The following is a 125,959-nucleotide window of genomic DNA, read 5'->3' on the forward strand; positions in this document are numbered from 1 at the left end:
CTTCCTTGGCTCCCAAGGAGGCACATACCTTCCCTACATACCACACTCCTCTGGGCCTGTGTGAAGATGAGTTATCAAAGGTAGGGTACTGCTTACATCTCTGCAGAAATCTTTCCATTAGCCAGAGACAGAACTGGAGAAAGCCAAAAGCCTTCAATGTGTTGGCTGACAGCTGATCCTGATGTGGAATTGCATAGTGGTTTTGTGGTTGGCAGGTGAGAATCTCCTGTGTGTCTGAATGTAAGGAAGAAATTCTTTACTGCGACAGTTCTGAGGCACTGGAACGGGTTGCCCAAAGAAGTGGTAAATGCTCCATCCCAGGTTGTACAGAGCCTTGGGTGATATGGTTTAGTGTGAGGTATCCCTGCCCATGGCAGGGGGGCTGGAACTGGATGATCTTAAGGTCCTTTCCAACCCTAACTATCCTATGAATGAGAATATTGTGTGGCAGCCAGAGACACCGACTAAAACCACTTCCTTTCAGTTATTCAGCACCAAGCTCTTGGGCAAATGTTGAAATCTTGAAAGATGTTGAACAACTCATCCTCTTCCTCAGAGAAATGACACCATACAAACCCAGGGAGCCTTTTATTGTGCACTCTATTTATTCTGAATGAGGAATCAATTGGAGCCATTGCCAAGCAATGTCAGCTACATGTTAGGTCACCTACCAGTGACACCCCACTCACCGAATGGTATGACATGAATGCAATGCACTGGGCCAAGCTGCCCAGCAAAAGCACCAGAAGAACACTGCAGAACACTGAGGCAACCTGTCCAGTTGCTTCAAATAAAGCAACTTATTTCTCTTCCAGCTCCTGTGGAAGCAAACAGAAGAGGTACCAACAAGGCCACATGTCCACAGGGACATGTGAGGCTGTGGGTGGCAGTTTCACTAAATCAATGAGGTACTACTGTTTTTAGGCTCTAAAAAATACCCTATGATCCTATGGGGCATGAGCTAGGTGCAGCAGAAGGATCAGGTCCAGGACAAGCTGTGGCAGCAGCCAAGGTTAACATGGCCACAACTGTAAAGACTTCAGGACAATTTAAAACGCCAAACCCCAGGTAAAAGCTATTACATGTAATTGCTTTAAAACCACTCACAAACCAGTGCCAAATTCATTAAAATGCTTCTCAAAGTGGGAGCTGCAAGTTTTTAGCCATGAAGATGTAATGTGGACGGTGGTGGAGGCTCACTAAGGGCTGTTAATAGGGAAAGGGGTTTCCAAAGAGCTCCCACCAGGCTGCAGTGTAACCACCACTGGCTGGCAATGCCAAGGCCGGTGGAGGGGATTTTAACACATAAACCAAGCAGACCTCTTGGGAACTATTAGGCATCTGCTCTCAAGGGTTCAAAGAGAGTAATTCTGGAGCCAGTGAAGACTGCTCTGTACCTACAACTCTCTCACACCTCCTTTTGGCCAACAGTTGAACAACCATGACAGGTTGACATTTACACACCCCAGTATTAACCACACAAGAGCTCATGGAACCTAGAGTCCTCCCAGTTCATGATGATTTGTCACTTCAAATTCTAGTGAGGTCACTCTACACCAGCCATTCAGCATAACTTGTTGGATCCCTAGGGATTTCTTAGTACAAATTCCACCGTAGTTGTCTATTTTCTAGGTTAAATCTTGTGAATAAGTTATAGTAAGAAAGAACAGCAGGCACGATGTGTGTTTCATATGGAGCCTGATTCAGTCAGTTCTAAAAACATCAAAGCTGAATATCCACGCAGTGACCTGGTGGAGACTTTGTGGATCTCCTCATCAGGAATTGATTCCTCAGCTCATTCATCCCTAAAACCAGAATCCTCTTGGCATTCCAGTAAAGAAGTGTGTGTCTTAGCCACAGAAATACATCCTTATGTTGTGGAAAAAACAATCAGCTCTAAACTCCAGGTCACTTGAGACTATTGAGGAATTTTGGATGTTCCTCCCCTCGTGGCAGAAGTGTTTCTCCACCAATCTTCGGACCCTTTTTCTCCTAGAAACATGAACCATGGAGAAAAGAAGTTAAATGTGTGGTGCAATGTCTCCCACCATTTCTGTGACAGAAAGTGGTGGTAGGGCTGTATTATGTGATTGACGCTCTAGGAACCTTGACATTCTTACAACTTTGGTCAAAAGCAAATTCCCCACAGTTAAATAAAACAAAGCTTCAAGAGGACATCCACTAAAACACAGCCTGTGGTTACCTGTATGCACCTGACAAAACACAGACCTGTCTGGTTTTGCTGGGAGCTTGTAAGGGCCCTGAAGCAAAGCATGGGGCAAAAGTACCAAGAGAAGCAGGCAGAGTGCTGAGATGCTCAGCCACTGCTGGCTCCCACTTACCTTCAGCATCCCGTCCCGCTCCCACTTGTAGAGGCCACAGGTACTGAAAGATGAAGAGGGCAGGTGAGGACCGCTGTGGTGGGTGTTTGCTGCACAGTATTAGGGGGACCAAAAGTAGCCCCACATTGCTTAACACGAGGGCTGATGTTCCCATCTTAGAACATGGTTATGTGATTCCCAGCATGTTACTGGTGAATGAACAGTACAAAGGTCCCTGTCACTATTTCCCAAGGCTGATTCCTTACCTGCAGGGCTTTTTTGGGAGCCTGTGAAGGGAAATAGCTCGGCTTCCACAAGGACATTTGAAAAAGCGCTTGACGGCGTCATGAAAGTGGTAGTCATGGTTATCCTGGATACACGTCTCCAGAGGCTTGAAGTAGGTATAATTACACTGTCAGGGAGGAGACAGAGAGCAGTGAGCTTTGCCAGCATGTGAGACCTGTTCTGTGGGCTGCTAACAGCTGAACACTGAGGAAAGCATCTCTGTCTTCTCCCACCCTGAGAAGCCCACCAGTCTGAGATCATTGCCCAGGCTTGTCACTGCTCCTCCTGACATCTTCCTCTGCCACCATCCTGCTCCCAGCACCTCATGAGGCAGTCCCAAACTGGGCAGTCCCAAAACAGAAAAGGCAGTGAGAGGGAAAGTCCAGCAGGGGCCGAAACTCTGGGAATGGGAGGCAACTCCTCCCTTCCTCTCTACTTGGGATAGTACCAAAGCTCCACTCCTCTTCCTGATGGCGAAGTCCCTGGAAATGCAGCTACAGGAATTCTACTCAGTGTTACGTTCTCACTTCACTTTGTCTTGTAATACGAGGAACTGAGGGTTCTGGTACAAAGCACTTACTTCAGGGAAGAAACTGGTATTTTCAGGACACCAACACCCAGAAAACCCACTGGCATCAACACCAAGTTGAGGTGTTCAGTACAGCTCTAAAGCCTGCCTTACCAGTGTCTCCATGTCTCAGTCACGCAGTGCATGGCTTGTTCTCAGCAACAGGCATAAGGAGCAGAACTGTCTCTATTTGATCTCTGCACTGGACTACAGCCAAGAGAGTAACAGATGGGTGTCTGCAGGATAGTCCAGCATCATTCTGTTCCACTCCACTACTGTCACCATGGCTCCCCTTCACTCACCATTTTACATGTCACAACTCGACATTTCACTTCTTTAATACTCCTCATCTTCTCTTCTAGTTCTTCCTTTTTCACCAGTGGCTCAAAGTATTGCTCCTGCAGTTCAGCCTCACCCTGTGGGGCACACACAAAAGGTTGTGGGAAGACAAAGATGGGAGAAGCTACTCTATAAACAGCATTAGGGCAAATTACTACTGGGCCTGTTTGAAGTAGACAGCAGTCTGGGAGCCACAAAAACACCAAATATGTCTTGCTTCCAAAAGAAAGCCATATAGTGCACATGTGATTACCAACTCTGAAATGAGCCACCTCTGAGATGTATGAGTGGATTTAACAGCATAAGCGCAAACCTACAAGGACAGTGCAGGGAGACAGATGTAATAAATGGAGTTGGTTCTTAGCCAAACTATTAATCCTCAGAAGACCTTAAACCAGCTGGGACTTCATACCAATGTAATGTGTCCACTCTTCCAAACACAGCAAAAACCTGATGGTAGCTTGACCTTCCCATGGCTATGGTAATAATGCTGATTTGCAGCCTGTGTGCTCAGAGGTCCCTCACCCTACTCACAGAGTCACTGAACGGTTTGGATTGGAAAGGACCTTCTTGAAACCTCTGGTTTCAACCCACTGCCATGGGCTGGGATGCCTCACACTAGACCATGTTGAGCCCAAGGCTCAACCTGGCCTTGAAGCCATCAGATTTGGTGCCTGTTACACATCTGTGTGCCTGTTTCTTGCTGAAATCATTAGGAGTGAGTGCAGAGAGCTCCCTAGTTTTGAGCTCTCAGTCATGGCTGGATTAAGGCCATACCTCTTTGAGGACATCTGTGTGCTTGGACTTGGCATTCAGGATTTTCTGGAACTCTTCTGACTTCAGATAGGCCAGCTGCTCACGCCGTTTCTTTTGGGCAGGCTCCAGTTCATTCATATCTAGGGAGACAAAAAGGTTCAGTCCTACAGAGACTGAGTTCAAACCAAGCTTGTGATCACTGCAGGAGATTTTGGAAGTTTTGGGTCTCTCAGGCAGATGTTCAGGTCAAACAGCAGAAACATAAATAGGCTTGCAGAACAAAAAGCTTTTGTATTTAATAACATTGCATCTTCTCTCAGAGCTGTACCAGGAATTTCCACATTACTTCCGGTGTGAGCAGCACTGCCTCCCTGACTGATGGAGAAGCATTACAGAGAATGAAGCCATTCATCCAAGATTACACAGTAAATCACCAGCAGGGACCTCAAGTTCCCACAGAAAATTCAGATACCTTCCCAGGTGGGACTATTTGGTTTCCTTTGGTTACATCAGCCATGCTGAAATGCCAGAACAGAGATGAGAACAGGGAGCTATCAGGGATTACATCTCACATTCTCTCCACAGGGGTAGAGATTGTTCAGCCTTTGCAACAAACCCTAGAGGTTCTAAATGGACTTAACTTGGCCTCTCTTTGGTTTTAACTCAGCAAGTGTTCAGCAGGACATAAGCATGATTTTTCTCTCCTAGAAGCTAACATTCCATACCATTCTCTGCTTCTGTACCTTGTGGCTGAGCAACATTCTTCTCAACTCTTTCAATAATTTCTAGGACATCAGCATCATCAGCTCGTTTCCTCTTGACATTGTTTGGGTCCGTTTTAGAAAGAACCTGTCCTTTTGCTCGTAGTCGTTGTATTGCAGCCAGCTAGAAACAAGAGAATAGCGGTGAACGGGTTGGTGAGCAGTCTGGCTCCCGTGTTCCTATCTCCAGAAGCAGCACAGGAAGTCTGTCAAATGAAGGCCCGAGCACGGAGCTGGCCAGAGAGGCCCAGCAAAGTCCCTAGCTCTGCTGTACATGTAATTCACCACATACCCAATCTCTTGTGACTTCCTAAGCTATAAAATCACTTCTACTGTGGTGTTACCGGGCTTGGTAATGCTGCAGCTGTGCTTTAACTGCCTCTCAAATCACTACCTTTTTCAGAGGAATCAAATCAGTTGAGATTTCCACATAAATTGGTAGTAATTTAGAACTAAGAGAAACTTGTATACAACTATTCCTTGCCATGTTCCCAGAATGCTAAGACTAATTTTTCCTTATTGGAAGAGAGAAGTTTCTCTGACAAACATGAACACATTTGTGCCAAGGAAAAATGCAGTCTGTTCTGGCTAGCAACCAGAATTATCCAAATTCATGACACAACACATCTGAACTAGTTTTGTTCACTGTTGCTTACCTGGCAAACAGAAAACACAATACACTGCACTAGCAATGCCAAAGAACAAACGCACAGTTTAGCTTTCCAAGGATTTTCGGCACAAATCCCATGTCCCTTCCCAGCACTTAAGGGTTTTCATGCTTGTAAAACAATTTATGGCAACAGGCTTTGCCCTCCTTCTGTAAAAAAAAACACTTCAGCACCTCCCATCCTCATCCAGAACCTATCCACAACCTGATGCTTTAAGATGTCCCAAGCCCACAAAACACAAGAGTAGAAAGAGCAGCCACTGGTGGACAGAGAATCTCCATCTCAGTTGCATGAAGAAGAGTGCAAGGACAGCCACAGGGCTATTCCAAACTGCTCTCCAAAGGTAATTTGCCCAAGGGATGACAGACTGTGTCAGGTCATGAAGAATGGAGTCAGTTCTGTTTAGAGAAGCTGTCAGGATGCATGAAAAAGTATTTCTTCAGCAAAAAGCTTAGCATCAGGCTCATGACTTAAATAAGACGCACTATCCCCCTGCCTCTTTTTCCCCAACCCCAACCCAAGAGGCTGCTCTGCCCCACATTGGCATTTGCTGAAATCACCAATTGTGTCAGTGGCTTCAGTTATGCTTGCTTTCAGGGAAGATCAAGAGTGAGCTCATGAGCATCACACACATTAGACAGATCATAACAACTCACTTCCAACCAATTCAGGTGGAGTTTGAACAAGCAGGAGAACGCAGCTCCAGTGGCCAAACGTCACACACAGAAATTCCTCTTTAGCTGCTGTTTCACTGCTCTGGAGGTTGACTACAGGCAAGATGGTAACATGGGCCTTGGTACTAACAGCTGTCAGGGGTGTAGGTTTCTTGTGTACTGCAATTGGCCAGTCTGATCCCACACATCAGAAACCACTTATGTCAGAGCTGAGCTGGCCTATATCTGATCAAAGATTCCTCTACTACCACAAACCAAACTTCCCTTAACCTCCCTTTCTAGAAGATTCAAAGGGCTCTTACCTTTTTGGCTTCTGCCACGCTGTCTAGCTTTGGTTTTGGAGGAGGGGAAGACCCATCAAAGAAGAGGATATCTTCTCCTTCTGAGAAGCCTGTGCCTAGCTTGGGCCTCTGAGAAGTTGACATTTTGGCAGCTTTGGGAAACTCTGCCCCAGGCATTGGGGACTGTCTGGAGGAGGACAGGGAAGCAGGGCTGCTGGCTTTACTTGTGCTCTGGAGAAACCTTGTAATACAAGAACAGTCCATTAACAAAGGGACACAAGTCAGAGACAGAAAGGTTTGAGAAACAGGAATGGAAGGGATGCAGGCTGATTTTTCACTAAAATGCCTTCTATTGCTAGTACAACATACATCAATTTAGGCATTTGGGAGAGTGAAATAGGACTGGTAAGGAACTCACTGAAATCAAGAGTGACATGAAGTCACCAAGAGTGAACAACCAATTGCTTTCAAAACTGAAATGAGAGAGATGCATCAAGTGAAGCTGGGAAGTGGGAACCAAAAGCACTTGGAAAAATGGGCTTCTTTGCAGGACAGGCAGTAACCAGGAGGACTCCTTGTCACAGAAGTCACATAAATGACAGGTTCATGTGGGTTGTGAGGGAAATCCTTTCAGAGACACTTAGACACCACCCTGGATTGGGAAGTCGCTGAAATACACACTGTTGTAGGCTGGGAGAGAATTCTGGGGAAATATCACCATGATTGTGCCTAGTCTTACTGTGCTTCAGGTTCTGTTTTGGCTCTGAGCCTTTTGAGGTTACATCAATCTCAGTCTCACCCAGGGTGGCTCTTTCTGAGGTGGTTCTTAGGTTTCTTAATGAGATCTGCACAAAACCCTTGGCAAATCTTGAGGTGCAGAAGACCCTTGCAAGCTGGCAATGAACAGAACCAGGACTCCTGAGCCCAGCTTCCTACTCTAATCAGCTTCTTCCCATCGTGCTGGGCACTGTGCTGGAGCATTTAGTTCCCCGCTGAATACTGGGATATTTCTATTTCAATGAAGTTTTCCTTAAAACACCTCCCACAATTATAGTAGGGCCACAGTAACAGAACCCTTCCTGTGCAGGTCAGTGTGTATTTTACCTCCTCTGAATCTCTTCAGACCGCTTCTTTCTGGCTTCTAGTAACTTCTGTTTCTGTTGCTTGAGCAGTGCAGAAGCAGAGACAGACTGGATATTTGGCTCTTGCTTCTTTTCAACATCTGGGGAATAAACCAAACCAAAATAAAAAGTCACTAAAGTTTGCTCAGAAGGAGGGTGATTTCAGGAGTGGGTTTTCCTTCAGGCAAAAGGACAATACCTGCTTTCGTCCAGTGTTTGCAGAGGTTTCGTGCTCCAAAAGTTGGCTGTGCCAGTAGCTCCTTGAATTCCTCAGAACACTGCTTGGGTCTCTTTCCTGCACCTGGAGCAGAAGAGGCAGATATAAAACAGATCTGGAGCCAGGAAAGGAAGCAGGCCTGGTTTTAGGTTGGAAGAAACCCCTGTAGGTCACCTGAGTAAGGACACACACCCCCCCCCCCCCGCCAAAGCAAGGTCAGCTTCTACATTGTATTTGGTTACCCAAGCCCTTGTGCTCACAAAGCACATTATGCAGACATTTCCATTCCTTCAGCAAACCCATCAGTAAACAGCTCCTCAGCAGCCTTGGCTATCTGTGGTACTCCACCATTCCTATATTTAGAATGCTTGAAAGCACTGAAACCACCATATCTTATCCCTGGAAAATTAAGAGCTAGAGACAGGGACACACTCTGTATTGTCTGCAATGAAGGCAACTGAGGGAACTGAATTTGAACAAGATTTCTAAATGGCATGTAGAACACATAGTTTAAATCATCTGTTATCTGCTTTCCCCTGGGCATAAGGAGGATGTAATATCAACTGCTTTACAGAAATGGAGACAGTGAAGATCGGTGACATTCCCAAAACTATGGAAGGAATATGCTTTGAAGATCACAAAAGAAAAGTTCTAGGAACAGGCTGGGTACTCAGGAGGCCTCCTGCATTGCAGACCTGACTGATTTATACTTAGTATTCCTTGGAAGCTTTCAAGACTGACAGAAGTCATTTATTTTAATCAAAGAAAATAATTTCTCTGTTTTGAAGTTTTAAACCTTCCAATTCCCCTTAATCTGTCAAAGAGCTTCTGTCACTGTCTAAAGACAGGAGACTTAATTCAGGGGCACTGATGAAAAACAGATGCACGGAACTACCCAGTTGCTTAGTTACATCTGCCTTGCAGTTACAATCTCAAGAGGGAAGAGGGGTTTTGATCAATTGAGAAAGCAGCCTACAAATGGCTATCTCTGTAGCAGAGCGACTGCTAGGTTTATTCAGTGAGTAGCAGGGTCCTGGGACACATCTACACATCCAGCTGGGAATATGTGGAAGGTGAAGAGGCTACATGGGTAATAAGGTACCAATTTTCTGTTTGGTTTCCTGGACAATGGCATCAGCTCCTCTCACGACCAGACTGGAGAGAGTGGTTTGAATCTTCCTTTTTGGCACTGCAGCCGCTGCACTAGAAAGAGGAAACAAAACCAGAACATCAGTTTTCCCATTCTTAAAGGAAAGACAAGAGCTCAAATGTTAGCCCAGGGATTCAACAAAACTCCAGCCTCCTTCAAAGGTGCCTCTCTTCTGTCACCTGTCTGACTTTGGGAATGATGTGGAGCTAAATCCAAATTCTAGCACAATGTTTAGGATCTTCCATTTCTGCCTGGGTTGAGATATGTACTTCCTATGCATTGAGAGAAAACTAAACATAGTTAATGGTTAAACTTTGCTCAGAGATAGTTGTGAGATACACACTGATCACTTAATAATAAGCAGGGTGTACTACTTCTCTTCATTACCACACAGTAATACTGTGGAATTTCAGTCAAGAAAGAGAGGAGGAAATACACTGAATATAGGATTAAATGCCATGAGCCATAACTAAATACAGTAAGATAATGCCTCTGAAAAATACTCATCTTGAAGTCTCAAATGCTTGTGATCTCATGACTAAGTTGATTTCACCTACTGAAACACAATGCTGCCTGGCTGCACACCACTGTATTGAGAGGTATAACCACCCCATACCACATCTTTGTGCTGCCTGTTAACATTCTGCTATCAAACAGCAACTCTGTTATCCCATGGGACCAGGAGGATTACACCAAATGTAGGGCATTTCTTCCTCTCTGGTGAATGTAGTTATGGCAAAGGGATCGCTAACTAAATAGACCCCCTTAGAGCCTCAGGCTCACTTGTAAGGGAGGAAGTCTGTTGCAAAGCAAGGAAAGTAAGTGGCTTATCTTACACTGAGGCTGCGTATGCTGCTGAAGAGACTCCTCCATAGTAAAACCCATCCTGACACAGCCTCTCCTTCAAAGAGGGATTCCTCCGGCCAACTTTTCTGGGAGCGCGGCCACCAGAGTAGGTGGACTGAAGATCTGCCCGCTTGGAGCTGAGCTTTTTGTACTGGGATTGGATGTGATACTGGCAATATTCACAGTCATTCTGAAAAGAAATGGGAGAAGCCTGTTGTAGAACACCAGCAAATACAATGTACTTCATTCCTCTCACCCACATGCATCCTTCTATGGCTAGACTGAAGTAAGAGCCCTATTGTACTGCTGCAGCATTTGCTCAATTCAACACATTTATGCCCACACTCTAGCAATATAAAACAGAACTCAAATTGTCCATACTAATCCCTGGAAATTGTCCATACTAATCACTGAAAAAGACCTGTTTGTTAAGGAATTTTAAGGTTTTTCCTTGGCTCAAGTCAACTGATGTCCCAGGCCCTCTTCCCCAGATTCTGCACTCTTGACTCTAAGCTGCATGTGATTTTCTTACTGGCATGAACATGAAGGAAAACTAATGGGTCAGTGACAATCCAGGGAGTTTAGAACTGAAGATAATGGGTCTACCAGTGAGAGACAGCAGTGCCATAAATGCACTCATTCAGGGTGTTCTTAACTTTCTCCCGACACCTCCCTCCCAGTTCTCATTGATATTCATCTGCCCAGATTTGTGTAACTACAATCACCCCACAATCAAACATGTTTTGTCACCCATTAAACAGATAGACAATTCTTTCATGAGGTTCTTCTGTCAGACAGCCTTCATCTACAGTTTGCTCCAGGTGGCACTGGAACATCTCACTGGCACCTAGAGCCCTCTGCACAGCCACCTCCTGGAGTGGCTGTGCAATCACAGCCGTGTTTTGTGACAAGTATCTTCTGTATTTGTCTTCCTCCTTCTCCACACACTTTGAGTTCCTCTCCAGTTCTTCATTGCTTCATTTTCTCTCTTCCTAAGTGCTACCCTACTACCTATAACCCTTCCAATTTAGACAGTGCTACTTTCAGGTATCATAACATCACCATAGCCATTAAGTAACATTGTCCACCAGCCCTTTAAACCAGTACAGATCAGTACTGTTCCTAAAAGAAGAATCCCAACACCTTTTTCCTCTCATCTCCAGTGCCCCCCATGTTTATGTACAAATATTCTAGCAGCCTGCTGGCACGCTGGCCCAGGGAACTCACTGGGTTAAAACCATCTCTGAAAAACACAACCATTTCCAAGAAAACCTCCTATTGTTTTACCTTGGATGAGTTCCCTAGTGCAGTGCATGGAAGCTTGCACTGGTGCAAAGGAGAGTGAAAGGGTATGGAGACCGTGGTGCTCATGGGTCAAGACTCTCTCTTTTCAGTGCTTTGCATGTAGGGAACTACTGTGCTATCACAGAAGCAGCTCCTCTGAGTTTTGTTTCTCAATTCCTCCACATACTTTAGTTACAAGTGAAAGAGTCAGAACGTCAGAACAAAATCAGCAGCCAGACATAAGGATGCCTCTTGAGATACAGACCAGGTTCACAATCTGTGCACAAGGATCACCATTCTTCTTCCTGGCTTTGCAGGTGCCCATGTCCAGAGCTTCACCCATGAGAAGGATCTTCTGGGGATGGTCAACAGACAAACACACCTACAAATCAGTAAGAGCATGTCTTGAGGACGAACTGGATGGGTTTCTCTCTAGATGTCACTGGTTTGGCTCTGATTCAGGTTGGTACCCCTGGTATTAAAAATGCAGCTTTAAAATGCAGGCCCAGTTTAATAAAACCACATGTTCAGACTGAGAAAAGGCTCAGTGAAAAAAAAGTGCATTTCCTTCTCACAAAGAGATAAAGATGTATTTCTATGCTGAGCTTCAGGAAATCAAGGACCAGCAAAGGCAGCTGTGAATGAATGATGGTCCTGTCCAGCTCAGCTCTGACACCATCACAGCACCCACATTCAGCAGTGGATAGGAAGAGCAGATGTAGTAGAGCTCTCTGTCCCTCTCTATATGTTTAGGTCAAATCAAAGCTGATGTTATGCAAGAAGAGTGTCTACTTCACACAACCAAAGATACTAGGAATTGTGTCTGTAGGTTAGAAACACTTGGAGAAGTCAGTTTTAATGCAGTTCTAAATATGTACATTTTAGCTAAGAACAATTCTTCACAGTTAAACACAGCCCTGCACTAACTCTGCTGTGCCTTTCTATTCACCAATAGGATTTTTTACTGCTTATTCCTGTTAATTTAAGCAATTAGATGGCTTAATAGACAGTTAATGAGATTCTTCATTTTTCCATTTGAAGAATTTAAGATACAAACCAGTACATCACCAGCAACTAGCCTGAAATTCTGCTTTACAGAAGCCTGTCAAATTGGTTTCCATTTCAGTACTATTAAAAATATATTAAACAATAATTAATTTATTAGCAAAATGAAGCCACCTTAAATGTTTTGATACCTACAGGAAAGTAATTCATCATCTTCTGCATTTAGAAGTAACTGATTAAACAAGTCAGCTACTATTTATCAACTTACTATACATAACATATAGTTTAATAAATCAAATGCTACTCCATCTCAGTCATGATTCTGAAACCAGGAAACATTTTGCAATCACATCTCCTGCTTAAATTAGAAGAGAGAAATGAGCTTCCCCACCTTTTTTGGCTTTGAGAGGCCTTTAGGCTGAAATAGACATTACATTGAAGTAGCTGAAGAAACCGAAATGAAAACACACTCTGAACATCAGTGTGTGAGACAACTGCAACCATGAGCAGATTAAACACTTGAATAAACTCTGCTTTTAGATGCTTAATAGGACTTCTTTGAAGTTCAGTCTTCCAGAAGGCTGGGAACAAATACACACCATGCAAATATCTGAATACAATTTTAACTGTGCAGGCAAACTGCTGTAATTTTAGCCTAACTATGTGCTATAGAGCTAATTCTCAAGCAGATGTAAGAAAGTTCAGCTATGGAGTTTTATCTACAGCTGATAGACAAGTGAAAAATCCTCTAACCTCATCTGAGCCTTCTTTAGGTTTCATAGGATTGGCATTAAGCAGCCCGATTACTGTGCCTTGGTCTGTCTTCCAGTGCTCTTTGTGGACATCACCAAACAAGAAGAGTGAGACACACTGATTAAGATCCCGTAGGTCGTTCAGCCGCCAGATACTGAAGGTTCTGCCCTGGAAGAGACATTCACTTTCCTTTCAGCAAACAGTACAGGGACACTGACTGCAGCCCCTGTTGTTTTTAAAGAGTTATTCTGATTCCCACCCCCATGCCCAGCATTCTTCTGATTTCATAGAATGGTTTTGGTTGGAAGAGACCTTAAAGCTCATCCAGTTCCAATCCCCTGCCATAGGCAGGAACACCTTCCACCAGACTAGGTTGCTCCAAGTCCAGGCCAGCCTGCCCTTGAACACTGACAAGGATGGTGCATTTAGAAAAGCACATGTGTAATATCAGTAAGAGATACAACACCTCCAGCCATATCACCCAGCCAGTTCTGGAGTTCTTAAAGGCCAAAATAGCACAGTAATAGTGCTGCCAACCAATGTTCCTGATATTAAAGCTGGACAGCACTCTTGCTTGCTGAATAGAGGTTTTTGCCTCACTGAACAAATAAAGCCAAGGCATATCTCCATTTCATCAATGACTTTCTATAGGATACGTACACCATCTAGGACAGAATGACCTCTAGGGAAATAATGGAGGCAGAATGTATTCACACATTTAAAACAAAGACCGAGAGTCACAGTCTTATTTATTTATTTCTTTAATTGGCATTTAACATATAATGAGCACTCAAAACAGATTGATGCAATGGTTACATTAGCCAATGCTACTGCGTGGGACAATTGGTAAGCTAAGGACTTATCCCAAGGACTAAAAGCAGCATCATGAAAGCAGGCAAGCCAAGATCTTTAATACAGGAGCTTTTCATTAACTCCATGGAGTTGACTGATAAAAGACCTAGCTTCTCAGGAAAGAAGACAAACATTTCACTTGAACTGAGCAAGGGATAGTTACTTACTAACAGTTACTTACGTTATTTGTGCTCTGAGGAGTGACCTTCTTCACTATGACTCCAAATGTTACCCAGTCGGTTTCCTCCAGGTTTTCTGCAGCAAGTTTGCTCTTCAGCTGAGACAGTCGGATGAGCTTCCTGTTAGCCATTTTCCTGTCCATTTCAGCTGAAGACACACGGGGCTTTCTGGATTACATAAAAGAGAACACATCCATTAGCATAAATGGACAACGAAAATCATCCAGCATTCTCCTGGGGAGACTGTGTCTTGCTGCAAAATGCCTTGTGCCTTATTTCACCCAGAGGTCACTTGAAACAAACCTCCTCTGTTCAGGACACTGTACAAACACCAGATAGATATTGATCACACTGTTTATTGTTCAAATAGCTGCACTGCAACTTAGCCCCAGGCCTGCATTAACTCTTCTCATTTCAGGAATGACTGATACAACTGAGCAGAATTTGGAAATCCAGCATGGTATCCGATGAGGAAACACACCCTGAGTATTCAGAGACCTCTTGTGGCCACATTTAGCATGGAGATTTCGAGGCTGCTCAATGTGGAGGAGAATGTGCTCAACCAGAGCACAGCTGAGCTTTGCACATGCCCACTGCTCCTCTCCACCACTGAGGACATCCAGAGGAAAATAGTGCTAATAAAATGATGGGTTTTTTTTGTTGTTAGGGAAGAGCAGAGAAATAGAAACATGGTACTGAGCTAAAAGTCAATGTTTCATATTTACTGATTGCCCAGCCAGTGCTATAGCTTTGTGCAACATCACCTAATGACAACTGACTGATGTGACATGGTTAAATGACGTCTATACAGCAAATAAGGAATCCAGCCCCTTGCACACCCCTTGTGTGACCAGCACCACAGGACATTAGACTGACTGCATTTTCACTGCCACTACTGGAGGGTGGTGTTCCCAGACAGAGCCTGGTGCTGGGCTGCTCACCTTAATCTCAGTCCTGAGAAGGTTTCCACAGACACTGGCTGAGTTGTTGCACTGGAGCGTGCAAGCACATGAGGAGTCTTCTCTCTGGTCACCTTATTGGGTGTGTTACCTGCAGCAGATTGGAGAGGCTGGAATGCCAGACTGAGGACTTGCTGTGGAGGAGGAGCCTTGTTCTCTTTAGCAGGAAAAAAAGCAAGGAAAAAACTCTTGATCACAAAAGAAAACTTCTAAATAAAAATAACACTAACTTAAAACTGACCAGAGACTGAAGTCTAATATAACACACTTAAAAAACAGGTATGAAACTGCCTTAATTATACTGAAATGGTCTCACTGGGAACTAACTGACAGCTCCAAATCAGTCACATATAACTCAAGCAAATGTAACTGCCTGGTGAGAAGCTTCCCAGAGCAGCTCTCATTTTCCAGGCAAGCTAAACTGTCAGATATACAGTGTAGTGTCAGTGTCCAAGTTAAACATAGCAGTACAGAGCATAGCACCTACTGCAAAGAACATAGTAACTAACTCTGTAATAAGCTCCGTTCTGCTCTACCAGACTGCTTTTAATGTACCAACTAGTGTTAAACTGTCCTGGTGTCTATACTGCTGCTGTGAAGTAGATGAGCTTCCAAAAACAGCCAGTGTGTTCCAGTGAAAAGGCAGGCTGGGAATGGTACCTGCTTTTGATTTCTGGGTTTTTCTCCTGGCTGGAGGTAAAGGACTGCCCAGCTGGGCTGAGAAACAGGGTGACTCTTGCAGCTTCTGAACATTCCTTTCCTTTAAGGGTGAACAGGGAGATTTACCTGGCCAAGGAAACAAAATGATGTGACATCTCAGAATCTGGACTCAAACATTAAGAATTGCTCCAAACTAAGTAATTCTCTGGATAACAAATCCAAGTCAGGGTCCCACATGGAAGCCTTTCAGCTAAGTTGCCAGCATCTGAAATGCAAGAGCTGGAAAAACCCCAGTAAGTCTTCCCCATGATGACCTTAAACTTTGGATGTCACTGAAATCATGAAGATGTGGAAAGTAGGAGCATCTCCTTGCTTTTCAATTTTCCCATGCAGTTTCATTACTACACCAAGCGTGCTATAGCAACAAACAGCTGTATTTTCTGTGTGTTACAACATCTGCCAGTAAAAAGGGACCCTTCCAAAAGACCCTGGAGCACTTCATGAAAGCTGCCCCATGAAGAATCAATCCATAATGCAGATACCAAAACTGCAGCTCACTGATTCAGCCTGTAGCTGCAGGAAACAGTCTGGGTCAGAACATACCCAGGGCATCATTCCTCCTTGCTGCTCAGTGGCCACTTTAGGATTATTTCCAAGACTCCATTTTGACTATAAATTGCACACTGGTAAGACAACAAATCCTAAACCCATTTAATTAGTCTTATTACCAGGGGTTTTCTTCTCAAGGCCTGAATTGGACTGCTGCCCAATAGCAGCCTTTTGCAACTGCTCCTGTAAAGTCTTCATCTGTTCTTGCAATTTTCTCAGCTCAGCTAGGAAAGAAAGGAGAAGAAAAAGGATAATAATGAAGACAGCAGGAAGCCATTGCACAGAGGGATTTATGAGATCCCTGTAAGTCTGGCAGCTTTACTACGTCATAGGAACTTACAAAACAAAGGCTCAAGCCACAATACAGATTTACTTGGTTCTATGAAGCTCACATTGCAGGGACACTTTTCCATACAGCCTGGAGCTGACTTCTCTCATACAAATATTTTACTTGAACATGGTATGTTCCTTGCCATGTTGCATGCAACTTTCCTAATAAATACAAGACAATTTAAATGGCTGATTATTGCATTCCTTTGCAGAAATAAATGCTTCTGATATAATAAAGTGTGTGGCTTGGACACAGGAAAGCTCAGTGGCCAGCTCTGCTTCCATGCTGACTGATACGGGAGAACCTCCTGCCTGTAAGTCCTGAGGGGGAAGGGACTGCTGTGATAGTGAAAGATGCCAGGATGACAATCCTGAGCATCAAAGCAACACTGTCCTTTATTTGATAAGGTGCAGGTACACAGGCACCTTCCCTATCCTAGCTTAGACTCCCTGACTTACTTAAGTTCCATCTCTTTCTCTGGGAAAACAGGTTTGGTGAGTTTGGCCGTTGAGCACCAAAACCTGGACTTAAAAACTTTCACAAGAACTTTCTGTATTCTCTTTCTGGCACCACCCTAAACTGAGAAGCCGCAGGCCCTGCCTTCCACCCATTAGCTCTCTAAAGATGTATACAACAGAACAGAAAAAATATGCTGTTACAGAAACCTTGTAGTTCTTGGTTGGTTTTCTCTTTTGCCTGACTGGGAGCTGAAGTGGAGGGAGTTTCCTCTGCTGCCTCCTCCTCTTCCAGGAGGTCATCTACATCTCCGAATAGCATAGCCAGATTCTCCTTCTGTTCATCAATGGGGCTGTCCTCAGCGTCCACCTCCTCAGTGTAGGATGCATCATCTTCTGCATCAAAAAGCTCATCGTATTCATCTGGTTCTCCCCCCTCATCCTCTGGAGCATCTTCCTCCTCAGGAGAATTCCTGTTCTCAGTTGCCTCACTTTCTTCCAGGAGGGAGGCCAACAGATCCAAGTTCTCATCAGCTAAGGTAAAAATGAAACACAAGCGTTAAAGCTGCCATGGAATAAAACATCCAGGACACTCTAACTACAAGCTAATGACAACCAAAATTAAAACAGAGCAGCAATTAGCATTTAGCTTTGAATAAAGGAAAATAGAGCAGCTTCCTGCTGTCTGGTTGGATGGAAATGTGGTTGCAGACACTCTCAGCTTGTGATTCAGGCTGGCTAGTCAGCAGAAAACTTGCAGACTGCTAGCACTGGCTTTCTCTCCTATGCAGCTGCTTGTACAATAGCTGCTTGTACAAAGAAAAGCCTGCAGACCTGTAAAGGTGTAGCCAGAAGCTCTAAAGAGACACACATGTGGCTTTTGCCAGTGGAAGATGAAAAGGAAGATGCAAAGCAGGCAAGAAAGCATGTTCTGATATGGTTTATTTAAGGAAGAGCATAGGGAACAAAGAAATATGGTCTAAAGGGAAAAATAATGGAAAAAAGAAAAACAAGTAGAGAGAGAGGAATGGGACAGACAGAGCATAACTGAAATTCTAAACAAAACAAGGAATTAGCTTTTGCTACTGAAGAAAACACAATATCAAGGAAGGGTTAAAGCAGCCTCACAGAAAGGTGACAAGAATGAAGGCAAGAGGCAACCCCAAATACCTCTGCAAGTGAAATCAGTGTAACATAATTTCCTTTGCTAGAAGGTTTATCAAGTTTTTTTAACACTTGAACATATTAACTAATATACTGATCAGAATATACCTTTCCCACTGAAAGTAGGAGTACTTTCCCCCTTACCATCCATGATTTCACCAGGATTTCTTCAGCAGTCCCTCAAGGAAAAATATTGTCTGTTATGGGGAGGACAACAGTGATACTGTTAAAGTAGATACAGCTCATCTAGAAATACATATCATGTTCAGGCTCCTTATTTGATGATCTGCAAACCACCAGCTTATCTTTAGACACAGTTGCAGATGAGGACTCTACTAAATTTAAACCTCTCCTGTACATTTTCCACATCTAAAGTCTGACCTATGTAGAACTCCCTGCAGCGTAAGGGCATCACTTTTAGGAAAAAAAGCCCCTATCAGACAAAGATTTTAAGAAATGAAAGCCACATCCTTACAAAAATAACCCCTTTCACTTCACCATCCTGCACCATAATCATAATTACCATTTAACTAATTATTAACATTTAACAGTTCATAGAATCACAGACTGGTTTGGGTTGGAAAGGACCTTAAGATCATCCAGTTCCAGCCCCCTGCCATGGGCAGGGACACCTCACACTAAACCACGTCACCCAAGGCTCTGCTCAACCTGGCCTTGAACACTGCCAGGGATGGGGCAGCCACAGCTTCTCTGGGCACCCTGTGCCAGTGCCTCAGCACCCTCACAGGGAAGCAACTATTCTTAAAAGTGTACTTTCTGCATCTTTCACAGGTCCTCCACTTCATGGACACAGGACCATAAAAATTAAAGATCACAGGCTGATATAAATGGCCAAGGGAAAGCTGGATTAGAGGAAGGGAAATCCACCGAGAAAGAAAGAGGTTGTACTCAGTGGGGGTCGGTCTCTTCTCCCAAGTACCAAGTGATAGGACCAGAAGAAATGGCCTCAAGCTGCACAGGGGAGGTTTAGGTTGAATATTAGGGAAGATTTCTTCACTCGAGGGTGCTCAGGCATTGGAACAGGCTGCCCAAGGCTGTACCGGAGTCACCATCCCTGGAAGTGTTCACTCACCGTGTAGATGAGGCCCTCAGTGCCGTGGGTTAGTGATGGCCTTGGCAGTGCTGAGGTAATGGTTGGACTTGATGACCTTTAGGTCTTTTCCAACCTAGTTGATTCCATGATCCTTTTTATTATTAAACCCAAACTCTTTAACTCTGTGCTTACAGATCTTGCTGCTGCAGAGGCTTTTGTCACTTCTAATAGTTCTCTCTTTTCTTTTGCTCCAAGATATTAATTTTCAGCTAGGCACAAAACACAACCCAAGCTCATTCACGAGCAAGACTGACTTAGGGGCCACCAGAGCTCCTGCTGTCCCGCCGGAGGCACAGGCCCTGGGACCACCCCGCTCAGCGGGACGGGCCAGCCGAGCATCTCCCTGCACTGACGGCCAGCCCCGGAGCACCAAGGCCCGGCTGTGCCGTGCCCGCACTGCAGGATCGCCATCGCTGCCCGCAGTGCATCCCCGGTTACCCCACAGGGCCGCACCCCCCCATCAGGAGCCTCCTTCCCATCCTCGCTCGGCCGCCTCCCCAGCAGGGGAACCCCCACCGGGGGTCTCAGAACCCTCACCCCAACTCCGCTCCGCTCCCTCCTGCAGTACCACTCCCTGGGCCCCGCTCCCCCGGCTCTCCCCTCACACCCCCACTCACCACCATCCCCGCGCTCTCCACTACCCGCCAAAACTCCAACCGGGCTCCGCCCCGTATCGCGCATGCGCGACAGCCGCTGCGGGGTGCGCGCCAGAGCCAGTCCTGACAGAGAGGGGGCAGCTCGGCGCCATCTTGGTTGTGGGGATGCTGCTGGGCTTGGGGCCATGGGGTGATGTGGTGTGCCGAGCGGGGACACGGGAGTGAGGGTGATGGTGTCATGGCACTGTTAGACGCCTCGGTGTGTCTGTGTGAGATGTCGCTTGTCCAGTGGGGTAGTTCCATGGTGCCACGGCTGTGGCTGTACAGAGCTGTGGGCTCTGGTTTGACCCCTCTGGCTGTGGAGGACTGGCTGTGTCTCTTCAGGGTGGCCTCTAGTCATAGTCGTGTGAATCGAATCATAGAATCACGGAACGGTTTGGGTTGAAAAGGACTTTAAAGCTCGTCCGTTTCCAACCCCCTGCCACAGACAGGGACACCTTCCACAAGAGCAGGTTGCTCCAAGCCCCTGTGTCCAACCCGGCCTTGAACACTGCCAGGGATGGGGCAGCCACAGCTTCTCTGGGCACCCTGTGCCAGTGCCTCAGCACCCTCACAGGGAAGAGCTTCCTGTAGTAAAGAATAAGCTAAATAATCTCTGCACTTGTGTTAAGCCAACATCTGCAAACACACGTATTGCCATAGGATTATCAGCTGGGTTGGAAAACACCTTTATGATCAAGTCCAACCCAGGACTGCCAAGTTCATGAGCAACTGACAGGATTGTGTAGTCCAGTTCAGTATTTCTTTGGTACAAGCAACTATGATTCTGTAAAAAACGGTATTCCTGAATACACACAAGCTCACTGCTCTGGATCCTTTCTCTGTGCATCAATTATATGCAGAAATTGCTCCCAAAACAGAAGGGTTTGAGCTCAGATCCCAAGTCTCTTGCACTAACCCCACCCTGCAAGACAGTATACAGAGAAAGATGGGATCTCTGGTGTCCAAAGGGCAGCAGTACCAGTTTGAGTTAGGAAAGAGAAATTAAGAGAAATAAGCAATTCTGTGGAAGCTGAAGGAATTAAGAAGTTCCAGCAGATGGCAGGAAACAGCTGAGAGATGAATGCTCTGCTGAACAGTTGTCAACTGAGCTGCCTGCCCAGAGAGGCTTATGTTGGACTATCTTGGTTTTGGGTTTTCACCCCAAAACCACATGCCTAGCCCAGGCATGCTGGACTAACTCATTCTGGGAGCTCCTCTGTGTTGCTGCTCACCTGCAATGGAAGTGGGGAAACACCTTGTGTCCACCTTGACATGGGTGTAAAACTGGGGGCAGGCATCAGGATGCTGTGTTTTTCCCTCCCTCTGGCTGATTATTGCCAGTGAGACCCAGGCTAATCACAGAGCATCACCAAGCCATCCCACTCTCCATCTAACTGGAGTAATGATGGCTTGTATGCTCCTGTGACTTGAAGTTTGCAAACCCAGTGATACTTTGCCACTCACCAGTCTCAAGCTCACCCCACAGGGCTGTTCTGGCCCCTTCCCAGACTGGATTTTAAAACTGAAGTGGAACAAAATGCTTCTGGCTCGTGTTCCACATTGAGTCAGGATCATGGGACACACTCCTACATCAAGAACCATAGAATCACAGAATGGTTAGGGTTGGAAAGGACCTTAAAGATATCATTTGTTAAAACAGAGATAGGCAGGCAGGTACTATCTCATAGATATGTAATATTTAGTCTTTAAAACACAAATACGTTTTATCTTACCTTTCATATAGGGGAAAACAAAGGGTATGTACTCTTGAGCAAGTGCTAAAGAGCATCTGCTGGCCATGGCCTCCTGTCATGATAGATCATCTGACCTCTGGACTGCAGTTCATGATGACAACAGCAGGAAAATAAGCCTCTCTGTTGCATGAAGAGGTTTCTGTTTTTCTTCTTTGCAGCTCCTTGTCCCTCCTGATTTGTACTATCAGATATACTATTTTACCTTTCTGTGAAGACCTACTTCAGCTAATGCCCATTAGTATTCCTGTGCTGAGATTCCCCCTCTTTCTGAAGCCTCTTAAAATGATTAATTCTAACTTGACAGATGCAGAAGGAATTCATCCTTTGGCCTTTCACATTGATTTTCTGTGTTTTCATTAAGGTTAATGCTCCTCAGATGAAATCTGTTTTATTATCATTCTGTTAGTTTGATTTTGGCCTAACAGTGTTTCCATCAGATTTTGATCATTGCAGTATCCATAACTATCACAAAGCTCCTGTAATAAAATTGCATTCAGGGGAAAAAAGCCCATAAATACTACTGTTGCAGGGAACCAATTAAAAGCCAATAAGAGATTGCATCTGCTGGGAGTACTGGTGATTGATGAAGGTTGCAACCAAGCTGATGAATACCTCTTCACAACAGATTTCAGTCAGCTCTCTTTCAGTTACCTGAAATTATGGATGAGGCTGTGTGAGAACACGAGCTACAGCTTACAGAAAACAAGAATCCAGAGTCTACAAGAGATAACTGGAACAATAGTGATACCCAGCAAAAAAAAAAACAACTCACTGCTTTAATTATAAGGGAAAGAAAAGGGGGATTGTTTCTCCTGGTATTGGTAGCTGAGAATTTACTGACAGCATGACATGAAAAAGACACTGAAGGAAGATTTTCTTTGCCCTAAGAAACATCTACAGGTATTTTTCTTGTGTATATTGTAAGAATATTCATCTGCTGAGAGTGAAACATAAACCTGACACTATTGATTTGTCTTAATTTTGAATTAATCAGCTCTTGAATAGTTTCTGTGTCAGGTTTGGAGCAAAATCTTGACTAAAATACTGAGTCACCCTGGTTATTTTTAATTCCACTATTGATCTGCTCATTGTCTTTTTTTCCTGTGTGATTTGGATCTTCATCCACACCACAAATTGAGAAGCACTTCCTTATGGAAGTAGGTTGACAGGAGAATTTGCAATATACAAGTACAAAATACCTGCTGTAACTGCCCATCTGGTTGTGGGGTCCAACATCCCTAAGGCTTTCTCCTCCAAAGCTGTTCCATTGTCCTTAGCTCAACATCACAAGATGACTTAAGCTATATATATAGATGTATATAAGAAAATTTCACCGCACAAGCGTCTCTCACACAGATTGTATCATCCTTTAATGTTCAGAAGTTCAGAATACAAAAGGATGATCATCAGCCTGATCTTCACCTTCATTTGGAAGTAAAGCATTCCTGCCCCTGTACCTGGAATGCTATGCTGCTCTGCATTAGCCATCACTACCAGCAGTAATGCTTGGGCCTTGTGCCACAGCTTGACTTCTTTGAGAATGCTCTGCGTGACCTTGTCTGGAGCTGGGGCCCAGTGGAGTTTTCCACGTACCCTGTTATGGTAGAACAGCCACCCTCAAAGAGAACCCAACTGCATGAATATGCCTTCTTCTCACTGGGCAAAGTACTAAGGATCTACACAAATACCCTGTGAGCACAGTGGAGAGAGTATAAGCAATGACAAAAATTCATACTTTTAGTTAATTTCTCGTAAAATTAGAATCCAGTGTTTGTGGAAGTGAAAGGCCTCTGTGAAATAAGTCAGTAGTAAAGGCCATGAACCAGCTGCTGTTGGTTATACACTTTCACTCATGCTAGTTCTGTGGGAAGCTCATGGTCTACACAGTCCTTCAGTGGGATTTTAGGTGATCATTTCCACAAGAGACATTTCCCTCACCTTTTCCCTTCTGCTCAGTTCTTTCTGCATTAGGACTATGCAGTTGCCTAAAATCTAGACACACAAATTCCTGTTTGCTTGCTTTTATTCTGAATAACTTCTTAACCACTGAGTCCCTCCAGTAAGCCCACTCAATGGTAAGAGTAAGGGTTTGGGGATCAGAGCACCCCATCTTTTGTTAAAGCCCCTACAACTGTAAAAGCAAAAACTGATTAAAATTGCATTTTGTTATAGTTTTGCCCCTTACATAAACCTCCTCCAGTACAGGGGCTGTGTTATAAACACTGTTTCGCTTGCATTTTATCTTACAAGTGTTCCATTTCTACAGACCATGTTCCATGTATATGAAGGAGGATTCAGGCAACCCAACACCTCTAAGACTTGTGTGCAAAATGTCAACTCAGGAAACATTTAGGCTTATTATTATGTGAGCTTTGAAGCAGAAGGGTGAGCTAAGAAGTAATAAATTGAGTTTCCATATTGAGGTTGTGTGATCAGCCCACCCTGATGATGGATTATGCCATAAGGAGACAACATCTTGGCTGAAGATTTTCCTGCATCTTTTACTTCCCCTCCCTGCCCATTTCCAGCAGTGCAAACACTGGCTGTTTACAAGAGGTGAAACTTCTCATTTGCATTGATCCCAGCAGTTTGCTCCAGTTGTATCCTACTGTTCATGCTGGTTCATATTTGTTAAGAGATGTGTACTTTCCTCCCTTACTAAATGCCAAGTTAATAACTATTTTTTGGTATAATAGAAACACCAGGGATGGTAAAAACAGAACCAACAGACTACAGTGTACACAAGCTTTCAGCTGCAGGTATTTGCAGTCTTGTTTCAGCCTCCAAAGTATTCACATGCATAGATAATTTTATACTTGCAATAGATTTATTTTGAGATGTGAAAATCCATTATACTTCTCTTATTAAATAAGGCTACATCAATTTCAGCGCTTTCTAGCACAATACTGTACAGGTGCAAATCAACTGCTATTCTAAGAAAGAAGAATCAAGACACCACCTAAAAATGAACAGTTCTATAAAACCAAGTGACTTGGGTACACCAGGAGCTACATAAAACAGATGCAAATGATCTGATCTGTTTTAAATCTTAGCCACATCTGGCTAGAGCAAGAAGTTACATAAACCATCAGAAATTTAACATCAGATTAACATCAGCTGAAAGAGGGGAGATTTGGCTAAGATATTCGGAAAAAAACTCTTCACTATGTGATTGGTGAGACACTGGCACAGGTTGCCCAGAGAAGCTGTGGCTGCCCCACCCCTGGCAGTGTTCAAGGCCAGGTTGGACACAGGAGCTTGGAGCAATCTGCTGTAGTGGAAGGTGTCCCTGCCCGTGGCAGGGGTTGGGACTGAATGATCTTTAGGATCCTTTCCAACCCAAACCAGTCTGGGATTCTATGATTAGTATGGTCACAATGGCAGCAGTAAGGCTATCTGGAGAAAGAGCAGGGTTCATTTCAAAGGTTCAATGAATGCAGCACTACTCCATTTTGCTAAAAGCTTCTAAAACAGCTTTTTAAACATTAGTTTCCTGATACATAGGTATATGAGAGATGAAGTATTTACAGCCTCACAGTTCTTTTAATTGCTCAACAACTATCTCATCCCTCTTCTGACTTCAGTGACTTAGTTCCATTCTGCAGGATAGCCATGAGAGCAGAGCACATCAAGGGAATGTTCCTTAAAGATTTCATAGTAGCACACACTGGAACTGCTTTAACACATCCATGTTAACCTATAAAAACTCTTTTCCTAAAGCAGATTAAAACAGGATTAGTGAGTAAAGAGCAGGGAAGGAATTTTACCCTTTCCCATTGAATTAATGAGAAAACCACTGAAAACCTCCTTCATGGGATATAGAGTTGAACTTTATTCAAGCAGGATGTATTTGGCAGGTCAGATTCAATAACGATTAAGAACTGGAGGGCATCACTCAGTTAATGCAGTCCATAACATGAATCTGCAGTGTGTCCAGATCAGGTAGAATTTCTTCACATTTGGGACATGAATATATTGAGATACTCCGCTCCTCTGGCCAGCGTTGACTAGCAGTTCCTGCAAGCAGAGAAGATAAATGATTCCCTGTTACATTACTTGAGTTTTCCACTCTTTGTGGATTGGTTGAAAGAGGACTGGCTTGCTCCTAGCAGCCAGACAGTCATGCTCTTCCCAGCTACCCAGTTGCCAGAATAGCCACAGGGGAGCTGGGGAGCTGCTTGCAGCCAAGCAAAGCTGCTTTAAACTGCATACAGCTGGGCCTGGCCTTGTGAGCTGGAGAATACTTATGGTACCTCTTTGGACAAGGCAAGGTGAGTGCTCCCGATCCAGTGCCCTGGCTCCATGCCGACTCTGCATCTCCGCCAGAGGGTTTCTGTGGAGAATCAAGAAGTCAAAGGCTCTGAAAAAAGACCCAGCAAAAGGTATCCTCCCTTTGTCCCCAGAAAAAGTGAGAGGATTAAAAATAAATCAAAGGATTTCCAAGTAAATCGTGTACGACTGGTCATGCATTTAGTTCACAACTGCTGCTCGGAAACAGGACCTAGAAATGCTGCTGCTGCTTTGTGAAATCATGCCTAGAGTTTCTGTTGAAATCAGGGTCATATAACTGATACCAGCAGGATTTGGGCAGCTACATACCCAGGGATCTGGGGCAGGCTCCTCTGGAAAACTGCAGGGACTCAGCTGTTCAGGGCAAACTGCACATTTGATTAAAGCAGAAAGACAAGTTATACCAGAAAAAGGGTTGAGCATACAATTTATGTGAAATGTAGCTTGATTCTTCAAATTATGGGCACTCTTGTACCCATGGCTTCCACAACATGAGTTGAGGACACATGGTTAATATTCCTTTTGCCTCTTCTGCAGCTTAGAGTGCTAAAATGGTGCAAGTCCAGGATATCACAATCCTGTAAACTATGGGTACTCACCACTGCCACCTGGAGAAGCAGCAGATGTCCCTGGCACACATGCAGCAAGCTTAGCTGCAGATTCACCACTAAAACTGAGGCCAAAACCCAAAGAAACTCACATGAAACCAGCAGGGAGAATTTACCAAGCATGAATCATCCCGAGTGAAAACTTGCTAAGGCAACCAAGTAAAAGCCAACACACCTTATAGAGATTCTATCACAAAACTAAAATGAGAAATCAGGCAATTTTAAAATTCAGATTAACCAAGAAAAAAAAGTGTGCAAAGTTGTTTGCCATTCTACTGAGCTGCTGGCATGAGCAGTCAGCACTCTTCTTGGTTGGACTCAACAACACAGTCCAGAGGCAGCTCAGCCAAAGTCTGTTCTCACCGGCTAAGATCTTCCAGGTTTTGCTGGTCTTTCAGCAGGTGTGCCAGCTGGACAGCCAACTGCTCCTTCTCCTCATGGATCTTCTCTCTGGCTGCCCTCTCAGCATGGAAATCAGAACAATAAACCTCCATCTGATCAGAAATATGAAATCCTGCTGAGAATTTGTCACTTAGACGAACCACAGTCATACATGGTAAATCTGTATCATAGTCCGCATCTACTCAAAACACTCCTACAGCATTTACACTCTGCAAAGTGTAGATCTGCACTACTTACAAGGTGAGGAAGACTCAGTGGACTCTGGGTAAGATACTTCAAGTGTCGTATCTGGGATAGTGCTATTGCCCTCTGCTGTACAGAGGCAGAAATGCGGCATGGACAAGCAGTGAGGAGGTGACTTGACCAACGACAGGCCGCCTTATCTATGGCACAGGCAGTGGACCTGGGCCAAGATGCCAGTTTTGTGCTTTAAAGATTAGGCAGACCCTTTTTAGTCAGTGTTTACACACACTGGTTTGAGTAAACCCGTTCCAAAAACATATGCAGTGATTCTTAAGATTGTGGTTTTAAATATACATCAATTTGCAACTTTTGTTTGTTGTGCCAGACTCCAGCATACACAGTTCCTCCTACAGGACTGTAGGGTATGGTGGAACAGGCTCTGCAGGGATCTGCAAGGCAGGCTGAGTAAGGGAATCATGCTTCAGAACTGTTGAAAAGTATTCAGTATTCCTGAGTGGGCCATTAAATACCTCCTTCTGGTGTCTGAATATTGGACTGGGGGAACTAGCCAATTCCTAAAGAAGGGCTGATGGATACCTGAGCACGGAGCACAGCCATGGTTTCAAGGTCCTCCTCTTGCTTAGCAATTAGCTGCTTCATTTCATCTATCTGGAGCTGCTTTGCAGCAAGGGCTTGTTCTGCCAGTTCCACCTTTGCAGTTAGTTGCTCCACCACCACTTTATCCACTCTGTCCAGCTGCAAGGAAGAACTCTGATAATGAGATGAACTCAGAATACCACCCTGCTTGAAGTGAAAGTTTGCTTCTTAATCCTCCTGCCCTTAGAAAAGCTTCCAACTTTGGACATCAAAGGAACCTGGACTAAGATAACAGTGGTGAGCAATTGTGGAGACAGTGGTCTCACAGGAGAATGGATATTTGGTACATGAACTCTGAATAACTCTGAAAGATACAGCAAGGCTGTGAGAGGCCCGAGGAAGCTTAAGCAAGCACGATAAGAAGAAGCTGGAATTCACCAAGTTATGATAACTGTGAACTGTTGGCAAGCTTTCGAGGTCAAGTTCTCACACCTGTGCTTTACCAATTATATGTTAGTCACTAAGGGTCTTCAAGACATGTATCCAGTCATAATATGCCAAATCACGGTATATGTAAGCGATAGTATATAAGAAGTTAATGCTTTCCAATAAACGGCTTTTGGTCTGATCATATTGATCTCTGACTGAGTCCATTCCATGGCAAACAATATTTAAAGATTAGGTTTGAGTTTTCAAACTATATCGTATCAAGTTAAAAGAACTCTCTAAAGGACACTGCAAATGATATTTCCTACTGCCCAAATTTGTTCCTAGATACATCCTCCCATCCTTACCTGCCCCCCCCCATTAATTCTGATTTTTTCTTGCGATGAATTACCTCTTTGAGTTTCATCTGATCGATTGTTTTCATTGCCTCAGTGAGTTGAGGAAGGACTTTGCTATAAGCATCCTGCAAGCTACTGTATCTTGCCCTGTTGAGGACAAGAAGAGAGGTGAAAGTTTGAAACACTTCAAAATTCTCTGAAATACAAATATCTATTAGAATTTAGGAAAAAAGCCACCACCAGCTCCTTGCTGCAGTCTGCATTTCTGATGAGAGAAAAATCATGCTCCATGTCTCAACACCCCTCTTCCAGTGAGCTGTGTGCTGCTCTATCCATGGACTAAGTCCAAAGAAACATCCTTACTGATCATTTGCATTTCATAATGAAGAATCCATCACACCAGTATTTTTATCAAGCTCACAAATGCTGTTCAAAATGTAACACCTTTCTTAGGAAGACATCCAAGTCTTGACTCAGAGACTTCAAGTGAAGGAGAATTCATCACGAGAAGAACCAGACACAGACTGCAAAGATAATGAGTAGCTGAAGGCAGGTCCTTCAGGAAGTTCAGCCTCTCTGTGCAGCTTAGACTGAGATTTTCACACTCCTTAAACAGACTGCACATGAAAGAGAGCAGGAAGCCAGAGAAAACAGCGAGTCTCTTCACTTCAGTTCACTGCACACTTACTTCTCCTAGTTGCAAACATATTGTAGGTGCTACAGACCTCTTCATTAATGTCACCACCTGACTTGTCACTGCCCTCAAACATGTGGATGCATTTAACCCTGCGAGTCAGCGGGATAGCTTATGTCACTTTTCTGCTTCCTCTACTTGTATGTCATACCTGACCCTATTCCACCTTTGCCTTTATGACAAGAAGACAACAGAAGTCAGAGCTTACAACTCAAATTTTCCTAGTTGAGGGTTCAGTAGATGAAAGAATGGGGTGGGGCCTAATATGGAGACTCGAGATTCAAAGTAACATAGACACTGAGGTGAATGCAGATTTCTAGTTCAGGTTCTACAAATGGCTTTAAAGGGTGAAAAACACAAAATGAGTATTTCAGATTCAATTTCCCTTCGGCCAGTTTGCCTTGGACTTCCCCTTCCTCACTGACACCACCTCCCTGGAATATAAAACCAAGTCACACTCACTTCTCCTCATGTGTCTTGGCTTGTTCCAGCTTGACCTCTGCCTGCATGCTCTCCACCTGAAGTTCTAGCTTTCTGACAGTGTATATTAGCTGCTGCTTCTCTTCCAGTTCTGCTGCAGCAGCCACGCTCTTTCTTTCCAGTACTTGGCACCTGAAAAGTTAAAAAAGGTTGATCTCTCCTGCTCACCTTTTCCTGAGGGATTTGCCATGCCAGACATACTATAAGAATATTAGTGTGGTTCACTTTAAAGACTTAGTTTGATGAAGAACAAGGAAAGACAAAAATGAACCTATTTACTACCATGAGAAAACAAGGCTACTGAAACTAACACTTTCTTACTATTATGAATCTCAAACTGGAATTTAACAGAAAACTAAGCAACGAAAGTGAGGGTCTTGTAACCACTTGTTATAACCTACACAACTGGTCTTCAAAAGCACAGAGAGTTCATGTGGGAAGGGTCATGAGGTCCCTCAGCTTCTTCCCCAAGACTAGCCTAATTTCTGCTTGATTATGTGAAGCAAAAAACAGGAAAGATTTGCCTTTATATCAGGAAGGTTTAAAACCCAAATCTTAACATTCAAGGCACTGGGGTTCTATTTGTAGAACTAGGTTGGGAGCTCAGACTTTCTGACATATACTGTATTCCTTTCAACTCCATTTACAAAGAAGGAGCACCATTTCTATGAAACAGATATTTCAGTTGGTATTGGTATGGCTGATAAGTTTCCCAAGCTGGGAGTTGTCATACAAATATATACCAGGTGTCACAACAGAACCTTCTGAACCTTACTTTTCTTGAAGCTTCTTCTGAATCAATTCTGCTTCTTTTATCTTCTCATGGGCTTCCTGAAGCTCTTTAAACAGAGCACAGACTTGCAAATTCAGGGCTTCTACTTCACTGCCAACCTTTTAGAGGAAAAAATAAGGAAAATTATATATGGACAATCCAAGATAGCAAAGCTGCAGGCTAAGATATCTAAGCAGGAATATCATTCTTTGTCTAGAGAAAACAGCAGAAGTCAGTATGACCATTACACTTGATAGTAACAAGTCCACAAAGCTTCACAATTACCAATTACCTAAAAATGTCAGAACCTCATTTTTACTTAACAGTTTAATAAAATCCAGGTGATTCAAAGACAACACTAGTAACTGACTTTTCAATATTGGTTAGAATACACCTCATGCAGGTGGGAAACACACAGAATCATAGAATGGTTTGGGTTGGAAAGGACCTTAAGATCACCCAGTTCCACCCTCCCTGCCATGGGCAGGGACACCTCACACTAAACCATGTCACTCAAGGCTCTGTTCAGCCTGGCCTTGAACATTGCCAGGGATGGAGCATTTACCACTTCTTTGGGCAACCCATTCCAGTGCCTCACCACCCTCACAAAGAGCTTCTTCCTTATAACTCACCTGAACTTCCCCTGTTCAAGATTTCCCCTTGTCCTATTGCTACAGTCCCTGATGAAGAGTCCCTCTATCATCATCTACATTTTCCTTCTCAAGAGTTGACAATTTAAAACATATGAGAAAAGCAGACAGGCTCTGTGATTACTGCCACTGCCCTGAGCAACAGTTGCAGTCTTTCAAAGAAACATAAAAGATCTATTCCTAGGTAGGCTGCTAGCATCAGTGTGCTCTTTAGCAAGAGCTGTGACAGCAGTTGTACAGCAGCAATTTGGAAGTAGAGAAGTAGATGAGGCAGACTCAAAGCTTAGACTTTCTCCTCCCAGCTATATCCTGCATTGGTATTATCCCTTCCAGTTTCAGGCAGAAAGCAGAGAACACAAAAGGTTTTATGCACTGTAATTTACTTAGATTACACATGAAGCCCTTCCAGCCAGCTGGCACTCTTCCTACACATACAACCTCTCCCACACCACACACATGGGAATCCTAGGTTTGGAAGACTTCAGTTCCTAATGTTTTGAAGGAGAAAATCCAACCCTAAATGGTAATTCCATTACCATGCATTGAAATTCAAGTTTGCAAACAAAAGGAGAAGATTTCTAGTAAAATTGTAATCAGTTTTGTTGTGAGTTTCTGGCCTTTTCATTTGGCCTTCAGACCACAGTAATGTTACTGAAGGATCCTGAAGACAGGCAGAAAACAAGAGGAGGAAAGAAAAAAAAGCTGGGCTCTCCTCCAACCCAAGGCTCAAAGGACACCTCACAGTTTCAGTTCTTAAAATATAGCCCCACACTACAGAAGATGTAAAACCTGTGACTCCTGCTGGTGTGGAGCCTCTGGAGATATATCCTGGAGCTTTCCTAAAGGAACTTCTGACTCTCAGCATCACGTTAGCATCACTTTAATTGTCCTTAGTACTGTAACTTTCATTGATACTGCCTTATCAAATACATAGAAAATCTCCAGTTCAGTTTGGGAATAAGCTGGTTGGCTGTGGCTAAAAAGATCCCAAGTGTATCAAAAGCATGCTGCTGTCCTGTTTCCTTCAAGAAAAGCTCAAGTTTTCTAACATGGGAAGTCCACCACATCCCCAGCAACTAAAGCAGTATTAGTCATTTATCCATGATGATCTCCAGCTTTCATGTCAGAGCTGAAGTCTGGATCACAGCCAGTGGGACTGAGTTGCAGACAGAACACAACTGTCTACTGACAGATGTTGTTGTTGAGGATACCTTCCATAAGCTGCCCAAGCTAGTATCATTCACCACTCACATCAAGCAAAAGGGACTGAACATAACAGTGTGAACACTCACAGAGCACATTGCACTAAGCCTTTTCTATGTCAGAAGCAAAAAGAGGTTGTTCTACCCTAACCTAATCACACAGATGAAAGCCCTAATTTTTGTAAGATGATGACATTTCAAGTTGCAGAAAACTAGACATCAGTAGAAATTGCCTTACAGAAAACATCTCAACAAATGAAACCATGTATCACTGGCAAGAATCTGACTTCTAATAAAGCTGGACTGTGAGTTCTTGGTCCCTGGTAAAATCCATCATAATTCAAGGTATTTTACTTACTTGGAATGTAATCAATCCATGCTTCTGGGAAGCAAGTGTGGCAGCCTTGCTGAAAAGGCTAATCTGACTCAGAAAAATCTCATCTGGCAGTATAGCCTGTCTCTTGCCAGCACCCATTTCTTACCCTGCCCAGGAAGGGAGCAGCACCCAAATCATAGCCTCCTTGATCTCTGCTTCCAGGAAGCTCACAGGCAGCCTCAGGGAAGGCAGAGTAGTAGCTGCTTTAAGATGACTCCTCTTGGGAGAGCTGGCAGAGGTCAGTGCTCTAGCCTCTTTTCCCCCAGCCATTCCTCACTCTCCAAACAGAGACAAAGCAGGTTTGTAGAATGTTTCCCTCTCTCCCAGGATGTCTTCTAATGCAGAGCCATCAAAAATAGTCCACACTGCTCCCTGCCATTGTTTCATTGAAGATCTACATTTTACAATAGGGCCTAGTAACACTAGCCCTACTGACACAAGCCTTCTGAGGAAACCCAACAGCATATAAATGGAAGTGACTGTCATCGCAATCATGTCACTATGCTGACCTCAATACCAGTGCTTAGATGAGGAGCATCTGGCTCAAGCTGTAACTCAGGCAAAGTTGAGATAAAAATACTGGAAAGAATTAACTGAGATGTCATCTGCTTTCCCTAGAAAAGCTATCTGTTGGCCTTACTGCAAACTGGCCTTGTTTAACTAAGCCAGCCTTCTCCTAATTACTTGACCTGGACTTCAGAAGGGTACAGGTCTCCAGCAGATCCCACAATGTATCTACTGTCCCCATGCAGCACCCCAGAACATCCACACAACCTCATATGCAGGCATAGTTGCCTTTATTATGCAGTTACACTAAACCTTAATGATGTTCACTGCTATGGAAGCTTACGTGCTTCCCTGACACAGACAAGGCTTACAACTGTAGGCACGTAAATTTAGCTATCTGGAGCTGAATCCCAACCCCAATATCCACCCAAACCCTTAACTGAAGACAGGACTGAGTTTTCCTGGTATTGCATCTCAATCTAAGATAGTTATCATCCACCATTGTAATACATCCCACCAAATCCATGAAAAACCCCAAACCAAAACAGCTGCCATACATGTTCCACATCTGAACTCTATTTTATAGTAGGCCTTCATTGGATTTTGATCCAAAAGCTGCCCTACACAGCAGTGAGGAGTTTACCCAGACTAGAAGACTTTCTGGAGCCAGAAATAACAGCATCTCTCTCTGTTTAGGGGGCAGTGAGGTATAACTGCAGTTATGCCATGCTTCCCCAATTCTTGACCACAAATCTCACCTCTCTTTGGTGGCTGGTGTAGTCTGGAACCACCTCTAAGATATGTATTGGAGAGTTCAAAACACAGTTCTATACCCTCTGCAGAATAACTGCCCCTTGCTCCCTGAGTGCAAGTACCAATCTAGGCCCTAAGATTGTTGGCCTCAACAAGTAAGCAGTACTGTGTTACACCTCAGCTCAGGAGGACAGGTACTTACAGCCTCTGAACTCTCCTCTTCCTGTTCAGTTTGTGTCCCACTCTCCAGGCAGTTGCTGCTTTCCTTCTCTAGCTTTGACAGTCTGGAAAACAGAAGGAGCTGATAATCATGGATTTGGCCTTTATTTAAAGTGAGACTACCAGCTATTTGAGGATTTCATGCAAGTGAAACTCTCTTTATAACATCACAGCCACAAATGAGAGGCAGAACTGAATGCACACACATGCAGGAAAGCCTGCAAAATCATGGGGGTTCCTGAAGAACACAGAACACCAGCATGTATATTTAAGTTTAAGTCTACAGGTGAGGTCAAGACCAGTGACATTCAGTCCACAGTAGTCCATCTTTGGTACAGTCCAAACCCACTAACCCTTTGGAAATGGGTCAGCTTGTTTACTAAGTCCAGTGATTAATATTGCCTCTGTTTTCCTTAGATATTTTCAGAGGGTGAGATATCTAAGAACCATTTGGCTATAGCTCATTTCCTCTTCTAGGAAGACCACGTAGAAGCAATTACTGTGACACCAACCTTTCCTAGTAGGTAATCTCTACTATGAAGTCTTACTCTCTCTGCAAAGCTACTGCTTAGACAATTTACCACACCTGAACAGTCGTAACAATTTATACCAATAAAACCAAGCTGAGACAGACCCTCCTGCAGGTCTCACTGGAAAAACTCTCTCTTAGACAGGTTTGGAATGAAACTTCTTTTAGACACTTCTAAGGAGCTTTTGCAAGCTCACACATTTCTAAATGTAGCCTGCCAGTATCACGAAGAGCACTGTAGTCCCTTTTTTATACATAGTGATTTGCTTAAGGCCCCACACGCAGATGACTCATACAAACCCAAGTAACTATGGAGGAGTGAGTGGGGAGAATGTCCTCAACTAGTCACTGTATCATTCTGACATAACCAGGGGAAAGTTTGAACCCACGAGGAACTGGTAATTTGTCTACATCTGTGGTGCTATAGGAAATAATAATAAACCATGGAAACTGTTTTGTCCATGGAAGAGAACCTGTGGTTTATCTCTGTAGGGACTACCATAAAAATAAGCTATTACTACTGAGTGCTCAGGGAATTCCCCATTGAGGTCACACTGACATTTCACGTTGCCTCTGGATCAGCCACAGACGTGGTAACTGCAGCAGCCCTGAAAGAAAGCAGCTCCAAATGTTACAGTGCACCTGCTTCATACCTCTCCTTGTGCTCCTGCAGGTCCTTCTCAAGTTCTTCCCTCTTCTGAGTTTCTTTTCTAAGGCAGCAGAGCAGCTGGCTCACAGTTAGCTCCTGAGACTCCAAATTCTTAGATTCATCTGCAGGTCTGCTCCTGCTTCAAACCAAACCAGATGTAAATAACAACAGGTATGATTTTACTAGAACACTCTCTTATCCCTAATTCTGGAACCCAGTCTGAGGCCACCACTTTACACAATGTTGAAAACCAACATTCTAAGCAAAGGGCTCATTCCCAAGAACCAAGACTGCAAGTCACGATCCCTGTGTGTGCAAGTGCAATCCTGGCTTTGTGCAGTGCTCAGGCAGTCACCTTCAAGCTGGGGGAACTATTTGGGACATAAGCAAAAGCAAGCAAAAGCAGTCAAATACAAATACAAACCCCAGTGCATTTCTTCTGACCTACTCTGCAGTCCCTTCTGCAAAGTGCTGCTGTCTGTTCCCAAAACATTTTTTTCCCCAGTGAAACATGAAACATTTCTTATCTCTGCCTCATTCCTTTCCAGGAAAAGAAAGCACGTTCTGCTAAAAATGCTCATCAGAAATTGCTTTCTTTCTCAGAAAAAATCCCTTCAGTGTTTCACCTCCTTCATATTCTAGAGCTCTTTTCAAAATTGCACCATGGTACTGTAGAAGTGAACCAAAAGAAATAAAAAATTAGCTGAAAAATAGTTAAATTTCTGGTAGTAAAATACTGTATTCCATTCCCTCCATTTTTATGTCCATGTAGACAGAAGGTCAAAATCCCCTAACTATATGGTAAGATAAGTATGTTATGTAAGCTTCAGGAGCTCTGCTGTAAACCAGCATGTGTTTAAAACTTTGCTTTTGTAGTTGGGAACATAAAGTAAAACAGAGTCTTCTACATGCTCCTGACAGCTAGAAATCTTTGGTGGGAAAAATTCAATACCCCAAAGACAGTGTTCAGCCAGGATATTATAAGTAAATAACTTTTCTCAGGGGATTTTTAGTGCACAGTTCTACTCTTACAGAAATAAACCTGTCCTGAGTGGATCACATTTCTTTGAACCTGTTAACAGCACCAGTGTAAAGTTTCAACGCTGGACAAAGACATGTGGTGACACAAGAAATATTTTAAGAGGTACATACACCCCCTGTTCTTGTAGTTATGGCCCCAGATGCTCATCAGAACCTAAGCAAGTTCCACAGAGAATGTCTTCTCATAATCAGAATGTTCTCACAAGCCACTGCTAAGGACAAGCTTAATACCTGCAACCTGGTCTGTGGTCAGCAACTGTCTCAGTTTTAACCATGACAACCCCTCACCTTCAACTTCCTATCTGCACCATGAGGGACAAGTTTTCTATGTCACCACAATAAAAGGCCATTCTCCCTTTGGTGACGTAGGGATAACCTGTATGTGGAGCACAGCGTTCTGGCCTGCTGCGCCCTTGGCATTTTCTATATCCTTTCCATCCAAAAGCAAAGGCCGCAAACTAAGAGAGTTCAGCCACAACCATTTAGCTACTAAATTGGGCAGTATCCAAAATGTAAAGTTAAATAGTATCAGCTATCTGTGTCCATGAGAAGGACAAAGGTTCAACCACGGGCAAGAAAGTCCCTGGTGCTGTGGAGGTGATGTAAAGATCAAAATTTGAGAAGTAACCTAACCAGAGGTTAGGAGGGAAGGAATGCCATCCAGAGGGACCCTGACACGCTCGTAAGTTGGGCTGATGCTAACCTTATGAAGTTTAACCATGACAAGTGCAAGGTCCTACACCTGGGTTGGAGCAATCCCAGGCACAGCTACAGGTTGGGCAAAAAGGAAATTCAGAGCAGCCCTGCAGAGAAGGACTTGGGGGTGTTGGTCAATGAGAAAATGAAAATGAGCCAGCTTCAATGTGCACTCACAGCCCAGAAAGCCAACTGTATCCTGGGCTGCATCAAAAGAAGCATGACCAGCAGGTCGAAGGAGGTGATCCTGCCCCTCTACTCCGCTCTCGTGAGACCTCACTTGGAGTACTGTGTGCAGTTCTGGTGTCCTCAACATAAAAAGGACATGGAACTGTTGGAACAAGTGCAGAGGAGGACCACGAGGATGATCAGGGGCTGGAGCACCTCCCATATGAAGACAGGCTGAGAAAGTTGGGGCTGTTCAGCCTGGAGAAGAGAAGGCTGTGTGGAGACCTCATAGCAGCCTTCCAGTATCTGAAGGGGGTCTATAGGGATGCTGGGAATGGACTCTTCATTAGAGACTGTAGTGATAGGATAAGGCGTAACAGGTTAAAACTTAAACAGGGGAAGTTTAGATTGGATATAAGGAAGAAATTCTTTACTGTTAGGGTGGTGAGGTACTGGAATGGGTTGCCCAGGGAAGCTGTGAATGCTCCATCCCTGGCAGTGTTCAAGGCCAGGCTGGTCAGAGCCTTGGGTGACATGGTTTAGTGTGAGGTGTCCCTGCCCATGGCAGGGGGGTTGGAACTAGATGATCTTAAGGTCCTTTCCAAACCTAACTATTCTATGATTCTATCATTCAGAATGCTGGTATCTTAAGGCCAGTAACCTGAAAAATAAGGACAATGTTCTTGCACTATCTGTCCACCCTCCTGTGATACACTTCACACCAACCACGCAGAAACAGGACAGGTTTAGATCTGAAAAACAACGATTCTTTCCAACATCATTATAATTGGACAGAGGACAGATACTCTATTAGAAAGTCTCCAATGACTAGAACAAGAGAGTTCCTGAAGCCTCTATCTTTATCTGTTCTCCTGTCTGGCTTTTAAAAGCCTGAGAAATTGACAAGCCAACATGTACATAAAAGCCTGTTCAACTGTCCAGAATTGTCAGCAGGTGAAAACTGGAAGGAAGAATATCAGAGAGCTGAGTGGCCTCCTGACATGGTAGGGAGGTAGAGCTACTGCAATGGGGGGATGCAAAAGCACAGGGAAAATGGATTTTCTAATGCATTCTTCATAGAAAAAAGTTCCCTTACACTGAAGACAAAAGCACACTGCAGGAGTCTGAATCACACACATCACACAAGAACCCACATACATGTAGACAGCAACATTACTGGTCATTTCACCAGTATTCTCTTGATGTTCCTTTGCAGTTCTTTTCATTTCTTCTTCCTAGGAAAAAATCCAAACCCACTATTAGCTTGGTAATTGGACTAAGCAGGACACAGTTTTATTGAGTTAAGGAAGGAAGAAAAACTGGGGAAACTATCATGGCAATAAGAAGAAATAAAACCACAAAACTCCTAGACATCAGTTTCATGTTTGGAAATTCTTAACTTAAATACTTTATATGCCTTTCCCTGTATCTCTTCAGACTGCTCAGGGAAGAGGAAAGACAATGAGATTTAGATTTCTCCTTTTTTTTTAGCAACTTCCATGGCCACTCTCCCCTGTAAAGATGAGCAGACACCATACAGTAACAGCCAACATCACTGCAGGCGACTTTAAATATTAAGCCTAAAACCCACTCTCCTGCCTCCAAAAGAACCACTCTTCTTTCCCACTACAAAACCCACTCTTTGATCTTTGTACACCTAAGGGGAATCTTTTTAGCAGAACCAGGCGAATGCATCCTTGAAGGTTTCCTGCAGGCTGAAGTTTTCTTTGACAACTCCAAACAAGATTTAATGAAATCTTACTTTCTTGTTCCACTTGTACTTCCCAGAGAGGGATCTGCTATTGTGGGCACAGCAAACATTTCACATTTCACGTTTTGCCTGTGAAGATTTTTCAGATACAAGAAGAGTAGAAAAAAACCCAGATCTTCCATTTGGTTTTGTTTGCCTGCATTTCTCCATATCTTATCAGTAGGAAGTGAGACCTGTTCTCAGAAGAGAACACCCCCCTCTATGCATAGGTGTTGCCTCTTAACAAAACATGGTACCAATGTTCTCGGGAATTCCAATTAAGATAAATTCTTAACATTTTTAATTAGTCCAAAGTCACCCACGGGACTATGTTCACTTCTCCAGGGAATGTTTTAGGCTATGAAATTAATTCACTTTGAGTGTGAAAGTGGAAGGATAAAAAATAAACTCCAAGTCCTTTACCACTACATCTTGTAAGACACAAGTGCTCCATGTCAGGTAATCTAAGAGACCATAAAAATCATATAGGCTGGAAAAGACCTTTAAGATCATGGAATCCAGCCGTGCAACTCCTCTCAAATCCACCTGGTCTGTATCTTGTATTACTGCTGTTGCTGGAAGTTTCCTGTTTCCCCTTCAGAAAGGCATAAAGGCTCTTAACTGATATGGGTATAGATTCACTCTTTCCATTAAAGGAAGACAGGGTGTAAATACCTCACTGTAGAATACCATTAAGTAAACCTTGTCAATGTAGTTAGACTCAGACCTGACTTCCTCATCCTTTAGACTGGTATGAGAAGAAGATTGTTTGCAAAAAAGTAGGACCAAGCTGGAACCAAAGTTTCTGTGTGTTCTGTTTCTCTCACTGTGTTCTTTTTCCTCCCTTCACTTACAGTGATTTCAATCTCCACAAAGGAATCCTCTGCTGAGGCCGTATTCAGCTTGATATGCAGTTCTGAAATGATAGCCAGCAGATCTGCCTTCTCAGCCTGGAGCCGCTGCAACTGGGACTTCAGCTGACTCACTTCCTTCTTGAGAGCCGTGCAGGTCTCCTGGGATAAAAAAACGCTGCATTAGCCAACTGTAAGGAAACACCAGCCAAGGAGCACAGAGCCTGAACATAACAAGGGTGTCCAGCATCCCTTCTCTGTTTAGATTTACCTGAAAAAACTATGCTTTGGTCCACTCTAGACAGCAAGAAGTCTAAACTGTGAAACCAAGTTAATCAAATGATAATACTTCTGGAAAACATGGGCCTGATTCTCTGAAAGCACAGAGAATCAGGATGTAAGCCTTTGCTGAATCTCTGCCTCTCACAACCACATAGGGTCTCAGCCAGCCTACAGAATTATTGTCCAGAGTTACTGTATTTTTCCACCCATATTCATATTCCTCTTTTCCCAAGTCTACCTAATATTCTAGGGAGAAAAGATCAGTGGGGAGAGAGCTTTTCCACAACGCCCACTTTCAGCCTTTCCCCACTAAACAACTTTTCTGTACCCCACCTCCACATATAAATCTCTCCCTGTATACATGACCTTCTCACACAGCCTTATACTACTTCCACAAAGCCTCTTTCACAAAGTCCCTCAGAGAGTCCCCCCAAACCTAATCTCTTCTTCCAACCATGACTGTCTCCTTCACCTTCTGCATCTTCCCTTTCCCCAGGATCCCCAAGACTTTCTCTTAAGCCTCTGCATAACCAGGAAGCCTCATTTTTTTTATTCCCCTCTCTTCTAAATACCACTCCCCATCATGAAACTTTCCCTGTGAGTTTATTTCTTCCTCATTTTGTAACCTGCATCTTCCATTTCCTTGTAATGTCTTTATTACACCACGTATCACCAGTGTAAATTCTGGACAATTCCTGGAGTCTGAATTACATTCTAAGCCATCATTCATGCCAAATCTCCAAACTCTTGCTCTGCTCTCAGTGTCTCTCATCCCAAAGTACCATCCTACCCACCTCACTTGCTACTGTCTCCTATTTTGTGCTTATGCTGTAAAAGGATGCATGGAGAGTCAGCTCCAATGGAGAGTACTTTGCAGCAACCTGGGCTAACAGAGGTACAGTTTTGAGAGAAAACCTTCTATGAGTGATGGTTTTTCACTAAAAGAGGCAACACAACATATCTTGTGATTTATTTTGAGTGAGACAGACATGTCACTTAATGGTAGCAATGGCCTATAGACTATCTCAGCTAACAATAAAACACAGAGGGAGAGAAACTGGACTAATTTTAAATGTCTTCCTGTAGGAGGTTTGGCTTAAATGACACTGTCAGCCTGAAAATCACTATCAGAAATGAAAATGTTGCTGTTTAAATTACAGTTACTATTGGCTCATAAAACTGCAAAGAAACATAGAAGAACCACGGTTTACCCTATGAAGCTCTTGGCATGAGATAATTAAAAGAGATTAATTTTTACTTTTCTGGATGTTGGATTACTCAAGCAGGTTGGATCGCTATGTCAGTAACATGCTTTAAGCATTTAAAGTACAAAAAGTTCTAAAGCAGGTGAAGACAGAATAAATCCTCTATTTCCTCTTAAAAACTATTCCAGATTTATGAAATTCTGAGTTTCTTTGATATTCCTTTAACAATCCTTTGATAAACTTTCAGCCTATGAAGTAAAGATTGTGTAATACTTACACAACCACACTATTCATACATGACTTTCCTCCTCCTTGTAACTTCAGAACTCATTGGCTGATTTTGATTTACACACTGAAAACATTCTAACAGAGTTCCATCAAACAGACAGTCAGGAGAGGAAAGGTGAATCTACTAGTGCCTCCACTGAGAAAAATGCAGTCATCTTTCATCAGGCAAGAGAGAAAACATCAGTTTAACTATGCATGAAACTTCTTGTTTAACATCTCTTCACATGACCATGTAGGACACAAAGCAGTTTTTGGTTTAATAGGCTTTTTCCATAGAAGTCTTCTGTACTACCAGAAAAATGTTGCCTGGCTACTAAGCAATTACCTGCAACATTAGAAATGACGTATTACAGAGGCAAAGGTAAGGCAGAGGGAGAAAGCTCAAAATCAAATGGGGCAGCAGAAGTACAAATCCAACCTGACCTCAGCAAAAGAGCTTTTGTGAGAGTAGAATAATATAATAAAAATAGAAGGAAGGTCATTATTGTATTTTTTTTTCTTAAATGTAAAGTTCTCCCTGGAAACACAAATGCAAAAGTAATTAAACAGTCATGAGACACAGATAATCTAATGAGCAATAGGAGGGATAAAGTCAAGAGATACCCAAAAGAAGTCAAAATAAAGAATGAAAAGTCAGCAAAAAATGTTAGTTTCTTATTTCTTCTGTCAAGAATGTTACTTATTATTGTTAATTAAATGTTAATGGAAAGTAAATTGTCTCAGGTGTGGCACAATTTTCTGTTACTACACTGAGAAGCCTCACTTCTAAGTCAGGACAAGACCTCTTGTTAGAACATCAGGATAAAAGTAGAGATGTTAACAAATCTCCAAACCTCCCAGTGTGATGCAGGACCTGAACACTCCAGACTTTCAATTCAAAAGCATGTCAATCCAACCAATTGCTTATTTACCCTTTCAGGTCCTTCTTCTTTTTCCTTTAAGCTCTGAAGCTGCTGCTGTAGCTGTTCATTTTCAGTGCACTTGGCTAGCAAGCGCTGCTTAGCCTCCTTAAACTTCGACTCAAAAAATTCTCTTTCTTCTTTCTGCTTCTCTCGCCAGATGGAAAGCTCCTCATACCGGTCCTTCATAGCTTGGTTATGCAACTTCATGGCTTCTAAAAGATACCCAGAGACAAGACATGGATTCACATTAATCCTCTGTCAGTGAAACAGCAGATTTCCACTACACTGAGCTCAGCATTCCTCAGTATCAAATGGGTTAGCAATAATTGGGTATGAAATGCAAACCTCCTCCTTGTGTACCTTAAATGCCAAACCAGAATTAAACTTGTAATACTATTAGCACTATAATAAATAGCATTAAATCTACTGCAGAAACCACAAGCCCACAAATCTTTCTCTTCTTGACTTATTCCTAAACCAAGAAGTATTCACAAGAGGCACTTGGTCATTTATATGATCAACCCAAATGAAATTACTGAACTGAGATTCTGAAACTACTGAGACTTGGAAGGGATAACAGACATCCTAGACCGGCAAATGGAAACAGATGCTATCAAATCAAGTGTCTCAAATATGCCCAACAATGCTCTACTTAAACATTTGGTTAAGGTAAAAAATATACGAAACAACTGACAGCAAAGTCAATTCTCCCTGGCTGGGAGCAAAGTCTGTATTGCAAAATGCTTACAAGAATCTTAGGAAGAGTCAATGCAAGTACTTCAGACTGGCTTTTTTTAGTGCAAGAAACTCAAAGCCAGTTATGTGAAAATTTTTTATACACTGTATTTTTCACTAACTTCCATTATGTCCCGATGTCATATTATACACTGCCAACAAAACCTTCAGGTTATGTAAATAAGTGTAGCTCAGGAGAATGATTCTGCAAAGCATGAGTTACAGCAGCTGTAAATATAGTCCCAAAACATTATCTCATACGATACAGGACCTTTTAGCAAAATACCAGAGATAGCTCTAGAAACAACTCTCCTGCCAGATACCCATGGGACTTAAAGGCAGAGAACATGGACCAACTCCAAAAATAATTCAGGTGGAATTTAAACACTAGTGTAAAAACAAAATACACAAGATATGTGACTTCACTGCCATATAAGTAGTGAGGTACCTCTGTCTTTTGCACAGAAAATTCCCAAATCCCTTGGGTTCTATCCATTTAAAAAGGAAAAAAATATTCATATATGACACCTAAACTCCTGGGATCCAGAAACAAATCTATTTCACGTGCAAGACTCAAATCATCAGGCATTTCCAGGGAAACCTGTCATTTTCTCCCAGATAGAGCCTGCCATGGACACCACTTCCTTTTGAAGTATAGAAGGTGCTGCCACATCTAAATATTCACAGCTGTTACTACACACAGTTCAGTGCCTGCTCCAATTGCCCTGTCTGCCTGAGAGGATGCAGCTCCTTCCAGACAGCATCCTAACCCAGACTGATTGGGCACTGTGCAGTACCCAGCCCTCCCACACAGCTATGGCAAAATATTAATCTGTCTGCAATGGAGCTGCCCAACAGTCCTAAAATGCAAACCAAAAAAGCTTTCAGAGGTTGATGAGCAAAGAGCATACCATAGCAGGAGATTTTCTCCTCGCCTCCTAAAATAGACAGTGCTATACCGCTTATATATATAATTCTAAAGCAACTCAGTCACCCATAGGAGAACAGTCTGGCTGTTCTCCTAATCTTCCATACCAATTCAATTTGATGTTTCCTATCACTTAGCCTTGCCATTTACAAAGTTGTTTATACAGCAAATGCTACCCAGGTACAAAATGTTATCCACCAAGGGCAAACAAGCACAGAATTCATACTCATAGGACAAAATAACACCCACAGAAGAAACTCAGGGCTTTTGCATTTCAAGACCAGTTCACGTGAACCTTCACCTTTTAACTCATTGTTCTCAGTGATTAGTTCCTTCATCTGTTGTACCATCTCTTCTGGGGTATAGGTACTAAGGGCAGGGGCAGCCACACTGTCTGTTCCGTTCTCCATTTTTCTCTTGTGATGCTCTACATTTTCAGCAGGACGGCTCTTCAACTTGCTGGACATCTCTGAAGCATCTACTACAAGGTTTGCAAAGAGAAAACTCTTAATTTCTTGCCCAATGGATGGTGTCCCCGCCTGTGGCAGGGGGTTTGGAACTAGGTGAACTTTAAAGTCCCTTCAAACTCAAGCCATTCTATGATTCCTTTATTTTATTAAGCAAGCCATACATCTTGTCATAATACACAGTCACCCCCCAATGCCTCTGACCCCGCTACAGCAGAGTATCCATGAGCCTCCATAACCTATTAAGGGCTGCATGACTAAAGCAACTAATCCCCGTTGGATCTCCCGTGCTAACCTTCCTCGGGAGCCGCTTTCCCTGGGAATGAGGCAGGGAGAAGCCCCATCTCACCCACCGCCCTTCTCCCCTCAGCAGCCCTAGACGCGCAGCCTGGCACTATGTCAGGAAGCTGGCACTATCACCCCTGAGGAGACCTGGCTCCGACACTCGCCCGGCCCCCACAGGGCCTGTGCCACCGCCGCCCCCTCCGCTCCCCGACGCAAAAATACCATTTCCGCTCATTTTTAACTTTCATTTTCGCTTTCTTGGCCTCTTTTCCCTTCCCCACCGCTCACCCGCCGCGGTACCGGCGGAGGCTGAGGCGCTCGTCCCTGCACATTCACAACCCCTCCTCTTCCCCCGTGTAACCCCGGGAGCCGCAAACCCGCGTCTCCGCGCTCGCCCATCCGCAGGCCCACTCCAGATCCGCCGAGTCACGGGGAGAGCCCGCCCATAGCGACTGTAACGGGACCCAGCAGCCGCCCGCCGTCCCCCCGCCCCGGGCCCGCCTGAGGGGCTGCCCCCGCCGCCCACCGAGCGTCTCCCCGCTCACCCCTGTCACTGCACGCCCATGGCGCCGGCGCCTCTGCTCAGCTGACTGCTCGTCCCCGCCTCCTCCTGCTCCTCGGGGACTTCCCCAGCTCCGCGCTTCCCGCCCACCCCGGGCCGGCTGCGGGCTCCCTCAGGGAGCGCTGTTTGCACCCGGGCACCCAGCGTCCTTCTTCCCTCACACCCACCCCGGTTCCTGCCCAAGGGAGCGGGAGAGGAGGCAGAAGCCTCCAAGGAGAAGCAAGGTCGCTTGTGGTTGTGTAGTGCTTGGTACTGTGGGAAGCAGGCTACTGTCAGGGTAAAACCGTGTGCTTCCACAGGAGAAGATCAGAGGGTATGGTAGAGGAGAGCTGTGTCAAGAAGGATGACTGGGGAAGGCTTTTTGTTGCACAAGGCCTAGATGGGATCAGGTGGAGGAGTTGAGGCACATGAAAGGTAATCCTTTCAAGGGCTCTATGACTATGACAAGGCACAGTCATAGAGGCATGATATGGTTTGTGTTGGAAGGGACCTTAAAGCTCCTCCAGTCCCAACCTCCTGCCACAGGCAGGGACACCTTCCACTAGAGCAGGTTGCTCCAAGCCCCTGTGTCCAGCCTGGCCTTGAACACTGTCAGGGATGGGGCAGCCACAGCTTCTCTGGGCACCCTGTGCCAGTGCCTCAGCACCCTCATAGTAAAGAATCTCTTCCTAATATCTAATCCAAATCTTCCCTCTGTCAGGTACATGACCTTAAAAGAAGCCCCTCCCCAGATTTCTTGTCAGCCTTTTTAGGCACTGAAAGCTGCTCTAAAATCTCCCCAGAGCCTTCTCCAGGCTGAACAATAATGATGTTTTAGTGATTATCACCACAGATCAAATCCATTAGGATGGTGTTTGTCACACTATGGGGATGTGCCCCATTAATGCCTATCAAACAACAGAGCTGATGTCTGGCCCAGGAAGTCTTTAAATGCCTGGTTCCCAGGGATGGGGTTAGTTGGGCCAGCTCGTGCTGAACAGTCCCAGTGGTTGGTGACTGTGTTCAGCAGGATGCTGGGCTGGAAGTACCTTGTTGTACGTGTTCTTAAGTAATAGGGCCAGCTATGATATTTTTGTTCCTTTTCAGTGGAAACAATGCCATTTAGCTAAAATGTCAGCTTCCCATGTGAAAAATACCAATCTTTCATTAAACAACTACACAGCTTGAAGGTAAACACTTTTGATTTGAAGAATGCTGCTGTGATATGAAACTGTATGCTGATTGATGAAATAGTAGCTTTCTAAGGACTGGTGTTCCCAGCTGCCCTCCAAGCACTGCAGCCACAATGGAGAGAAGAGAGGTGCACAATGGATGCTAGCAGGGAGCAATCCTATCATGGCTGACGAACTTCAGCATCAAAATTGAAGGTGCAGGTTACAAATCTCCCTAGAAATGAAACCACCTGTTTGGTAGGCAACAGGTCTGATAACATATTTATGCATGCTGAGCCCATAATCCATGTGCTTTCTGCTTACAGTGCTAGCAAATGGAATCTGGCTCCTTGTAGGTACACTGAGATTTTTCCTTGAGGGAGTGTGATCTCTGAATTACTGTCATGTCCCATCACTGCATCTATGGCCAGTGTGTTAGTTAAGAGTATATGGGAATCAGAAGGGCAATAAAAAGAGCTTCTCTAAGAGTGAGGAACAGAAATACTAGCAGCTCATCACGGCTTTTTATCTGAGCTCTGAGCTCACTTCTTGCAAACTGCAGGACCTTACTGCATGTGCTGCACAGGCAGAAGAACAGCAACAAAGATCAACTGAGTTTTACTTGTCAGAGGAAGTTAAAGAAATATTTGCTATTTTATTACACTTCTGGTAGCTGTAATTCCAGATCTGCTTTAAGTACCCAGAATGATTTTTTTTGAGAACAGATCTTATTTAGACAGTAAATATCCAAGTTTTGGGGGAGCAGTTCAGCATTTTGATGTGTGCCTCACTACCAATAAGCTCGGTGTATCTCACAGTTCTTTAAAGAGATCCAAATGCAAAACCAGACCTTAGCTGCAGTTATAAAATGGAGGGAATAAAAACTAATGTATCTGATTCTAATTGGAATGGAACAGTTTGCTTTTTAAAAGTTAGAGAAAAATTAAATCCTTGTAGCTCAGGGAAGTAGAGAAATAACTGAAAACTAAAAGGGACGAGTCAATTATTTTATGTAAAAAGAAAAACTCTTGTTACACATGAGCCCTGTGGGAATACAACAGAGAAGACAATTGTTTGGACCCACCTAATTTATTCAGATCCCTTTTTTTCTCATGAGATAAATTTGGTTTGTCCAAGTAGGGGTGGAGTGTGTTGGCTCAGTGAAGGAAGGAGACTTCTGTTCTAACTCTCCCGGTGAGTGGTTTGAGCTGCTGAGCTGAGTTATGAGTAGCTCATCTATCTATGGTGTACTGCACAGATGGTAAATATTTGGAGGTAAGTTGCATAAATGTGTCTAGCTTTCCCCAAGCTGCTCCCTAACATTTGTTTGCAAAAAATAGACTGAGGTCTGAGGGCTCAGATTCAGTCAAATTACTTAAGAAATTCCCTTGCAGCAGCTGAGCCATGAAAACAGTCTTTGTGTACACCCTTACTCCCTAGTGAATGTGAGATAATGCAGCTTAGCTTAGTCTGAAATGATGGTGAGTTGCACTGAATTATCTTCACATCACTGTGGGCTAACAGCTTGGATCCTGTTTTTACAGTTGTCCAGCAGCTGAACCCTGAGAATCAAACAAAGCTGGGACAAAGGCTTGAACTTCAGAAAGCTTTGATATGAAGGACCTCTCTCTGTGTATATCTCTATGTATATACACACAGGTCTTACGTTTTATCCATCTGTCTATCTGTCTTATATTATGTGGAACTCATGCTGCCTTTGATTCTCTTATGTATGCCTTGTTCTTCCTGTCTTTCTAGTCTCAGTGTTGCTTTCTTGTTTCTGCCTGTTGCTGCAGTAGCTGCTGGAAACCCCTGATTTTGGCCAGGATCCTGTAGATACCATACAGATATAGTCGAAAGACTGACTTCTCTCTCAGGACACTATGAATATAGGCCACACCAGTCTGGATTGCTTCCTCTGAGGAGCTCAGGTTCCTAAAGAGACTGTTCTGTCCACAGAGGTATCTACAGGTCTGAGGAAGGTCTACTATCCTTGATTAATACCCAGGCTTCTTGCCAACACAGATACTGGAGTGTTTGCTGTGGCTTCAAATTTGCTGATTAAGCTTAATTTCCAGTTGATGTGTAATTTGAAAACACCATAAAGATATGTTCTTTGCAGGCTTAAGTGGGGGAGAGGGGATGTTATGAAGTGAATCCAACTTCTGCAGTCAGCAGTACTCTGTGATGAATGTAACCTAGAGAGAAGATAATGAAATGTGTTAATTTCTTCCAACAGTTAAATGCTACCATGGCCTGGAGAGCGCTCAGAGCTAGTTGGTAAAATTTACATTAAGCAGTGTCAGGTCTTAGATTATCATCTACAGTAAAACAACTACAAAGAGCAGGAAAGTAGTTGTATGATCTGAATGTTTATCTGCCATTTACAGATGGTGTGATATGTTAAATCTGGGATCATCATGGATTTTTGATTATCAGTCTAGTATTGAACCTACTGTTATTGATACTGTCGTTAGCTCGAAAGAGAATCGTCAGATGTGAAGTCCAGGAAGGCAAGAGATTACAGAAATAAAGTAGCAGAAAATGTGGCCCAAGATCATGTTTTCAATCTTATAACCTTGTTGTGGGCATGATATGTGAAGCAAAGGTTGTGCCAAAGAATGTATCTAATTGGTTTTGGCCTACACTGCACAGTTTAATATGGTGTGTCACTATCCCTCCAATGTACAGCTGAATAGATAAGTTATTTTACATCTGCAATTATGTAACTGCCTGTGCAATGACATGAAGAAGCTCTAGTGCAGCTTTTAGATGATCTAATTTGGAGTTTGCCTCTAGAGAGACTGTAATGTAATGGTTTTCCCTTTCAAATTTTATCTTCCTCAAAAAGAACTGCAGTTTCATTGTGCTGAGTTGCTAGAATTCCTGACCAGGAGCTCCGATTTCTTTCTTGAAACAATTTCATTGCATCACCAGTCATCTGTAGGGTTTTATTTTGTAATAAACATAGTGACTGGAGTCAAACAGTCAAAAATGTCCCCACTTACTGTCAGTCTAGCAAGGGTAGCAGCTGTGAAAAGTACTCTATACAATTTCCTCTAGGTATATGGCCCTGTGTTGGGAGCCCTGACAATCTAGACTAGACATTAGGCAGAAGTTCTTCCCTGTGAGGGTGCTGGTACAGGGTGTCCAGAGAAGCTGTGGCTGCCCCATCTCTGGCAGTGTTCAAGGCCAGGTTGGACACAGGGGCTTGGAGCAACCTGCTCTAGTGGAAAGTGTCCCTGCCTGTGTTAAGGGATTGAAGCTGGATAATCTTTGAGGTCCCTTCCAACTCAAACCATTCTGTGATTCTATGATTCTGTGACAAAGTGCTTTTGTGCCTGTCAGTAAGATGTTTTAGAGTTTTTTTCTGGGAAGAAGAGAAAAACATTAACTAGAAGTCTGGTGGTTCAGTGATTCTGTCTCTGTCAGTTCAGAAGAGGTGACCTGACTTATGACTGCAGAATAGCTGCTACTGCTGGTACTGTGGGATTCTTGTTTGGGCTGTCTTCTCCTTTCTTGAGCACTCAAAGGACACTGGTGTCCACTCAGGAAGCAGTATGTTACACTCAAGAGTTGCCATGCCAGCAGGTGCTGCTTTTTCTGCATTTATACCCTTGATGACAAAGGGGTAAGAAAAAATAAAACAGATAAATGTGCAGAAAAGCTAAAAGCCAAAACTGACGACTCTCCTTGTTTTCTCTTTCCAACAGATGGCACCAATTCTCTTTCCAGATCTTTGCTGGTCAAACAGGTCCGAGTTCCAGAATACCACAAGTTGTTTAAAAACACTGGCTTCTTTGCCCTTTTCTTTTGCTCTTTCTGAGTGTGAAATTTGGACCAAGAAGGCAGCAGACTGAGAAAATGTCTGAAGCCCTTGGAATGTGGCACTGCTGCCAAGTACAGCCATGCCAGGAAAACACAGGCAGATCAACGAGCAAATGTGACCCAGGGCTAGGAGTTGAGGGAAGGGAGGTTTACTTTTGCCCAAGGATGGTCAAAAGTAAAAGTGGGACTATTTTAAGGAATTATTGAGAAGGAATTGGAGAAGGAGAATGAAACATGAGGATTCCAGGGCAGATGGAGAAGTCTTAGGTAACCAAGGAGCAATGACAGTCTACCTTGTTGAGGGAGAACAGTGGTCTGTCCAGCTCAGCACCCTCCCCTTGGAAGAAGTGACTCTTCAATGTTTCCTTGTAGGGGAGATCTGCAGTGCTTCTATAAAGTTGCAAGAGGAAATTAAGCCAGAACAGGGCCAAGGAAGCCTCTATTCTAAAATCACCATGGCAAAAATCTCTTGCAGATAATGCAGTTTTCTTTATCCTCAAATGCACCCGTGTTTGTCATTAGAAGGGAACAGAGTCTGCAGCTCTGTGCCACCATATGGGCCATGGGGAGAGATGAGCCAGGCTCCCATCGTGCATTATAACATAAAGGAAACATTGCTTCCTGGCTGCAAAGAGATGGTCAAAACAAAAACACTTGGGTAGAAGCATAGCACTATTTTAAAAGGCGTAACTCTCAATAAAGCCTGGAGGCAAATGGATTCCTCATGAATTTTGCTACTTAAATTCTTTTGAAAATCCCCTTCTAATATTTGTAGTTTTACATGCCTCTTATTTTGTTTTTACCTCAGATATCTTGCTATGATTTTTGGTTGAAGGCCTTTATGACTTCACAAGCTGCTTTCCTACTAAGTATGGGAAATATCACTTCTGGTGGATTGTGTAAGTGCATTCAGGACTAGTTTCCTTTTTACACAGTCTGGAGGAGGGAAGTACTGAATTCATCATGAATTGAGCTGCACTGGCATTTTTGATAGGATGCAGCAAAGACCATGTCAGGTGTTAAAAGCCACAAAAAGAACAATAACAGCAACATTATGGAGGTTGTGACAGTACAGAGTTTCCCAATGAAACACCCTCATGGTGTATCTGGGGCATCTTCTGGCTCTAGAAGCCATGAGCCGTCAACTGGACTTCAGAGGGCGTGGGATCACATCCTTATCCTGCTTTTGAGATCCTGGGGCTGCTACTGAGTGGAAATGGGGGTTGCATGTACATCTCAAACTGAAGTATTTGTCTGATCACTTATCACGTGTGATATTGGCTTATCTGTGTGAGGACTGCAGGAATACCCTGGCATACTTGGGAATAGACTTCCTGCAAGGAAGCTTGGAGTGCAGTTTATATGGTATTTAAGCTTGTGTAAGATAATGCTGCCAGTGAAAGAAATGCAGGTGGGGACATGCAGATCAGAGAAAACCAGAGTGGATATTTTAACCTGGATCAGTTTTTACCTCAATCAGTTTCTGTTGTGCTGGCTCACCACATGCTCGCACAACTGGAAGACTATGAAAGGCTTTTGGACCGGTTGGACTGGTCCAGAGGAGGGTCATGATATCAGAGGGCTGGAACACCTTTACAATGAGGAAAGGCTGAGAGAGCTGGGCTTATTCATCTTGGAGAAGAGAAAGTTCCAGGGAGACCTTAGAGCAACTCCCAGTGCCTGAAATGGGGATTGTAAGAAGGATGGAGAGATACTTTTCACCAGGACATGTAATGATAGGACAAGGGTCAAGAGTTTTAAACTGAAAGAGAGTAGGTTTAGATTGGATATGAGGAAGAAATTATTCACTATGAGGGTGGGGAGGCCCTGGAACAGTTTGTCTACAGAAGTGCAGCTACCTCAATCCCTGGCAGTGTTCAAAGCCAAGTTGGACGGGGCTTGGAGCAACCCAGTGTAGTGGAAGGTGTCCCTGCCTAAGGCAGGGAGATTGGACTAGGTAATCTTCAAAAGCCCCTTCCAACACAACCCACTCTGTGATTCTCGGATAGAAGGGCTGATTCTTTCTATGCTAGCTTGTGCCAGCATAAACTCTGCATGAAACTACAGTGTGTTTGAGAACCTCAAATCCCAAGGCAGAGAGAGCTCATGGGATCAAGAAAGGATGCTACCATCACAGAGACTTAGAGTGAGAGGCCTTCAATGGACATCTGCTCTGCAGACCACAGAGGGGTACCCAGCTCTCAGTGACTCCTAGATCCCAGAGGGGTGCCAGTCCTGGCTGCTCAGTGCTTCTGCTCTGCCTCCCGGGCACAACATGGGCAAAACAGCAGTCATCCTCTGCAGAACAGGCCAGAAATCCAGAGCCTGCCATTGCACTGGGAGAGTGGTGGATACTGGGAAGAATCTAGTTTGCAAGAAAAAGAAGATTTTTTTCCCGAGGCTATTCAAGGCAGTAAACAGAGACTTGACATTTTGATGGAAAACAAACTGCTTTCAGACAGATGAGGGCGCTCAGCGCATTTTGAGTGAAGTTGGTGTTTGTGCTGTCAGATACAACACTCGTGCTCTGGTGATTGCAGCAAAGATAGTGCTGCTCCTGAGCAAAGCCTGGACAGGGGCTTAGGCTCTAATATTGCCAACAACTGGCAAATAAAAGGCGCAGAGCTGGTTAAATAGCTGCTTATGTACTTCAGTACAAGCATAAATTTAGTGCCCTAATTTTAATGACACCTGAAAAGATCTCTTTGATCACAGATTTCCCCTTCTGAAGCAGCAGGGGTTATTTATTCATTGCAATTTCAAGTACCTCCATAACAGTAGAAAAATGGAGAAAGATGATAGCCTGATATACCTGGATGTTTGTGTCTTGACCATCTTCTTGCATTTTCCTCTCAACCTGGTTTTATCCTTACCTTTGGGATATGATTCTTGGCACCTTTGCCAGAATCACCATCTATACATTTCCCGAAATTTTCTGAGAAAAGGACCTCTGTTGTGGTGGGTTCTGTGTTGTGGGCATGTCTGTTCAGTTCTGGAAAGGGATATTTTGAGCTCATTTCACCCAGACCATGTTAAATTATTGTTTTTAGGGATTTTTGATGTAAACCAGATTTCTCTAGGTTCTCAACTTCCATTGATTTGTCTGACTTATTCAAACTTCTTAAAATCCTTCTGTGATTTGTGTTTATTCACCACTCTTTATTAACAAAACCTAAATTCCTTAGTGCTTCTAAAGCTACTTAGGACATGAAACAATGCTTCTGATTTGTTAACTGTTACTATTATCACCAGTGGCATGACTGAAAATCAGTGCATTTAGCTGAAATACACTTAATACGTACACTTATTTTATTTAAGTCAAGTAATTACTGCTACTAATATCTTGTTTAGTTGGGTGCCTCATGTCCATGAAAAGAAAAATTAGTCTTGTTATCATGGCAATGATGTCTATATTTGTTTCAGCTCTAGAGGGACATAGAATCATAGAATAGTTAGGGCTGGAAAGGACCTTAAGATCATCCAGTTCCAACCCCCCTGTCATGGGCAGGGACACCTCACACTAAACAATGACACCCAAGGCTTCATCCAACCTGGCCTTGAACACCACTGGGGATGGAGCATTCACAGCTTCCCTGGGCAACCCATTCCAGTACCTCACCACCCTCACAGTAAAGAATTTCTTCCTTATATCCAGTCTAAACCTCTGCTATTTAAGTTTCAACCCGTTACCCCTTGTTCTATCACTACAGTCCCTAATAAATAGTCCCTCCCCAGCATCCCTGTAGGCCCCCTTCAGATACTGGAAGGCTGCTATGAGGTCTCCATGCAGCCTTCTCTTCTCCAGGCTGAACAGCCCCAATTTTCTCAGCCTGTCTTCATATGGGAGGTGCTCCAGTCCCCTGATCATCCTCGTGGCCTCCTCTGGACTTGTTCCAACAGTTCCATGTCCTTTTTATGTTGAGGACACCAGAACTGCACACAATACTCCAAGTGAGGTCTCATGAGAGCAGAGTAGAAGGACAACATCACCTCCTTCGATATCCTGCCTTAGAAAGTTAAGGATTTTTATGTCAGTCAATTGCCATGTTTTTCATCCACAGAGACTTTGATTTGGATTTTCAAGAACTGGTAATTGAATTAAAGTACCTGTTACTTGCAAGGCCAGTTGACATCGGGCATGTAGCTCATCTCTCTTAGGTATATGTGTGCATGGTGAATTCTCTCAATTTAAGGTTTGTGTATGACAGTGTGGCTGTAATAGTGTTTCCTAACTCCAGCTGTGCAGAGCCTCATGGCATAGCATGGGCTACCTCAATTACTTTGTTTAGGTGCCTTGGCACCTAAGACTACATTGTCATGGAACAAATGTCTTCTCTTTGTCTTCCATGATTCCATGGTGCCTTTAGATGGGATTTCCTTTTCACCCTGAGCTTGGCTCCTGAGATGTGTGACTTGGTTTCCCCACTGAGGGCTGAAGCACAGTGCTGCAGAGAAATGGCAAAGCATTCCTTTCTTGTCCTGGTGCTCTTTCACTGAGAAAATGTATTTTCCCAATACTTACAATCTGGAATTCCCAACCTATGTCAGTATTTCCAGTGAGATAAAAAGTGGTTTGGCATCGTCTACGTTCCTCATATCAGAGCCAGACAGTACAGCAACCATTTATTTTCTCCACAGAAGGACATACCCGGATATTGAAGGGAGAAACATTGGTGCACACAGAAACCTGGTCCAGCTTCCTGGTGAGAGGCAGACTGATACACGCATGTCAGATTCTTTGCTGAATACTGTTTCTGCCTGTCAGCCCTACTGGGGGTGATTCAGACTGGATTTCTCAAGGGATAGCCTGTGGATGCTACAGACATCTCAGGTATCTCCTATTTAATATATTGTCTATCTGTCTTTGGCCTTCAGGTGCTCTAGGCACCAGAGAGCTGTTTGAAGGGCATCCACTTCTGTGCAGTTCAGCATCTCAGTCACAAGTGTGACCCATGAGGCCTGTGAGATGCTAGGATACAAGACAGAGGCATTTTATCGCTTCTGCTAGCCTTTCTGTCTCCTTCCACAATGCTGATATTCTCTTTTCAGCTGGGACCAGATCCAGGTAGGGTTAATGGCTGGAGGCTCAGTAAGCAGACATCCTCAGCCACTCCACTGGAGCCAGACTGTGCTTCCCTGTTAATGGCAAGCCAGGGAGGGGATGGATGCCACAGACAACCACCACTCTAAATCCCTGCTGCTTTCAAAAGTGAGAGCTAGCCAAGGAATGAAGCAGATGAGGGAGCAGACTTTATAATCAGGTTTACAAGTTGATCAATTATTATCATAGCTGCAATGAGCTAGTTACAGAGATGAGAACAAGCTGATGTTATGGAAAGGCAGCTATAAAAAATGTGTTTCCAGACATGCTGAGTTCTTTGAAAACAGAGAAACGACCTATTAAAAGATCTTGTTAACCCATAGGTTGGGTTAAAGCTGATGTTTGCTTTATTCCTCCCCTCTTCTTCACTTACTTGTTCCCTTGCTTTCTTGTCTAAAGAAATATTGTTTTATTTGGGTAGATTATTGGAGAACATAGTGTACAGGAGGTTTACTTCTGTTTGCTCAGCTCCCCTGAGGTGAACAGAGTTGTACAAGACATGATGCAGACCTGAATTGGACCCCAGGCAGCTTCTTTGCGGTCACTCCTGTGGTGCTCACTGTTTCACTTGCAGACATCTCTTTTATCTCTTTCCTTCCTCCCTCACTGCTCAATACTTCTGGCTGGCCATTGGGCAAGAGGATACAAAGGAGAAAGGGGTACCTGGCCTCAACTGTGTGCACTGCAGAGAAAGAGAAGTCAGACTTATATTTGATTGCATTACATCATAGTTTCTGTCTACTAAAAGGAGGTATTTATGCAGAAGACACTGAAAGGGGAAGGAAATGAATGATTTTTGGGGACCTGATCTTGCTGAAGGGTTTGGATACTCATTTAAGATACTGTTGGTTTGACATATTATTTTTACTGTATGCATTAATTAGCGTGGCTCAAATGACAAAGTTCATACACAGGTCTCATTGCTTTGGTTAAGCCTGTTCCCCAGGGAAGGGACCTGAGACAAAACCTGAATCAAGCCCAGTGTCAGATATCACTAAGACCTGGCACCATTGCCAGCAGGGTTTCTGTTTAAGGGATTGCTTCTACTTGCAGTGTTTTCTGCAGTGCATCACTAGAGGATCTGGGCTCCTCCTAATATTGTGGTCAAACCATATTGATCTGTACATGGCCACTTCTGATTTGTGCAAAGATTTTTGTTTCACCTGGTCAATTTTCGTTTATAGGCTGTGCTCTGGGTGGGGTTTTAGTACAAATCTCTTTAAAAGGCCTCCTCAAGGCCAAAGCTGAGCTCTAACACAGCTGCTGTTGGAGTCCCACCTGGGCATGGTGGGTTTGGGCAGTAGTAGTGTATCTCAGAGCAGAGAGACTATATTGGAGGGTACTTTAGGGTCCTGGAGGATTTTGTGTGGGATACCTAAGCTGTGGGGTAATTTAGAGCTGGGGTGGGGAGAGCTCATGAATGTAAATGTCTTAAGAGGTATTTTCTTTGCTTAATTCTTTGGAAGCAAGTGGTCATTTAAGATTTTGGATTGCCTGAGATTGTACCTAGTAAAGTAGATTTTGGGATTGAGGGGAGAAGACCATGTTTGAGAATGAGGGCTGGGCTAATGCATTACTTTGGTTTTGTAACTTGTTTTTCCTGTAAGGATTTCAGTGCAATATTTATGCACCAAATCTCAAAGAGCTTCCTAGATTACAGTCAGCTTATATAAAGGTACCATTTGCCCAAAGCCATTACCCCAAAACACCTAATCCTTGAACTGGGAAGGTAAAAATATGTTGAGTGAAAATAACTAGAGGAATTTGAGAAGGGATAAAGAACTTCTGTGGGAATGACTTTTCACAGGTTAATGTTATTCATGGGCCACTTGGATTTTAGATGACTGAACCGTGTTGGAAGCAGATGCTTTTTCCCCTCGTTGTTCCTTTGCTTGCCACTTCCATTTTCCAGCACTTGTTTGTGACTAAGCTCAGGTAGGTGAAATCAATAGCGCTCCAACATTAATAATTGAACAAAGCAGGTAGCCAGCTGAGTAAACCCCATCTCACTTGAAATCAGAGCAGTTACTTAGCTTGAGCTAACATAGCTGAGAATTAGGTGCAGACTGAGGTGGAAAATGGGATAAAACCACCCAAATAAATAAATAAGAAAAGCCAAACAGCTTGCTCCCCTCTGTGCTATGCTGTCATTGCTCTTACCAAAAGAGCATCAGAAGTAAATAAGGATTCCTCTCTCGAATCATTCAGTATCGGGGTGCAATCAGGCAGAATGGTTTGAAAGCATCATTTGTGGGAATGAACTCTCTAGGGGTCTGAGTGCTATTTCCAGGTTTCATCCTAAAGCTTAAATGATGCACTTATTGAGAGCTGATCATATAAAGTACATGAAGAAGAAAACAGCCAGACAAAGAACAGCTTCTAAGTTAGGGAATGAAAAACAGAAAGGCAATAAACACACTGCTGGAGGCATTTCTGAAGGGCATTTGGATACTCTTGAAACTAGAATATGACATTCCACAACATTGCCTCGCTGAAATCCTGTTGTCTGTGGAGAAGACTGCAATAAACTTCTAACACCCTTGGTGAAATCACACAGTGGTTAAGGGAGAGGGTCTCTTACTCCCAGTTAACCTTTGGGAAGGGGTGCAGTAGGATGGCATGTGAGATTGCCATACCACCCCAGTGGCTTTTGCTGTTTGCAGATGGAAGTTGGTGTATTCTTTGAAAGGGCTGGGTTTGGGAATCTCTAGATCAAAACCACTTATAAATGTTGAGAACAGGGGGCTTCTCTGAGGGATAGTAATGTTTTAATGGGGTAAACTGCCTACTGATAGAATTGTCAGTAAAGGCATAAATCATATTTGAGACATCAGGATATAGCCAGCAAAGAAATCCAGTGAGGATTAATGTCAAGATGTCAGCAATCCAGGAGATACATGATAGCATCACTGTGGAGCCAACAGACACAAAATGCAATGTAAAGATTTCCTTTCTTTCATGGGGTCTCCAGGGATCCTTCTGCAGAGTGTTTAGGAAAAGTGCTCTGAATCCTAAGTAGTATGAGGAAGCAGACAGCCTCATTGAAAAGTGTTTAAATACTTCCAAGGGATGGGAGCATCCACCAGGATGGTGCTCTGGGATGATACTGAACACCCACTGCACCAGCACTTTCGGGTGCTATGTTGTGGACAACCTGTGTAATGCACCAAGGAAAATGATTCCATTGAGAATTGTGTGCCATTTCTATAGGGAAAAAGAATGTCATTTCTACAAGAGAATAAAGAAAACCTCTGTAATGGAGTGTGCAGGAATCCCGCCACTGTGTATCAAAGCTTCCTTTAAAGGGAAAACACAAGCTGCAGTTGTAGACCCAGTTTGTAGTTTGGATGAAGACTGTAAGAGTCAGTTTGCAGCAGGCTCAGCTAATGCTGCATTTCGGCAGGGTGGAGTTTGCAGCCTTTCTCCCAAACAACAGAATAAGATCAAAGCCTTCATTTTCACGGCTTTCAATGGCCTGCAGCACAACAAGAGCTGCAGCACAAAGAGATCGAGGTGTTCAGAAGCCAACAAAAGCTTTGCTGCGCAAGGCCCATCTGTATCTCCTCTCCTAGCCCTGTCTTTCCTCACTGGCTCTCTGTCCAGCAGCTGGCAGCATGTGTGAATCCAGGAACAGCCCTGCAGAGCCAGGGGAAACCCAGGAGGGAATTAATTCATCTTGAGACAGCACAGCCTTAAACAGTCACCAGTGACCTGGAGTTTCTGTACAGAGAGTTCAAGTAATTGTGCTGCCAACTTGCCATCAGGGTTGGGATTTCTTGAACAAGTTTGGGTTTTTGCAATGAGGAGCAGTTTGCCAAATATTGCCTTTAAATATGTCAGTGAAGGAGCAATTACATGGCTCTCCACTGCAGCAAGCACTTCTGGTCTCATGGGCTCTGTCCATCACCCTCTGAGACCAAAGTGGCTCCAGCAGAAAAAAAGTAAAGAAGCTCCAACAATGGACATGAAGGCCAGAGGAAAGAACAGAAGAGTAGACGCTTTTTGTCCCCGATATTCCACTCAGGTGTGTGCAGACTGGAGGTGTACGGCTGGGGTGAAAAATCAGACCATATAAGATGATTCAGCTGATCCCAAGCAAAGGTTAGGGAGGAGGAACTCCTGCCTGAGTAGAGGGAAGCTTCCCAGGGGATTTCCCCTGGCCACCGCTCAAAGCTCGGGCTGCTTTGTGACCTGTGAGGCATTTGTTAGGTTTCAGTTTTATTTTCTTTCTTCCCCCCCCCCCCCCCTTTTTTTTTTTTCTCCCTTTTTTCAGTTCTTATCTGTTTTGTTTCTTAAAGAATGACATCCTGGCCCCTAACATTTCTGGAGGCAACACTCACATTCCTCGCAGCTCTGTGTTAGCAAAAAGACATAAAACGTTTCTCGTAATTACATGTGATTTGATCATTCCAGCATTTCCACCTCTTCCCAGAGGTTTTATTATAATAATTAATTTCTCTGGCACCTCCTTGCAGCTCTAGGCATTTTCCCAAACCTTTAAACACAGTTAGCAGTTCTGAACACTTCACTGCTGTATTTCTTTCCCTCTATTTGCTAGTTATAAATTCTTTGTTTGTAGTCTTTCCTACAACGTGAGTGTTATTCATGTAGTCCCTGTTACTGTAGCATTGTGATACTCCAGGACCTCTGCTTCTCCACACCTCTGTGATCAAAGAAAATGCTGTTATCTCTAGTTACACATGGGAATCTGGGATACAATGGGACTCATGTTTTTAAGGATTTTAAGCCTAGAGTGTCACAGGAGGTCAGTGGCAGAAAAAGGAATTACACTCTGGTGTCCTGATTCCAAGTCCCAACTGAGCCAGCTTGGTTTTACTGTCTTCCAGTGCATTTCTATTGCAACATTCTGCAATTTCCAATCCATGAAGGACTCCTCACTTTCTCAAATGCCTTTAAGGAAAGGTGAACCAAGAGGAAAGTGATTTAAGAACCAACGACTCCTCTCAGGAAATTGTCTTCTAGGTATTCTGGATATTGGATAGAAAAAGATCTTTTGCTAAAGAGAGATCTGAACTCTGATCTCAACTGTGGAGTATTAATCATATCACGTATTCATCATATCCATATATGATAGCACTTGTCTATAGTAAATTTCTTGGATCTCAGGGGCAGAATGTATGAGAGGTGATCTCAAATAATGTTGGGTTTCGACAACTAAACAAACTCATTAAAAACCTCAGTTTCAGCCTCCTGCTGATTTCAGTGAGGGCTGGTAGATTATTCAAGCACAATCCATCAGAACTCTTGGTATGATTCAGTGTGATCCATCAATCATCACACAACAGGCAGAGCTGTACATTAGCTTGAACTTCTGCATGTCCCCAGGCACAGCCATGCACTACGGTGGTGGAATTCACTCTAGCTCTGTCATTACCAGTTAATTGCATAGGCTGCAAAAATGTCATAAATTCTGATGTTTCATCTCTTTAAACCCAACCCCAAGTAACCCTCCTGCCACAACTCACAAGACCCACAGGTATCCTCAATCTAGAGTCAAGCCACCCATGGCTTGTTTGCTGGAATGGGAATTGGAGCCCCAGAAGCAAAGCTGCTGATAGGGATGCTGAAATCCTGCCCTTTGTCAGACAGAAGCTGAGCCAAAAGTCATGTTTCAGCCTATGCAGAACTTGGCCAAACCTTCTTATTAATTTGGCTTCCAACACAAGCGGCACAGCATTGAAATGCAAAACTGCCTTGGTGGGTAAACTGGTTTCCGTGTCCTGTCAGGTTATAGCCAAATAGGATTAAAGCTGTTTTCCACCTGAACATGAGGAAAAGCTTACTTACCTTGAGGACAGCTGAGCATTGGAATAGGTTGCCCAGAGACGTTGTGGAGTCTCCTTTCCTGGAAGTGTTTAAGAGCTGCCTGAACACAATCCTAAGCAATGCCGTAGGTGATCCTGCTTGAGCAGGCAGACTGGGTGACTTCCAGTTGTCCCTTCCAACCTCAACCATTATGTGCTTCAGTGACTCAGTGTTTCTGTCCTGGTGTGGGCAGGATGTCAGAGTGACAGCTGGATCTCCAGGCTCAGCACGGTGAGTCTTGGGGTGGTTCAGGGTGAGAAAGTGGTGAGCAGTCCATTGGGCTCTCCTGGCCCATCAGGTTGTGCTCCCAAGACAGTCACAGGAGAAGAGTGGTCACCAAGTCCATCAAGCCTGGAAAGAGCAACTTGTCAGGCTTAGACAGTGTGGCTGGTGATGCCCGACGGCATCCTAATTATTTCATTTTATTTACTGCAAATGTAGTTTCACCAATGAACTTCAAACAAACAAACAAAGACTAAAAAAAGAGGACTTTAAAGCATTTAACTTACACTACTGAAGATATATGTCTGCATCAGTCTGTGTCAGCCAAGACATATTCAGCAAACCTTATCTCTGCAGGGGAAAGCCTGATAAAGGTCTTATTGCCTGAGAAACGCACAGCCCTTGGGACTGCAGTGGCAAAAGCAATTTCCTTCTTTACAATGGAGCCTTAACTAAAACCTCTCCTGCTTAATGAGAGCATGAATGATTAAGGGACAAGGGTAGGGGTGTGGAGTTGCAGGCAGCCAGGGTCTGCATGAGGTGCCTGGGGGCAAGCAGAGCCCCAGGCAGGGCAGGGGCTGTCTGTGCTATATCCCTGCGGTGTGTGGGGTCCTGCATGCTCCTGATGTGGGTGGCTCACCTTCCTTACACCCATCTCGGGGCAGCCCTTGGCTCCAGACTTCCCTGGTGCTGTCAGTCCTCCTGGGGTGTAACCAGGGCATCTCCAAAGATGGGCATCTCCAAAGATGGGCCCCACCAAAGGTGATCTCAGCCACCACAGCCGCCTAAGATCATTGCAGCAACGTCTGTCCGCTTGTTGCCGAAGCGTTTGGGGATGGAAGTGAATGGATTGTGAAGTGTTTTAACAACAGTGTTTTTGTTTCAACTAAAAGAGCCAAGTTTAATGCAGGATACAAAGCTGACCCAGGGGTGAAAGACATCACTGAGCATCCTCAGAGGCTGCCCTCCCACCCCTGAGCCAAAGCCAGCAAACCTTCAATGCATTAGCAATTAAAAGAGAGGGACAGAGCAAAAAAATCTCCTCACAGATTGTTCTAGGGAGGGCATAAAGCAGCAGAAGCAGCAAAGGGTGGTTAATGTAGATTTTGCAGCAGATACTGGTACAGGACAATTTTCCCTTTTCCTTTCTGGTTTAGAAATAAGACTTTACTGACACAGAGATAGTCCTGGAAGAGCTAATGAAGCACAAAGCTGAGTGAAAGAAATCATGTGCAGGGAGCTCTTCGCAGCAACTTTTTTCTCCTTGTGTTTTTTACCCATTAAATAAAGAGGAGTTAACACCTGTGCCTGCTTCACCAAGCCATTTTTCAAGTTTGCAGTTGTTCTCAGGGGAATCAAAGTGACAGATTTATGCAAAGCTGCAGTTTGGATCTTTTCTTGCCCTGGAGCAAGGCTTTTATCCGACGCTTTTCTTCTCCCCCTTCACGAGGGGATGGTGAAGAGGGGGAATGCTTCACACTTGAAAATAGCAAAGGAAAAAATACCTTTCACAGCTGTTCCTAGCAGCTGGGATGTATTTAATCCGAGCTAGAGATTAACATGCATCTCTGTGAAAGAGATGTTCTCCTTCTCACTGTGGGTGTGTTATCACCGGTAGACGCTCCTAAGTGTTTCAGACTCCTGCAAAGACCTCAGGCTATGCCTGTACCCAGCTCAAGCCTCTGCAGAGCAGGGTGTTTAGCAGGGTGTCTGCAGAACACAACTCTTTTCTTACCACTGCATTGGAGATGGGAAGGTCAGAAAAGGTCTTTGCTGCTGTCTCCACAAATGCTACATGAACAGAAACACAAATGAGTAATAGTAAATCTTCAGTAGCACAAGAATGTCTGCTGTCTTCTAAGCCAGAGTGCTGAGCCCTGAGCAAGAGGACTTGGCCCTCCTGGAAACCAGTTATGTTTTACCATCACTGCTTAGTGTGAAAGCATCCTGAAGTCCCCTGTCCTTGAGTCATTAAGGATTTGAGAGGCAGGACTTATGTTAATGGATGTGAATTCACAATCCCATTATGTAGTAAGAAGCTGGTACCTATGTGACCTACCAGCTTGTTTCTTTGGTCCTCAGATCCTTCCAATCAACCTCCTTCTTTATCCCCACCTTTCAGCCATATATGAAGGTCTTGCCCTTACTTTTAGGAACAGTCTTCAACACAAGCAAAACAAGACATTACTCTTTAGCTTTCCCTGGTGAAGAAACCATTGAAACCCTTTTCCATAGAAATCTACCCAAGATAAACATGCAAAATGGGATGTTTGAGCCCAAACACTTAATTCAATCCAAGAAGGACCCAGGCAATATAATTCAGCAAATCATTTGCTTTGGCTGCTGCTGCTGGATTTTATAGCATTCACTGGCTCCAGCGCCCTAAAGTGGTGGCTAGGGGACAGCTATCCAGTCATTGACACATGGCCTTGTGCTAGGTACTGTGTGTGTCAATGCACTGACCTACGGCACAGCAGCATAGCAGTCAGCCTCTCCCAGTGACTTATCAGCAAGCTGCACAGATGCATTTAACTTAGCAAAGGCAGGTGCAGAGCTAGAGCTGTTTCCTCCCTGGCAATGCTGATGGTGTGTCTTCTTCAGCCTTGAGAAGAGAGAGACCTCAGAGCAGCTTCTGATATCTGAAGGAGGCTACAAGGATGCTGGAGAGGGACTCTTCATCAGAGGCTGTAGTGATAGGACAAGGGGTGATGGGCTTAAACTTAAACAGGGGAAGTGCAGGTTCAGTATAAGGAAGAAGTTCTTTACTGTGATGGTGGTGAGGCACTGGAACGGGTTGCCCAAATAAGTGGTAAATGCTCCATCCATGGCAGTGTTCAAGGTCAGGTTGGACAGAGCCTTGGGTTGCATGTTTTAGTGTGAGGCATTCCTGCCCATGGCAAGAGAGAGTTGGAACTGGACGATTCTAAGGTCCTTTCCAGCCCTAACCATTTTATGTTTCTATGTGGGAGCACCTCATTGACAAGGAAGTCAGGAGCAGAACTAAATGACCAAGAGTTACCCATCAGCAGCATGTCCCTCATCACCAGTGATGAAATCACTTGTGGCATTCCTAACCCAACTCCTGGGGTAAGAAGTTCCAGACTGAGGAGGACAGTTTTGCTCAGCAGCAAGCCAGCAGATTGCCATGAGAGCAGGGAGCAATCTCCAGTGAGGGAGCTGGAGCAGAGCCCATTTCACTACCTTGGCCACGTGCCTGGGTTAACTCACTGGGTTAAGTGTTGCTGAGGGCAGTTTCTAAATCCAAATAAACCTCCTGCACAATGCAGGGGGAGACGTGCTTTCATGTTATCAGCTGCTCTGGGAACAGAGAGACTGTATCAAAGACCTGGAAAGCCCTGTTAAAAGGGATACCAGAGAAGAACAAGACCTGCTCAAGGCAGAAACATACAGAACCCATATGCTAACGGAGGGGGGCCTTTAGCCATTTAGTGAGGTTTGTCTAGATGGTTTGACAGTATTTCGGTAGCAGCTAAAGAGAAACTTGCTGCCTGGTGGCAAAAGCTGGTTTTGCAGAAGGGCTGGCAGCTCCTGTGGGGAAACACAGGTGTCTCTGATGCTGTTTGTATTGAAAGCACCCAGTCAGTGGCCACATTAAAAATAAGGCAGGATTCTAGTTGCTCTTTTTCCCCTTTCTGGTCCCTATTTCTATAGTTTTACCATATGATGTTCAGTATTATATTCTTAATTCCTTCATCCCCTCCTTCTTTGCCTAAAATTTTCCTTGACCAGCTGCTTCCTTCACTGCCCATTCCCTCCCGTCCTATGTATTTTCCTGCTTTTCCTTCCTTTTCCTTTACCCCACTGTTTCTAGCTTTCTTTGGGGGCTCTCCATCCCTATGTTTCTCTCAGCCCTCATGTTATTTCCTATTCCTTTCATCTGTGGGATTTCATGGGGTCCAGGGCACTTCTCACCCCTGTATTAGTTTACAGTTATCTACCACTCAGTAATCTGTACTGCCTTTCTCCTCTTTTCCACAAGTCTCCCCCTCCAGATGTGCTTGCACATCTGTGTAGAAGGTACACATACATCCTAAAGCCAGGAGGCTGGAGACAAACCCAGTTCAGGGAATTGCCAGCTTCAATGGGACTTCCTCCTCTAAATCCAAAGCTTCTTGGGTGTTGGATGAGACATGGATGGCAGCAGTTGTGTTCCTTACCACAACCCTGGAAAAAAGTCACTCCACTGATTTGAAAGAATGTGCTGAAAATTAAGCATGTGTTGTCCTACAATGGAAAACACTGTAAGTTAAAATGCTTTAAATTGCATAAAGGTGTTTTGTAAGAACTGTCATATACCATGAGACAATTTTACTGGAAAGAACATCCACAATGAGAAACAAATCACACTGACCTTTGCTATAGGGCGTAAAAGCAGGTTTCTTTGGAGTTATGGAGACTCATTTGCCCTCCAGCAGTGGAAGAATTAAGATGTTATGTTTAACATAAACAAGAGAGGTTTAATCCCAAATCCTCATGTGAGAGCACTTTGTGTTCTCTTAAAACTCCAGTAATTCCCTAAGCAAGATGGACAGTTCGGTTATTTTAGACTCAGAGAGAGCAGGGGAGGGACAGAAGGGACATCAAAAGGAATTAACTCATCAAAGTAAGAACCCAGTTGTGAAAACTGAGCAGAGTGTGAGTTCAATTGCATTAACTATACATGGTGCCAAGATCACTCATTATAAAATGCCTTTCTCCTCTTTGCTTTTTAACAAGGCAGAATGCAAGAAGAAAGGTTGGTCTGATGGGACCACTGCAAGCCAGGGTTGTGCAACCTCCTGAACACACACACACACCCATTCCTGCTCAGTCAGTAATCATAGAATCATGGAATGGTTTGCATTGGGAAGGACCTTCAGATCATGCAGTTCCAACCCCCTGTCATGGGCAGGGACACTTCACACTAGACCATGTAATACTCTGAAAGTAATGATTCTCATTACCATATGGGCTCTACACAAGATCCTTTGAGGTCAGATGCTGGTTTCTGAGGGATGAAGGAAAGAAAAGGTGGTTCCTGTGGGCTGGAAGGCTGCACAGGAATGTTGTCTCTGATGACCTGCCTCTGCTGAGTCTAATTGCACATCATCTCTGCATTCAGCAAAAACAGAGTGGGCTTTGGTGTGGGAGCATCTTGGTCCTTTTGAAGGGCAACCTGTTCCCCAGCTCAGGTTTCTCCTGCTGCTCTTCTGCCTGGGGCTCAGAGAGAAGTCAGCCCTGCTGTTATCATTCAGCAGCATTGAATTCACTTCAGAAGAAGACAGTGTCAAACATGTTACCTCCAGCTGTGATTCAAAAGTTAAACCAGATTCAACCCTTTGAAAACATAGGAGGGAGAGGGTATAAATCCAGAGAACTTGAACTGCTGAACCAAAGACAAGACATTTCACATATCCATCTTTTTATTTCTAGACAAGAAGCCAAAATCCTGCAGTATCACTGCTTCATTAGGACTTGGACACGTACAGCATCCCTTTCATCATTGCTCTCTTGTGATCCTGCAGCTGGAGAGACCCAGTGTGAGTGACCAGGTGGTGGAGGGATGATTGTTGTGGCCCAAAACCAGGCCAGAATTGCCCTCACTTGACTGAACTACAATTGAAGTGTATTTTGCCAATACAATTAATCTTCAGAATGAACTGGAACACGTTGCCCAGGGAGGTTGTGGAGTCTCCTATGTTGGAGTTATTCAAGGCCCGCCTGGACATATTCCTGTGTGATGTACTCTAGGTTACCCTGCTCTTGCAGGGGGGTTGGACTAGATGATCTTTTGAGGTCCCTTCCAACCCTCGGGATTCTGTGATTCAGAAGTGACCAGTGAAAACAGCTGCATACTTGTGTAATGATGCTGGCCACCAGGATAAATGTGTTTCTTGGCTAAAGGAGCAGAAAACCAAATAGATATGGTGGTGCTGTCCTTTTCATGGCTTTTTGGAGACCAAGCTCTGCAATCCGGACCTCATCTCTGGTCCCTGCAGGAGAAAAGGATGTTGAAAATCTGGAGCAATCAAGATACAGCAGTGAGTGATAGCGTGGTCATTTTGCCACCAAGAGAAAATGCATTCAATTTATTCAAGGGAGTGCTTGGTTGTTGGATTATAAATGCCAAAACTGGGTGAGGATTTCTAGTAAGAGGGTTCTTTTATTCTTCACATAGCAGACAACAGCCCAACGTGATCCCATGTTGGGCAGCTAAAGCCAGGCAAATCCAGAATGGGAAAAACCATCATATTTTAGCATTGAAACAGCTCACCAAAGGATGAACTTGCTTTTCCCCCATCTGAGATTTTAAAGTGAGGGTTGGATGTCTTTCTTTCTCTTTCTTCTTATAAATTCAGTTATGATCTTGAAGTCCCTGGGTGAAATTTTCTAGGCAGCATGGTCAGATTAATCTTTCTTACTGATCCCTCTGCATTTAAAACCTCATATTTATAAGAAGTGGCTTTACCTGGACCAGGGTTCACCCCAGGGACAAGGGAATTAGACATCTTTATTCATTCCTCCACAGCTGTGGGAATGATGTGTTTAGCTATTTTTCCCATCACCAGTTGTGTCAGTGGTATGTGTTATGCAGATGTGTGTCTACTGGGAGCTATGCTCAGACAGCACATTTCACATTGATTTATGAACAGACTTCTGAGCGCAGCAGCTTCTGGCCTCTGCTGACTTGGGCTGGAATCAGCTTGCACGTTTGTTGCTATTCTTATTCTTGGACCTGCAGTCATGGCTCAAGAACCAGATGCTGCAGAAATGCCGAGCCAAGGAGGTCCTTGCCTCAGAGCTGTGTTGCAAGAGCTTGGCATGAAGCAAGGGGTGAGTGTAGGTAGCCACAGGGAAAAGATGGGTAGTGAATGTGATCAGCAGTGATGAGCTGTAGAAACTGTGTGTAGCAACAAGTTGAGTATTCAGCGGTGGGCTGAGGCTGGGTTTGCCCATGAAAAGATGGTGTAAGACCCAAGACATGAGAGGAAAAAGCCTGCACAGCATCTTTATTGTGTGAGTGGTAGGAAAGGCACATCTGGGAGTAGCTACATGGGAAGTGTCTACACACAGGAAAGTCTATGTTGAGGATATCATCCAGGTTGTAAGCCCAAGTGATGGATAAGAGGAGGTGACAGTACCAGTGATTAAGAAAGGGAAAAAGGGTCATTTGGAGTGAGAATAACATTTCCCCTTCAGCTATGATGGCCCTGAGACAAAGATGTCCTCAGGTGCCAGGGAGCCAGGCTGAGACAGGAGTTTTGGTAGGAGGACACAGTTAACAGGACATACATCCATATCCAAATAAAACTGCATTTACATGGGTGAAATTTGCTCAGAGAACAAGGCAGAGGCAGATGTGAGCAGGGCCCTGTGGGCACAGTGAGAGCAGGATGGGGAAGATGGACAGTGGGGATGGGTAAAGGCTGAAGGGACCAAGAAAGGGCAGAAAGATGCAATGAAGGTGTAGGAAAAGATCTCCATCCATACTAACTCTTTGATCTTTCTACTTACTTTTTCATTCAGATTCTAAATGATATTACAGAAAGTCTTTTAACTGCCATTCATCCAGTAAATCTTTGCAAACTCTTTGAGATAGCAGTGTACTCCCGGCTGATCCCCAAAGACAGATCCTGTTTCTTCATGGTCATAAGTACTCTTCAAAAGAACAAACCATACAGAACTACAAGAAACTTCGGCCAGGGAATATGATTGTTTTTAAATAGGAATCACCCAGCCCAGATATTAGTACAAAAATAGTTAAATATGATGGACCAAATGTCAAACCATGAGAAGAGAGACTCACATTAGAGAAGCATGGACAGAAGGAGCTAATGAAAACATCTCTTCCTGTGGGGACACTAACACAGCCGAATATTCATATTTGTAGGTTACCCAGTTTAAAGAGCGGTGGGAAAGAAATCTGGGTTTGATATTTTGTACCCTGGACTACAAAGGAATCACTGTGGATATATATAAAATACAGCTGGGCTGAGGTTTCAGATCACCTACATGCATTAGAAAGGCAGCCAGACTCGGAGCACAGTGCTCTCGTTTGATACCTGAACTAATGCTCAACTCTGTCAATGCTTTAAAGGCAAAGAGAGAGGCAGAGCAGAGCTATGTTTTATTAAAAGGCTAAATCACCTGCATCACCACAGAAACAGTAGAGAAAATGACATAGCCTGGAGGGAGAAACCTTTGGTTTAAGTATCGGTAAAGATGAGTGGAAGAGAAAGAAGAGCTCCTGCCTGCGAAAGCCATAGCCCTGTCTCAAAGTCTACAAGGCTATCTAAACTGAGGAAGTGAATGAAGAACTGTGGCACATGCATGAGTGGCTGAAAGCACAGCCTGAGCAGTAATTGCCTCTATTGGTGCTCCTCTGATTAGCTGGTTTTGGCTACAGCACTCATCAGGCCCACGCTGAGTTCACAGCACTAAAGTATTCATGCTGCACTAGAGAACATCTCAGATCAGCTGGTGGGTCCCTGCTGAGAAACAGCAAACACAGTTCTGAAGGGTGGGGTCTCCAGGGAAGGGTTTTAAATCTTTATTTCATGTCACTAATTCCTTGTTATTCAAGGCTGGAAGAGAAAGGACTCCTGGAACAGATTCAGATGCTCCCACTACTTTTCACTACCGCAAAGATGAAGGAAGAGAGAAGAAAACCAATAGTGCTTCTGTGGAGAGAAATTTAGGAACAAAATCACTTTGATCACTGTGATGTGAATGTAGACAGCTCTAATTCTTTGCTAAAATACTGATCTGAAAGTTGTAATGAACTCAAACAGCCCAAGGGACCAGCTTGTCACAATGGAAAGGGAAGGTTCCACACCAATGAATCTCTGGAGAGCCTCCCAACAGGGGATGTTTCCGCTGGGGACATCTGGCAGAGGGCACAGGAGAAGATGAGCCATCCCAAGCCCTTACAGTGACACTGGGCATAGCACCAGCAAACATGAATGGAAGAGAACAAGGGAACTGGGCACTTTCAAGTGAGAGGTATGTGGAGACTTGCTTACTTATAGCATCTCCTTCAGCGTTATGGCCAAGACCTCCTTGCAGCTCATTCAGCTCTGAAGTCAGCTCCATGGACACCTGCTGTACCTTCAAAATGCCTACAAACCCACTCTGCAGAATGATAGAGAAATCCACAGAACATCAGTTACTGCTTCCACACTCTGGTGATCACCACCAAAAAGTGAATTGGAGAGCATCAGCCAGGACCAGCATACACAATGCTGCTGTGTTTCCTGAGGTGCCTCGCTGATTCAAACACTCTCGTCAAATATAAGCAGTATAATGTAGACTATTAGAGGTGGCATTAAGGAAAGACACATCCATATTTTGGGTGTGAGCTGCTCATGTGTCTCCCTTTCTCACCCTGTTCTTCCTAGCTGTTATGTGGTGGAATCACCAAAATGTGAGAAATAGCAGAACAGATCATATGAGGTATTTCCAAAGTGGTTTGAGAACAGTTGACCATTATTCACTTGCAACATGCAGTAAACAGAAATGAAGCTTAAATATGAGGCTCTTCTACCCAGAAGATATCAATCTTGTATGTATACACAGAAGAAACAGCGATTGCTGTTTCACACAAGCTAAGAGTTTGGTTCTCAGGATAAAACCAACCAATCTATGGTTACAGACATCAGATTCTTGGGCTCCATCTCCTCAGCAGCAGTGCTGGAGTAATAACACACCTGTATATTGCTGCCCACACCTAACACAAAATTCACCTTGCTAAAGCTGCCAGGCTTTGGCACCAGTCATTCGCCTTAGAGAGATCATGGAGAGACATGGAGAGATCACCTTGGATGGGCTGAACATCTCTCCCATCACTTGCAGCACTTCCCTCTTTCTTCACATGACCCCTATGTGTTTTACAACATCTCAAAGCACCATTTCTCTGCAGAAACCAGAGGTTCGTACCAAGGCTTCCATGTACACTGGGTTGCACAAAATACCTCCAGGATTGACCCAGTTTTGCCTGAAGTCAACATCAGCCTCAATTTTTGGTTTTCCTCCGTTATTATGCATGTATTTAAAACCTACTGAATGAGGTTCTGAAACCTCCTGTACTGCAGTTTAGTCTCTTCAGTTCCAAAGCAAAAGCAGTTTTTCCTGGTGTTTAACATTAAACAAACATTGAGCTTGTTGGTCTATTGGGATTTCCGGGGGATATTTTCTTTGAAAAATTCTTTTCAGGATTGTCTTTTAAGCCTTTTTATCCTGGAATTTGGAAGCAATTTGTTGATTTTTAAGAAATAGATGGTACATATCAAACAAGTGAGAAAAGCTCTCTGGAGTTTTTGTTAGGGAGAAAAAAAAAACCCAAATCTGTTTCTGGTTTAGCAAGAACCAACTTTGCTGTTCTTGCATAAAGCTGTGATGAAATACACTGTAGGGCTGTGCCATCATGAAATATGAATATTACCTTTGTTAAACTCTCCAGCACACAGCTGAGTCTGATGAAACTACTCCAGAGGGAGACACTTGTCACAGCAGAAGTCTTGTCTCACTGTCATGAGGTTGGCTCAGCATTATTTAACTCATGATTCCTTATTTCACACATTATTTTGCACACCAGCCATGCACGAGGAACCCCCTATACCAGACACAGCACAACTGTGGAACAAAAGGGCACCTCCTGCTCCCAGATGGAGATAGAGGATGAGATTAAAGGAACCAGCCAGGCCATGCTGTCAAACCCTTAGCAACCATCACAGCTAGGGAGAGATTTAACTGGGACCATGTCTCCATGATATTCCTGTTCTAACAAAAGTTTTTAAGAATCCCATGCCCATTCCTGACTCTCTTATTCCCAGTGAGCTCAGATGTGGGAAAAGGAGAATACTGAAATAGAAAGAAGCTGCTTTGGGCTGTGAGTGGTGCAGGGCCCCCGGGGAAGCTCCTCAGCAATTTTTATGCAGGGACAGGGTCAGTCTCAGAGCCATCTGCCAAAGACCTGGAGAAGCCCGAAGCTGCCTCAGCCAGTTCTAGGAGGAAACAGCAAAGTATTTTGAGACCTGGCTTTTCACTTTTACCTTGCTCACCAGATGTGTTTTGAGAAACAGTTGCAGGCTGCTGGGAAGAGCTGCTCTCCTCCACTTGCAAGTTTTATCCATCGTCATTTCAAAAGGGAGAAGTGGGTGACCAGGGTTACACACATGTATCTTCGGTTTCCCAGATTCTTCATTTTCAGCAGGAGCTGTGGGCACCTCACTGCTTCCCATGGGATCCTTAGCACTCTACGAGCCACCCCTTCACCTCCCGCAGCCCTGGGTGCCACCAGTGCCCACCCGGCGGCTGGGGGGTGCCCGGCAGTAGCTACCCTCACCCCTGAGTGTGCTTTGCCCTTCTTATCTCCGCTCTTTTCCATCTTGCCTCTTTGCACTCTCCGTCCCGTCCACCTCTTCCCTTCGCATTCCTCCTCTTTGCAACTCTGTTTTGCATCCCTCCCCTTTGTATCCCTCCCTTTTCACCTCCCCCTTTGCACCTCTCTCATTTACATCCCTCCCCTTTGCTTCTCTGCCCCCTTCGCATCTCTGCCTTTCCTCAACTCTGCTCCTCTCATCTCTGCCCCTGCACACCCCCTGCCCCCAGACCCTTCTCATCTCAGCGCCCTTGCCCGCTAGGATCTCAGCCCTTTGGGCATCTGAACTCCAGGCACCCTCCACTCCCCGCCCCCTTCCCTTTACCCCCCCACCCCCGCCCTTTCCCTTCTTTGCCCCTTCACATCCCCGCCTCGCTCCCTCCCTGCCTCCACCTCCGCGGTCCTTGCTCACCTCTCCCCCACCTCCCCCCCCCCCGTGTGTCACCCCCCTTCAATCCCTCTCCAACCCCTTTGCCCTCCTTTGCCCCCGTCCCGCGATGCCGCCGCGGCTGCTGCCGCTGCTGGCGCTGGGGCTGGCGCTGGGGGGCCGGGCAGGCGGCGGGGGGGGCTGCCAGTTACCGGCAGAGTGGCGGCCGCTCAGCGAGGGCTGCCGCGCCGAGCTGGCCGCGATCATCGTGTACGCGAAGGTGCTGGCGCTGCACCCGGACCCCTACGGAGCGTACAACTACCTGCCCTGGCAGCGGGACCCCCCCGGCGGCCAGCAGCAGGCAGCGGGCGGGTTGTTCTATTCCGCCGAGATCGAGCTGCTGTGCGACCAGGCGTGGGGCAGCATGCTGGAGGTGCCCGCCGGCTCCCGCCTCAACCTCACCGGCCTCGGGTACTTCTCCTGCCACTCGCACACCGTCATGCAGGGCTACGCTTATTTCTTCTTCCTCCGGTGAGTCCCGCGGTACGGGGTGTCTGGAGGGGGGTGTCGGTAGCCCGGCTGCAGAGTATCTCCGCACTAGGGGCGGCTCGCTTCATCCCGCGCTCCCCACAGCCCTTGGCGCTTCCACCCATAGTTTCATGGGGAAAAAAGAGTCAGTCCTTAATTTAATATTCCATCATTCAGGGAGCCGCTGTTGAGTAGTTCCTGGGTGTTGCTGCTTTTGTTTGTACGAGGGGACTGGAGAGAGGCCAGTGCCTCTTTGCTGAAGTTTGGCGTGGAACCTTAAAACTCATCTCCAAGTCCTCACCCAATAGCTTCCTCCCGGCTCTCCCAAGCCCCAGCCAAATCCCGACGTGGGGTTCATCGAAAGAATAAGAGAACAAACCACAGTGTGGGAGCAGAGCCATCGCTGTGACCTTTCAATCCAGGAGTGTTTGCAAAATACTATTGAGTGGCTTGTTTTGAAATATAGTTGTATATTCTTGCACTGGGTGTGTAATACATCACACCTTGATGCTGCCTAGTCCTTAGTCTGTAGCAATAGCTTTAAACATGTCTTACAGAAGTTATATATTGACTTTACTGGTTATACAGCTCTTGGCTCAGGATAGACCTGGTTCGTAACGGAGGTGCTCAGGACCTTGTTAGTGTAAGTAAGTATTAAAGGGCAGAAGTATTGGGCTCAAAAGTCTTTATAGGTTTGGGGTTACTAAGTCTTAGGTTTTTTGCAGGTATAGATAAATTCTGTAGTGTAGGGAGATGTTTGCTGTGCACCTCTTCACGAGTCCCCGTCCCTGGTAGTGTTCGAGGCCAGGCTGGACAGGGCTTGGAGTAGCCTGGTCTAGTGAAAGGTGTCCCTGCCCGTGGCAGGGGGGTTGGAACTGGGTAAGCTTTAAGGTCACTTCCAGTTCAAACCAGTCTGTGATTCCATGATATGATTCTATGACTGTTTGAAGGAGTACTTAAACTCTGGGATCAAGGGCAAAGTGATGGAGATTCAATAGGAACCATGGGCTACAATATAGATTTGCCTCACATAGTGGTTCCCTGATGCCTGCAGGGTGGTATGAGCCTGTTTAAGTCCTTACTGCTGCTGCCTGATCCAGTCTCCTGTCTCAGCAACTAAGTCCAGGAGAACTGAGCACTACATGCCTACTAAAAGTCCATCTGAGTGACTTTGGTGGCACTTGTTGAGCCAGGCTAAAGTACAAGGGGTGACTGTGGGAGAGAAAGTGCTGCTCAGCCTCACTGCATGCTGCCCATGCAATTTGTGTTTCAGAATGGATGAGAACTACATCCTCCTGCCACATGGAGTCAACTTCCAGGAGGCAATTTTCCCGGACACCATGGAGAACAGAAGGATGTTTGCCAGCCTTTTCCAGTTTTCTAACTGCTCGCAGGCGCAACATGTGTTGAGCTTCTCCAGTGACTGGGAGATTCAAGAGGACAACCGAGTAAGCGATGTATTTGCTCTCCAGTAATTGTTTTCCAAGTGGGCACAGGCATTCCTGTGTTATTTGCAAACATATATATATGAATGCAGAGCAGCAGATCCCTGATTTTCCTGGTTCTTTGGTAATGCACTGGTGGGAGATGCTAAACTCTGCTTTCAAAGCTGACCTCTGTGTTAGCTCTTTAGCTTCCCATGGACCTGAGCAAAGCTTGGCATCAACCTGTTCAAGAGCAATAGGTTGGAAACCAGTATTGTTTGTGATCCTGTCCTACTCTACCCAGGTCATTCCTGGGTTTGCTATCTCTAGACCCTATACTTTAGTTTCAGCTGAATTGTTCAGGAGCAGAGCTTTGCTTTTGTACTTCTGTGTTCATCTCATGTAGTGATAGCAGTGCCTGGACCATGACAGGCTATAAGGGATTATTCTTGTCTAACTCCACATAACATCTACTGAACTAATAACTAAGCTGTCTTTGTAGTGGCTGGGGAAAAATAGATTCTTGAGGGCATGTTTCATCTGCGTGATGAGGGCAGGGTTTGCCTGACCAATGCCAGTGCTTACTTCTGAAGGAGCTGAATGAAATGCCTCTTTCTCCTCTCAAGGGAGGCCACAGCAAACGCTCCAGGCGATCCTCCCTTAACAAAGTACATTTCTAGTATGGAAAGTCCAATGATGCCCATTGTTAGTGGCTTCTGAACCCCTTTATGGGGCTGTAGTGTGTGTGATAAATGCAGAATTTTAATAAATACTCCCTGGGCAGAGAGGAGCAATCTGCAGTTATGTGTGTGCATGCTCTGGATGTGCATATATGCTTGCAGCAGTGGAACTTGGTGAGCTGTTTTAGTGCCACATCTTGTTTTATGAGGCTGGTGATTTCTGCTGGTAGCAGAGAACATTTTAAGCATCCCTGCAGGTCAAGATGGACAGGACGTGTCATCACTTGTGTCTTCTCTGGACCCATCCAAGGCACAATATTTACGTATGGTAGCAGATGCATTAGTGGCTTATTTGGGGGATAGATGGAGGGAGGTCAGTAACTGGCTGAGCGCTTTCCTGTCATCAGCTGCCTGACCACCAGTATACAAAGTCTTAGCTGTTGCATGGCTATGTGGCCAGTGACACAACCCACCCTTAGAATGCCCCATGAGAGAGCATTTTCCCACTGCTAATATTCTGGGGAGGGAGGAGGGAACCGTGATGTTTAAGTATATATTCAAGGACAGCAGCAGGAATTGATGTTTAAGAGAAAATGAATCATCCTACAATTAGATCACCGAGCTGTAGCCTGGCTGGGCAAGGAGGGAGAGGCAGAGAGCCCTGGTCCCAGCCCTTCCTCCTTCCTGCCAGCCCGCAGGCCCTCCAGTGCCCTGACCAACATATTTGGCAAGTAAAGGTGCTGCCGCTGCCAAATCCCCTGATTTTGCTGTGGGGAAGCAAAGTGGATTTGGGGGATCATCAGCTCCAACTCCCAGTGTCTGCTTGTGATGTCTCTGTGCTGTTTGTTTAGCCAGATGTAGGGGATCCTGATGGGTTGGTGCTCACTTACACTGGCAGTGACCCTCTCCAGTTGGCTTTAATGGCAATCACCAGGCAGAAACCCTCAGGGTAAGTTGCAGCAACCAAATGCATGTGCATCAATGTGCATTTCAGCTGTTGTGCTCTTTGACCCTGCGCAGCTGTGAGCAGAACAGGGAGGATTAGAGCTGCTGCTCACACAGACCAGGGCTGCGGGCTTTACATATGTCAACACCCCACCACTGAGTGAATGAATTCAGCACAACTGATGGGCACTTTGTCTCCTCTTCATAATGGAAAGTAAAAGCTTCCTCTGCACCAGTTAAAAATAGTTTGGGATGACTGTGCTCCCATTCAGCTCCTCCATCTGTGTTTGCACAGACAAGCGCCAGCTCCCGGCGCCTGTGTGCCCCAGCCTGGGAAGGGGATGACATTTCTGGCTCCCAAGGTACTTGGAATTTGTTCTTCAGCTCTTCCCAGTGCAGGTGCCCATGTCCAGGGTGCATTTTGCTTCACTCTTTGCCTTGTTGGTGACTTTCCTGATTGTCACTGCATCTGCTCACATCCCATTACAGGGCGAGCAATTTCCATCTCCAAATGCACTTGGCTGAGCTGGCTCTAGAGCCAAAGCCTGTGGCATGCTCCAGCTTTGTGGCACACAATTGTGGCACACAAAATAAGCATTGCTTGGAGCATTATTCTTGAAGCTCTTTGGAAAAGGGGGTCTTTGGGAACCAAAGGGGCGCTTCTGAGATAGTGTCAAGTTGTGAAGAGCTTGGATAGAGAGGCAGAGGCTTCAGATGAAGTTCATTCTTCTGCTTATCGATGTTAAGTTGCTAGTTAAAACCCATCACAGATGTTTAGTGCAATCAGAGGGAAGAGATGGAGACACTGAGATCCTCAAGGCAGAAGGCAGCTGAGGCTAAAATATGGCTCCAGGAGTTAGTAGGTAAGGTCCTTCCTCTAGGTCTTGGCACTGCTCTGTGCAGGGACATCTTACAGTGAGCCCAAGTAGGTCTGGAGTACAGGAATGATGAAATCTCCTGTTTACAGCTGCATCATGTACTCTGGAAGACTCTTTGCTTCCCTGTCTTTGCTTATGGCCCTGTGCACTACTCGGTATATTTCTGGGGTGGGCATTTCAAAGGAGAATTTGGTGCTGGAAGCATTTGCAATTGCAATGAATAATCTGTATTTGTAGATCTGGGGTGCTCAGCCAGAAGGTGAGAGGACCCCATCATGGGTGAATGTCTTTTGCCTCATTCAATGCTGCTCCCAGCAAGAGGTCCCTTCTGTAGGGTGTGCCTGAGCCATCCATGGAGTGGGGGATGCAAAGGTGACCACTGACACACTGTCCTCCTGCTTGCCCTCTTCTCTGTGAAATGCTCCTTGCATGCAGGCAGCCTTGTCTGGGCTGTTCCAATGGATGAAATAAGGAAAAGTCTGACAACTCCTCCTCTCAGCAACTGTCTGATGATGCTAAAGAGGCAAAGAGATGTACAGGGACTTCTTGGATTCAGACTTAAACAAGGGAGGGTTAGGTTAGATATAAGGAAGTAATTCTTTACTGTCAGAGTGTTGAGAGACTGGAACAGGCTGCCCAGGTTGGACAGAGCCTTGGGAGACTTGGTCTAGCGTGAGGCAGCCCTGCCTGTGGCAGAGGAGGTGGAACTTGATGATCTTAAGGTCCTTTCCAACCCAAACCATTCTATGATTCTGTGACACACTGGGACATGCTGTCTGCCTTTTCCATCATGGAAAAACCCTTTTAGTTTTCAAAAACCCCATGGTACATGGTGAACAGAGGCCAGACCCAAGGCACATCTCACTGGGGACATATGTTCCTCATCCTGGACCTGCTGCTGTTGCTGGGAGCTAATTCCAGCTGCATTTTTAAACCCCTTCCAGTCTGGGCTGAGGGCCAGATGCTGCTTTCCATAGTTTCCCAATAACCCCACAGTCTCATAAATCCGCTCAGGTGCTTGTTCTGGCCACTCTGGAGACCAACAGTAGCTCCAGCAGCTCTGGCATTCATTTCTTTAGGCACTTGCATTTTGGCTTCCACATTTCCAGACCCAATAATAAACTGGGCTCTGTGTTGGTGTTTCTCACATCCCCTTAGTGACATTTGCAGGCCCCCTGCTTTACTCTAGGTCACTGTCACAGCAGTTTCCACAAAGTTGTTGCTAAAGCCCCAAGTTCCCACCAGGCTTGGGATTGGAGCTGGGTTTGTAAAGTTTGAGGGGCCCTTTCTTGCAGCACACTGCAGGTATCTGGATCCCAGCTCTGGCCCCGTCCCAGAGCTGATGTTGGTTGTGATAACAACACAGGGACACTTCCTTTTCCCTTTTGGAATTACAGTTTTAGGCAATTCTTCCCACCCTCTGACCCTGGGAGGAATGCAGTATTCGCCTATTCAAGGAATCTTGCAGTCACAGCAGTTACTTTCAATAAGGTGCTTTTATTAATGAAAGGAACAAGTAAGAAATAATGAAAACCTAACCAAAATTCGTAAAAGCTCCATGTTTTTATCCATGTCTTATGTCGACCTTTTCCTGCTCAGAAGGAGTCCAAGGGGTCAAACTTTTTTGGAGATAGGGATGAGTGTTTGATTATGCAGCCAGCATCCTCCTCTAGGGATGGAGAGGGGGAATGGAAAAATCCTGAAGGCCTGGAGAGCATCTCTTTGTGCCAATACCTCTTTCTCATGGCAATTTTTCTTATGGCTAAGTGATAAATGCCACTTTTTTACATGCAGGGGGTTGATTTATACTAGCTCAAACTGGGAAGTGGGAATTGTCCTTGCAGTTTCCCCCTCTTACAGTGCCTCCTGCTAAGTCTGGGGATGATGCAGTGGCTTGGAACTGAAATCTTGCTCCTTTGCAGAGTTTTACCATTTTAGTGCGAGTCTAAAGACTCCTCCTTGGACTTCTGCAGAATTGTGTGATTTCATAGAGAGGACGTTGTTGCCTTGTTTGCACAGAAGATATTACACTAAAGTGACCAAGGTTTGGTGATAGTAAGGTCTAGAGAAGTGTCAAAGATTGCTGGTAGTTATTTATTATTCACAGAGGCTTTAACTCCTGGTTTTGTCAGCATGTTGGTGGGGAAACATGGTGTTTTGTCTTCCCCTTTTATTCAGGTGGGAGATTTGCAAAGTGACCCCCTGTGAATGATAACAAGGGAATAACAGCATCATGTCAAACTGATCATAAGCAATTGTGGGAGCACCGGCACCGTGATAAAGCCCATGGAAATGAAGGAGTCAAATAACTTTAATAAAGCTCAGGGAGACTGCAGGGGAAAATTACATCTTATATTAAGCCTCTCTCCTTGCATTGCCTTTTCTCTCAAGCATCAGAGCCACAACTATGCTGTTACTTCAATTGATTTAGATGAATGGACTTGCCTTCTGAGAGACCTCCTGAGATTTATCTGGGTAATAATAAAGATCTTATGAGAGTAATCAGTGTCCCACATAAAAATCAAGGTAATTAGTGTGTTAGCAGGGCAGTCTACCAATACCTGCTTAGCATCTTTGGGCCTGGGTCCTTTTCTCTGATGGTACTTTGGCTGCTGTAACAACCTGTTAACCTGATTAGGACACCTGCAAGGCTTTGAGAAGGGAATCGGGTAAGAAAAAGAAATGTAATTGCATAAATGGCTTTGCCTTTACTATGTAAAGCAAGAATTAGGTTAAATGGCATTTTTCCTCTGTGGAAGTAGAGGAAACAGTTTCAGAACTATTTGTATTTTAGCAGTGGCTGTGTGCATGACTTGGGAGCCAGTGGGTTGGATAGTTCCCTGAACCTATTCATGGGCAGCAGCACATTGCTCAGCAATGGTCCTGTCTCTTCCCTGACGCTCTCAGCTGGATAGATGTACCAGGTCTCATTCATTAGCACTTCACAGGTCCCTGAGGGCTAAAATCACAGAGAAATAGCTGCTTCCACAAAAGCTTTTTGGGCTACCAGAGAACAGCTTGCTCACCTGATACTTGCTGTGGGGACCTGTTTTGATCCATTTTCCCAGGCAACATGCCTCTAGAGAGGGGAAAAGAAGAAAACTGGGGAAGTCCCCATAAGTTTCCTGAACATCCTGATTTTGAGTCTAGACAGTGATTAAACAGTATCCTGGCTAGATACCTGCCTGTGGCATCTCTGGAGAGATCCTGAGCTGCCCTGGATGCAGGGACCAGAGCCCTTCCTGCTGTGGCTGAGAGACATCTGATGATCCATCTGGTCATCTAGTGATGCTGAAGGTGACTCCACTATGTGAATTATGCAAAGCCTGGCCACTAGGAAAAAAAGCTGATGACTCATGGATTTCAGCTGAAATTTCATCCATGGCATCCGCTGAGATAAATGAAAAAGCAACTTGCTTTTTCTCTTTTAAAATTTCAGAATTTACTGCTCTTGAGTTCTCTCTCTGCTCCAAGTCCTGTGAGATGAATTGCAGGACTGGAAAACACTGAAGTCCAGAACCAGCAATTTTAGGATAAAGACTGGTCAGGAAATGAGCAGGCAGCAGCCTGGCTTGGTTAAGACAGTTTTGTTTAATTCCCATATACCGGTCTTTTGTGTTTGCTTGTGGCATGCCACATAAAGAATCCTCCCTTCTCTGGTCCTAAGTCACTAAGGAAATAGAAAATATCCTCAGTTCAAAACAGTGCTACGTGGCAAGGGCAGAGCAGAAAGACCTCAAAAAGACGAAAGTAAGGTCCAATGTCTAAATGATTGAAAATATTCTTTTACATTCAGTTTTTGCCCTTTATTTGCCATTCATTAGAAGAGTTGTTGGTCCATTAACACAATACAAAGTGTGCCTTGCTTCTGGGTTGTTTTAACAGTGATTTACAGCGCTGTTGTTTTCCTCCCAGGAACCCACCCAGAGCTTATCCCCTCCCTATGGTCTGTGTTTAATTTGAATACATGTAAGCAATATTAGATGAAATAGAGAACTGCTGACAAGTGTTTGGGATGAGGGGAGACCACGAGACAGTTGATATGTTTGGGTAACATCCCCAAGAGTCTTTTGGCATGGAAATGGCATTGACTCATTTCTGAATCTTCCCACCCAGGCTGTGGTAGAGGACTCTTAGAGGTCTGACTGGCATCTCCCTATCAGTTTTCTGTCTTCCCACATGCACACAGGATGCTAAAATACAGAAGATAACAAAAAAGTACATGATACTCTTATCCACAGGATGTTTCCATTGCATATGGTCCGTATCATACTTATAACACTCAGAAGGTGTTCTGAGCACTTCCTATGAGGAAAAACAAGGGAATTCCTCTGGTTTTAGGTGTGTCTCTTAGAGGCACCTTATTTCTGTACTGGGAGGCACGTTGGCTGACTGCCATGCGCAATACAGAAAGGCGACCCAAGGTAGCATGGATGCTTTGAATTTGGCATTGGTTGTGAACAGTCTGAATTTAGGGTTGAATAAGGACCTTTTCCACACCCATCTGAACTCTTTTCCACTCTAGCAGCTGTGGCTGGGGGGGAGCTGCTGAGGTGAGGCCCCCACTTAGCACCCTCCTGGTACCAACATGGGTGCAGGATAAGGTGAAGGGAGTCCCAGCTGCTGGTGAATGAATCTGAACCAACCTGCTCCCTGTCAAGCAATGCAGATTACTCCAGAGCACAGTTCTATGTCTCAGGCACATCCAAGTACATTATATCCTTAAAAATATCCGGTTTTCAGCTTGCTGAGCAAGGAAATGCCTAGACAGCCATGGGTATATGTGTGTATGTGCAAGACTGCCTCCTCTGAAGGGCGAAGCAGGAATTCTTCCAGGAATTGGCAATGAATGAAGACCCACAGGGCTCCCGGCTGCTTTTAATTATCCAGAGCCACACTTTAAAGAAGTTCTGCCAAACACACTAAATCAGTCTGGATTTCATGGCGTGAAGCTATCTGCTGCTGTACATGAACTTCGTGGTGAGCAGGCATCTGACCCCAGCTTCACAACACCTTTTCAGCTCTCCATCTGGCTTCTGCCACTGCCAAAGGGGTGGGAAACTGCTGGTGGCCAGAGAGGCAGTTGGTGGTCATAGGCTGAGCTCTGCACACATTGAGAGACACAAAGTCCTTCCTGTGTTTCAAATCCAATGCAGCCTGGAGGGGTGCTGGACCCTTGGGGTTTCCAGTCCAGAGGTGGTTGAAAGAGGTGGTGGTGCTGCCAAGCACAGATCCTGCTGCAGTGCTTGCTTAGCTGGACAAAGATTTATTTGGAAGTCCCAACCACTGACTCTTAGGCAAGGGCCAAGGCACTGTGTTTCCCAGTCATGCTGGAAAGACGTAACTACACTGCTGGGGCTGACTCCATAGTGTGCAACACAGGTAGGATGTTGCTGCTGTTGTCTCAGGGAAGGTAGGAGAGACAGAACTTTCATAGAGCTGGTTGTATTCTGTCTGTGTTAACCACAGAAATGGCCAAGGTCCCTCCTTTAGGGAGGACAGTGAAAAGTGTGAAGCTACCCCCAATAGCATCTGTATGTGAAGGTGGGATGGGAATTGCAGCACTGTAATGAGATGTGAACTTCTCATCCATAGCTATCTGGAAATGACACTGTCATGGGAAACATAGCAACAAGAAGACATGAGGAGGCCAACTTCAGTCCCTTGTCCTCTTCCCTGTGTGTGATTTGATGCACTGGAACAGGTTGCCCAAAGAAGTGATAAATGTTCCATCTCTGGCAGTGCTCAACTGATCCATGGCAGGGCAGTTGGAACTCAATGATCTTAAGGTCCTTTCCAACCCTAAATATCCTATGATCCTATGATTCCTCTGCTTTTCTGTCCTGCCTTCCCATTCATGGCCTTTCCAGTGTGGGAAGGGGAGAGAGTTCATCCTGCTGCACACAGACCACAAAGGGTGAAAGCACTGGCTAGCAAGGGGAGGCAGCTGGCTGGGACCTGGGCAGTTACTGGAGCTGGGAAATGAGGTGTTGCAGGGCAAAATGTGCTTGAAACTGCTTGTGTCCACAGCCAAATCACTCTCCTTGAAACAGCTCCCTGTACTCAAGGTGCTCCCACAGGTAACTGGGACCTGGCCTCCAAGGAGAAGAGTTGAGGCTGATGTTCTTGTAGAATATCATAGAATAGAACATTTAGGGCTGGAAAAGACCTTAAGATCATTGAGTTCCAACTGGCCTGCCATAGATCAGTTGAGTATCACCAGAGATGGAACATTTATCACTTCTTTGAGCAACCTGTTTCAGTGCATCAAATCACTCACACACAGGGAAGGAGACAAGGGACTGAAGTTGGTCTCTTCATGTCTTCTTGTTGCTGTGTTTCCCATGACAGTGTCATTTCCAGATAGTATGGATGAGAAGTCCACCTCTCATTACAGTGCTGCAACCCAAGGCAAAACAAAACTTGCAGCCCAAAGAAGCAGATCATGGGTGTTTTCTGTTATCTTTCTGCAGCCTGAGAGCTGCAGGAAGATGCTCAAATAGGACTCCTGATACTGCTCTGTAAATCTGTGAGTCTGTAGATGTATGAGGTGTGCAAATCCATGCTTTGTATTGATCAGCAGTTGGAAAGGATGATTCATGTGGACCAGCAGTACTGAGCCAGGATCTGTCCTTCATGCACACAGTGCTTCTATAGGAACTGTGAGCAGATCTGATCTTTGGTTTCATTGCTGGCCCAAATCAACCTTGAATCAAGGGAAAAGTGTTTTCTTTCTGCTCTGTCCTGACCCACCTGTGAGATGAATACAGAAAAAGATGGAGCAAAGTGTTTATTAAAAGCAACAGTCACCATAATCCATCTGACAGCTGGCAGACAGAACACCTGTAATGCTGCCTGTAACTGAATCAGCACTGCGGCTTGACAGGAGATGAGATCTTTCAATCTGGGACATATTTTCTCCCAGCCCATGCATTTTGATGTTTATTTTTGCAAACAGCAAGCCAAGTTGGCTCCGAGGCAGTGGTAGTTCAAATCCCTAATGAAAGCTGCAGACAGAGCCTCTTAAAGCCCGTTCTGCCTCTGCCAGCCAAGCGCCTTTCAAAGTTTCCCTAGAAAAGTGTCCTTGCCCCATTGCACTTGGCCAGGAGCAACCATGCAGTGCCAGGCTTGGCTTTGCCACCAGCCCTGGAAGCACGCAGCCCCCTCAGCAGCTAATGTGAAGTGACAAACCAGAGCATCCGGTTTGGAGGAAGCTGGAGTGAATGGCTTTGATGTGACCAATTGCAGTTGGTTGCTGCTCAAATCGTTGCAGGTGCCCCTGGCAGCTGAGGCAGTGACTGCCTCCTTTTGCTGCCCCACTTTGCGGGTTTATGTTGGAAGGATGCTGATACAACTGTTAGTCCAGTTATCTGTAAAGTGAGTAACGGTGGGGGAAAAATTTACTGAAGGAGAAGCAAGTTTCCATGACACGGTATAATGCAAAGGGGAAATAATATAGCGAGAAAGCTAGATCTGAGTTTCTGCCCAAGAAACTTCAGAGCAAGCAAGCATCTCCTGAGACTTACATACTGTTGTCCTCAAAGTGACTCGTCTTTATTACCATGCAGGGGTAGCAGGAGCTATTCCCATTCTGCAGATGGTAAAAGCAAAGCAGTGTGTTAGGCTGTGTATCCCAGTCAGTAGAGACAACTCTCTTTGGCCCAGGATTTATCCCCTCTAGGATTAGAAACAACTCTCTGAGCTATTTTTTCTGCCTGTAAACTTATTTGTCTAAATCCTCTGCCCTTCCCTTTCTCCCTTTGTGACTTCCAGGCCCGTTGCACAGGCACTACTGTACTTGGAGTGAGGAGATATGGTCAGATGGGTGACACATGAGCAACTGGGGTTTGGTTGGTTGTTCAAAGCATGTTGGTGGTATGAAGGCTGTCTTCCTTCTTCAGGTGGATGGTGACACATACCCTCCTTAAAATGAGTTTATCACCTCCATTTGTCTTCACTTCATACCCATTTCAGAGCACATTCATTTGTTCGACTTGCTTTTTATCTTTCCAGAGCTTTTAGACAGGAATTGAGCACAATTCTGTTCTTCTGGATGCTTTTGGTTATGTATTTTATTGTAGAAGAAAATTAGCTAGTTGCTTAACTGGATGGTTGTTGGGGAGAAAACGGAAGAAAAGCCAAAGTAGAGGAACAGCTTGTACTGACATTGGCAGAGGATAGGAATAGAAATTCAGATGCCCTAAGTCCCCATTTCATTACATGGGGAAAGAAGCCTTTGAAGCATGAACCCAGAAGCCACATTCACTTGAAATCCTCAATTTCATTGAAGAACAGGAAAGCTCTTTTCCACCTTAAAAGCATCCTTTTTGGGCATGGAAGAAGAGGGGTAATGAGGAAGGGGCTTAGCTGGGGGACCTGTGCCAAATGCCAGCCCATGCTTTAAAACAGCTCTGAGGTCTCAGATAGGTGGGAGAGAGTTTATTCATTGTCTATAAAAGATGCCTTAAAGTGAGAATCTCTGTGTATGTGTCTTATCTGTGGGAAAGAAACAGGCAGTTTATTCTTGGTCCATAAGTACCTCTATTGCGGAGGTATCTGTAAGTAGGGACAAAAAAACCCCAACAGATTTAAATGAGAGAAAATTAAAAATCCCCATGGAAATAGTAAATGAGAAAATAACCCTCCAAAGTGTGCTACCAATTGATGTGATGAAATCTCTATCATTTACAAGCTGGAAGGTTGTGGTGTCAAAAAATATTCTCCTTTTGCTGCCTGCCTGTGGAGGAAGATCCATTGCACGGGTCATGATATTGGGCGGGACTGTGTAAGGTTTCAGAGCCCTCCATCCCTGTCCACTTCTTATTCCTCAGACTTGATGGCTGTGTTTACAGTAGTGATTTGCTCCCTCTGGAGAAGGTTTATGTCCACCATGCTGTGGCTGAACAGCTCCAGAAGGTACCAGGCAGCATCCAAAGCCCACCTCCGTCAGCTGGATTCAAAAGGACAACCTGGGGGTGAATTCTTCAAGAGATCACTTGCAAGTTCCCTGGGAGCTTCAGGCAGTTATAGCTATGCTGGACATGAATGCTGATGCTGGGAAAAGCCTGTGGATTGGAAATGAGCAGTTTTAAGAAGACCCCAGGGAAGGGTTGTTACTGCCCTCAGTGATTTGGTTTCTGTCCTTTTACATGTTATAGGCTCAGGCTTGTTTTTTCTGAGCTCAGTGAACACTTCACAATCTGTCCCTTGAAATCCTTATTGAGCCTGTGTTTTCCTAAGTCTCGATTTCAAAAGGCAGGGTAACAAATGTGATTCTTGGTTCTTTTCCCAAAGGTGCAGAACCGTAGATTAAACGTGTCCTGGAAATAATGTTTTACACTCAAATATTTCCCTCTTCAATACAAATGGCTCAAAACCACATCCAGTGACAAAACCCTCCTATATTTAACCCATGCCTAGAAGCAGCTGAAATACATATGGGAAATGTCCTGGCACTTCCAAGTCAGTGACACTTTGGAGCCGCTGGAACACATTTGACTACTTATGGATGGATGTTGCTGAAGAAAAACATTGCAGATGTTGAGGATGTGAAGGAGCAGGCTCCTTCCATCACAGCATCAGGACAGACAAAGGCCAAAAAACAAAATCCCAGGCTGGAGCCACCCCTCAGGCATTTGCCTGCCTGTTCTGTGTCCAGACTTCAGGATCAACCTCTGGTTCCTGCTAATTGTCAGGAACATCTGCCTGCCATGGTCCCTGCTAACGAAGTGGTGTTTATTACTCTCTGGTAATTGCATTTGCTATGGTATTTACAGCATTCCCTATTCTGAAAGGGTGGAGATCTCAGGCTTGCCCAGGGCTGTGTACTCCAACCTGCTCCTAAGCCCACGTGTATCTTTAAACATTAATATAGGCATTGGCAGTGTCCAGGGTTGATCTCAACCACACAAATACTGAGCTGGAAACGTGACTGTTGCAGCGTTCATGTTTGCTCTCAGTGTTTATCAAGGGAAGTATATTGTCTCTTCCTTTACAGATCCAAAGGAATTGAATGTTCTTTCTTTCCTTTTGTATCTTGGACAGTTGCAAGCAGCCCTTGCAGGCAGCTGTACAGGCAGACAATGGATGGAGGAAGGGGAGGCTGGTGCTCAATTTAGCTAAAGAGGAGGATTCAGAGCAATTTAGGACCCCTAGAACAGAATAGACATTGCTGCAGACTTGTCTTGTGTTTTCAGGAGAGATTCATCTCTGCCTGCCCTAGGAAGACACCAGCACCAAGCTGTTCAAATGTGATATTCTCCTCTTCAGCATCTTAGAAACGTGCTTTCAGCTAGTGTTTGCCTACTGAAATGCTTTTTTTTTCTGACAAGAAAAACCACTAAAAGAACAAAACTTAAGTAAGTTCTTTATTTTTTCACCTTCAAGCCCAGAAATTTCAGAGATGAGCAGACTGTGTGTCACTGGTATTTCCACCCCAGGGTGGGAATCAGAATCACAGACTGATTTGGGTTGGATTGGACCTTGAAAGCTTATGTAGGCCAAAGCCTGCAATAAGCAGGGACATCTTCAACTAGATCAGGTTGCTCAAACCCACCTGCAACTTGACATTGAATATTTCCAGGAATGGGGCATTTACCACCTCTCTGGGCATTTCACTACCCTCATCATAAAAGATATCCTTATATCTAGAATAAATCTACCCTTTTTTAGTTTAAAAACATTACCCCTTGCTCTATTTTTACATGCGCTGCTAAAACATTTTCCCCCCATCTTTCTTATAAGCCCCTTTCCTCACAGCAGAGGTGTTCCATCCTTCTGATCATTTTTGTGGCCTCTGGACCCATTCCAACAGGTCCATGTCTTTCCTGTACTCGTGGTCCTGGACCATTTTGCTACAACACCTTGATCATGACTATGGCTCTGTCTCACTGCTTGTTTTTCCTGGATATAGATGTTCTGGGCTTAGATTCAGTGGATTCTGGAACAGTCCAGAGCTTGAAACAAACACTGCAGTTTGCCTGGGGTCCTCCTTCCATATCTATTGCTGTGTGGAGCAGGTGGCTTGAATTTAGCTGGAGCTTATGATGCATTTTGGAGCTTTATCTTCCAGCTTATAAAACCTTTGGATAGGATTTGCTGAATGCATGTTAGACATTGTATTTTATTTTGTGGATTTAAATCCAATATTCTAAATTGCTTTAAAGTAATTCATTGTGTTTTGAAATACCAAAACCCCTGGTCCCATTTTTCTTACATGCTTGTGGTCAATTAAAGACTGATTTAGGAAATGGTGAGAGATGTGTAAATGAAGCTAAAAACATTTTTCAAAATGGTGTGAAGGAAAGGAGAAAGAATGGCATATGTTATCAATACTCCATCAAAAGGGAACAATGTTTCTGACTGTAGAAAGCCTAAGCCTTAGAACCAAAGCCTGCAGTAATAATTGGAATAAGCTTTCTAATCCAGACAATATTGTTGGAACACATGTAAAATGACCTTTTTACATGGTGCTTTTTGGATTACTTCAGCTTTGACTTCAGGGTTTTGTCTGTTTGGTCTTCAAGTATATACTCTAGATGGGACTCTGAACGTAATTGTTCCATGCATTTTATGTATAGATATTCTGCACTGGGATTGGATTCTTGGTTGGATTTTTTTAAGTAGTAGTTGAAAGGAGTTAGGGAGCTTGTTTACTTCAGCATTGCTTGCAAAGTGTGAGGAAATACTTCATTTAATTGCATACAAGGCTCTGAAGTGTTGCAGCCAACAGCAGAGTGGAGTATAGGAGTCCTTTTGACAGGTGCTTCAATATCAGAAGCCATGAACTGGGGCAAAATAGTGATCTTCTGAGGAAAAAGTGGAGAATATAATTGGGGGTTACAAAAGAAGTGTAAGGTATGTGCTGGTTTGCTTTTAAAAGTTTGAAATGGAAATCAAGCTATATTCAAGTAAGCAATCAATTGAATAGCTTGATATATTGTGCTTTGTATTGTCTACTTAAACGGAAGTCCACTAAGTTCTTCCTACTCATCCCATTTCCGCTGAAACTCTTGGTGACTTTAAAGGAAAAGGAATCGTGTGTTGAGAAATATAATTCACTTTCCCCTCATTCTGAATTTGTGCCTGTGATCTAAGAAGTGTGAAATCTGTGTAAGTTGTGGAAGAAGTTCATGTGAGGAACTCTGGGCTGGAGGAAACTAAAAATGCCAGCCAAGCCAAGCATAATGTTGCTTCTGTTCGGGGGTTTGCATAGAGAATTGCCCCATGCCAGACCGAGGAGATGTGCTTTTGTGGAGAGCTCTCCATTTCTGGAAAAGGAAAGAGGCAGGAAATGGGATTGCCTTCTAAAACTGGAAATAAACTATTTCCCTTTGATGGCAAAGAAGAATGAAATAAGGAGGAAGGACACAAAGTCTGTGGATTGAGAAAAACAAGCATTGTGAAAATAAGGTTGCCTTATATCTAGCATCTATACTTGCTAGCTGGTGACCCAGGAGAGTACCAAGCAAAGGTGAGCTTCAGAGCTGAAATGTCCCTTGCCACCAGCTTGGCTATAAAATAACTGAAATGAACCAGTAGCCCTTGCTACTTTTGCATACAGTAAGAGACTGCATTCTCACCTCACCCTGCAAGATCCACAGCAAACCAGCAGTTATCTACATCAGGTATCCAGGAAAGAGTGTTAGAAGAAGGTAATGATGTATGATGGTTCTTTGGATGCTCTCCCAGCCTCCCGTGTTTTTAGGTGAAGCACTGTTTGTGGTGAAGTAATTTCCATACATTGAGTTTTTCTGTATATTCAGTGACTTTCAGTGGATTTATCTGCTGTGAAGCTGTCCAGCCTCCTCTTGAGAATTAGCACTTTTTGATGGCCTTGAACCTGGTTCCAACTGCATCACTGGATACCCCCAGTTCTTCTGCTGGAAGATGCTGTCAGTCTCTATTTAATCCCTCAATGGCAGCTGTGATTGTGTAGACCTCTATCCTATATCCTCTCCTAAAATAGGACTCCAAGGCTAAAGACTGTGCTTGATGTCTGATCCTCAACGAAGGTTGTTTCTGTCCTATCCTGGATGGGAATCAACTACCACAAATGCTCTGCAATGCAGGTCTATGAGAAAAGAGGAGTAAAAGCCCTTTCCTGACTGTCTGGGACCTCCCACTGCTGTTGCCACAGGGAAATTTCAAGGTTTTGCCTAGACTGCTGGAAGTGCCAACAGGGAAAGCAAATATTTGTGCGTAAGACTTAACCCCAAGAAGATTAAGTGCAGATGGATGTCAATGGTGCCAGCAACCTGTGAGAGAAAGTGAAACCTGAGAAGGACATAGAACCAGAACATGGTGTAGGGGTGGGAGAGAAAGAAAGAAAACTAAAATGCAAACCAGATTAGAAACAAATCAGGGGGAAGAAAAACGTCAGTGGGGCTTTCTGCTTTCCCACAGAAGGGCAGCATGAAGACCAGTAAAGAGGAGCAGCTTGGGAGGTTACAAGGACAAACATGAAGTAGAGAGGGTGTAGGAATATCAGCATGAGGGATACAGCTTGGTGGGATGCTGCATGGACAGTGGATGTCTTTGGAAACTGGGAAGTTGTTCTGGAAGTGATGATTATTTTGCACAGCCTTTATTTCCCACGTCTTCGGCTCTGGAAGTTAATTGCTAGCCAGGGAAATGGTGATCTATGGGAAGAGGTTTGGTTTTGTGAAGCTTGGCCCATGTTCTGTGGGAGGAGAGCCATGCAGTTTGGAGAGTGTCCATCTCAGGAAAATCATAAGTGGTAGGGCTGTCTAGACTAGTCAGGAAAGCATGAACGAACAACCAGAGGAGAACAGAATAAGAAGAAAAGAAAGTGTGATTCCTCGCCTAGGATTAAATAAAGACATGAGTTAAAAAATGAATAAAAGCTTCACAGGATGCGAACAGAAGGAGCTCTAAACCAACTTTATTCTCGTGCTGTGAACCCAACTAACAAGGAGGTGAAATTAGACATGCCTTGTTGTTGGGCTTACATGCTGCTGCTGGAAATGGGTGGGGAGATGTGTGATAGGAATGTTACGATTAATTATTGTAAATCTCTTCCTCACAGCCGTGTGGGCAGTGTGCAGGTGTGTGTGAGGCCCCTGGCAGCCCCACAAGAATGTAATGACTGGTTATGGAGTCAGCAGTGATACAGAAACAAACGCTGCTTGGCGCTTCGTCGATCAGCAAAGTGCTAATTAGCCATTGCTAGAGGCCACTGTGTTTCTCTGGAGGGGAAAGTAGGACCTCCTTAAACACCTGGATGTGGTGTGGGTGGGAGCATGACTTACCTGGCAGATTGCAATTAAAGCAAGGATTTCCTGGCTTGGAAATCAGAGCAGAAATGTTTTGCCTTAAATCTCTGGGTTTTGACCTGCAACTGGAAACTGGTAGTAAAATACATCCATATAACCCTACTTAAGTACAGGTTGTTTTTAAGCTGGAGTAGATCATTGATCTTTGGTTTGCCAGGGGTGACAATGGACTCCCCATCACTGAAAAGGGCTGGTCTTTTTTTCTAGGAATTATATGCACGTGCTGAAGTCATCTGGTGAGCATAAAGGATGACTTCTAACAGTTTGATGCAAGAAGTCGGATCTAATCCGGTTTAAACAGAAATGATTCTTGTTGACCACATTGCCCTGTACTGGTTTTGAACTTTCAATATCTTATTTTCTAGTTTGGCTAACAGAAACCTCAGGGTTTGGGGCTATACACAAACAGCTCCAGTGTCCCTACCCCAGAACCCATCCTTAGGGATTTTTGTCCCTGTAGGGCATAGGAAACATTGTAAAGCCATGCTTACAAGTAAATCTCAACTCCAGGAGTGAACAAGAAGCAGCCCTGAGAGCAAGGTCAGAAACTGTCTAAGGCATCATTTTATCAAGCTTGACTACAGCTGAAGAACCAGGGTGAGAAAAAACACAGCCATGTTGAGGCTGTCTTCTAGAATCACTTCACAACAAGAGCCTTTTAAGGCTCCCCATCAAATGCAATAAAACATGCTGCACAGCACTTTAAAAACAGGGGGAAAGCAAGGGCCTATACATCTCCATCACAGCACTGACAGCCAGGAGTTCTTGGGTTCCTTTAAAAATATGTTCTGAGCCATTTCTCACTCTTAGTGCTGTTTGCTGAAGTATTAAGGAAATGGGAAAGTGTCCAGAAAACTGGTTCAATTCAGCTGACACTGTGAAGCTATAAAAAAGGAGCAGGAAAGAGATCGAGATCTGCAGCACACCGCTGACATGCCACCGGCTGGGGATGTGGTGATGAATCTCACTGATCTTGCCAGTGCAGCCCTGCACTCGGAGGTGTCCAGCTGCTGTTGAAATGGATTTGGAATAATATCTGCTCACAGCTGCTATGGGAGATTCTTATGGGTGCTGATGGAAATAGGGAGATGGATTTTTGAGTAGCCTTCAAGAAGCTTTTGTCTCTACTGGCTACAAGGAGTGGAAGTGCCCTGTAAAACCATATTGCTCTTGAAGACATTGAAAATCTGTAACAGTGGATTGACTGTAATTTGTCAGAGCTGAGCAGAGTTGTGTCCTCTCCCTCTGAGCTTCTGCAAGCCTCACAGATGCTGTGTAGGACCTGTTTGTGAGCTGTAATGCCTATAATGGCTTAATGCGTAACACACGCAGGATGAAGAGAACCCATCTGTGGTTGTCACAGACATGGCCATTTCTGTAACTTTATTGTTTCTTAACCAGGATTTTTAAAGCCAAGGCAATCCACATCTGCACCCAGTGTGTTACCATCTAAGATTCAAAACCCAGCTTAGAACTGATTAGATATAACTGCATATAACCCCTTCTTGCAAATTAACATCAAGGGGAGTTGTTCCTAGAAGATCATTACCACTGTCTGGAGTAGTCTTGGGTTTGGGATTGGCTAAAGACGCAAAAGGCTGTCGTCAAACACAAGGAGGAGCCTGAACTTTGGGGTTAAGCCCAGTAATTGAATCCACTGGTGTTCTTGTTGGATTGCCTGTATAATTTTCTTGTTTCTTGAGTATTGTTACATGTGCATCAGTTCTAGTCTAATTTTCTGAAGAGGCCTTTGGATAATTGAGCTTTGAAATACCTGGGAAATATTCCCTCAGCAATCAAAGGTGTGCACAAGGATGTGACATGCATTTTTGATAGTCTTCACTAAATTTAAGTATTCAAATTAGCGATCTAAGATACGAATTTACACCTACCCAGCAATGACACCACTGACTTCAAAAGAAATGTGTAAGCTGACATGTGGCTGTGGGACAAATGGCAATTTCTTCTGGTGTTATCACATTACTTACACTTTGCTTTTTGTCAGCTTATCCAAATTGCTACCTGGTCATGTAGGCAACTCATTTCCTTGAGTCTATAGCAGAGCATCTCCTGTGATCTGTCACTCTCCAGTGCCTCACATAAAGCAAAAGGTTGGGGCAAACTTTTTTTTTTGGCATTTTTTAGTAGATCTGAACATCTGTAGCTGTTACTAAACGCAGTTCACTTCCAATCTCATAATTGTACCTGAGGGACTCACTTCAGAACTGGAGTATCAAAACAATATTTAGCTGGCTCTAAGACATGGACACTCATCAGCAAAGCTGGGAGGTAATATGGGAATCCTTGTATCTACTTGACTTCTTGCTGCTAGATGTCCACTTTCCATCGCATGCAGCTCTGAACAATTATCCCTGTCTCTTTGCCTGTATTTCATGTGTGGTATTCTGGGGAGAGCTCATTACAGCCAAGCTCAAGTGTAGCTAGTGCTTAGTTACAAGTGCAAACATACCATGAACGTCTGTCTTGCATTAGGTTCTTTCCAGAAGGCATTAAACCCCAGCCAAGGTGGCTTCACAGGCTCCGTGTTTTCCCAGCAGTTGTTGGTTTAAGTGTTCTTAAAAACTGGGGGAGTTTGGGAGAGTGTGGATGTCAGCACCAGTAAGGATTTGCAGTGTGTCAAGTAGAGGGAAATAAGAGGGCTGTTTTAGAGCCAAGCCAGCCCTCCTCTTTGCTTGAGCTTTCTAGTGAAACTTCAGGGAGAGAAATATGTTGAGCTGTGGTAGTAGATGGCTCTTTGGGGAGCTGCTGTTTCCGAGTTGCAATTGTATTACACAGTCCTGGAGCAGCACAGCATGTTCATCACCACCTTCTATCCTCAGCTGAGCTGAGAGGGGTCCCCATCAGCTCAATGCCGAGACTTCCAAGGGCTGGATCCAGCACATCAGGAAGGATGGGAGGCAAATGTGAAACCAGTTGTACTGCATGCAGTGCAATGGTTGTGAGGTCTACTGTTTGAAGGTTTCTTGAGCCACAGAGCTCAGGCAAAACACCTATGGGAGCAGCAGCCATCATAGGCTTGTCAACAAGAAGACATGTCAAATCACTGCAATCTCCTTTATGACAGGCAATGAGCCTGGTGGGAAGAAGACATGTAGTTTAGCTTGGCAAATGTTGGTTCAGTTCACAGAGAGGTTTTGGTGCGCACTGACTAGATTCCCACTGGTGGAAAATCAGCCACCTGCTCCAGGTGCCTGTTTGTGTGCACCAGCTCCTAATGGGAGCACACGGTATCCGTTGTCAGTCCTTCATACACCTTTTGATCCCTTTTCTCTGTATATGTGTTCACCCAAACACATCTGGAGCGTCACTGTGCAGGTATATTCCTCTTGCTCCAACTGATTTTCTTTTGTGTATGTAGTCAAAGCCTCAGCCTTTTCACAGTGTCTCAGCTGAGACTTTGAGTTTCAGGCACTGAAGTCTCACTGTGGGTTTCTGGCACACATAGTTACTCATCTCTGCTGACTCTTTGTTCTTCACTTTGATCCAGTCCACAAGCAGCTGCTCCAGACACCTTACTGCCCAGGCATGGGCCAGGCCATCACCATTGCTCTGGGTCTGGCATGGCAACATTGCACATGCTTAGTGAGGGATTCCTATGACTTTTACTGGAAGATGTGAGCGTAACACCTTCCAGCTGACTAACACTGAACTGAACAGGCTCATCAGACAAGGAGTGTCTTTAAGGTAACACATCAAGGCATTTGCTCTTAAGTTTGCAGAAAACCTGATGCCTCAAGCAAAACTCATCTTTACTTTGCCCATGGACAAGTGCAACCTCTTCCTTGCTCTCAGTTTGCATCCAAAACATAGAAGAGACACAGGTTCATTAACATGTTCACCAGTTTTTAGGAAGCAGGGGCTGAGTTTCTGCTTTTTGACAGCTCTGCTTAGACTGACATATGTTCCTGCCCTTTTGTGCAGAAACAGATCTCCTCATTTCCACTGAAAACTTCCATGGTGCGGAGTCCCCTTCTATTTTACACTTATGGGGAATTGCTTCATAAAAGTCACTGAGGATGGAGAGTTGGAATTATCTTCAGATTTTATAGCTTGGCTAAAAAAAAATCTGGCTGCGAGCTAAAACTTGACACATAAATCTCAGCTAGGAAATAAATTAGTTTCTCTCCTTCCGTCAAAACAGCAAACAACTCCTCCCCCTCCCAAACACTCGCAAAGTTCTCCATGGTAAAACGTTATTTTAGGAAGGGATTAGATAAACATTTAGTAAGTGGCAGGATCTCTAGGGTGAGGAGAATATGGAAGGAAAAAACCACTTGAAATGTGCAACGTTTTATGACTTTTTTTCTGCTTTTTCACTTGAAATTCTTCACAAGTGTCCTAAGGGAGTAGTGTAGATCACCAGTTTGATTGTCTTACAGTAACACCAGCTTCCACGCAAAGTGTAGGTGCTGCATGTCAGTACAGTGATGTACTTATTAACAGGATTAAACAGACCGAGGCTGAACTGAGAGATCAGCCTGGATAGGAATCAGATTAAACAAACTGGTCATCCAGTCTTTCCAGCTGAGTTTGTGTTGCAGTTGACATATATTAACCCTATATCATGACTGGTTGATGGTGAGAGGCCTCAAATACCTGCAGGAAAAGGTCTTTACTAGTCTCTCTAGATGCTTAATGCCATGTTTTTTTCTGTGCTCTTCCACATTACCTCAAACTCATGATAATTTCTATCTTAGATGATGAGTGAGAATAAATGTTGCCTTCCCTTCCTGTAAAAACTCCTTGTGTATTCTTCTGCTGCCTTCCCTGCTGGTTTATTGACTCTCAGGTCCAGAAGAACAGAAGGTGTGACCATTGGCATGTTGTTGCTTGTACCCAATTTGTCCCCGTAGGGGAATGATGCCTTAAGAAGGGTTGGTTTTGTTTTCCATGTCCCAGTGAAGGCAGTTGCTGGAAGTTGTCCCATTGGTCATAAAGGGACAGTGAAAAGAGCTTGGAAAGGTCTTTCCCAACCTAAATGATTATGATTCTATGAATGTGACACAGCACACACTGAAATCTCTTGGACAGTGCTCATGTATCCAAGCCAAGGATACACATAGCCAGGATTTTCTCTATGGACTTCAATGCCTTGATCTGTGACAAAGAAAAATCCAACTTTTAAATGACAAACTTTTCTTGAATAAACCCCTCATTATTGTAAGCACAACCAGTGTGCTCCAGTGTCAGGCAATTTATCCAGGATCTTTTCTGGAGAATATGTTTCCAGATCACCAGAGAGAAGGCTGCAGGGGTAGGCAATGCCTAGCAGTACCATTCGTGGAAAAATCTTGGGTTTGGGCTGATATTTTGAACGTGCACAGAGAAGCACTGAGATCATTCTGCGTGGGAATGAAGTATCTGACCGTAGATCTTGGCTCCCCTATTGGTCCTGTCCCAGCATTATCCAGACTTTTAATACAGGCCTTTCTGGTGTGGACTATAATGGCTCAGGAAATTCTGCAAATCACAGATGTCCTTTAATCCCCATTTTTGGAGAGAGGGAACTGAAGCACAGAGAAATACTTGTCACTGGGACTACTTTTCCCCTATTTGCCCTGCCTGTAGTGGAAACATCCAGTTCCTTTCCTCTGATTAGGACACTCACTTTACTGGCCCTCTTTGATTAGGTGTGAAGTACACTTGTTGCTTAATGAGAACAAGCTGTGCAGATAACAGAGCTCAAAATAATTGTGATTTTGCTTTTCCAAAATAACCATTGCCAAAAGACAAGGCAAGTGCCCTAGTTAAGGGACTAGACTGGAGGCCAGGTCCTGGCTTCCTCACAGTGGCTTTTGGGGTTATTTTTGTCTTTACTGCTATGACTTTAGGTAATTCTTGTGGGGTTGCACAGATGGCGCATGGTGCAGATCTGAAGGGGGTCTACAAGGTTGCCAGAGAAAGACTCTTCGTCAGGGACTGTAGCGACAGGACAATGGGTGATGGGTTTAAACTTGAACAGGGGAAGTTCAGATTGGATATAAGGAAGAAGTTCTTAACTGTTAGGGTGGTGAGGTACTGGAATGGGTTGCCCAGGGAAGTTGTGAATGCTCCATCCCTGGCAGTATTCAAGGCCAGGTTGGATAGAGCCTTGGGCAATATGGTCTAGTGTGAGGTGTCCCTGCCCATGGCAGGGGTTGGAACTGGATGATCCTGAGGTCCTTTCCAACCCAAACCATTCTATGGTTCTGTGATACTGTGACTGCTACTGCAGGAAGGCTGGGGCAATTCAGATTATCTGCTCTTTGGAGCTATCCAGAGCCTGGCTCTCGCTATTGCTCAAGTGATGCAATACAAAGCTGGTGAAAGCGTAGATAACTTCTGTGTCAGGGAAATGTGAGCAAAGCAAAATGAGCATCCACAGAAGAACTTTGAACTGATAGAGCAAATTAATGTCATAATCAGATTTAAAGCCCTTGTATGCACTCAAATATACAAACAATAACACAGACTTACAGGAGATCTGTTTGGTACCTTTACCTAAATATTTTTTCAAGGAACAATAGCAGATTTTACAGGTAAGTGCACATAACAGCAGGATTTTACAAGATTTTTCAAATCATGGGGCAGTTATTCAGAAAAGAGCCAAAAACCAAAGCAGTGCATGATTGTAATTGTAGCTCAGAGGTATTGCCATGTACTTGCTGTGTGGTGGTGTGGCATTTGCTATGTAATTATATTGCTCCAACACAATTATTAACTTAGGATTTAACAGTTGAGAACCACCATTGTAACATTAACCAGCAGTGGAGCGTGTGCTCTATAATTTAGATGCTTTGCAGGGAAGAGTTTGCCATGGGACATCCATCAGCCCAAGGGCATTTTATCCAGTGTAGCTATAGATGCAATCCTCTTTTCCTTGAAACTGGTCTGGAAAGAGGGCTCCAGCCTTGTGTATGGGGAGACCTGTGTTGCCCTTACCTTAAGACCTTATTTTCCATGAGCATTGTAACCAGTCCTGTGTGCAAAGCTTTTCTCTGTATAACGCATTAAGTTGTGCAGGATGTGATAGGAGTTTCTGATGCTTCTGAGTCTATATGAAGCAGAGCAAAGCAGCAGAGGGAGACTTTGGCCATTAAATATGATGCTGAATTTAAAATATAACTGCATTTCACTGACCCAAAATTTCTACTGAGAACTGATATCCTGGCTCAGGAACAGAACCCTAGCTGAGGGGTTGTACTCGAGTGAAACTGCAGCTTGTGATTCTATGGAAACAGCCATTAATGCCCTGAATGCCTGGGGCCATTTGAGCACAGGCAAGAGGGAGGGTGGTCCTTAAATACCACATCTCTGCACCTTGAAGACTGGTTATTTGCCAAACTCTGCCATGCTCAGAGTAGCCTGTTGCCCATTTATTGCATCCAGGGTGGTCCAGGGCCCTTTCAGGTTTTACAGCCTATGCAGCGACTGGAGCTGTGGACAGGCTGCTCTGAGCTGCCTGGTGGGACAGGAACATCTGTGAATAGCAGTGAGCTCCTGTCAGCCAGATGTTAGTGCTTGGAGCTTGTTTTTCAGAGCTGATGATTAGTCTCTTAGGCATTTTGCCTCTTTGGTTCCTGACATTAGCCAGAGAGTGCCTGCAGATCACAGATGTTTGTTGTTCCACCCCTTTTGTCTTTGGTTCTTCAACCTCACAAAGCTTTTCCACTTCACCGCTGTGGCAACCTGTGGCATTTCCGTGCTTGAATAAGGGCTGAACCTGGTTCTCTGCTGTGCTTATGCCTGTTTGTCACTGCTTGCTCACTGACCTCCCCTGAGGCTGCTTCCGCTGGGCACAGCAAACAGCTCCTTGCCGAGGTCTGCTCTTTACTCTGGGCTTGCAGAGCAGCTCAGGCAGATGCCAGTCATCAAGCCCCTGTGCTTCATCCAATCTCATTTCAATGCCACTGGCATAGTTCAGAATCATAGAACGGTTTGGGTTGGAAAGGACCTTAAAGCTCAGCCAGTTTCACCCGCCTGTCATGGGCAGGGACACCTTCTACTACAGCAGGTTGCTCCAAGCCTCATCCAACCTGGCCTTGAGCACTGCCATAGCTTCCTTGGGGAGCCTGTTCCAGTGCCTCACCACTCCATGGTAAAGAATTTCTTCCTTATAACCAACCTAAACTTCCCTTGTTTAAGTTTTAGCCTTCTACTCCTTGTCCTATCACTACAATCCCTAATGAATAGTCCCTCACCAGCATCCTTATAGGCCCCCTTCAGATACTGGAAGGCTGCTATGAGGTCTCCACGCAGCCTTCTCTTCTTCAGGCTGAACAGCCCCAACTTTCTCAGCCTGTCTTCATATGGGAGGTGCTCCAGTCCCCTGATCATCCTCGTGGCCTCCTCTGGACTTGTTCCAACAGTTCCATGTCCTTTTTATGCTGAGGACACCAGAACTGTCTGCAGTATTCCAAGTGGGGTCTCACAAAAGCAGAGCAAACCCTCAAGGTTTCACAGGTCCCTTATTGCTTACAGAGAAAGACTTAATTGGAACCTATTGTCCTGCTCCTGCCATGGCAGGGGTGTCTCCAGCTGTGTGCCTAAGCATGGTGTCACAGTTGTTTCCATACAACTCAGCTCTGTTTGAGTGCCTGCTCCCTGCTCTAAATCAGTTTCTCTTACTCATCCTTCAGAGGAATCTGTCTCTCCACTGACTGTAGGAAGAGCCCAGAAAGCCAGTATTTCCCATCCAGGACCTAGGTTAGGTGCATTAAGCAGGGTGGTGCAAAGACAACCCCAGAGAACCCATCAAACACAAGTAAATGCAGGTCTGAGTATGCCCTTTTCACACCCCCTGCTTTTCTACAGCTAAATGGGCTTAACAAATGAGGTAAAATGGCTCCAGCAGTTTCTATGCATGCCCAGGAGAGCTGTAGATGCCTCAGCAGCCAAGGACAGCAGGTTGTCCCAGGGCACCTTCACTTGCCCTTATAACTCCAGAAGCTGTGCACAGCAGCAGTGCATGCCCAGTGCTTCCAGCCAAGCCTGCAGCCAAGGAAATCCTATCTGTTTGTAAAGACAGCTGAGCTGCAGCAGTGTATGTGAAGTACAAAGCCAAGACATTCAGAACGGAGGGATTTATAGAGGAACATGACTTTTATAGATGTTGCGTTAACTTTAAACATTTGCCTTTCTCAGCATGGATTCTCCTCGTGTGCATAAAACTTCCCCTAGGTATGATAAATTTGAGTGGAGGGGGAGACATGGACTCCCCTTACAGTGAATGTCCCTGTTTCTGTGTCTTCTTGAGAGGCAGCTTCTAGTGCATTGCAGTCACACTGTGGCCATTTGCCAATGCCCCCCCCAGCCTGTGGGATTTGCTCTGCTTCCCTCTTTCCTCATCTTGACTTAGAGATGACAGAGAAGCAAAGGCTTTTTCGAACCATATTTTATTTTACATTTACTAATCTCAGTCCCTCCCTTCTCCTCTTGGTGAGATGTGGGCACTGAGCATCTGTGCTCTGAACCTGTAGAGGAGTCGTGTCTGGCATTACCTTGCCCAAAGGAGCTTTTGAATTCATTAAGCTCTTAATCAATCTTGTTTCCCTTTTTCCATGTGCCCCCCATACTCCTACGGCTCAGCTCTCCCACCTATTACTTTTTTTACCCCTTACAGCTATGTTTAATCCCAACCTCAGCTCTCAGACATCCATACCACACCAAAGCATCAACCATCTCTGTTAGGACCCCCAGGGAACTCCTACAAGTTGTCATACATTAGTCTGAATTAAACTGCACTTAAAGTCCCCAAACTATGTATCACCCTAGTTTAAACTAATATTATTCTCACATAAATTACTAAAAAATACGTTTCCTCACCAGCTGATGCTGTTTTTTTCAACTTCAGCTGAATCTAAGGGTGGTGTATTTGAATGTATCATACTTCCTGCACTGCTACCCTGCTATAGGGTGTATCCAGTCTATTAACCAGGACCATTAAACTAAATGAAGGTTCAGGGAGGTGTTATAAAGTAGAGGTCAGCTCATTCAAAAGTCTACACTGACATTTCAGTGAACAGCAGCAAAGCTTAAGATGCTGTGCTGTTCCGATCAGCAGTTTCTCATTTCCCTGTGTTCCCATCAGGAAGAAGGTCGAACACAATGCACTGTTTCTGGGTCCTGCTGGTTTTATCCTTTTCTTGGTATTTAATTAATTTGCTGTGTGTATGTATGAGGGGAATGGTGACCTAATCCTATTGAAATACAAGCCAAGTAAAACAAGTTTAGCTTGGAGATGTGGTCACACAGCAACTCCAAGTTGGAGTACAATACACTTGAGGTAAGGTATATTGGCAAAGCAATTTAAGGCATATCAGACCTAATTAGTTTTATTGTGATAATAATAACATGAGGTGGGGAAAAAGATGAGCTGGAAATTAAAGTGGATAGCAAGATTTGGAAAGTTTGGTAGCTGTAGAAATGGAAACATTTTGTACATGTTATAGAAGAAAAGCCTCTTACAGAGACTTTTGAAGCCCAGCTGCAGCTGCATCCCTAGCTCTGAGCACCACATAAAAAGGGGGGTAAAAAAAGGAAAGGCAAAAGCAGTAATTCTGAAACTCAGTCATTTTCAGCATTCAGGCAGAGCAAAATGCAGACTCTAGGAAGCCTGTTTTGTCAGGTAGACTTAAACCTGCTTTTGTTCTCAGCACCTAAGTTGCTTCTAGCAACAGAGGAAAGGCTTTGTTTTCCTTTATTAAAAATGTTTTCTTTTAAGCTCAGCATGATTGGGCTGTGTAGTGCACTTTAAGTGTCACTTCCCTATAAGCAAGCAGCTTAATCTTAATCCGCCTGCACTGTGCACTCTTCAGGAACAGGACAGAGGTGTATCAGGAATATCTACCACCCATGCATGGTACGTAGAAGGAACTAGAGCAGTTGCTGCGTTGTATTGTGTTGTATTGTATTGATGCTTGGGTTGTATTTGCAATCTGTATCTTGCAGATAGCTGTGTTGCAAAGTCCATGAGCTATCTGCCTTTGCAGTGAGCTCTGTATATCCCCTGTAACAGGGGTGGAGAGACAGAAACAGTGTCGTGACTGCTGTCCCTGCTTTTGCACGCTATGAAGGCATGTGCTGCCCCACAGTTCATTATTTCACTGGCCACCCTGAGTATTTCTGATGGAGGGAATCACAATGGGGTGACGTGGGTCTCAGCAAAAAGGTGGCAGGAGGCACTGCCTGTCTCTGGGGGCTAAACCCCTGTGATGTCTGTAAGGCCCTCTGCTTCCCACCAACCCTGACTCATCTCAAAGGGTAAACACTGCCCTGAGTTAAGCTAGGAGTGGTGCAGAAGGCTGGGAAGCTCTTGAGAACGAAGAAAGCACAAGGTATGGAGCTGAGCACTGAGCTCAGTGCTCCGTAAATACAGCCAGGCAAGGAGGAGGACGGCTGCTCCTGCTAAACCACTTAGACACGAGACTTGACTGCCGCTCCCCTCTCAGATCCACCACCACATTCCTGTGGCATCTTGGGCGAATCGCTCGGAGGAACGTTTTCAAAGGAAACAAGGCAAGAGCAGAGCCCCTCCGCCTCGGAGTGACGGGAAAAGCAGCCGGCTGGCTCTTGGTGTGCCTCCTTTGCTGCCTGCATGGTCAGAGAGGAATGGAAAGGGACTTGGAGATGCCCCAGAGTGAGGTTCTATCCTCTTGATTTATTTTTCTCTTCCTGGAGACCTTCTGTCTCCCACTGCCTGGACAGGCAGTTTAGGGATTTACTCTCAGGACTGACTTATCTGCTCACTTGGCACAAGAGAGGTGCCTGTGGTAGGCAGCCTGGCTCATATCCTACACCTTTTGTTTTTCCTCTTTCCTGCTTTCTTGATGAGTATGGTTTCTATTCTTGTTAAACCATCGCCTTTTTTGCTTTGCAAGTGTAGGGAATAAGGTGTTGATCCCTTCCTGGGTACTGGCAGTGACGAGTCTGGAGACATTTCCACCTCCATCCCCAGTCTTGGCAGGGAGTGACTGTCCCCTGGTGTCTTTGCATCCTCCCCTCAGCAGCATTTCAAAGTGTCTGGGGAAACCAATGACACAGCACAAGCTATAGACATGGTTTGGGCACCAGGAACCTCTCTCTAAGTACATCCATGGTTTCATTAGCCCTCAAGTGCCTCCTAATCCCCCTGTGTTCTGTAAAACTACCCCAGCCTGGGAACAGAGGTGCAAGGGCTGTGAGTTCAAAGGCAAAGGGTAGGGTTTTGAAATGGGTGCCTCCAGCACCCACTGCAGATGAGAACCACCAACAATCCAGACACTTGCCAGAGAAGATCTGCAAAGCACTTAATCCCAGGGAAATATATTTTCCTTAGAAGATCTGTTGTTCAGTTTAAGATCATCATTTAAGAGCAAGGATAGGTTGTGGTTTTCCTTGTGAGCACCTCTCCTCCCTGTGAGTAAACCATCCTCTGTGCTGAGTTGGTGCCTTGATGGAGCTGCTGGCACTCAGACCTTATGTCACAGCTTGTAAACACCATTCACATCTTCCTGGTACGTGGGCCCTTCTCAGCTACTCATGGGGATGTCAGTGCCAAGCATCACCCAAGAGACCTGCCAAGAATCTGTCCAAGAGCTGCCCCTGGCAAGCCCTCCAATGATTCTTGGGATGGTTTTCCACCAAGCAGCAGTTTGATGTAGATTGGAACAAACAAGGCTGTTTTTAAAGGCTCGTGATTGCCCACGGACATGGATTTGGGTGTTTCCAGGGCAAGGTTCTCCAAACTCCAAGAACAGTATCTGTATGATGCCCTTGCAACCTGCCCCAGGTAGATAGAGAAGCCAGCTGACATTTAGTGGGACTCGGGGTGGGATCCATCTCAGTCTGAGCTAGTGAGGCAATGGAGATGTGTCCCCAAAAGTGGTCCACCTGAGGCAGGTGTCTAAGGTAGGGAAAAAATCTCCCCTTGGATGTGTCCATTTGTCTCCAATGATGATTGGGAAAGGTGAGGTGATTTGCCTTGACTGGCTGCATCTTAGGAGTTTAAGGTGAAAATCTGCTTTTAGAGAGCAGTGAAATGGGAAGAAAAGTGCTGAGGCACCTTGGGATGGGGGGGGGGGGGGGGTGGGGCCTGGCAGAGGCTATCTGCAGGCAATGCTTCATACCCCAGTAAAGTCCCCATTTCTAGCATTTCAAATGAAGTGGAGGCCACGAGCCCTACACCTCCCATGGCAAATGCTGACCCAGCATTCAGTAACATAAGATAAGAACAGCTGCAATCAATTCTCTCTCTCTTCTTATGTATCTTGGTGATTCATAGGAAGTCCCAGAGTGAAATCCCAGCTTGTCTTCATTAGTGCCAGTGAGGCTGGATCTGCATTTGGGGCCCCAATTCGGTACCTCTGAAAGGTGCAGTCTTGCAGCAAGCAGAGGTGGTTTAACCCAGCACTACCATTCCCCCACCACTTGACCCAAGGGGATGGTTTAGCAGTGCTGACAGGGGCTTTTCCACACTTCAGCAGAAGTGTTAGTCTTGTCTAAAATGTTCTGACAAGTGGAGGTTAAGTCACTCTATCCCAAACCCAATGCCCTTTGCTGCCAGACCCTTCCTGTTACCCTTTGCCACACTGTTCATCTTTCTATCCAAATGCTCATGCCATGTAGCCTGCTCAGAGGGGTTGAGCAGAAGGAGGAAGTGATGCTCAGGGTCTGAAATGTGGCCATGGCAAGGCAGGGCTCAAAGGGGACCACCCTGGCCAGGAGAGGTGAACATTTTCTATGTGCCCTTATGAGCTTCCCCAGCAGCTCAGAGGGGTTAGGAAAATGAGTCCTGATGGAGTTAAATTAAAATAAAGAGCTGTGTTTGGCTACTGAGCCCCTTGAGATAGAGTTCATGAATTACTGCAGTGCGGAGACAAATAGAGCTGGAGGTACGCACTTCATGCTGCATAAGGTTTTGGTTTAAGATGTTTTATATAACTTGAACACCAGTAAAGCACAGAACAGCAAGTCAACATACAGCAAATGCAGTTTTTACCTTTGCTGCAGAGCAGATTTCCAGCAGGGAAAGGCAAGAGGGGAGCGGTGTGGGGATGGGGTGAGCTCGCTGGGATGCAGTGCAAAGGAGGCTCAGCAGGACCTGTGCTCCTCAACCTGCAGTGCTTGGGCTGTGTTTCCAGATTAATTTCTTCCACCAGATGTTCCCAATAGGTTGTGCAGGGGCAATGCTCTGTCTAGAATGTTAAAGGAGTATCCTGACTACACACTGCTCCAGTGCAGGAGTCAGCAAGGAGATCTGAGGGCAAAAAAGCAATGACCCATGGCCAGGTCTTCTAAACTCACGTCATGTCCATGCAGAGATCAGTCTTACTGTCACACATTCAAAGACATTCCTACAGTCATCTTGCTTGATGACACCCTATATCTAAATGTCTAAAAAGACTGATGTGAAAGGTATTCTTAAGGTACCTGAAGTGAAAAACTTTTAGGTAGTGGAGCTCCAGTGCTTTTTAGCAGTGCTGCCCCAAGGGAACATGTATGAGGAGCTAGCTAAAACTCAGCTCCTCTCACTTTAGTAGATGAAAGGTAAGACTTGGGTGCCACTGCTGGGTTTTGAATTATTTGAGCTCTGTAACACTAACTTCAGCCATTTAAGGACAATTTGTGGTGGATGAATACTGCCATCATGCTTTTCCTAGCCACTGTTCCATTCAAATGAAGCTTCTAGAAGGCAGATATATGTGTCTGTCAATCAGGCAATTGTTATATATATATATATATGTCAGTTCAGGGTGTTTGGTAAAGGGCTCATATGCCTGTAACGTGATGCTCCAAAAATCAGTTTTATTTGTTACAGTGCTGATTTGTTTGGCAGATGGACAGATTTTGTAAATCATCTAGATGTGGTGAAACTCAAAACTGGGTCTATTTGTGACAGGACTTTTCACACAAATACTCAGATGTATTTAATTTGTAGTTTCACAGCTGTAGGCTGTCTGGGTTAAATCCCAAGACCCTATATGTTTCTTGTACTACCCTTCTTGTGACATCTTCTGATAATGCTCTAGACTCAAGTTAACTACTGCTGAGGAGGCCTTGCTAACATAACTGTGGAACCGAAACAAGCAGAGGTGCAGACAGAGATCTCCACAACAAATAACTCTTCTGAACACTGGGGCATTAGAGAGCATAACTTAAAGGAAATCTATGAAAATACCCATTAGTTTTTCTCAGGAGCTATTTCCTGGTCCTTCTCCTTGTTTCCCAGGTCTGGGGGCATGTATGCCATTGCTTAACTGCTGCTATTAATACCATATGGGAATAGGAGTTGTGAGCTATCCATCCTTTCCTTCAGTGGCACTAATTGGAACTGGCTCCTCGGTGACCTGTCTTGTTGGATAGAGATTTCATTATCCCTTAAACATCGCATAAACTGCCCCATCATCACCACCTTCTAGTGTACTTGTGCCAAGCTATGATGGGGAATAGCAGCCCAGGCCAGTCCTAGAAATGCCTTTGGACTAAGATTTGCTCTGGATGGTCATCAATGCAAACTCCACATTTCTGGATGCATGATACCAGCTAAAATGGGGTGTGAAATTCTTTTCTGTAGATAGGCTCCATAGGGAAGGTTGTGCAATGCTGGGATATCTCATCTGGCTGTAAACAACAGGTATTCAAATAGCAACATGGACCAAGGGCCGGTTAACTTCTCACCTGTGTGTTCAGCAGCTGGATTAGTTAAACTGGCTGAGCTGCGCTCCTAGCTATTGCAGTTGCAAAGTTCTCAACACCTTGGTTGCACCCATGTGAACTGCAGCCTTAGCAGTAAGAGCAAGGGTAGGACAACACCCTTGTTTAAACATCATCCCCACTGCAGAGCCCTGTGACAATTGCTGTTTGTGACCAGTGTGTGAGAATGGAAGGACTCCACCTTCTTATTTTTCCTCATATACTGGCTGGATGATCGCACTCAAAGAGTTGTGGTCAACGGCTCAATGTCCAGCTGGAGATCAGTAACGAGTGGTGTCCCTCAGGGATCGGTGTTGGGACCGGTCTTGTTTAATATCTTTGTCGCTGACATGGACAACGGAATTGAGTGTGCCCTCAGCAAGTTTGCCAATGACACCAAGCTGTGTGGTTCTGTTGATACGCTAGAGGGAAGGAATGCCATTCAGAGGGACCTTGACACACTTGTGAGGTGGGCTGATGCCAACCTCATGAAGTTTAACCATGCCAAGTGCAAGGTCCTACACCTGGGTGGGAGCAATCCCAGGCACAGCTACAGGTTGGACAGGGAAGAGATTCAGAGTAGCCCTGAGAAGGACTTGGGGGTGTTGGTCAGTGAGAAAATGAACATGAGCCAGCTTCAGTGTGCACTCACAGCCCAGAAAGCCAACCGTATCCTGGGCTGCATCAAAAGGAGCATGACCAGCAGGTCAAAGGAGGTGATCCTGCCCCTCTACTCTGCTCTCGTGAGACCTCACTTGGAGTATTGTGTGCAGTTCTGGTGTCCTCAACATAGAAAGGACATGGAACTGTTGGAACAAGTCCAGAGGAGGCCACGAGGATGATCAGGGGACTGGAGCACCTCCTGTATGAAGACAGGCTGAGAAAGTTGGGGCTGTTCAGCCTGGAGAAGAGAAGGCTGCGTGGAGACCTCATAGCAGCCTTCCAGTATCTGAAAGGGGCCTACAGGGATGCTGGGGAGGGACTATTCATTAGGGACTGTAGTGATAGGACAAGGGGTAATGGGTTGAAACTTAAACAGCAGGGGTTTAGACTGAATATAAGGAAGAAATTCTTTACTGTGAGGGTGGTGAGGCACTGGAATGGGTTGCCCAGGGTGGTAGTGAATGCTCCATCCCTGGCAGTGTTCAAGACCAGGTTGGATGAAGCCTTGGGTGATATGGTTTAGTGTGGGGTGTCCCTGTCCATGGCAGGGGGGTTGGAACTAGATGATCTTGAGGTCCTTTCCAACCCTAACTAATCTATGATTCTATGATTCTATGTAGAAGGAGCAAAGAGTTTATTTTTCAGCTGGTAGTCCTGTGATTGCAGGCAGGCATCCAGCTATCAAGCTGTGCTCTTCCTATCACCTACCCTGTTGGTAAACAAAGCTGTGCCTGTCCAACAGTACCCCAGTGTTTTATAACTGTGTTGCTTCAGTCATCTCTCTGGATATATCCAGACAATTTAAACTCTAAATGGTGGGTTTCAGGATGGAGAGGGAGTGCAAAAGCAAATGAGCTGGTTAGCTTTTGATGGTGTTTGAGAAGTTTCTGAGTGGCTCTGTAGAGCTGGATTACCTCTTCTGACAGATGACTAACCTCAGAAAGTTTGGGAGTGCCTCTGGGATGAGGCTAACACCATCCCTGATGTCTGCCATCAGATATTACCATTCCCCCACCAGTCAGCTCAGACAGATGAGATATGGTTGGGTTCACACAGTCTCACACTTCAGCTGTGTGAATTGTTTGTTCCTCTGCATTGGACTATGTTATATGCCATGCCTATCACTGCATCGATGGAAAAGGCAAGAAATCCCTCATGAGGTAGAGTTTCCACCTCCTGCCTTCCCAGCAAATGTCTTTTCCTAACTCAGTGCTCTCCTTTGAAGGGATTTAAATTCAAGAAGTGTTCTGCTTGAAGTTTTGCAAGGGTTTGGCAAACACAAAAGCCAAGATGTGCTGGCTGTTTTCAAACAGCACTTGGAATGAGCTGGCATCAAAACCGAACTCCCTCCTCTTCAGTGCAATTTCTGGCCCTCTATCTGTGAGCTCCCAGTCTCCCTTGTATGTATTTATAAAAGAACCCTTATGAGAGGATGGCCAGAGCAAGGATTTGCCTTTTAGCAGAGCACTGCAGTGTTTTTGCACCAGAAACAAGGGCTCATGGGGACTGAAAGCAGTTGCTGTGTTTGTGTTGACTGGCCAGGGCTTTCAGCTGCTGGGGGTTTCCAAAGCAAATGAAATGTTATTCATCAGAGCGGGCTCCCTCCCCTACTTTCAGTTGTTGAAAATACTACAAAGCAAGATGGAAAGAAACATGTAATCCTTCATCATCACAGTGAGGATTTACTTGTTTATTTAGATTCCCTGTCTGTTCCAAATGTTCTGCCAGAGAAAACCCATATCCAGACTCCAGGAGTGCTTGACACACACACACAAAATAATCTAGATGTATATAGGAGATAAATGCAGCAGAAGACTCTGCCTCTGCTCACATTGTACCAGTGCAGGAATTAGCTGAAAGTCCCACTTGCACAATAAAATATCTCAGGATGCTTTTCATAGCAAAAGAAGGAAGGAGGGACATCACCCCAGGCAGAAATAGATTTTGATGGTGGCTTCTCTTTTCCTGCTTGCAAAATGTGGCCCATGGAACTTGGTGCCTTCGTAGCCAGTGAAAAGAGAGAGTTGTGTTCAGTGATTCCTCCCACTTGTTTCCACCCTCTTGAAGGGTTTCTCTCCCTGCAGACATTAGAGGGGAAACCAAAAGAGAGGAGCCTGGACACAAGTCTCACTTTTAGCTGCTTAAGAGAAGGCAACTGAATCCTATCCCAAGTGACACTGTCCATCAGGAACACAACTCCTTTGCACTGAAACTAGCCAGCAGCCTTTGTAGCTGGTGTTTCTCATCCCATTCCTATTGCTGGACCTACAAATGGGAAGCAAGTCAGAAACAGGAGACTGAACACGGCAATCACATGTAGCTGAGACAGACTCATCCTAGGATGAGTTAGTAGAGGAAGAACAGATGTTTTACATTTGGACCATCATGCAATGCAATGAATTTGAAGATGCCCTGTGAGCTGCTCTTCTAGTGATGCCTTGGGTGCAGCAGCTTTGAAGCTGGCTTTTTTTCTTGCCTACCTAAGAGCCAAAGGCATGAGTGGACATCAAGAGCTCGATGTCCTTCCTGGGGGCAACATTGCAATACATTGGAAGGAGGCTGAATGCGAGGGGCAGTTTTCAGCCAATGACCCCCTCAAAAAATCAATTCTATTAAAGTTATGGGGTTTTAAATGCTTCTAGAGACAGCTGAGAATTTACCCTTTAGGGTTTTGTCTGGAAGAAGCCCATATAATGAGATATTTAAGATAACTCAGTTCTTGAAAAAGCAAACCCAAGCAGTCTGTGTTTTGTGGGTGCTGTCCCTATTTCACATGTTGACATAAAGAACAAAGGGCAGGCTTGCATCAAAGTCTGGGGTTTCTGAAAGGCTGCTAAGCTGAATCAAACCTAGAGTTTCCCAAAAGTGACACCCCTTGGCCCAAACTCATTTCATACCAGAAATCCGATGTAGTGGGCTGGACAGGTCTGTCAAAACAGCTCATAAAAGTAATTGTGGATCATTAGTGTCATTAAAATCAGCTATTTTTGGTCTTTTCTGAGTATAGAAGTGAAAGACAGGATTTTACTAAAAAAGGTATGAAAATAGTATAGAACTTCCAAAAAAAGCATTCTGCTTTTGTAGAGCTGGGGGGTGTTTCAAGGAACCCCTTGCTTTAATAAGCTTTTGTGTGAAGCTCACTTGCTTTCGTGTTGTTTCTCCTGTCCCCTCAGCTCATGTGCTCCTCAGTGCAGAAAGCCCTGTTTGAGGAGGAGGACAGAGTGAAGAAGCTGCAGCAGAAAGTGGCAACGCTGGAGAAGAGGAACAAGCAGCTGCGGGATCGGGTGAAGAAAGTCAAGAGGTCTCTCCGGCAAGCCAGAAAAAACACCAGGCACATGGAGCAGATGAACCGAAAGCTCAGTGAGAAACTTTCCTCTGCTGGTGGTCAAATTCCCTATATTAACTCTTTGAAGCAGGAGAACTCTCATGCTACCTACCTTAAAGTATAATGCAAGAGTAAGTGCTCAGGCCAATGGTAATGGTGTATTTTGCCTGCATTAGGTCAGGATCTGGTCCTCACACCTTGTCTACACCACTTCAAACCTTGCATGGGAAACACATCTGAATTTGCTTTAGACACAGAGCTAGATTAAACAAGAATACAAACTGGATTTGGCTGTGTGTTGATGGCACAGCCCAAACCGCACATCCTTGCTGTCCTCAGTGGACCAGACAGTAATGTGTGCTTCTCCAGTCTCACCCCCTTCCACTTCTGTCACCAGATTCAGGTTGTCTTTGATGAAGGTGGCATGAGCCCCATGGGCCATTGCAAGCACTCCATTTTCAGCTCTTCTTGCCAGCTCCTCACGTGGGCTGGGTATGCAAGACCAGGTGATATATGGATATAGATGCTGTGAGAAGAATGCAGACATGAATGCTCTTTGCTCCATCATCATGCCCAAGGTCTCAACCTCGCTTAAGCTTGACTGAATTCTACACCCAGTGTCTGAGCAAAGGCCATGTCTGGGATACAGTCAATTTGGGCCTCTCTCCAAAATGAAGTATAGATGTGCCCAAATTGTCTTAAGATGCTTATAGATGTCCCTAAATATTCTAAATAGAAATATCTAGTATTTTTTATTTTACCAGGAAGTGCCTCAAGGGTCTCAGTAGCTCCCTCAGGTGCCTTTATCATTGCCCAGCCAACAAGGCTTGGAAACACATCATACTGAGATTGTGTCTAGGACCTAATCCAGCTCCAACAGTCAGAAGTGGACTTAGCCTGACTATTAGTGTGTGTGGGATCAGGCCCAGCAGGTAGTTACAGATCCCACTTTCAAGCAGGTTTCATTTACAGTGTGGTCAAGGCTTCAAGTTTTGTAATCACTGTTTGAGGTATATTGAAGGTTGCTGGGCAGCCTCACTTAGTTACACTTAGATACTGTAGAGACCACATCAATATTGACAGGGCATTAAAAATTAAGGTAGCTTATATATGTATATATTTTAAAAACCTATAGAAAATATTTTTATTACACATCTGATATGGTCTAAGTTCTTAAGATATGAAGCAAATCCCATTTCTTGGTTATCTCATTAAAACAGGAGTTCATCACATCCTTTATTCAACATTTACAAATTGGCTTGTGCTCAAGTAGCACAGGTTAAGGAATCAGCATCTGTGGCTAGCATTTTCAGCGGTGTTAATGTATCAGAGCATGTCTGGGGTCTTGTTACTCAACCAACCTTCCTTCATAACAGGGCCCCATAAGAAGAGAAAGATAGAAGAGTTTTTATGGTTTTCTTCCTTTCTCAAAGTAGTTTTTCTTACTCCAAGCATGAGACACAAGTGCAGATACGCTTCAGGGGCTGCTTGCTCAGCCCCTGGCAACACTGACGAAACACCAAAGCTAAACCTGATTCATACAAGGTGGACTGATGCAGATGATCTTCAAGACACAGATGAGGTCCTCAGCAATAACAGTGCGCAAACCAGCACTCTGCTCCTAACTCTCCACACTTCCCAGATCACTGCATGGTCTACCTGCTATGTCTCAGCATTCAAGATAGAGTATATCCAGGCCACAGCCCTGCTAGACCATGCTTTAACTCTCCCTGCACTAGGAAAACCGCATATCAGCTTTCAGCCATGAGCTTCAGTCCAAGTTGAACTCAGAAGTTAAGCCTTGTGCTGGCTTCTAGGATGCTGCTGAGTTTAATTACCTTCCAGTTTCACTCCTTTTGGAAATAGAGCTTTCTCCACACCCTCCCTTGAAATAATATTGGCATTTCTTAAGATTCTGACTCCTCCACAAGCTCCCCTGGTTTCAAAGGCTTTGCCTATCAAATCAGCACAAATTGAGCTGCTTTGTGCTGTAGTCAGCAATGCTGTTTCCTGACAATTACTACAGACCTAAGGCTTCCCTAGAAGCCATCAAGAGATTTTAACTCCAAAATCCAAATCCATAGGAAAGTAACTACTTTTTTGTTTGGTTGGTTCTGATTTCCAAACTGCTGTTTAAATAAATGAACTGGTTTTTCCTGATATTGGTATTAAAAGCTTGTGTTTGAATTCTTTTTTGTCAATAAAAATATTCTCCTCTGGTATTCATTCGTGTTTTATAAATGCTTGTATAAAGCTGAGGAAGTATAGTTAATATAGCCTTACCTCTGCTATTACTGATTTTCCACACACAGTGTTGAAAATCCTTTACTTCTGGCTGATTCTTCTGTCTCTAGATCAAAAGGTTGGGATTTTCTACCTATTTCCCCCTTTCTCTAGCTTAAAAAAGTAAACCAGCTTGTTCTCCTTGTCACTTCTATGAGAGTTTGGTTATTTGTAAAGGAAACAAAACAGCCCAAAAGCAAAATTCAAACTCAACCCAAAATGTCACTTTTGGTACAAACCCCAGAAAATAGTTTCTTTGTGAGGTTTTTTTCTGTTCATTCCTTGGGTTTGGATCATTCCCAGAGATAAGGACGAGCAGTCAGACCAGATCACCAGTTAACCCTCTCCACAAGGAACAGGGATGATGCCCAGCCCAAATAAAAATGCTATTGAAGTGTCACCACTGACTGCCTCTCCCTGGTGGTAGTATACACAAATTGACCAGGGAGGCTGTATGGGCAGGAAACAGGAATGGGAACTGGAATTTGGTTGCATCCATTGAGGTTGGTACATGCCACATAGGGCCTGACACATACTCTGATGTTTAGACTCACTCTGCATCAGCTTCAGGGACCAGCTAATCTGGAATCTCACTAAAAGGGCAAAATTTCATGCCATTTGCCAAATGAGTGTGAAAGGCTTGATGGAATATGTTCCTTTTGAAGAGCTACATGGGAGAGACTGGGGTGCAGAAATGCAGAGGTGGTTGGCATAGCTGGATGGGTTGGCAAAGGATGGCATAGAAATAAAAAAAATATCCTGAAAAAAAGGAAAAACAACAACAAAAGAAATCAGAAGTGTAGAGATGAGGAAAGCAATTGGTTAGAAGCAACACTAAATGTGTCAGCCTCCCATGAAAAGTTAAAGATGCTGTACAAATCAGTAACATCTGCTTCTGAAAACACACCAGGAGCTTGAAGGCTGCCAGAATGTCTGCAGGGCCAGTGCTGGGGGTTCCCAGAGCAGATAAAGCCAGAACCAGAGGCAAGGAGAGGGGTTTCAGCAGCTGTGTTCACTGTGCAGGAATTCAGGGATGCTCCAATGGCTGAATCAGTTTTTCCTGATGGATCCAGAGGATGACAAGAAGAAGAGAAAGAGCAAAATGAATAGTGATAAATTGCAAAGACAGAGAGCAAAAAGTTATGAACAGTAACAAAGAGTACACTTAGCTATGTGATGCTGGATGAGTGACTGACAACAAAACCAAGTGAAATGCAGTGTAGGTAATAAAAAGATACTGAAGGGAGAAAAGAAAAACAGCCCTATTTTTTCACACAAAAGGAGATGCTCTGACCTGGCACCAGCCAGCTATAATCATTGTATACAATTAGTGGTAAATTAGTCAATAAATTGAATCAATTTAGTATCATGATGACAGAGAAGTTGCATCATATTCTATGGAAACATTGCGTCAACACTTAGCTGCAATCAAAAATGAAGCTGAAGTGATAGAAATTGTTTGGAAAGGACTAGAGACCATAATTACAGTGCTAAGTATGAGGGTTGCACACTTCTGGGATGCAGGGTGCTGTTATTCCGTGTCTCAAAACCAGGTGCCTAATACAAGGAAAATCCAAAAAACAAAGTAGCGTCATACGAGAAGCAACCGTATTTTCCAGGACTTTGGGCTGGAGGAGAAAGAGGAGAATGACAGAGGTGAAACAGGAGAGGGGATATCTGGGGCTTGTACTCTTTTCACCACATGCCTCTGTCGTGCTACTTCGGTCACTGGTTAAACTTTTGCAAGGTTTGTGTGTCTCACCAGAGCTGAAGCGGATACTTTAGACACTCATCTGCACCCAAAAAAGCACCTTCTGTCTTTAGACTATACAACAGGATTTGATGGGTTTTTTGAAAGTCGATGCTTATAGAGCAAAGTACTGTATAGTATATATATAAATAATATAATATAAAATCAGTATTTGCTTATAGAGCAAATAAACTATATAATTTTCTTTTAAATCCCAAGCACTCGTACGATTTAACAGCCCTACCTGGGTAGCTCAGGAAGAACCGTATAGTAAAGCAGGATTTATGGAGAGCAAACAATGTTAGCAGCTTTCTCTGCGCTTTAACACCAAAACCATTGACAAAAGAATGACTTCCATATGCTTGCACAATAATTTAAGGAAATAGCCATGTTACTCTCTTTGAGTTTGAGCAGGAGGGGTTTTTGGACCAGAAGAGCACACTGGTGTTCAAAGCTGTATCAATAAAGCCCATTTCTAATACTCAGAACTTCTCACCAAGCTAGGTAATCTCTCATTAATGACACAAAGGACCCCAAATTAATTGTGGAGAGCAGATAAAACTGACAAGGTATGTCATTCTTTCTTATAATAAATCCAAGTAATTGCAAGGAAAATTCATTTTCCTTCCCATTTAGCCCCAATTATTTTCATTTAATCATAGAAACGTTGCTATTTCCCTCCAAACCAGACTGTTTTGCGTGTGAAACATCATTTCCAACGTGCACTTGGTTCTAGGCATGTTTCTAATCCCCTAAAACAAACACAGAGAGTAGGACAGCACGTCCCAGCATACGTGGCACTGCTAGGAAGGCTCATTGTCTCTGGCTGCATGGGCAGAAAACCAGGCCAAGTCATCCCAACAGGGACTTCCCAAGTGGCATTGGAACTAATTCCTGGGAAAGCAGGCACAATATAGAGGTAAGGGGGCAGGAGTGACACTGTCTTTCTGAGGAATCATCTTTTGGTAGGTCAGGATTTGGTGCAGATGATACCAAGTTGGGTGGGACCTGGGGATGCTGACTGATGGAGCTGAACATGAGCAGCTTGTGCCCAGGCAGCCAAGAAGGCCAAGAGCATCCTGGCCTGTATCAGCACCAGTGCAGCAGCAGGGCCAGGGCAGTGACTGTGCCCCTGCACTGGGCACTGGTGAGGCCACACCTCGAATCCTGTGTTCTGCTCTGGGCCCCTCACTGCAAGAGAGACATTGAGGTGCTGGAGCGGGGCTAGAGAAGGGCAACGGAGCTGGTGCAGGGCCTGGAGCATGATGGGGAACGGCTGAGGGACCTGGGGGGTCCAGGCTGGAGAAGAGAAGGCTCAGGGGGAACCTGATGGCTCCCTACAACTGCCTGACAGGAGGATGGAGCCAGGAGGGGGTTGGGCTCTGCTCCCAAGGAACAAGGGATGGGACAAGAGGAAACAGCCTTGAGTTGTGGTTTATATTGGATATGAGGAAAATGCCTTCACCACAGTGGTACTGGGACAGGCTGCCCAGGGCAGTGGTAGAGTTACCATCCCTGGAGGTATTTAAAAGACATGTAGATGTGGTGCTTGGGGACATGGTTTAGTGGTGGCCTTGGCAGTGCTGGGGAATGACTGGACTCAATGATCTTAAAGGTCTGTTCCAACCTAAATGATTCTATAATTTTATGATTTGGTTGGTTTTCCATTGGATGGGCTTGGTGGCATCACACCACTCTCAAGGCGCCTGATTTCTTCTGATGAGAGTGTCCTAGCAATCACTTGCTGCTTTGGTTAATGCTAATTGTCCACCATGGCATCTCCCACTCTGGTTACCTGCCTACGAATTGTGTCTTTTTTTTTTTTTACTGCTGTTTTCAGGAACAAGGAGCCATTTCTCAGATCAAGATGGTGGTGCTGAATAATTGTTTAATTGTATAGCAACACTAAATTTAATGTGGGAAGAGACATTTTCCTTGGCAGGCTCCCTCTTTGCAGTCATGACAAAATTTGGCAGAAGTCCGCTCACATCCTTATACCCTCCTGCCCCAACAGAAACCAGCAGGAGGCCTTTGAAATGTCTTGGTTTTGTAATGCACACATGCTCAGCAAAGCTTTGCATTGTTTCATGGCTAAAACCACAATAAATGACCTTAATGAAGCTGAGCATGTCCTGGGTCATCATTCCAAGTGGACAGGCAAGCTGCCACAGACGGCAGCACAGACAGCCCATGCCAGAACAGATAAACCCAGGTTTTTACTGTATCTCCAGCAGGCCTCTGCAGTGCCCTGGGGCTGGGACATATGCTGGGGAAGGCAATGGTCTGTGCATGCAGAGAGGTGCCATAAGGACAAGGGTGCTCCAATGAGCTCAGAAAGGAGATCATAGAATCATAGAATCACAGAATGGTTTGGGTTGGAAAGGACCTTAAGATCATCCAGTTCCAATCCCCTGCCATAGGCAGGGACACCTCACACTAAACTATGTCACCCAAGGCTCTTCCAACCTGGCCTTGAAGACCACCACGGATGGAGCATTCACAACCTCCCTGGGCAACCCATTCCAGTACCTCACCACCCTAACAGTAAAGAACTTCTTCCTTATATCCAATGTAAACTTCCCCTGTTTAAGTTTTAACCTGTTACCCGTTGTCCTATCGCTACAGTCCCTAACAAAGAGTCCCTCACCAGCATCCTTGTAGCCCCCTTCAGATACTGGAAGGCTGCTATGAGGTCTCCACGCAGCCTTCTCTTCTCCAGGCTGAACAGCCCCAACTTTCTCAGCCTGTCTTCAAGCAGGAGGTGCTCCAGTCCCCCGATCATCCTCGTGGCCTCCTCTGGACTTGTTCCAACAGTCCCATGTCCTTTTTATGCTGAGGACACCAGAACTGCACACAACACTCCAGGTGAGATAGGGAGTAGCAACAAGAAAGAAACGAGCTGGAGCCCGAATAGGGCCAGAACTTGTCTTGCAGAGGTGCTCAAAAGTGCCTAGATGGGACTCTTGGAAAAAGGAGGGTCATTTGCTGTACACTGTCCATCCAGGGTCTGCATGAGAGAGCCCAAAGGCCACCACTGGTGAGGGCTCAGCTGTGTTAGTGACAGTTCACTGAGGGAAGAGGAGGTATTTGCTTAAAATCCAGACTGGCAGAGGACTGGGGAAGGTCAAGGTTACTGCAGCTTATGGCAAAGATCCTTTTATCATTACATGTGTTTTGTATCAGCACATGGCCAGGAGCTGCCTAGCTCTAGATCCAGGTAAAGCACAAGCATGGACAGCAATGAATAAGTGATCACTTCTATGGTGGGAGCAATCCAGGCAAGCTTGCTGCTGATTTGAAGGCATTGTTTTCAGGTGGCAGTGTGGCAGCATGATGAAAAGTAGAGGTGAGCTCAACCCATTGCTGCCAGCATCCAGAGCACACAAATTGGCCTGGCTCCTTTACTCCATTTCTAATTGCTCTTACAGGCTCTTGGGATCTTTTCTGCAAGAAAGGCAGCTGAAAGGAAACCCAAAACCACAGGGTTCTGGAGGGCCACCAGCTGCCAAAACGCAGCCCATAGATCACAGTCTGGGAACAAAGGCAACTGAGCACTTCACCTTTCCACTTACTACCTTGGCTCCTTAAAATACTTAAAATGCTTTAAGCAAGGCTTTGCATGATCCACTCTAAGTGAAGCAAAGGCACCAAGACACATGTAAATCAACTCATATAGCAGTTCAGTAGCAGGCCTGCATAAGAAAATGTAGGGATCCTCAACTTTTGCCCTCTGCTCTAGTGTCTAAATGCCAACTGCACATCAGTGAGGGGATGCAGTGGCCTGCAGAGGATGAACCAGAGTGGTCCGTGTTAGGTACCAAAATCTGGATCACTTTTTCAGACAGGATCACACCTGGCTGAATAAAAGCAATGGGACAAATGTGCTCTTGGGTGGAGCAAAGCACAGGGGGGTCTCTTCTGCACCTCAGCATCAAGAACTCTTTCAACAGCCTTCAGCTGTTCAAAGTCCCCACACAGAACCCAGGTCTTTCAGGAAACTGCCATAATGTGGCACTTCTGATAGGCACAGGCTGCCTGGCAGAAGGCAAACTGGGGAATCTGTCATGATAGAAACCATGGGGATGTCATCCCTTTGCTGTGGCCATGCACAGAGGATGACTAGCTCTTGGGCAGGGAAGCCACCACCTGCAGTCTTCCCAAACGGCTCTCCAAGTGCTTCCCATACAAGCAGAGGCTGGAAACCCATTGCTTTTTCTCAGTGTTTCCTTGCAGAGCAATCAAGCTCTTTCCAGAGCAGAGCAGAGTTTTGACACTTCTGTTTCCCCTCCTCAGTCCTATTTACTTCAGCAGATAGGCCTTATTGCGAGCCATGACTTTTACAGGCCTCACTCGAATCCAGTCTCTGGTGTTTGTATCTGCCCTGTCACCAGCTCTGCTCCCTCTGCCCATGCACACATCCCACAGGTTTCCAAGGGAAAGTTTGCTTCTGCCAGGGCTCTGCTCAGCTGAGTCAGTGCTGGAGCCTGGATTTTGACCTCTGCCCACAGCCTCTCTTGCAGCCCTGGACCTGCTGATTGCTCAGTAAAGCAAAGCTGCTCTGTGGGTATGAGGCCTTGGGCAGAAAAATGCCATCAGAGAAGTTTCACTGGCTTCCCACAGAGCAACAAGGGGACTTGTGGGCTGTCTCATGAATTCAGAGAGTAGGAGGGGAGCAGTAGCCTGGTTGAAAAGTATTTCAGGTTATTCATAGAATCACAGCACGATTCGGGTTGGAAAGGACCTTAAAGCTCATCCTCTTCCAACCCCTGCCACAGGCAGGGACACCTTCCACTAGAGCAGGCTGCTCCAAGCCCCTGTGTCCAGCCTGGCCTTGAACACTGCCAAGGATGGAGCATTCACTGTTTCCCTGGGCAACCTATGCCAGGGCCTCACCACCCACACAGAGAAGAATTTCTTCCTAATATCTAATCTAAATCTCCCCTCTTTCAGTTTAAAACTATTACCCCTCATCCTATCACTACACTCCCTGATGAACAGTCCACCCCCATCTTTCATTTAAGCCCTCTTTAAATACTGTAAGGCTGCTATGAGGTTTTCCTGGAGCCTTCTCTTCTCCAGGCTAAACAACCCCAACTCTTTCAGCCTGTCCTCACAGGGAAGATGCTCCATCCCCGTGATCATTTTTATGGCCCTCCTTTGGACCCACTCAAACAGGTTCATGTCTTATACTGGGGGCCCCAGAGCTGCATGACGTAGTCCAGGCGGGGCAAGAGGATATCTGAGTACAGGGGAAGAATCTTCTCCCTCAACCTGGCCGCACTTCTTTTAACATTCACAGCCCCATTTCTTCACCCAGGAGGAAAAAGTGGGTCTGATGGTTAGAGATGATCACTTGGTGTCACTGGTAGCCTGCGAAGAGGAGAGAGGGACCCTCACCAGGGCACACTAGGCAAAGGCTGGACCAGCTAAGAACAGAGGAGGAAAGTGCAGATCAGCAAGTTGTCCCAACCACTTATTTATGTCTTAGATGACATTTCTGTTCCACTTCCCCTGCCCAGAGAAAAGCAGAGAGCCTCTAAAGCAGAAGGGATTTATGTGATCTGCCATGCCAGTGAAGCTCAGGGAGACGATGAATGGGATGAGATGCCTGATCTCTGCTCAGCTTCTGAGGACAAACACATATGAGTGCATCACAAAGGGGTGTTCCCTTGAACTGTTCCCATGCATTTCCATGGGAACAGGGCAACTGTTTTGGTTTCTTCTTTTTTACTATTTCTGTTATGATTATTTCTGACATACCCTGCTAGCTGGAGACTTGGCCTCGAGAGATAAGGAAGAAGAAATGTCACAGACTGTTGTCAATAAATTATTTTTCCCATTTCTTGATGCCAGGAAAACCAAAGTCCTTTCCTTTGCTGGAGGAAAACAGATCATGGGTCATGCTGTCTTCATATTATGTGTTTCAGAGATGCTAAAAATTGCAGTGCACCAATAGGTACAGCATGTTAGTTGGAAGCTGGCAGCAATGAAAAACTTTTGCGGTAGTAAAAGAAGACATCTCATAACTTGATCTCTGTTCTCTTGTGTGTATGTAGGTGATTCAGGCTCTGCTTTAGGATTACAATCTATTCTTCCTCTCCATTGCAAAATGAAGGCTTCAGTTTGCTCCCTACAAACAAAAGATGAAAAGCTAATTTCTGCTTCAAGAAAAGAATCCTATAATTGCAGCTGGGAGCAGAAATGCTTGCCAGGAGAGTGGGACAGCTGTGATTTTACACCACTTCCAGTAGCTGTATTTACACTGTTCAGGTTGAATGTTTCTGTGCTGGTGCCGTTCTCTGCCTCTGTGAATGGAAAAACTTGTTTTCAAACTGTCAAGCATTGCTGGGGCTCTCTGCAACTGAAACACATTTTATTTTCCTCTAAATATTTTTGCTGATATTTTTACCATCTCCATTCTTGGAGCAAAGAGTTGGAGCCTGATGCAGACATTTTTACGTCAAGTCTGTTATTTCTGTCAAAAATCCACCCCAATTCAGGCAGGTTATAATGAATAGTTAAGAGTTCTTCAGCTGCAGCCACTCAGCCAAGTCTTCCTCTTGTCCCAGTCTTGTGGACCACACTAGTACTGGCAACTGATGGAATTCAAAGCATTGTACCACAGCTCAGAAATACAGTGAAATATGATGGTCCAAGTGGTGCCACTTGCTAAATATCTCTGCCAGAGTATTGCTTGTAGATACATCCTCCTGTGGCCACACACGTGTGTGTGTGGAGATAAGAAGCATCACAGACCTGGAATTGCTCCAAGATGGAGAGACTGGTCAAAAAACCAATGGTCCTGGTCTCATTTCCATTGAGATCGAAGGGAACAAGGCTGTTTTCTGTGCTGGGAAACCTCACGTCTCTCAAAACCCCACCTCCTATTCTCTTTTGTGTCTATGGCACAAGAAGGCATGGCAGTATCAACTGCTTTTGCTCACAGCCCTGTTGTTTGAGATGTCATCCTAATAATCCATGGTCATGGATGCACCAAGCACAACTCTGTGGATGAAGCACTCTACAGACAGATAGGAACAGCCTCACACTCTTAGACCCTTGTTCTCATGGGGGACTTTAACCACCCTGACATCTGTTGGGGCAACGGTACGGCCCAACACAAGCAATCCAGGAGGTTTCTCGATTGTGTGGAAGACAACTTCCTTCTGCAAGCAATAAAGGAGCCGACGAGGAGAGGTGCCCTGCTTGACCTCGTGCTCACCAACAGGGAAAGGATCGTTGGAAATGTGACTCTCCAGGGAAGTCTTGGATGCAGCAATCACGGGATGGTCGAATTCAAGGTCCTCAAGACAGTGAGAAGAGCGTGCAGCAAGCTCACTGCCCTGGACTTCAAGAGAGCAGACTTTGGCCTCTTCAGGAACCTGCCTAGCAAGGTTCAATGGGATATAGCCCTAGAGGGCAAGGGGGCCCAAGACTCTTGGTTAATATTCAAGGATCACCTGCTACAAGCTCAGGAGTGTTGCAACCCGACTAGAAGGAAGTGCAGCAGGAGGGCCAGGAGACCTCCTTGGATGGATAAGGAGCTGCTGAGGAAAAATCACAAGAAAAAAGAGGCTTATAAAAGGTGGAAACAAGGACAGGTGGCCTGGGATGAATACAGGGATGTTGTCTGGGTAGTTAGGGACCAAGTTAGGAAAGCTAAGGCCCAATTGGAGCTAAACTTGGCAAGGGATGTTAAAGATAATAGGAAGGGATTTTATAGGTATGTAGCAGCTAAAAAACAGACTAAGGACAATGTAGGCCCCCTTCGGAAACTTTCAGGAGAACTGGCTACACAGGACTTGGAGAAGGCTGAGGTTCTGAATGGCTTCTTTGCCTTGGTCTTCACTGGCAAAGGCTCTGACCGCAGCACCCAAGTCTTGGAAGGCGGATGCAGGGACTGTGGAAACCCAGACCTTGGGCCCACTGTAGGAGAGGATCTGGATCGAGACCATCTTAAGAACCTGAACATACACAAGTCCATGGGACCTGATGAAATCCATCCTTGGGTCCTGAAGGAGCTGGCGAATGAAGTTGCAAGGCCACTGGCCATCATATTTGAAAAATCATGGCAGTCAGGTGAAGTTCCTGATGACTGGAAAAAGGGAAATATAACCCCCATTTTCAAGAAGGGGAAAATGGATGACCCGGGGAACTACAGACCAGTCAGTCTCACCTCTGTGCCTGGCAAAATCTGGGAGCAGATTCTCCTGGAAGGCATGCTAGGGCACATGAAAAAGAGAAATGTGCTTGGTGACAGCCAGCATGGCTTCACTGAGGGGAAATCCTGCCTGACCCATTTGGTGGCCTTCTATGATGGGGCTACAAAAGTGATGGACAGGAGTGGAGCAGTTGACGTCATCTACCTGGACTTGTGCAAAGCGTTCAACACTGTCCCACATGACATCCTTGTCTCTAAATTGGAGAGACATCAATTTGATAGGTGGACCACTCGGTGGATAAAGAACTGGCTGGATGGGCACACGCAAAGAGTTGTGGTCAACGGTTCAATGTCCGGTTGGAGACCAGTAACGAGTGGTGTCCCTCAGGGATTGGTGTTGGTATCGGTCCTGTTTAGCATCTTTGTTGCTGACGTGGACAATGGAATTGAGTGTGCCCTCAGCAAGTTTGCCAATGACACCAAGCTGTGTGGTTCGGTTAATATGCTGGAGGGAAGGAATGCCATTCAGAGGGACCTTGACACACTTGTGAGGTGGGCTGATGCCAACCTCATGAAGTTTAACCATGCCAAGTGCAAGGTCCTACACTTGGGTTGGAGCAATCCCAGGCACAGCTACACAGGTTGGACAGGGAAGAGATTCAGAGCAGTCCTGTGGAGAAGGACTTGGGGGTGTTAGTTGATGAGAAAATGAACATGAGCCAGCTGCAGTGTGCACTCACAGCCCAGAAAGCAACCGTATCCTGGGCTGCATCAAAAGGAGCATGACCAGCAGGTCGAAGGAGGTGATCCTGCCCCTCTACTCTGCTCTCGTGAGACCTCACTTGGAGTATTGTGTGCAGTTCTGGTGTCCTCAGCATAAAAAGGACATGGGACTGTTGGAACAAGTCCAGAGGAGGCCACGAGGATGATCAGGGGACTGGAGCACCTCCTGTATGAAGACAGGCTGAGAAAGTTGGGGCTGTTCAGCCTGGAGAAGAGAAGGCTGCGTGGAGACCTCATAGCAGCCTTCCAGTATCTGAAGGGGCCTACAGGGATGCTGGGGAGGGACTCTTCATTAGGGACTGTAGTGATAGGACAAGGGGTAACAGGTTAAAACTTAAACAGGGGAAGTTTACATTGGATATAAGGAAGAAATTCCTTACTGTGAGGGTGGTTAGGCACTGGAATGGGTTGCCCAGGGAGGTTGTGAATGCTCCATCTGTGGTGGTCTTCAAGGCCAGGTTGGAAGAGCCTTGGGTGATATGGTTTAGTGTGAGGTGTTCCTGCCCATGGCAGGGGGGTTGGAACGGGATGATCTTAAGGATCTTTCCAAACCGAACTATTCTATGATTCTAGGTTTCTATGAAGCACTGCACACTCAGTGCAATAGTCACTGCACTTAAATGGCCTGTCATGAAACACAGCTGTGAGCCAGAGAGTCGCTGAGATGAAATAAATTAATCCATCTCCTCCATGAAAGAGAGAGCTACTGGATGGGGCAGCAGTAAGACACATAAAGGTGATGTCAACAAGACAGACAAATTGGTAAGAGCAGTTTGAGAGAATAACTTTTAATCCCCCATGACAGATGTCTCCAATAAAGCACATGGATCAGATTTGTCATGACAAGGTCCTGAGCATCAGTCAGGCCTCATGAGTATAACAAATCCATCCAAGACCCAGAATTACATATATCCCTTGTATCAACTCTCCTCCACAAGGTAGCTGTGATATTGCATTTCTGGCTCTGTTGCAGTAGCAGTTGCCACGTTGATCACAGGGAACAGCACATGCTGAGCTGCTAAGTGCACTAAGGGATGCATAGCTTATGATATGATATAATGCTTCCTTCAGTTCTCCAATATGTTTGGTAACTGTCAC

General features: G+C 44.8%; 3 protein-coding genes across 11 annotated transcripts; 1 reads left to right on the forward strand and 2 right to left on the reverse strand.

Moving 5' to 3' along the window:
* Window positions 1–583: 583 nt before the first annotated feature.
* MCM10 (minichromosome maintenance 10 replication initiation factor) lies at window positions 584–20,028 on the reverse strand. Of its 2 annotated transcripts, none has more exons than XM_031043977.2 (20): window positions 19,970–20,028; window positions 18,383–18,435; window positions 17,285–17,608; window positions 16,408–16,512; window positions 15,680–15,805; window positions 15,002–15,176; window positions 14,063–14,228; window positions 13,030–13,197; window positions 11,537–11,653; window positions 9,978–10,177; window positions 9,094–9,194; window positions 7,974–8,075; window positions 7,758–7,875; window positions 6,675–6,894; window positions 5,013–5,154; window positions 4,291–4,409; window positions 3,477–3,590; window positions 2,588–2,733; window positions 2,343–2,385; window positions 584–1,992 (listed from the first exon to the last, which is right to left on the reverse strand). In XM_031043977.2, exons 2-20 carry the CDS (start codon window positions 18,387–18,389, stop codon window positions 1,909–1,911), a joined length of 2,577 nt encoding a protein of 858 aa, XP_030899837.2. In that variant the 5' UTR covers window positions 18,390–18,435; window positions 19,970–20,028; the 3' UTR covers window positions 584–1,908. The 2 variants fall into 2 exon arrangements, with proteins under 2 accessions (XP_030899837.2, XP_030899836.2); XM_031043976.2 differs by having other exon boundaries at window positions 4,995–5,154.
* A 5,524-nt stretch (window positions 20,029–25,552) lies between these two features.
* OPTN (optineurin) lies at window positions 25,553–61,498 on the reverse strand. 8 transcript variants are annotated; one of them, XM_034063014.1, is made up of 14 exons: window positions 61,489–61,498; window positions 44,588–44,764; window positions 42,633–42,835; window positions 39,950–40,108; window positions 38,504–38,580; window positions 35,445–35,579; window positions 34,246–34,327; window positions 30,559–30,674; window positions 29,766–29,915; window positions 28,663–28,756; window positions 27,825–27,983; window positions 27,006–27,136; window positions 25,998–26,077; window positions 25,553–25,761 (listed from the first exon to the last, which is right to left on the reverse strand). In XM_034063014.1, the coding sequence occupies exons 2-14, from the start codon at window positions 44,751–44,753 to the stop codon at window positions 25,640–25,642; spliced, it is 1,674 nt and encodes a 557-aa protein (XP_033918905.1). In that variant the 5' UTR covers window positions 44,754–44,764; window positions 61,489–61,498; the 3' UTR covers window positions 25,553–25,639. The 8 variants fall into 8 exon arrangements, with proteins under 8 accessions (XP_033918905.1, XP_033918902.1, XP_033918906.1 ...); XM_034063011.1 differs by lacking the exon at window positions 61,489–61,498 and adding an exon at window positions 45,584–45,659 and having other exon boundaries at window positions 44,588–44,767; XM_034063015.1 differs by lacking the exon at window positions 61,489–61,498 and adding an exon at window positions 45,584–45,635 and having other exon boundaries at window positions 35,445–35,576.
* Window positions 61,499–73,559: 12,061 nt separating this feature from the next.
* Window positions 73,560–114,106, forward strand: CCDC3 (coiled-coil domain containing 3). The gene is made up of 3 exons (XM_013127543.3): window positions 73,560–74,006; window positions 75,277–75,451; window positions 111,733–114,106. The coding sequence occupies exons 1-3, from the start codon at window positions 73,606–73,608 to the stop codon at window positions 112,006–112,008; spliced, it is 852 nt and encodes a 283-aa protein (XP_012982997.2). The 5' UTR covers window positions 73,560–73,605; the 3' UTR covers window positions 112,009–114,106.
* The last annotated feature ends 11,853 nt before the right edge of the window (window positions 114,107–125,959 follow it).

The sequence above is a fragment of the Melopsittacus undulatus genome, chromosome 5 (genome assembly GCF_012275295.1).
Source record: "Melopsittacus undulatus isolate bMelUnd1 chromosome 5, bMelUnd1.mat.Z, whole genome shotgun sequence".
Classification (NCBI taxonomy): Eukaryota; Metazoa; Chordata; class Aves; order Psittaciformes; family Psittaculidae; genus Melopsittacus; species Melopsittacus undulatus.

Excerpts from the sequence above, each read along its gene's own strand:
- MCM10 (XM_031043976.2), bottom strand. Across the intron at positions 15,177-15,679 it reads AACCCAGAAATCAAAAGCAG|AGAACAAGGCTCCTCCTCCA; the intron begins GTACCATTCCCA and ends TTCCTGCTAAAG. Across the intron at positions 9,195-9,977 it reads GCAGCATACGCAGCCTCAGT|TGCAGCGGCTGCAGTGCCAA; the intron begins GTAAGATAAGCC and ends TCCTCTTTCTAG.
- CCDC3 (XM_013127543.3), top strand. The coding sequence starts at position 73,606 with ATGCCGCCGCGGCTGCTGCCGCTGCTGGCGCTGGGGCTGGCGCTGGGG. Across the intron at positions 74,007-75,276 it reads GCTTATTTCTTCTTCCTCCG|AATGGATGAGAACTACATCC; the intron begins GTGAGTCCCGCG and ends TTTGTGTTTCAG. Across the intron at positions 75,452-111,732 it reads AGATTCAAGAGGACAACCGA|CTCATGTGCTCCTCAGTGCA; the intron begins GTAAGCGATGTA and ends CTGTCCCCTCAG.
- OPTN (XM_031043971.2), bottom strand. The coding sequence starts at position 45,437 with ATGGGCGAGCGCGGAGACGCGG. Across the intron at positions 34,328-35,444 it reads CTGCAGGAGCACAAGGAGAG|ACTGTCAAAGCTAGAGAAGG; the intron begins GTATGAAGCAGG and ends TCTGTTTTCCAG. Across the intron at positions 30,675-34,245 it reads AAGAGGAGAGTTCAGAGGCT|GTTGGCAGTGAAGTAGAAGC; the intron begins GTAAGTACCTGT and ends TTCCTCTAAAAG.